Below are 142616 nucleotides of genomic sequence, written 5' to 3' on the forward strand. Positions count from 1 at the left end.
ATTTCACTGGCTTAACACCATGGATAGAACCCAACTTCAGTGGATCTGAGGATGCTTTCTGATCTCTGTTGATACCTACATTCATATGCACTTATCCACTCACATAAATACACATTATAAAAAGAAATCTTTAAAAGGCAATTTGCCTTTTGATGATCTCATGGGAGGGGAAGATACTTTGTAGTCCTGGCTAGCCTAGAATGCTTTATATAGCCCAGAATGGTCTCCAAGTCACTATCCTCCTGCCTCAGCTTCCTAAGTACTATGTTGACAAATGTGAGATTCTTATCCTAGCCTTAATGGGACTTAGTTTTGACACAAAATTAGCTTCATGCTCATGTTTTGGTTCTATTTTGTTTTATTTTAGTCTTTTGAGACAAGGTTTACCTATCATATAGCCCTGGCTGTCCTGGGACTCACAGAGATCGGCCTGCCTCTGCCTTCCAAGTGTTGGGATTAAAGGTGTGCACCACCATGCCTGCCACCACCACCCCTGGGGGGGGATAAGATTTATTTCTATTATTTTTAATTATATGTAAGGGGATGGTGGGGGGACACTGTTCAGCTGAGTGCAGGTGTTTGATCCCATGGAGCTAAAGTTACAAATGGTTGTGAGCTACCTGATACGGGTGCTGAGAACCAAACTTGGATGCTCTGGAAGAGCAGCAAGTGCTCTTAACTATTAAGCCACTACTTCAGACCTTTGTTTCAGTTTTATGGTTGTGGAAGGGATAGCACCTAGGATGTTACAGAGCCTGTGCAAGAGCAAGTGGTATACAACTGAGACCCTTGATTTGTCTTTGTTTTTATGCCGTTCCACTTGCTGGAATTTAGTTTTATGTAGCCTCAAATTTGCTGTCTCCAAGGACTATATAAAACTCATGATCCTCCTACCTCTACCTCTCAAATCCTAGAATTATAGACAAGGGCCACCATATCTGGTTTTATGTAGTGCTGGGATTAAACCTAGGGCTTCCTTTATAGTAGGCAAGCACTCTACCAACCAACATACTACATTGCCAGCACCTTGGTATTTTAATAGCCACAGTTAAGAAGATGAGCAGGCTGGAGAGGTGGCTCGGCAGTTAAGAGCACTGGCTGCTCTTCTAGAGGTCCTGAGTTCAATTCCCAGCAACCACATAGTGGTTCTCAACTGTCTATAATGGGATCTGATGTCTTCTTCTGTATTATTTCTTGTTCTATCATGCAGGCATACATGCAAATAGAGCACACATATACATAAAATGCATAAAAAGTCTTTAAAAAATTAAAATTAAAAAAAGTGAAAATGGCCATCTTGCGATAAACAATCTACAGATACAGAGCAATTCCCATCAAACTTTCAACACAATTCTTTACAGACCTTGAAAGAGCAATTCTTAACTTTATATGGAAAAGCAAAAATACCCAGCATAGCTAAAACAATTCTGAACAATAAAAGAACATCTGGAGGAATTACCATTCCAGATCTCAAGCTGTACTACAGAGCAACAAGAGTGATAAAAACCACATGGAATTGGTATAAAAGCAGACAGGTTGATCCGTGGACCCAGAAATAACCCCAAACACAATGGAAACTTGATTTTTAACAAAGAAGCTAAAACTATACAATGGTTAAAAAAAGAAAGCATCTTCAACAAATGGTGCTAGTTTGACTGGATGTCTACATGCAGAAGAAGGCAAATAGATCTATGTTAATCACCTTGCACAAATGGATCAAGAACCTCAACATAAAATCAGATACACTGAATCTAATAGAAGAGACCGTGGGAAAGAGCCTTGAGTATACTGGTACAGGACACAATTTCCTGAACAGATCACCAGTGGCTTAGGCTCTAAGATTAACAATTAATAAATAGGACCTCATGGCACTGAAAAGCTTCCGTAAGGCAAAGGACACTGCCAATAAGACAAAATGGCAGCCTACAGATTGGGAAAAGATCTTCATTAATCCTACATCCAATAAAGGACTAATACCCAAAGAGTATAAAGAACTCCAGAAGTTAGTCTCCAACAAACTAAATAACACAAGAGTGGCCTCTGTGAGTCCAAGGCCAGCCTAGCCAGAGTGCTACATAGTTGAGACCCAATCAAAAATAAATAAATTTATAACAAAACAAAACCAGGAAGAGGGCTAAAGAGATTCTGAGACTCTAGGAAACTTAGAATGGTCTGGAAATCACGGTGTGGGTCTTGGTGTTCAGATCAGCCTAGAAAAGACAAGCCCAGCAGGCAGGAATGTCTAGTTACCAGGAAACAGCAGGGGATTTAGTCTGTGTTGTTTCAGAAAAGAGGACAATGGAAGGAGTGACAAATGGGCACAATGTTCCACAAAGAAGGAGCCAGACACACTTCATTATTATTGGTTATGTGTGTGTGTGTCTGTGTGAGATGTATGCATGTATTGTGTGTATGTGTGAATGCATACACATAAGAACGTCTGTGTTTGTCTGGTCCATGTGTATATGAGTGTTGATATGCATGTATATATGTTTGTGTGTATGATGTGTGCGTGTGTGTGAATGCATGTGCATATATGTGTGTATGTATGATACGTGTGTGAGTATGGGTACCATAGCATCCGCGTGAAGGTAAGAGAACAACTGTTGGGAGTCATTCTGTACCACACAGGTCCCAGGGACTGACCTGGGCCATTAGACTTACACAGCAGGTGTGTTTTACTCCCATGAACTATTTCTCTGTCCCTTCATATACATTTTAACAAAGCCAGAACCAAGCTCTCTGCACACAAATGAGGGAACTGGCTTATGCTCAAGAGGTCAGGTTTTGGGGAACTAACCATCTTAACAATACTATAAGCCAGTTCTAGAGCTCATTAGACCAATGGACAATAAGAAAACCCAAACTAGAAATGCTGATAAACATTAGAAAATGTCATGAAGAATCTCAAATCTACCAGCTTCTCCATCTAGGCTATCCCCCAAGCCCCAGGCTTCTGAAGGGACCAAACAGTGCCAGTGGTGGAAAGAAGTCTCTTTTTCTATTGTGTATTTTTCCCAGTACCCTTGAGTACCTTCAGTGTCTTGGAGACTTTGTAAGGCCTTAGTTACATTTTCCAAGAATTAGATCACAGATTGAAGGAGAAAGATTGCCACACTCCTGTTTTCTTGTCACAGGTCTCTTCCTTTTTTCCATTTCTATCTCTCCTTTCATTCTTTCTCTCCTGTCCTTTCTTTCCTTCTCCCTCCCTCTTTACCCTTCCCCTCCCCTCTCCACTTCACCACACACAGAAATCCCTTTTGAAAGGGGCTTTTTTTCCAACTCAGTGAAGTAAAGTCTTTGCCCCTTTGTGGGGAAGGCTCATTAACATTCCCTCAGCTGCATCTCTGGAAGGATTCTACTTTTGTAACTCTGTAGGGAGGTCAAGAGGCCACAATGGAGAGGTAAAAAAGAAGAAAAAAAATGTGGTAAAGAGGAGGAGGTGGAGGAACAGAGAGGAGGGGAGAGAGACCTTCCTTTCATAATAAGGCTGGCAACAAGAGGGAAAAGACGAAGATGGCTGAGACTCCGAAAAAAGGCAAATATGGTTCCCAATGTATGCGCCCTTCGACGTTACACAGATGTCTGAGAAGAGCAGAATGCTGTGCCTGCTCCTCTTTCTCGTCCTCACAAAGGAAATAAACTATGCAAACAACAGGAAGAGGCTAACAGGACACAGTCCATTGCACTGAAACGCCAGAATCTCCTGCCTCTCCTACAATGGTCTGCTTATGATGGACAATCCAATAAAATATAGGTTAAAATGTAAGGAGCAGGAGTCTCAAAAATAGAGGGTGAGACAGTCACTCAGGATCCTGACATGAAACATCTGGTGAAATAGAGGTTCTGGGGACTCCACAAACAGCGAGCAAAGAGTTGCCAAACCTCTCCACAAGTGGCACTTTCCTCGTCAACCCTTACATCACCTCTAACACTAGTTACCTCCTTCCTCTTTTAGTATTTGTCCAACTGGCCAGCACTTGTTGAGACAACAGAGCTTTGCATCTTCGGGCACAAAAGGAAGAACTAACGCTTTCTTTCCTAATTGGCGTTTCAAATGTTCCCCTGCCCGAGCCAGAAGGGAAAAGGTATACTTGGTTAAGCAAGGGGATTCCGATATTATGACCAGAAGATAGGGCACGACTGGGGTGTTCTAGACCCAATATTACTCACCCCGGTAGGACGCCAGAATTAGAAGTTAAAGAACAATATAGTAGATGACTGGAAACTTATGGCCGCTGCTAAATTAATTTTTTAAAACTTAGGGTGGGGTGGTCTGTGCCTATAAATGTACTCTAACGGCAGAAGAGCTGCTGTGGGTTCCAGGCCAGCTAGATTATATAGTGAGTTCCAAGTTAGCCTGGACTACATCGAAAAAGCCCTATCTCAAAACAACAACAATAACAACAACAGCCTGTTATTGTTTTTTCTGACTACTCTTCTATATATGTAGCTAGTGTCACATTTAGGATTCTCCAATCTTAGCTTCTTAGGGATTAGGAATGCAGGTAAGCAACTGTGTGCCCAGCTGGATGGATTCCTTTTATTTTGTTTTTCCCCTTTGGTGATGGGGATTAAACTGGAGCCATTCACAGCACTAGGCAAGTGCTCAGCTGGTCAACTGCAGCACAGCCCATCTGCCAAACTACGAAAGGTCTAATTTGACACCCACAAGAAGTCCTTTGCACAGAACCCTTGACAGTTATTTTCTACCTGTGAAGACATTAAAAAGGACACAGAGTCAGCACAGCCTTCACACAGCTTGTATTCTGAAGTGCAGAAGGAAATCATCTGCTGTCTTCTTACAGACATCCTTTCCACTGAGAGACCTGGGTGGAGCCAGGAGAGACAGCCGTGCATAGTGCTTGCTATTTGAAATAAAATTCCTTAGGATGTATCGATTTTTCTTTTCATACTAGCTGTCTCACAACACTTTTCCTGCCACGATAAAGGTGTGTGTGTGTGTGTGTGTGTATGTGTGTGTATGTGTGTGTGTATGTGTGTATGTGTATGTGTGTGTGTATATGTGTGTATGTGTGTGTATGTGTGTGTGTATGTGTGTGTATGTGTGTGTATGTATGTGTGTGTATGTATGTGTGTGTGTGTGTGTGTGTGTGTGTGTGTGTGTGTGTGTGTGTGTACTCTTGAACAGGCTACCTAACCTCCATGCACCTTCTGGTTTATTTGTAACCAGGATCTCCTGTACAGAGCAGTATCATAAAACCTGCTGTGAATGTTGTCATATGTGATGACACACACCTGTAATTCTAGCACTTGGGAGGCACAGGCAGGCAGATCTATGTGAATTTGAGGCCAACCTGTCTACACAGTGAGTTCCAGGCCAGCCAGAGCTACAAAAGTGTGTGTGTGTTGTGGGGGTGGGGGCTGCTGTGGGCTGGCACAATGGCTCAGCCCTTGCTGGTCAAGTCTGACAAGCTGAGTTGAATCCCCAACATTCAGATCCAGGTGTAAGGAGAAAACCAACTCCACAAAATTGTCCTTTGATTTCCATGTTCATTCATGCCGGGTCAGGAACGCTCTCACACACAAGAATCATGCACACATACACAAACTTAAAAGCTGCTGAGCTAATTTCAAGAGTTTTAATACTAAGATACATGATAGAGGTGGAGATTCGTATAAATTATTAAAGCTATATCTACATGATTATTATAAGGTCTGTTTTCACTCTTTTCATATTGCCATTTTCACCTGGCAGTAGCTGAGTTCTTGGCCTGAAAAAAATCAATACCTATGAAAAAGTTCGTGTTGAAGTTTTTAACCCAGAAGCTGAGCATTGTCAAACACAGAGGCACAATTATAGGAAAAGCAAAAAGGCCCGCAAGAAAGATCCTGGGAGAAGAGTTAGAAAAACAAGCCACGGGCAGTCCCTGTGAGACCGTCCGAGTCCTGGCAGGGAGGAGAGGGTTAAATCCCTTCCTCCGCAGTACAAAAGAAAAGAGTGTGCGGAAAGATTAGGATTTTTGCTTTTACAATAGGAGCTGCAGGAGCGTTGGGAAGAAGCTGAAGGGGGGAAAGGGGGCGTCTCTCCTTTAAAGACTTGGGAGATTGAGAGCGAAAGGGAGTCGGGAAAGAGTCACACCAGTCAGTCCGTCTCTGGGACAGGAGAATCCCTCTGCTTCTCAGTGGTTTGTACTGGGGGACCGACACCCGTTGGCCTCAGACCAGACAGGGTGATCGGACCAGGTCACCCCATTAAAACTCAGTGCGCGGTGCGGTGCCTCCCACTCCTACCGCTCGGGAATGTCTCGGCGAAAGCAGCGGAGACCCCAACAGTTAATCTCGGACTGTGAAGGTCCCAGCGCATCTGAGAACGGTGGGTGATGGGGGCAGGTGGTAGCGGGGGTTGGGGGAGCCGGTGTATGAGTCAAAGCTTGCATGGTTCAGGCCAGGGCAATGGAGGGCACCTCGGCCATGAGCCAAAACTGAGCTGGACTTGGTCACTGGGGATGTGAAGGATTCTACGCTTAAGGATGAGGAGAGGGCTCGTGCAAAGGAGATACCCGCTTTGGCTGTTGTCGGGATTCATTCTGTTTGTGTTTTCCTTGCTTTTCTCTGGATGAAATGTAGTTTTCAAACTGGCTCTGTCTCTACCCAAGAGTTTTCTCTCCAAGTCCTTCTTTGCTCACTGGTCTTTGTGCCGTTGCTAAGTAACGTCCTCGGACCTGAAGACCCGTCTCTTAGGGATGGGATTTCCCCCTCTTCTTTCTGGAGAGTTGGGTTGCAAGAGAATGAATTGGATGAACGTGAAGGTTCCCCTGAGGGGGGAAGAGAATAAAGTTTCTCATTGTGGAGCTGTGCTGGGAGCAGAACTCCCAGAGGAAAAAAGCTAATGTCGGTCAGAATGCAGGCTAGCTTGGGGGTGTGCTCCTTGTTCCGAAGGGAAACTGAAAGACAGCCCTGTAAAGGGACTCAGGTTTGGGTTTTAAGGGAGGCAAAGATAGTACTTAACGTGCGAATTAACATACCTGTTCATATATGCTATCACTGCATAAGGATTTTTTTTGTTTGGTTTGGTTTTTGGTCTTTTTTTTTTTTTTTTTTTTTTTTTCCTGATGCAGATATGGTCTCCTTATGTAGCCTAGACTAGCTCTGCAGTGACTAAACAGCCCTAAGTGACCCAGAACTTTTGGCAATTCTCCTGTCTCAGGCGTCTGAACAAATGTGCACCATCATGCTAAGTTGCTGTATGTTTCTTTTAATCAACAAATTTCCTCCGGGAGAAGAGAGCAGGCTGTGTAACTGTAGCCAAGCTGGGCTTAAACTCGTGATCTGTGTGCTGTGATTACGGGCAGGCACCAGCACAGCTGGATGCGAAAGTCTGCAGTCTGAGACTGCTCCAGCCTGTGAAAGGCCATGATAGGATGAGGAGGATTTTAGGAACTGACTGTTCAATGCCTCAGAGACAAGCTAAGGTCAGCAGAAAAGAATATGTATCGGATGCTTATATCCCTAAGGCTGGTGGTACCCACTGTCTAAGGACTGAGATAGGAATAGGCATCTATGTCTAGATGAGTATGAGACACAAGACAGTTTTGGACTATGTAGTATGGCTACATGTGTGCTCACATGTAGGAGTCTGAAAGTCCAACTCTGGGCCAGCCTTTCACTTAGCAAACACATGGTATGCCTAAAAAAATATACAATAAGATTATGCATAAGGCTTCCAAAACCATAATGTTCAGGATTGGCTTTTGGACAAACCCTGATCCCCTTCGCTAGCTACACAAGCTTGCTTTTGCTTCTCTATGCCTCAGTTTCTCCATCTGTTAAACAGCTAGGGATGAGTATAATAGTTACCTTATTAACTTGTGTAAGGCCTTTGGGGACATCACCAGCATAAATGGCATTTTTTAGAGACACGCCTACCATTCGTACTTAGTGGGAAGGGATATGGCAATTGTCACATGTGAGGGCAGTGACCGCCCAGGGACTCCTCAGCAACTCCAGTATGCCTTTATAAGACACGAGGGGCTCTGGGGCACCGCATTTGTGGCGGCTAGAACTAATTATGGGTTGAACTTGTCTTTTCCACTTGTACTAAAATGACTTTAGGTCGAGTCATTGCAGCATGCACAATGAAACCTTAACAAACAAGTTAAGTTTGGGGTAGGAACCATCTTCCCCAAGTGGCTGAGATCCCACTGTGCCCATATTTAGAGGTTCTTTGGTGAAGGCATCCTTCCCCTCTGAGACACATTAAGCCTCCTTAATGCTGCTATAGGCCGGATGTTTCCTCCTCCAGCTCTATAGGAGATTTCCCCCAGAGCCCGAGAGTTGCCTCGCAGTCCTGCTCCCCCGCTGGTTCAATTGTGGAACTATGCTGAACGCCACCCCCAGCCCCCAAGAGGCATGTTCTCCTCTCCTTCCTCCCATCTGCTCACCCATTCCCCACACCGTGGCTGAGCGAAAGTTTTCTCCAAGAGGCAGAGGGTATCCAGCTGCTGCCTTAGTGGATTCTCAAACCCTTTAGGGTACGGTCTGACGTGGAGCCGGAAGTATAGAGACACTGTTGTAAATCCACTTCTCTGGAACCCGGAAAGGCTTACACACTCTATGAAGCAAGAAAATTGGGTAAACTTTGTACTTGTAGGAAAGACAAAAAGTAACATAGGGAGCAAGGAAGCCTTAGAAATGTCTGTTAATCTACCTTAAGCAAAAGAGTGCTGAGATCCCATCACAGATGGTTGTGAGCCACCATGTGGTTGCTGGGAATTGAACTCAGGACCTCTGGAAGAGCGGCCAGTGAGTGCTCTTAGCAGCTGAGCCATTTCTCCAGCCCTGTTGCGATTTCATAACTGTAATTTTGCTACTGTTATGAATTATAATGTAAATATCTTGTTTTCTGATGGTCTTAGGTGACCCCTGTGCAAGGATCATTTTATCCCCGAGAGGTCGCAACACACAGGTTGAAAACAGAGGTCCATGGCATACGCGCACACACAAAAACTACTGCTACTACAATCACTACCATCATCATAAATAATAAATCATAAATCGTAAATAATTCTTTTGGTTTTTGGTTCTTTGAGATGGGGTTTCTCTGTGTAGCTTTGGCTGCCCTAGAACTTGATCTGTAGACCTGGTTGGTCTTGATTGTTGTTGGATTTTGTCTGTTTGTTCTTAAATATTATCTATCTTACGTATATGAGTACTTTATAGCTGTCTTCAGACACACTAGAATAGGGTATTGGATTCCATTACAAATGGTTGTGAGCCACCATGTGGTTGCTGGGATTTGAACTCAGGTCCTCTGGAAGAGCAGTCAGTGCTCTTAACCGCTGAACCATCTCTCCAGCCCTGTTTGTTTGTTTTTTTTAAAGATTTGCTCTAAGGCATAAGGGGACTGATTGTTTTACCAGGGAACCCCATTTAGATTCACAGCACCAACATGGCAGCTCACAACCACCTGTAATTTTTATGCCCTCTTCTGGCTTCAATGGGTACCAGGTCCGAAAGTGGTGTGTGTGCATAGATGGAGGCAAGACACTCATACTTATAAAATATAAATAATACATTTTTTTAAATTATTTTATTTTATTGATATGAGTACACTATAGCTGTCTTCAGACACACCAGAATAGGGTATTGGATTCCATTACAGATGGTTGTGAGCCACCATATGGTTGCTGGGAAATGAACTCAGGACCTCTGGAAGAGCAGTCAGTACTCTTAACCACTTAGTTACCTCTCCAGCCCAATAAAAATTTTAAAAATCTATCTTAAGAACTCCTAGAATCAGGGGCTGGAGAGATTGCTCAGTGGTTTAGAGCACTGACTGCTCTCCCAGAGGTCCTGAGTTCAATTCCCAGCAACCACATGGTGGCTCACAACCATCTGTAATGAGATCTGATGCCCTCTTCTGGTGTGTCTTAAGACAGCTATAGTGTACTCATATATAATAAGTAAATAAATCTTTCTAAAAAAAAAAAAAAAAAAAAGAACTAATAAAGTCCTGGGCATATAGTGGTACTCAGCTTTAATCCCAGTGCTCAGGAGACAGAGGCAGATAGATCTCAGTGAGAATAAGACCATCCAAGAAAAGAAAAAGAAAGGAAGGAAGGAAGGAAGGAAGAGAGAAAAGAAGGAGGGGAGGGAGGGAACAGAAAGAACTCCTAAGGGTTTTTATATCAGAATTCCTTAGAGACTTTTTAAAAAGATTTATTTATTTATTATATACGAGTACACTGTCACTGTCTTCAGACACACCAGAAAAGGGCATCAGATTCCATTAAGGATGGTTGTGAGCCACCATGTGGTTACTAGAATTTGAACTCAGGACCTCTGGAAGAGCAGTCAGTGCGCTTAACCACTAAACCATCTTTCCAACCCTACCTTAGAGACTTTCTTACCTAGTCTCCTTTCGTGACCTAAATGGAGGCTTGTTGGCTCTCTCCTGAAATTTGACCTGGCTATCTAAACTTCTCTCCCCTCTTATAAGCATGCACCATAAATTCTCATCCTCCCCTTCTGATGGGCTATCCTGGGGAAATGCAGAGATTGCCTTGCATTCATGGGGCCCTGCATTATCCGTTACACAGAATCCACCAATAACTATGCCATCATTGCACTTCCAGCCTTTCCTTCTACCCCAGAGCGTAGACCGGAAGGATTTGGGGTGTAGCGCAGCCGTTTGTTTCATCTATACACAAAGCAATGGTTACACTAAATAAGAGCTGCCCTCCTTTGCTTAGAGTGCGTTGCTATTGTGCCTTTAAGACGCAGCCCTGAAAAATCTTTCTCCACTTTCTTTTTGCACAGCTCCTTGACTAGAACTAACAATACTCACCGAACGCAAGCGATGAACAGGAAACAGTCTATTTACTTAAAAACTGGAGAACAAGAATCCCTCCCCTACAGAGACTAGATACCAGAATGAGAGAGCACGGGGGACGTAATGTTAACTAGTACATCTGGGAAATGATCAGAAGCCCAGATATTTAGTGAGGAGAAACCAGGACAACCGCCGTGCAGACCTGGAGGGAGAGGAGGGAGTTGGCAGACAGCAAGAATAGCAAAGGCAAGGAAGGCAAAAAAATAGGGCACCTTACACGAGAGAGAGGGTTGTCCCTCAGGCTTCTGGACCTGAGATTTCAGTTTTAGACAATTGCTGCGGTGGGTGTCGGGAAAGAGATTTCTCTAAGTGGACAGAAAGTAATGTGGCCGCAGCAGGATGCTCATGAGTTCAAGGCCAATCTGAGCAACTCTAGACTTTGTCAAGAAAGAATGGGAGACAGAGAGAGTCTGACTGACTCAGACTTGGCTAGAACCTGGGATAAGGAAGCAGAAAGCCCACTTTTCCTTTTTTCATTGTTTTGTTTTGTTATTTGTTTTTTGTTTTTTGTTTTGTTTTGTTTTGTTTTTTTTTTGTTATTTGTTCTTTAGACAGAGTTCCTCTGTTTGGTTTGCTGTCCTGGTACTCTGTAGACCAGGCTAGCCTCGAGCTCAAAGAAATCTGCTTGCCTCTGCTTCCTGAGTGCGGGGATTAAAGGCCTGCACCACCACACTGCCCTTCGCTCTCCTTTGGAGAAAACTGAGTTTTCAAACTAGTCTACAGCAAGGATATATGACTTTATTATTATTATTATTATTATTATTATTATTATTATTATTATTATTATTATTATTATTATTACTATTATCATTTAAGTACACTTTTGCTGTCTTCAGACACATCAGAAGAGGGCATCAGATCTCACTACAGATGGTTGTGAGCCACCATGTGGTTGCTGGGAATTGAACTCAGGACCTCTGGAAGAGCAGTCAGTGCTCTTGACCACTGAGCCATCTCTTCAGCCCATATACAGCTTTTTACCCTTGAAAAATCCTTTCTTTCCTAAAGTTTCAAGGAAGGGTACTCCAACCCCTCCCATTTTGTGTTTTAGTTGCTTGGTTTTGTTTGGTGACGGCATCTTGTAGCTCAGACTGGTTATCTATGAATCTTGATCCTTCTGCCTCAACCCTGCCAAGCCTGTGTCACCGTACATATCCATCTGGATCTCAGGTGTGGACCACAGATCATCAGAGTATTGATCTCATCAGAGATGTACTCATCGGAGACACATCTATCTGCGTGCTGTGCTTGGCCATTCTTATACTTCATTCATTTTATTCCTTCTAATTCCTCCATCATCACCTCCCCTACACTGACTTATTTGTTTATTCTGAGACAGGGTCTCACTAAGTAGCCCTGGCTGGCGTTGAACTCATAAAAGATCTGCCTGACTCTGCCACTTAAAGACTAAGATTAAAGGCATGTGCTACCACTTCCAGCTGCCTCCTTCGTTTTCACTGTTATTATTATTATTATTATCATTATTATTATTATTATTATTATTATTATTATTATAGATATTTTTATTTTGTTTTATGTATATGGGTGTTTTGCCTGAATACATGTCAGTGTTCTACATGTGTGCTTGGTGCTTGTAGAGGCCAGAAGATGGTGCCAGAGCGTGTCAGATCCTATAGAACTGAAGTTACAGTTAGTTGTAAGCTCCCACGTGGGTGCTGGGAACCAAACCTGGGTCTTCTGTAAGAACAGCAAGTACATGCGTTTAATCCCAGAACATGGAGGCAGAAGCAGGCAGATCTCTGAATTAGAGGCCAACATGGTCCACAGAGCCAGTTTCAGGACAGCTAAAGCCAAGGTTACTCAGAAACCTGTCTCAAGAAGAAAGAAAGATGAGCTGGAGAGACTCGGTGGTTGAGTGCACCGACTTCTCTTCTGGAGGTCTTGGGTTCAATTCCCAGCAACTACATGGTGGCTCACAACCATCTGTAATGAAATCTGATGCACTCTTCTGGTGTGTCTGGGGACGGCTACAGTGTGCTCATATGTAATAAATGAATGAATCTTTAAAAAAAAATAAGAAGAAGAAGAAAGAAAGAAAGAGTAAGGCGTTGTGGCACAAAATCTTAATCTTTGCACTCAGGAGGAAAAGAGAAGTAGATCTCTGTGGGTTCCAGGTGGCCCAGTATATAGAGTGAGTTTCAAGCCAGGGCTACAGAGTGAGACCCTGTTTCAAGATGAAAGAAAGAATGGAAGAGAGACAGACAGACAGACAGACAGGGAGAGAGGGAGAGAGAGAGAGACAGAGAGAGAGAGATTGATTCTCCTCAAACTGAAAAGAAGAAATAACAAACTGGGACTTTAATTGAGTATTTGTGCTCAGTGAAGGGTCAGATTTCTAAAATACCTTTGAGTTCCATACAAATGTCTTGTCTTCTGTCTACCATGTGGAACAGGCCATGGGCACATCCATAGGTTTCAGTATAGGTTTGGTTTGGCAAAGAATGACATGTATGAGTTTAGTAAAGAAGACTGAGAAAGAGATGGTGGATGGGACAGTCTCTAAAAAGTGATCTTGGCGACATTTACAAATCTATTTATATTTATGGTGGCTGCCAATGAGTAATGGACTAATTCAGATAACATTTGTGATGAATAGGGGAAGGTTTGAAGAGGATAGTCCTCAAAGCTCTCTTATTGGAGTACTTGCCCCTTCTCATGTCTTGTGAGCTGGGATTATGTGTGTGCTGGACACTGAACCAAAGGCCTGTGGGCTGATAATACTCTGCCACTGAACATCAGCAGCAGACCTTAGTTTCAGCATATAATCTGTATCTGTAGCTCAGAAATTAAATAGTGGCATTGCCAGATACTGGAGTGACAAGCATTTACCAAAATGCCCTCTCTCTCTCTCTCTCTCTCTCTCTCTCTGTGTGTGTGTGTGTGTGTGTGTGTATACACATGGATGTGTTCACTTAGGATTAAACTCAGAGCCTCAGTGTGTGCTAGGTAAGTGTCTACCACTGAAAGCTACATCCCCAGCCTTCAATGAAATAAGTGAGGAGCTTTATAAAAAACTAATGCTTGCGTTAGACACCGTTAATCTCAGAGCGAGTCGATCTCTGAGTTTGAGGCCACGCTGGCCTACATTGCAAGTCCAAGACTAGCCAGAGCTACATAGTAGGACTGTTTCAAACTAATAGTGGTGATTATGGAAACACTTGGATCCTGCCCTGAGGGCCTTTGAGTTTATTTTAGCTTTGAGATGGGTTCTTCATTTGTTTGTTTGGTTTGTGGTTGTGTATGTTTTGTTGTTCTTTTCTTTCTGTCTTCATTCATTCATTCATTCATTCATTCATTCATTCATTCTGCTGTTTGTGACTGAACTCGGGGACTTCTACTGAGTTATAGCTCCAGCCCAAGACATCAGAATGTCCTATAGCTCTAAAGGCTGAGAGCCACTGTTTATATAAACTACTCTGTTGCCCAGGCCTTACATGGCTTTGACTGTGTTCTTCCTGACCTTTCTCTCCCAAGCCTGAAGCAGCTTATTGGGGTACCAGGCTTTTTGTTTATTTTTCAGATGGTGTCTTTTCTTTTTAAGATTTATTTATGTAATGTATATGAGTTCACTGTAGCTGTCTTCAGACACACCAAAAGAGGGCATTGAATCCCATTACAGATGGTTGTAAGCCACTATGTGGTTGCTAGGAACTGAACTCAGTACCTCTGGGAAAAGCAGTCAGTGCTATTAACCATTGAGCCATCTCTCCAGCCCCAGATAGTGTCTTACACAGTTCAGGCTAGCCACTAACTTATATTGAAGTCAATAAGGATAAACTTGACCTTCTGATTCAGCTGCCTTCAACTTCAGAGTGCTGGGATTACAAGTATGCCTGGTTTGTGTTGGGGACTGAACCCAGAGTTTTGTGTTTGTGTGCCAAGCATCCTAACTACCAACGGGGAACTAGACCCCAGCCCCTGGGCACTAGCCTTAGAAGAGAGGCTTCTTGTTTTGTTTGTTTTCCATTTCAGATCTTTGTAAATTTGAACAAGCAGTGCAGGTCCACACCCATCACAAACCCCTTGTCTGTGGCCTAGGGCAGTCCACTTCACATTCTCTGTTATCCAGGTTTACCATTAGCATCTCCTTAGCATGCTTAGCATGCTCCTATGTTTTGTGACTTTAGCCCTGTCTGCACAAGAATCTTGCTCCCTTTTTCAGAATAGGCAGCGGGTGGAAAAGGGTGTTGAGGAGTGGATGGTTTCTCTTACCAGTCGGTGGCTGTTGATACATCACCTTTCACCAGGGACTAAATTTACCTTAAAGGGTGCAGATCAAATGACACATCAGAAAGCACATTTCATTACAAAGCAAGAAAGGGGACACTGTTTCCCAGGAGAAGAAGAAAAGAAAAGGATTTCTTTTCTTGTCCAAGGTCTTAACAGAACAGCAACTGGATATCAAATGTTCAGAGCTCATTAACAAATGCTCTGTAGAAAGTCTTCATCTGATTCAAGAACAAATGGCAGGGAGGAGCCACACAGGCCTTTCTCTGGCTTCAGGATGCACATGGGAAGCAGGTCAGGAGCCAAAGTGGTGACTGCTGCTCCACTCTGTGGACTTGGAAAAGTCACTTAACCTCTGTGAGCTTGTGTTTCCTTATCTGTAAAACCAAAGCACACTGCACTTAGCTGTGTCTTGGACAAACCGAAACCCTAAGCTCATCTCCATTTGCAAGGGTTAGAAAAACAGCTCATCCATTTCAGTGTTCTGATTCAGGGGCTCTGAAGGCTACCATCTTTTCTTAAAGAAGAAAAACTTTTTTAAAAAGTTTAAAAAAAAAGATTTATTTTATGTAAACGAGTGCTCTATCTATATATCTATCTGCATGCCAAAAGAGGGCATCAGACCCCCGGGATAATTGGTTGTGAGCCACCACGTGGTTCCTCGGGACTGAACTCAGGACCTCTGAATGCCCTTAACCTCTGGGCCATCTCTCCAGCCCTGAGATTATCCGAAGTCTTAAAACATAAGATTGTGTTTTCTTTCTATCTATCTATCTATCTATCTATCTATCTATCTATCTATCTATCTAGTAGACCAGGGTGGTCTCAAACTTAGAGACCCATTCACCTGCTTTGGCTTGTGGTGCTGGAAAGCATGTAGAAGCATATGTTTATTTTATTTTATTTTTAGACAGGATCTCACTATATAACCCCAGCTGATATGGAGCTCCCTCTGTGGACCGGGCTTGGAACCAACTGCCCCCTGAGTGCTGTGGTCAAAGGTGTGTGCCACCACTCTCAAGTACCTACTGAAATATTGATTAGGTTGGGCACATACTTCCCCTCCAAGACTCTTTAACCTAGACATATGCCAATGACACTACTGAGAAATTAACAAGGTTGGGAGGTGAAGGATGAGGATGTTGCTCAGTGGGAGAGCTCTTGCTCTAGCATTTGTGGGATCCTACAAATGGTACCGGGTGCAGTGGACATGGTGGATCCGGTTTATAATCGTCTGAGTCTGGGTAGTAGAAGCAGAAGGGTGGAGCTAGCCTTAGTCATGTAGTAAGTTTGAGGCCAGCCTGGGCTACGGGAAACACTATGAAAAAAAGCCAACTAACAAGCAAAAATATATTATTTTAGTGTATTTTAGGTTATTAAAAATATAACTTCCTGGGGGGCTGGAGAGATGGCTTAGGTTAAGAGCACTGACTGCTTTTCCAGAGGTCCTGAGTTCAATTCCCAGCAACCACATGGTGGCTCACAACCATCTGTAATGAGATCTGATGTCCTCTTCTGGTGTGTCTGAAAACAACTAGTGTACTCATGTATAAAACAAATAAATAAATCTAAAGAAATAAATTTACTAATTCATAATATTTTAGGCTCTTCAAATTTTAAAAAGTTCCTTATTTATATTCTCCTTTGGAAGGGAAAAGTCCCGCATATGTTAATACTATGCTTTTAGCATTTTCTAGTCTGGGCAAACAGCTCAGTGGTGTGGCACTTGGTTCAAAGTTCCATCACTAGCACCACAAAAATAAATAGTTTGCAGTTTTTATGCTTTCAAAATATTTTTTTCTGATAATGACAGTGTATGTAAAATATTGTCTCTTTATAAAAAGGTGGATGGTGGCATATTCTGTGAAACTGGTTCCAGTTTATCAGTCAGGCAGAAGTAGAACTGGGAAGACTATAATTGCAGAATTTGGGGAAGGATGGGAGGTTACTATTAGACTCAGCTACAAAGACCATGTTTCAGAAACAATAATAAGAAAGCCATAGTTGTGTAGCCCTGGCATTTGGAAAGCTGATGCAGAAGGGTTGCTGGTTTCAAAGTCAGCCTAGGCTACACAGAACATTTCCAAAAAAGAAAAAGAAAGGAACATATGAGTTTATTTATTCCCACTACCAAAATACAAATACAAAACCTGAGATCACTTTTTTTTACAGGTAAAAATAAGGGGTTTTAGAAAGTGGGGGACTCTTTAAATCTCATCTCAAGGGAGGAGAAGAAGAATGCAGAGAACCTGGTCTGAGGCACCTTAACCCTACTTACTCCCTCTGAATAAAAGGCAGGGCCCAGTGGAGGTGAGCAGGTTCCCATCTTGTTTAGGAATTGAAATCCACTTGGGGCTGTTAGAAGCTTTGGACCCTGAACGCAGACTGAAAGCCCATTCCGCATCTTCCCCATTGTTCCAGAAGGAGCTCCCCTCCCCCAAGGTTGGAGCTGGGTTGGACCCCCTTAGGCCTTTGTAAGCTAATATCTTATTTAATTGTCCGCAATAGGGACAGGGGTGGGGGTTGGGGTAAAGAGGGTACCAAATAGGAGAGGGCTTTTTTAAAGTATGAACTCAGCATTTGGTATAGGGCCGGTGGCCTGTGGACTAACTTGTGTTTAGCTGTAATTCTGAGGGAAGGGCTTCGTGTTCCTCAAGAAGGGGCCCTCAGATGACTCCCTTGGGAATTGTATCTTGCAACTCCCCCCCCCCAATTTCTTTTGTGAAGAGATGAAGGTAGGATGGGAGTAGGGGTGAAGACAAAACTTGAGATCAGTCTGCAGTGTGCGAGCTGGCAAGGGGTGGGCGTTTGAGGCCGCTCCTCCCATTCTTGTCCTCCGACCTCTGAGGCGGACAGACCACCCTTTGGAATCCACGTTTTCCAAGCTCAGCAGATCCTTTATCCAAAGCAAAATTACTGAAGCCTATCGCCTTAATCTATTGAGCGGGCAATGTTTCCCACTGTGGGCTTGGGGCTGACCCGGTGGAAGCAGCTAGAATAAAGACATCTGGGGTGGGGAGCTGGCAGAGGATAGGGTACAGTGGGCCCCCAATGTGCCTCACTGTCACCTGACCCAGAGCCGGGGTACAGCTTCCTAGACTTACGCCCCCCCCCCACACCCCTTCACGCACTCCCCGCTCTCGCCTCCTTCATCCTGGCAGCTTCTCCGCACAAACTCTCCTCCCCCATCTCCCCACTACCCGCTTTCGCGCTCCAGCTCCTCCCCTCCTCCGCGGCTCCTCGCTCCCCTCCCCCCTCCGCCGCTGCTCCCTGCCCCCGCCACCGCCGAGCTCCTCCGCAGTCTGGGCCGCTGGGTGCAGAGACTGCCGCAGCGCCGGCGGCCTCCCCAGACCGGATACCCATTGTGTCCTAACCCATCCCGCCTTCCACTTCTCACGGCCATGGCGCAGGAAACCGGGAACAGCTCTCGACTCGGGGGGCCCTGCGGGGAGCCTGCGGAGCGCGGAGGTGCGGTAGGGCCCGGCTTGGGCAGAGATGGGGGGCGAGGGGACGCTCGCGTGTAAAAGGACTTTAAGTGGGCGGATAAAATGTGTGACTCTACACATAAGGCCCCAGTTTTCACATCCATTCCCACCCTTCCTAGACCAGAGGAGGGGGAGGGGTGACGGAGGAGGCTCGGAGAGTGAGCGCCCTATTCCCCAACCCCCCTTTTGCTGGGTGTCTAGGAACCTCGAAGAGTCTGATCCGGTCTGAGCGCCAGCTTCCAGCGGGGTCCGACTGTAAGCTTATCTTCCGACCCTAACCGGAGGATTCCTGGGCCGCTCGTTCTTTAGAGCCTCCGTTATCCTACACAACCGCATTACCCACACTTTCTCCTTGTCTTCTCCCCAGGTGATGCTAGTGAGGAGGACCACCCCCAAGTCTGTGCCAAATGCTGTGCACAATTCTCAGACCCGACCGAATTCCTCGCTCACCAGAACGCATGTTGCACTGACCCACCGGTAATGGTGATAATTGGGAGCCAGGAGAACCCCAGCAACTCTTCAGTCCCCTCTGCGCCCCGGCCAGAGGGCCACAGTAGGCCCCAGGTCATGGACACAGAGCACAGCAATCCCCCAGATTCTGGGTCCTCTGGGGCCCCGGATCCTGCCTGGGGGCCAGAGCGGAGGGGAGAGGAATCTTCTGGGCATTTTCTGGTCGCTGCCACAGGTACAGCGGCTGGGGGAGGTGGGGGCCTGATCTTGGCCAGTCCCAAGCTGGGAGCAACCCCTTTACCTCCAGAGTCTACCCCTGCACCCCCTCCTCCGCCCCCTCCCCCTCCCCCTCCAGGTGTAGGCAGTGGCCACTTGAACATTCCTCTGATCCTGGAAGAGCTACGGGTGCTGCAGCAGCGCCAAATTCATCAGATGCAGATGACTGAGCAAATCTGCCGCCAGGTGCTGCTACTTGGCTCCTTAGGACAGACAGTGGGCGCCCCTGCCAGTCCCTCAGAGCTACCTGGGACAGTGACTGCCTCTTCCACCAAACCCCTACTGCCTCTCTTCAGTCCCATCAAGCCAGCGCAGACTGGCAAGACACTGACATCCTCCTCCTCATCGTCCTCCTCCTCAGGCGCAGAACCACCTAAGCAGGCTTTCTTCCACCTTTACCATCCACTGGGATCACAACATCCCTTCTCAGTAGGAGGGGTTGGGCGAAGCCACAAACCCACCCCTGCCCCCTCCCCTGCCCTACCAGGCAGCACGGATCAGCTGATTGCCTCGCCTCATCTGGCTTTCCCAGGCACCACAGGACTCCTGGCCGCTCAGTGTCTTGGGGCAGCAAGGGGCCTTGAGGGTGCCGCCTCCCCAGGGCTCCTGAAGCCAAAGAATGGAAGCGGTGAGCTGGGCTATGGGGAGGTGATCAGTTCCTTGGAGAAGCCCGGTGGAAGGCACAAATGCCGCTTTTGTGCAAAAGTATTCGGCAGTGACAGTGCCCTGCAGATCCATCTTCGTTCCCACACGGGTGAGAGGCCCTACAAGTGCAATGTCTGTGGTAACCGGTTCACGACTCGGGGCAACCTCAAAGTACATTTCCACCGGCATCGTGAGAAGTACCCACACGTGCAAATGAATCCACATCCAGTACCTGAGCACCTCGACTACGTCATCACCAGCAGTGGGCTGCCTTATGGAATGTCTGTGCCTCCGGAGAAAGCAGAAGAGGAGGCAACCACGCCAGGCGGAGGTGTTGAACGCAAGCCTCTGGCGTCCTCCACCACAGCACTCAGTGCCACAGAGAGCCTGACGCTGCTGTCCACTGGTACAAGCACAGCAGTGGCTCCTGGGCTCCCTGCTTTTAACAAGTTTGTGCTCATGAAAGCAGTGGAGCCCAAGAGTAAAGCTGACGAGAATACTCCCCCAGGGAGTGAGGGCCCCGCCATCGCTGGGGTAGCAGACAGTGGCTCCGCAACCCGAATGCAGCTAAGCAAGCTGGTGACATCACTACCGAGCTGGGCACTGCTTACGAATCACTTGAAGTCAACTGGAAGTTTCCCCTTCCCTTACGTGCTAGAACCCTTGGGGGCTTCGCCTTCTGAGACCTCAAAGCTGCAGCAGCTAGTAGAAAAGATTGACCGCCAAGGAGCTGTGGCGGTGGCATCTACTGCCTCGGGAGCTCCCACAACTTCTGCCCCGGCACCTTCATCCTCTGCTTCTGGACCTAACCAGTGTGTCATCTGTCTCCGGGTGCTGAGCTGCCCTCGGGCTCTACGCCTGCATTATGGCCAACATGGAGGTGAGCGGCCCTTCAAGTGTAAAGTGTGTGGCAGAGCTTTCTCCACAAGGGGCAATCTGCGCGCACATTTCGTGGGTCACAAGACCAGTCCAGCTGCCCGGGCCCAGAACTCCTGCCCCATTTGCCAGAAGAAGTTTACTAACGCTGTCACCCTGCAGCAGCATGTTCGGATGCACCTGGGGGGCCAGATCCCTAACGGGGGTTCCACACTTCCTGAAGGTGGGGGAGCTGCCCAGGAAAACAGCTCTGAGCAGTCTACAGGCTCCGGACCAGGAGGATTCCCCCAGCCACAGTCCCAGCAGCCATCTCCAGAAGAGGAGATGTCTGAGGAAGAGGAGGAAGAGGAGGAAGAAGAGGAAGACGTGACGGATGAAGATTCCCTAGCAGGAAGAGGCTCAGAGAGTGGGGGAGAGAAGGCCATATCGGTTCGAGGTGACTCAGAAGAGGTGTCTGGGGCAGAGGAGGAAGTAGCAGCGTCGGGAGCAGCACCCACTAACGCGAAGGAGATGGACAGTACCGAGAAAGCCACTCAGCACGCCCTGCCGCCACCTCCACCACCGCCCGACAACCTGGATCATCAACAACCCATGGAGCAAGGAAGCAGTGACGTTTCCAGAGGCGTGGAGGAAGAGGCCAAACTGGAGGGAACCTCAAACCCGATGGCAGCACTTGCCCAAGAAGGGGAGGGCACCAGCACCCCTTCAGTGGAAGAGCTGAACTTACCAGAAGCCATGAAAAAGGAGCCAGGCGAGAGCTGCATCAGAAAGGCCTGTGAAGTGTGTGGCCAGAGCTTTCCTTCCCAAACAGCTCTGGAGGAGCATCAGAAGACCCACCCCAAGGATGGGCCGCTCTTCACTTGTGTCTTCTGCAGGCAGGGCTTCCTTGACCGAGCTACCCTCAAGAAGCACATGCTGTTGGCTCACCACCAGGTACCACCTTTTGCACCCCATGGCCCTCAGAATATTGCTACTCTTCCCTTGGTCCCTGGCTGTTCCTCCATTCCTTCTCCAGGGCTCTCCCCATTCCCTCGAAAGGATGACCCCGCCATCCCATGAGCCTGTTTTCTGTAACTGGTCCTCTATAACCCGGGAACAGAAACTGAGAGCTCCGTAGAAGGACCTCCAAGATTTACTCACCCTTCTCTTGTCTTTTCTCAAGTTCTGACATGATGTTTCTAGTGGCTTCTCTCTAGTCCCCAGAGTTTGACAATTGCATTTGAAAGACAATGTCCCCTGAGAAATTTTTATCACCTTTTTGTTCTGTGTAACTAAGGGAAGCAAATTCTCTATAGCTTTCACGCTCTCAAGGGGAAGCTCTCTCTTCTCCCTTTCCCTCTGGCAGGTGTACTAGAACCCCCATCTTTGGAATGGCAGCCTTGTTCAAAGGGGCTGACAACTGTCCATGGAAGGCCCGGAGCTACTCCTTGGTGATCTTGACCAAGTTACCCTCAAGACTTTCTTGGGCCAGGACCTTCTTGAAGCTTGTGAGGGGTGGTAGGTTTCTTTTCTTTCTGCAACCACGGCATAGTTTTCCACCAAGCCCTGGAGTTCTAGATCTACCTGAGTTGCCACTTGAGCCCTAGCACCATCATTGCTGTCAAAGCCCAGGGACTGTGCTTGACAAGGTGACTCCAACGACATGATCCAGAGAGGCAGAGGAGAAAATAGCCTCCCTTCCACTTCAGCCTCTTGTAGCTGAGGCTGTGCCCAACAAGCACATCAGAGGAAAGAAGTAACTATAACTTCTTTCTCCTTCCCCCTGCTCCAGATGGTTCTGGCAATGAAGATATTGTAATAGTTGGTGGCTCAACCCTAGGAGGTAGGGACAAAAAAAAAAAGGACTGGGATCCTTTTTCAGTCTGTCCTTGACTCGACACATTAAGGCAAAGATAGTGGCTGGTCAAAAGGCCAGGACTCCTTTAACTTCTCATTTCTTACCAAGAGTTCTTTCATGTGATATTTTAGGAAGTATGAAGTTCCTGACTCTAAAGAGCCTCATTGGTAAGGGTGGTTATTTGAGTAACAGTGGAGAGTTGAGGATTGTTGCTAAAACAGGCATCGCTGGGAATCTACTTGTTGAAGAGTAGGGCTTGATGTAAGGGGACTTGATGTTCAGCTCTTGCGAGTATGAACATTTTCTTTGAGCTAGTGGTGATGTGGTGTGCAAAGGTACCAGGGGCCATGGGGTGCTTCCTGTCACTAGAATGTTTTTAGTTTTAGATGCTCCCTATTTTATTCCCTCACCCCTTATATTTCCCTTGTTGTCTTCTCAAAACCCCTTTCCTCCCCAGTCTTGCCTGACCATGGCAAGCTTATGTCTTATTTTTCACAGATGTTGAGAGACAGAGCTTCAAGTCCTGCCTCCCTGTCTCTCTTGTCTTGTAGTGAGATGTAGTATTTACTCTTAACATAGGATCCTGTGGAACAGGAGTTCTGAGAAGACCGAGTTTTGCTGTTAGCTAATGTCAATGATGATTCTCTAAGGTAGTGGGCTCCAGAGCTCCCTAACACAGTAAAGTGTGTAGGAGCAGAGGAGAGATACTAGAATCTTTTCGTTCATCATTAAAGGCGTTTGGCCAAGCTTTTGTGTGTTTCTCCTTATTTTACGACTAAATAACCAGATGGGGTGTGATTTTGGCGTTCCCTAACATGGAGATTCTCTTCCCACCTTTTTCTCCTGCCAAAGCTGAACAGATGGTTTAGAAATACCTAACTTCCTCAGCCTTGTCCCTAAACGACCTCCATTGGATATGATTTCACTGAGGGGGGAAAAGGCTTTTAAAACCGAGATTCTATTTTTCAAAAGGTACTTTCCCAGGGTACAGGCAATGTCTAGGTTTTCCTTTACCACTTTTTTACCAAAACACGACTTTTTGTGTGTTGTTTTGTGTGAGCTTGAAGGCTGTTTATCAGTCTTTCTGAGAACAAAAGCAGCCCAATGACAACAGTGAATCTGTATATGATTTTTGAGATCCAACATTATAATCAAAGAGGGAAAACATTCTACCAATAAAGGAAGATCTTGCTATTAAGAAGTCAGACAAAGGGGCTGGAGAGATGGCTCAACAATTAAGAGCCCTGGCTCATTGGCTACTCTTCCAGAAGACCCAGATTCAATTCCTAGTAACCACCGCATAGTGACTCATTTAACTGTTAACTCTATTTCCAGGAGGTCTGATACCCTCTCCTGGCTTCTGTGGGTATCAGGCTCACATGTCATACAAATACACATTCAAGCAGACACAAACATGCAATAAAATAATTTTTAAAAACAATAATACAAGCTGGCTGGGTGATAGTGGTACACAGCTTTAATTCTAACACAGGGGGCAGAGGTATGTGGATCTCTAAGACTGAGGCTAGCCTGGTCTACAAGGACCAGTTCCAGGACAGCCAGAGCTATATAGAAGAGCTACATCGAAGAACCTCGTCTTTAAAAATGAAAAGATGCTAATAATGCGAAGAAAAGAGCTAGTCGGGTAGCTTTAGAGACTAGCCTGGGATACATGAGAACCCCCCCCCCCCAGTCTGAGTGTATGTTTATGTATGTGTAAGAGAGAGAAAGACAGGGCTGGAGAGATGGCTTAGTGGTTAAGAACACTGACTATTCTTCCAAAGTCCTGAGTTCAAATCCCAGCAACCACATGGGGGCTCACAACCATCTGTAATGGGATCTGATGCCCTCTTCTGGTGTCTGAAGTACAGCTATGTTGTACTCACATAAATAAATCTTGGAGAAGAGTCTTTATATAGCTCTTACTGGCCTCAAACTCCCAGAAATCTACCAGCCTCTTTCTCCCCCCAACGGCCAGCAGAGAAACTAGGGACTCCAGTCTTTGGTGATGAGGTGCTATTCTCCTGTCACATCGATAATTCTGACAGGAGGCTCCTGGAAAGACAGGTAAGTGTATTCTTTACTCTGCTAAGAATAAAAAACTATTTGACCTTACATGTTCCCACTGGGTCAGTAGAGGAATCCTGGAGGGGGGGGGCGGTTAAGGAGGGCTTTTGTTTTTAATTCCTGGCACATCTTTGTAAATATTTTTTTCCCATTCAGCTTATGGAGGAAAAGAAGTGACTTCCAACCCTTAACCTCCTCGTCCCCACAGGACATAGATAATGCTGCTTACGTCATTATACCAGACTGGCCTGCTAGTTGTCAGTTCTCATTATGGTAACAGCTGTCGGTGAGGTTTCTTCGACACTAAGCCTTCCTTCCCACACTCAGGGCCCTTTTCCATCTCCTTTTCATTCTTTTCCTGTTGTACTTTTCTTGCTTTTGTGTTTCTTTCTCTTCACTGCTCACTCGTCTTTCTGAGTGCCTTTGGTTTCTTCCTTCTTGCTTGGCCCCCATCCTCGCTCTCACTTCCCACCAGATCATCTTTTTGGATGGCAAGTTAATGTTAACCTGCTAGAATGGGTAATGTAAATGCAGTTTGCAGCGCATTGACTTTACAGAAAATAAGCAGAGAATCAAGTCCAGGCTGGAGGAATAAACGTGTGGATGGGAAGCAAGAGAATGCATTTCTCATTCGTTTAGTTTATGAGTGGTTTATTTCACTTCATAGTCCTTCTGTGACCCATTCTAGGAGGAAGGATTATGTATACACATCCTTTTATATGGTGACAAGTACTGGGACTGGTGGAATCCTAGAGATAGCTAACAAACCCAGCCATAGAACTGGGGCTGTTCTTAAACATAGTAACTGATTCAATCCACTCAGCAATCTGATTCATTTTACAAACCTCTGTTGGATCCATTAAACTCTCCTTGGCGAGCAGATGGACTGCTTTTGAGATGCCCCTGTAAGAACAGCTGTCTTTAAAGAGCTTGATGAAGTGACAACCTTTGCCTATCTGCCTGATTCTTTTCTGTTTTCTGGCCCAAAACTGAACAAGCACAAGAAACAAGCCAACGCTCAGGAGTACAATGTGTAGTCAGCTCCCAGAGCTTCCATTACTTTGTCGGAGTCTTAAACCTGCATCTTTCTCCTTAAGGTCTCAGCATTTGCTTTCAGGGAATTCTACCCATGTCGCCCAAATTCATCCATCCATCTTCCTTCCTTTTTTCTTTCTTTCCCATCTCTTAGTGCTGGAATTAAAGGCCTGCCCCCACCACTGCCTGGTTTCCCCCACCCCCATGCCACCCACATTCTATTGGCACAAAGTCTTGTAACTGGGGCCCTAGCTAGACCTTAACTAATGAACACTATCTCCTGGTTCACCAAACACTGAACTAGTTTCTTTCCCAGGATGATCCAACATTTCCCTCCCTTCTGCGTTTCTTTTCACACCTTCAATAAAAGCAAAATACTAGTAGACATTTAGATTTTTGGGCAAGCAATAGGAAAGTGAGTAAACTGGACTGGTGCCAGGAGCCTGTAATCGAAGCTCCTGGGGATCTGGAAAGGAGGATTGCAGGCTCAAGAAATGTCCGAGTCACAGAGTAAGTTGAAAGCTAGGCTGGGGGCTGGAGAGATGGCTCAGCGGTTAAGAGCACCCACTGTTCTTCCAAAGGTCCTGAGTTCAAATCCCAGCAACCACATGGTGGGATCCGATGCCCTCTTCTGGTGTGTCTGGAAGACAGCTGACAGTGTACTCACATAAAGTAAATAAATAAACCTTTAAAAAAAGGAAAGGAAACAAGAAAGAAAGAAAGAAAGAAAGCTAGGCTGGGCAACTCTGTAAGACTGAACAGAAGGGCTGGGGGTACAGATCCGCTAAAACCCTGTCTCAAAGCATGAGATGTGAGGCCCTGGTCCACCCCAGTGCCACAAAAAGAAAAAGTATGAGTAGGACTTAACAAAAATATAACATTCCATCTGAGGACTAAATACTTACAGTAGTGGGTGGGTACGTGAATAATTCATGCCTATGTCACAGATCATCCCAGAACTTGGTATTATTATGCATAATCACTTGGCAATTATGTATTTACGATTCCATGGGTTGCCTAGTCAGAATGCCTTGTCTATATTCTCTGTGGTGAGGACCTGTGCAGGAAGCATTAATTTAGGCAGGAGAATGCATAGCCTTCCAGTTAGGGTAGCTTGGATGGATGGGTGAAATGCTAGCCACCTTTCCTTCTTTGTCGTTTTTAATCCTGTAGATACTTTCCCCTGTTCAAGTGTTCTGTCCACCATAGCAGCTGAACACACAAGATCCAAGAGAGCCTATAGGGGCTGCAAACCTGGAACTCAGGAGATGCTACTCCTGCCACATTGTCCCTTTACTAAATCTAGGAAGAAGCCAGTTCACAAAAGAAGAAATAAAATTAATAGGAAGCACTTGGTTTCCGGGTCCCAGGACAAGGCACCAAGGTGCATATTTTACATATCAAAGCAGACCTGACCTCCAGTTTCTCCCAGCATTCCCCAGTCCCTACCTGGCACACCCTGCCCACAACCTTGAACTTGCCAGCCCAGGGACAGGGCTGTGGTTCCCCCAGAGGCTCCTCCCAATATAATCTATACATGTTGCACATTCTCTCTCACTAGGGGGGTAGTGAATTCACTCAAGAGCAGAGCCCCAATAAACCTGCCTTTAATATGATCTAATCTGGCTTGAACTGGCTTGTTTTGCCAGTTCAGGAAGAATGGAGAGTATATACATCCCACATAAGAACACAAAGAATTGGAGACATTGTGTGGACCCAACCCCCAGAGCACAGGAGGCTGAGGAGTGTGAGCAGTGTAATGTCATCTGCGTTTGCTCTGCTGCCTGGAGATCTCTGGTGCTGTGCTTTCTGTGCACATAATCCGCCACTTAGCTATCCCCCACCACAGCCATTTAAAAAAACGTAACTTTTCATTTATGTATTTATTTACTTTATGCCACTTAGCTATCCCCCACCACAGCCATTTTAAAAACAACTTTCCATTTATGTATTTATTTACTTTACATGAGTACACTGTCGCTGTCTTCAGACACACCAGAAGAAGACATTGGATCCCATTACAGATGGTTGTGAGCCACCATGTGGTTGCTGGGAATTGAACCCAGGACCTCTGGAAGAGCAGTCAGTGCTCTTAACCACTGAGCCATCTCTACAGCCCCTTAACTTTTCATTATTTAGGGAATGTTTTATTAGTTTTCATAATCGAACTACTGTACATAAGACCTTATATGTTTAATACAGTCTGTACAAGTGGAAAACAATCTTCCTAGGATAATATGCTTATTAATTTTTATATAATTGCACACTGCCAACTTAACCCAGTAAACTGATACTTTTACCAAATAGGACAGCTAAAGCTCAAAAGTTCAAATTAATGCCAAGTGAGGTGGCACACACCTTTAACCTTAACACTTGAAAGACAGGTAGATCTCTGTGAGTCTTAGGCCAGTCTGGGCCACGTATCTCAAAACAACTTATATTACACACACACACTTGGGCTGGATAGCTTAGTGGTGGAGCACCGACCCAGCATGTAAAAGGCCAGCATTCAGTGCTACCATGCCTGACTTCTAGCATCACACACAACATAAACACTTTATATAAAAGTATTTAATTATATTTCTATATATTTCAGGGGGTCCACATGTTAAGGACCTTAAAAGAGTAGTGATCTCTGAGCTGGGATATAACTTAGTGGTAAAGAAACCCAATAATCCAGTTCCCAGCATCATGAACACAAAAAAGTGATTTTATGAATGGAATCCAGATTTGTGGATGATTAACTTGAGCAGTGCTATCATTCAATGCAATAATAAAAATATCTTTAGTTCTTATTTCTGGTTGGATTTGCTAGTCAGCCCAGGAGATCTACCGATCTCTGCCTTTCCAACACTGAGGTGACAACTGCCTATCATGGGCTGGAGATAAGGCTCAGTGGTAAAGTGCACTGTTTATTATTACAGAATTGAATTCAAACCCTAGCACCCACAGTGCAGATCACAACTGTCTGTAACTGCACTTCATAAGGATGGCTCCCTCTTCTGGTCTCCAAGGGAACTCTATGTGTGTGTGTGTGTGTGTGTGTGTGTGTGTGTTTATGCAAACAACACATATATGAAAGCATTCAAACACAAAAATAAATCTTTTTCTAAATTAAGCTAAAACAGTGAATATCTGCTACTACACTCAGCTTTGCCTTAAATTTCTGTGGGTTCTGGGAATCTCAGAATCTCATGTTTCTACAGCAAAAAAAATACTTTACTGAGCTACCTCCCCATTTCCTGCACATTTCATTAAAAAAAGAAAAATTCATTATATGTATATGTGTACACTGTAGCTGTCTTCAGACACACCAGAAGAGGGCATCACATCCAGCTACAAATGGATATGAGCCACCTTGTAGTTGCTGGGAATTGAACTCAGGACCTCTAGGAAGAGCAGTCAGGGCTCTTAACCACTGAGCCATCTCTCCAACTCCTGTACATTTTAAAAGAGTGCTGCCTCATGCTGAAAAAGATGGTTCTCTAATTAAGATGTTTGTCTTAGAATATGCCTGAATTCCCAGAACTCAGGGTGTTGAGGCAGGAGGACTGTGAGTTGGAGACAGAGCCACATAGTGAAATTCTACTCTCCTTTCACACACTTTGTATAAAAAAGAAATAAAGAAAAAACCGATAATATTTAACTTAGAAAATCTGGGTCCTGAAGGGCGTCCTGAAGGGATACAGTGCTAGCATGTGCTAGGACCAGATTATACAATCAACCAGGCTAATAGTCTGTTCGCTCCATCCCGCCCATCTATTTCTCCACACATACACGCATCTGTCAAACACACACCCTAGTTCTAGTCCTGCTATTTTAACATGTGGTCAGTAACAGCTTAAAGAATCAACATGGCCGCTCTGCCAGCTACCAACATGGCAAACGCAGCCTCAGCACTCCCGGAAGCACGGGAGAGAACTGCCGTAAGGATTACGTCCGCAGGTTTGCCAACCGGAAGTAGCTTTTCATCTTGGCTCTTTCTCCGGCTGGCCTTCGGGCGTCCGCGTGAGAATTAGATGTAGCGTCGTTCTAAGTAAGCTAGGGAGGTGCTAGCCCGCCGAGCCTGACTGGAGCCGGGTCCGTGCTGGGAACTAGGATGTCGGACACGTGGAGCTCTATCCAGGCCCATAAGAAACAGCTGGACTCGCTTCGCGAGAGACTGCAGCGGCGGCGGAAGCAGGACTCTGGGCACTTGGGTGAGGTGCGGGGTGGTCGGGGCGGGCCTGGGCGGGGCGAGCAACTCCTGGAGAGAAAGACAGCCCTGGGCTCTGCGTCCTTTCCGGAGCAACCCTTTTTTGGGCTGTTGGTTAGCGCATCTTTCCCGAGTAGCTGAACCGTGTGCCCACCAGCGGGAAAGCGTGCAGTGCCTTCTCCTCCCGGGCGTCTGTTTCCAAGCGTAACACCGCACCCCAGTCCTGTCCAAGAGAACGTTGCGTTTGTGAAGCCTCTCGGTACCCTATTCGGAGAGGCAGCACAGCCCTATTTGTTGCATCTGTGCCCCTCTTACCTTAGTTGTAACGTTTGCTTTGTCGCTGCCTTTTCTTTCTCGTTGTGAGCAGGGAGCAAGGATTGCTTCTGTATATCCCCAGTGCCCAGTTTAGCTTCTACGAGGTCCTCACTAGATGGTGCTGAATGAGTAGCGCAAGTGTTTACAGGAATCTAAAAACACTTGGTTTTGGTCTTTAAACATTTTCCCTTTCTCCCTTGTATGACAAAGTCAGAAAACTTGGAAGGCACTTTAAAAGATTGTTTATTCCTACCCTAACATCCTTCCCCAGCACAAACTCAGCTATTTAAGGTAAATCAGTTGCAAAGCTCTGCTAGAGCGCTGAGTCTATACCACACGTGGCTAACGCGTCAGTGCGTCGCGGTATTCATAACTCGCATCAGCAGACCTTGCTGAAATTAAGTTCATGCGCTCATTTTCTGGATCTGGATGCTCTGGGAAGATTCTCACCGTAATTAGTAAGCATTTATTGCATCTTTACAATATTCATGAGGCTGGTCAAAAAGAAGGCACTGCTCTTACCTTCAAGAAGCTTAAAATCTAGGTGAGAATCAAAGAAAATTAGAAGAAAAAGCCAGGAGAAAACCCAGCATGGTGACTCATGCCTTACAGCACTTTGGAGACATACATACATGCAGGCAAAATACCCATAAGTCATACCCATAAAATAAACATAAACTGGGGATTATATATAAGAAAACCAAACTTACCAGGCAGAGATGTTAATTTGTTTGGTGAGGAAAAAAAAAAAAAAAAAAAAAAACCCTCCAAATCTTGGTTTCTAATTATCCCCTTTTCCTATGTTTTGCATTTTGTGTTCTATAATGCTCTATTATATTTTTTAAATTATGTAATCTGATAAATTTTGTATTGGCTAGTAAAATTTAAAAACCAAGGCCAAATTTAACTGTCAACTAGCCCCCACTGAGGATGCCCCATTTAGTCACTGTGCTGATTTACATGATACTGTAGCTATGACTTTTGGGAGGGGGGGGGCTTTGCTTTTTTTTTGTTGTTTTGTTTTGAGACGGTCTATGTAGTCCTGGCTGTCCTAGAACTCACAACTCACTCTGTAATACCAGGCTGGCATCAAACTCACATACCCTTTTGTATGTCTCCAAAGTGCTGGGGTTAAAGGCATGAGCCACCATGCTGGGATTTCATAGTAGGTTCCAGGCCAGCCTGGACTAAATAGTAAGACCCTATGAAAAAATCACTCCATGACAAAGTAGTGATATGCTTTGACTTAAAACTTACCTATATTAAGATAGTTGTGGTGGTGCATCCCTTCAATTCCAGCATTTAGGAGGCAGAGGCAGACAGATCTGTGGACCAAGTAATGAGTCCCAGGTCAGCCAGAGCTACATTAAAAAAAAAAACAAAAAACAAAAAAAACTTACCTATATTTTCATATCCCCTATCAAAAAAAAATCCTGATTTTTTTTTTTAAAGTGGAGATGATTTCCTGGTATTGTATCTAAGGTTTTTACATACTGAGCAAGCAGTTTACTACTTAGATATATGCTAGCCCTTAATTATTTTTATTTATTTATATATCTAGTTGGTTTTGATTGATTGGATCCAGAGTTTTTTACATGTGGGCAGTCTACCACTGAGCTATATGCTAGCCCTTGATTATTTTTTATTTATATATCTAGTTGGTTTTTTATATTTATTTGTTTATAGACAATGTCTTACCATGTAAGTCTTGCTGGCCTGGAACTTGCTGTGTACACCAAGCTGGCCTCAAACTCAGAGCTATCTGCCTGCCTCTGCTCTTACGTATTTGAGTCAAGAAAATGCTTTAACACTTAACGGTTGTTGATACATCTGAATTCCTGTTTGAAAGCAGCTGTGTTTCCTTGGTACAGTGGCTCTCATCATGCATATTTGCTTCCTGAGGATAATTTTTGGTACTTCAAACGAATTTGTAACTTCAGTAAGAAAGCTCAGGATTTGCTCCTAGTATTATGACTGTTTTAGTTCACACTCATTAGACTTATAGGATCTCTGAATTCCAAGAGTCTAGTAACCACCAGCGCAGTCCTGCTAAATGCAGGTGTTTCTCTTCCACTGTTGTACGTATGCTATGTAGTAATCATTACTTACATTTCTTGTACACATTTAGCTAAGGCCAGCTATTCTAAATCATCCAAACCTTTAATGTGCTTCCATGACCTCATGTGTGCAGTTGGTGGAATAAGAGCATATAGTGGGAATATGCTGGAACCATCGTCAGTGAACTTGTTGATCAGGCCTTTAGCCAAATAGTCCAAGTTTTATTATTGTTAAGTATGGAACATATTCTCCCTGGCCAATGGCCATGTTTCATTAAAAATTCAAAATCCATCCCTGGAAAACATAATCAGCTCCCAGTTTTGATTATTGAAAATACTCATTTTTAAAAACTATGGGTTTATTGTATCGTCCGAGAGAAGGGAAAGGTGACAGGGACCTGTCACTGTGCCGTGCTACCTTACTCCCTTTGAAGCCGTGAGGAAAGGCTCAGGAAAAGATTGCTACTCCAACAGAGAAGGGGTAAGTAGTTCTCCCTAAGATCCAGGATTATTTTGGCAAAACAGCAAATGCTGACTTAGGAGTGAAAGGTGATGTAGTGCTAACATTGGTCAGAGAACCTACTTGAAGTGAAAGATGTGTGTGCAAGGAATGCTGGAGTCTTGAACCTGGAGCAGTGTACACACTGACAGTACTGACCCTTTTCACTTTATCTTCTTGCTTTTAGATTTAAGGAATCCAGAAGCAGCACTGTCCCCAACCTTCCGAAGTGATAGCCCAGTGCCTACTGCCCCTGCCTCTAGTGGCCCTAAGCCCAGCACAACATCTGTAGTCCCTGAGTTAGCTACAGACCCTGAGTTAGAGAAGAAGTTGCTACACCACCTCTCAGATCTGGCCTTAACCTTGCCCACTGATGCTGTGTCCATTCGTCTTGCCATCTCTACGGTAATAACCTGAGAAAGTCAGATTTGTCACACATTTGCTTTTGTTCATGGTGCCTTATGATTGTCTTCTTTCTTTAGCCAGATGCACCTGCCACTCAAGATGGGGTAGAAAGCCTTCTACAGAAATTTGCTGCCCAGGAGTTGATTGAGGTAAAGCGGGGTCTCCTACAAGATGATGCACATCCCACTCTTGTAACCTACGCTGACCACTCCAAGCTGTCTGCCATGATGGGGGCTGTGGCGGAAAAGAAAGGCCTTGGAGAGGTAACAGGGACTGTCACAGGGCAGAAAAGACGTGCAGAGCAGGACTCGACTGCAGTGGCTGCCTTCACCAGCTCTTTAGCAGCTGGTTTGGCCTCTTCAGCATCAGAACCAGTTAAGGAGCCGGCTAAGAAATCAAGGAAGCACGCTGCCTCAGATGTTGATCTGGAGATAGAAAGTCTTTTGAACCAACAGTCTACTAAAGAACAGCAGAGCAAGAAGGTAGGGATCATATGAAAATGCTCACATTCCTCAATTACAGTTCTTATTTGTTAACAAGGAGTATTTCTCAGAATTGAGACACAGAGCAGCAATTCTCAATTGGGATGATTTCTCCTTTACCATCCATCACCTCTACCCCAGATGTGGTGGTATCTGGGTCCACTGTTGTCACAGTATAGTAGAGTGCTGTTGGAAATGAATAGAGGGTCTGGAAGGTGGGGCTAACACTTCTGCTAAACATGCTACAATGTATAGTAGGACCCCTCCTGCTCCTCCTTCCCCAAATAAAACTGTCTGGTCTTAAAATGTCAATAATGCCATTTTGAGGAAATCCTTATTTACAGAATCTGGACGAATCCTCAAAAGAGGATTCAAAGAAAACAGAAATTCAGATATTCATTTGGATCAAGTTATAGAAGTTGATGAAATTATCAATAGTTCTGATTTGAACTACATTGAATTCCATTTGTTCCCAACTTTTATTTTAGTTTTAAAAAGTTAGTTTGGTCTTTGATGATGATAACCAGAGTTCTCCTTTATAGAATTATTGAGTAGATGGAGTTAAACAATAGAATACTAGCACTGTGGCTTTCTTAGTTACCCAATCAATACAAATTCGCTTTTCTGAGGGGAAGTTACACTCTTTTAGGGAGATAAGATCAGCTTACTTAGTTGTAGGAACCAGGCTCTTTGCATTTGAGCTCCATTCCAGATGCTGTGAGAAGGGCTGAAGCCATTACCACTCTCCTGTGTTGCTCACCCACATCTTCCTCATCAGACATTAATGTGATTAGACTTATGGAGGCAGTTTAAGGGCTAATTTATCTACAAACCCTTAAGACCAAGGCTACTTCTGTCACAGGTCAGTCAGGAGATCCTAGAGCTATTAAATACCACAACAGCCAAGGAACAGTCCATTGTTGAAAAGTTTCGCTCTCGAGGTCGGGCCCAGGTGCAAGAATTTTGTGACTATGGGACCAAGGAAGAGTGCATGAAAGCCAGTGATGCTGATCGGCCTTGTCGCAAGCTGCACTTCAGGTCTCTTGGGAGGGAATGAGGTGGGGAGGGCTTTCTAGAAGCAGTAATTCCTTTGCAGCATAGTCTTCCTGCCTTTGGAATGGCTACTATATGAGAAGGAATACAGGCTCACTTGAAAATAAAAGGAAGATTTTCTAGTCAAACATCCAGGTCTCTGAGTAATAATGAAAGTTGAAATCTGGAAGGAAGGTTCAGGAACCTGGGCTTAGGACCAGTGTTTTACTCTGAAGTAATGAGCCAAGGTCCTTCCTGGATTATATTCTTTCCTTTAGTAAGAGAAGAAAGTCTGTATTCTGTTTTGAGACAGGGTTTCATGGCTCAGGCTGGGCATGCTGAGGATGATCTGATTTTCAGGCTCTAGTTATCCATGCTGGGATTATAGGCCTAAGCCACTGCCCTCACATCATTATTCAAGAGAAAAACTAGAGTTTAGTTTAATAATGCAGAAAACTGGGGGAGAACAAGAAATTTTGTATTTGAGTTGTATGATCTACTTCTGAAGTACCATCTTGATTCTGATCCCCCTCTTTTATTTTCCCAGACGAATTATCAATAAGCACACCGATGAGTCTTTAGGTGACTGCTCTTTCCTTAACACATGCTTCCACATGGATACCTGCAAATATGTTCACTATGAAATTGATGCTTGTACGGATTCCGAGAGTCCTGGCAGCAAGGAGCATATGCCAAGCCAGGAGCTTGCTCTTACACAGAGTGTTGGTGGTGATTCCAGTGCAGATCGACTCTTTCCACCTCAGGTACCTACATGTCCAGACAGCCTTAAATTGAGTGGGGTATCCATACATGCAGAAAAACAGGGACTAATTTACCAATCCGGCTTACTGACGGGAGCAGAATGGGATAGGAGTGCTTGAGTTAGAGGGTTTGGGACCATGAATCTGTGGAAGGAAAGATGACCAAATACTACCTCATGCAGTGGATCTGTTGTGATATCCGCTACCTGGACGTCAGTATCTTGGGCAAATTTGCAGTTGTGATGGCTGATCCACCTTGGGATATTCACATGGAGCTACCATATGGGACCTTAACAGATGATGAGATGCGCAGGCTCAATATACCAGTACTACAGGATGATGGCTTTCTTTTCCTCTGGGTCACAGGCAGGTAATATCATCCAGATATGTAGGTGTGGGTAGATACAGCAGAGTGAAAACTTGGTAAAATCCTGGGTTTCTCAGGCATTTGAATACATGTATCACTGACTTCCGATGCCTCCCCTTCCATGGGGTTTGATGTTTACAGCACTTACTTGGGATTCATGATTTTAGAAAAACAAGGTCTTACAGACTAGATGCTGCTTCATCTTCTCATTCTACTCAGTTGCCCAGTGGTGCTTTCCTTGTAAATGCTTTTGATATTATAATACAGTGATATTTTGAAGGGAAAATTTTGAAAATATGGGCAAATTGTTTTGTTTAACCCTGCCATCTTTTTAGGGCCATGGAATTGGGTAGAGAATGTCTGAACCTCTGGGGGTAAGTAGAAATTGTGTTGCCTTTTTTGATGGAAATGTAATTTGAGCTGTAAGAGATGCATGGTCCCTTCTCTGTGTTCCTGCCAATCTTTGCCTGTGCCTCAGCTGTGAAGGTGGTTAAGGCTAAGTTCTCTCCTATGCTCCAGTTACGAACGGGTGGATGAAATCATCTGGGTAAAGACCAATCAACTGCAGCGCATCATTAGGACAGGCCGGACAGGTCACTGGTTGAACCACGGGAAGGAACACTGCTTGGTGAGTAACAGTAGTTGGAAGAACTGCTGAAGACTGAAAGCAGTGGTTTCCTAAAGTGACAGTGTTCTCTGTGATGAGCAGGTTGGTGTCAAAGGAAATCCCCAAGGCTTCAACCAGGGACTGGATTGTGATGTGATTGTAGCTGAGGTAGGTGTCTCTAAAGTTTTCAGATTGAATACAACTACTCCTGTCAGGTAGTCAGTCTCCTGTCAGGTAGAGCCCACCCCACCCCACCCCCCTTTTCTCATTTGGATAACACAGACCAGGCTAGAGTTGCGATCCTGAGTAACTTTTTAAAAATGTATTTCATGTGTATAAGTATTTTGCTGCATGTATGTCTTTCTAAGGGTGTCATGAGCTGCCATGTAGGTGCTAGAGATTGAACCTGGGTCCTCTGGAACGCAACCAATCTTGAATAGCTTAAAGTAGCTTGAGTTTTTATTTTCTAGGTTCGTTCCACCAGTCATAAACCAGATGAAATATATGGCATGATCGAGAGACTGTCCCCTGGCACCCGCAAGATTGAGTTATTCGGACGACCACACAACGTGCAGCCCAACTGGTAACATTACTAAAGATCAGGCTAGCATTCACCCACTCCCCTCCCCTGAAAAAAAAGCCAAAGACAGAAGTCACCAAGCTGTATAATTTCTGGTAGTCTACAAAAGGACTTTAAAGAACTCAGATGGCTTAAGCTTATGTTTAAATCATTTTACTGGAATCTCCAACATTCATTAGAACCTAAAGGGCTGTTCTTTTTCTTTTAAGATTTATTAATGTGAATACACTGTTGCTGTCTTCAGACACACCAGAAGAGGGCATCAGATCTCATTACAGATGGTTGTGAGCCACTATGTGGTTGCTGGGAATTGAACTCAGGAACTCTGGAAGAGCAGTCAGAGTACTCTTAACTGCCCCCTAGTGGCTACTAAATATTTATTTAATCTGTCAATTTTAATGTTTGACTCCGGTGGCTAGCAATGAAGTTGGGCCCGGCTACCATCAATTACTAATCCTTAGATATACAGATGCAGCTGAATCCCAGGACATGAGACTGAAGCAGGAGGACTGCAAGCTTACGGTCTGCCTAGGCTACATAATTCATCTAATTTAGTTAGATGTCTCACAAGGGAAGGGGACCTGGTAGCTCAGTGTTAGGAGCATATATGTAAGACACCTAGGTTCAATCCCTAGACCACCACCACCAAAGAAATTAAAATGAAAAATCCAGTCAGTTTTTATATCTGTACCAGTTCTGACATATTTGTTACGATCTTTTTAAAGTTGACATGGGCTGGGCATAGGGGAGCACACCTTTAGCCCCAGCACTTGGGGGGCCAGAAGCAAGTAGATCTTTGAGTTCAAGCTTAGCCTGGTTTACATGGAGAGTTCCAGGACAGCCTGGAATACAAAGTGAGACCCTGAGGCCTAAAGAAATAAAACCTGGCATGGCCATTTGGTGACACCAGAAAGTAGAATATTTTAACAGATTAAGCCCTTACAGGATTTTTGGTTTGCATTTTCTTTTTCTTTCCCTCTTGTTTTAGGATTACTCTTGGAAACCAACTGGATGGGATTCACCTACTAGACCCAGATGTGGTTGCTCGCTTTAAGCAGAGGTATCCAGATGGTATCATCTCTAAACCTAAGAATTTATAGAAGGACGTCCTTATAAAGTGAATCATTCAGCATCATGGCTGTAGGCCACACCTTAAGAGAAGTATTTATGCAAATGTCCCCCATCCTGTATATAAATAAAAGTTTGTATTATAATTGGAATTTTTGAAGTGAAATTCTGGCTTTCTACTTAGTGTGTGTCCTTCTGCGACTCTAAGCATGATTTGCTATAAGTAAAAGAAAATGTTAGCTGCCTACACTTCATTAGCATTAGTTTTGAGTGTTCAAACTAGATATTAGCAATTAGCACACCATAAACAGGGTTAATTTGAATTTTACCATGCATAAACCATGGTACTCTAAACTTTTGCTTATTCTATGTAGCTTTGCTGGTTTGTCAGTCTGTAGCTATTTCTAAGAAAAACAAGATACCGTCAATTAAAAGTTTAGACTATAAAAGAACTGGCCTATGCATTATGCAAATAAATGCACATTTAAAAGGTGCTTCATCAAACACAGATTGTTTACTCTGTAAAACCTCTTATTAGGGGTATAGAGTTCGACTTCTTACATGTAAAGAAAAAGATGTCATTTCCCCTCTAGCCCAGTGAGCTGAGACAGAAACAGAATTTGTGTGTTTTTGTCGGGGGGTGGGGGGGGGAAGACTTAAGACAGAATCTCACTAGGTAATCCTGGCTAACTTTAAACTCAGAGATCCAAGCTGCCTCTTGCCTCTAGTTTTAAAGGAGAGACCATCACACCCAGTCTGTTTTTTGAGACAAAGTCTAGTTTAGATTGGCCTTTAGCTCAAAAATCTTCCTATGTCTACCTCCAAAGTACTAGGATTAAAGGCATGGGCCATGTTCTGTAAAAGCCTCATTATCAAACTCACTAGTGGGCCAAGGCTGATCGTGAACTCCTGATGGTTCTGCCTGGGGTCTGAACTCAGAGCTTTGTGGTGCTAAGCCATAACCCCAGGCCTACAAACCTTCATCCTTGTAGCACTGCATATTAATAATGGTAGTTCCCTTTTGAAGGGGTTATTACACACTTTATTTTAAATCAGTATTTTCATTACTCTTTCACTTGGGATTTAAACCCAATACACTTTACCACTGAGCTATAACCCTATGCCTCTCTTACTCCAGTGCAGTTTCCTCCTAGAGCTAAGCACTCTCCCAGTAACATTTCAGGCAAGTCCTCTGACAATTTTCCCGACACATTTCTTCTAATAACCCCTATAATCTGCTCCCATCACCCTTCCCTGTGCTTACTATTAAGCTGGTAATTTTGCTTATAGTTGAGAGTAAAAAGCAATTCTAAATTACAATAAATTTGCTGGCCTTGCTACATAGTCTGGCTGGCCTCTGCTGAAGAAAGACAAAGGAGGTGGAGGCATGAAGGACTATGGGTAAATGTCAGGCACTACCAGAAGCCCAGCTTGTGTTTCAAAAGTAGGCTTTGAGACTCATGTCCGGCAGATGAATCTTCAAGACTTGGAGAAGAGGAAGGCTACTTCACAAACACCACAGAGTTTGGATTTCTAGAGGCTACCCAGGCCAAGAATACATCCCTGAGAGAGAGAGAGAGATACAAACTTATAATAGCAAAACCATACCCAAATATTTCCCTGTATCTCCAAATTATAACATCATCAAGTAGCCTTAAAGTCAGATGTGGCGGGCAGTGTCAATCCACCTCACAGAGGACACATGCCGTTTCATGGACATAGGTAATTCCCTGGGATATTCTGGTAGAAGGGCAACATTTCCACTTACTACTCTCTCTACACTTAGTATTTACTCTTCTACTTTCCCCTTACCTATCCCTCACCAATTTCTTTGACACTAGTAATTGAAATCAGGACCTTACCCATGCCAGGCAAGCAGTTGTCAGCTGAGCTAAAGCTTCATCTCTCAGCTACTGAACATTTCTAGAAGCACCTCTGATCAGATACCTACCAATCATCCATCCATCCATCCTTCCTCCCGTCCGTCCGTCCATCCATCCATCCATCCATCCTTCCTTCCTCCCATCCATCCATCTGTCCGTCCGTCCATCCATCCATCCATCCATCCATCCATCCATCCATCCATCCATCCATATCAAGTAGCTCTGCCTAATAAGGTCATGTCCCCATCAGTTTAGCTTCAGTAGCTCTTGAGTTTTGTATATTATATAGTGTGAAGGCTGTTGAGCTCACCTGCAGTGCTTCACCACACACTCGTTGCTGCAGTATTCGTTGTCCCAGTCCTTACTGGTAACAGGAGGGTTCTCACAACCAGACCTCACACATCGAGGCTGAGGTGACAGTGTCACAGGGGATCCACTCACCAATTCAACATCCATCTGAGAAGGAGACTCCACCTGAGAACAGGGAGCATGACAAGGACGTGTTAGAGTGCCACCACCTCGTCAAACATCTGCCCCACCTCCTTATATACGGAGTTTCAGAAAAAGATGAGTTCTCGTTCATTTATAACCAAATTTACAGCTCCAGGAAGCAGAATGAATTCTTAAGAATTTTGTTTTAAAATAACTATCCAGTGACGGTGACATGAAGAGGCAGGAGAGTCGGGTTCAAGGCTATCTTTGGCTACACAGTGAGTCTGTACGTCCTGGCCAACATGGCACCCTACCTTAAAAAAGCAAAGCACAAAAAAAAAAATGAGGCCTACCTCAGGAACTACATCTGCGATCATTTCACAAATTGTCTCAGGAGAGGTTGCTTCTACTGTGTGGGCCTCAGGGCTGTTATTCATAGGCTGCTCAGGACTGCTTTCTACAGTTGGAGGAACCACGGTAGTCTGTATTTTCAGAGTGGGTGGAGGCACAATCTTGCTCTGCAGGGGAGGTGGCTGCTGTTGTAAGTTGATCCTAACTTTCTGAGGTGGAGGTTGTTGCATGGCCTGAAGTGGAGGAGGCTGCTGCAGAATGGTGACTTGCTGTTGAGTTGGGGGTTGAGGCATCTGTTGCAAAGGAGGAGGCTGTAGTCGTGGTGGAGGCAGTTGCATAGAAGCAGCAGCAGCAGCTGCTGCCTGCAACACTGACCGAGTGACAATCTGGGCCTGCTGGCTTGGCTGAATAGTAGCTGTACTTGTCTGGCCTAACTGGAGCCCACGGGAGGTAACCACTGTGGCTGGGATAACAGTAACCATTCCTCCTTGAGACATGGTAATAGAAGAAGGCAACATCTGTTTGGTAATAATCAACTTGGTAATATTGGGCTGACCTCCAGGCCCAGAAGGTGCCTGGTTTGCCACATAAGATGAAAGCGTGGAATTAACTACAATGCAAGGGGACAAAGCAGGGGACTCCGTAGAGGCTGGTGCTGGAGATGCTGGGTCAGCAGTAGTCACAGGAGGTGGTGATGGAGTCTGTGACTGTGGCACGGGATCTAATTCCACTGTTTCCACAGTAGCCTAAAAAAGGACCAAAACAAAAGCAACAAGTAAATTACTCTCCACTGTAGCACATGTTCATTCCTGTTATAGCAAGAAAAGATGTCATAGAAAAACAAGGACTTCCTTGAGTAAATACTGGAAATAATGGATAAGCTAAAAGACTTATTTACAAAGCTTCTGATTAAAATACTGGATGGGGAAGCTCTAAAATTTAACACTGCAATAATAGCTTACACAGTTTTTTAAATATATGTATGTGTATTTACCTGGACATATGTGTACCATATGTATGCCTCAGGAAGTCATAAGAGGGCACTGGATCTTAAGGAACTTGAGTTACAGATAGTACTAACTCACTATGTGAGTACTGGGTACAGAATTTATGTCCTTTCCAAGAACAGCTCTCTCTCTCTCTCTCTCTCTCTCTCTCTCTCTCTCTCTCTCTCTGTGTGTGTGTGTGTGTGTGTGTGTTGGAAAGAAACAACTGACTTAAGGCATCTATTTATGGTTACCTTACCTGACACTCCTGGTTGTCTTTATAAGCAGCTAGTGCCTTGAGATACTCCTTCTTGGCAGCTTCAGTTTTCCGTTTGTACACCTACAAGAAAGACAGTGTTTCAAGTGAACCACTGGTAAGTCTGGTAAGTCTACTGTCCATCATGAACTCAAGCCAACCACTTACAGAGGTGAACAGCTTCATGCTCATATAAAGCATAAAACTATTTCCCAATTGTAAGATCGCTAATATTTAGCTCAATACTGCCCAACTCAGAAGTGTTTCCCTTAGGAAATGTGTAGGTTGCAAAAGATGACCTTAAAAGTCCTTACCTCTTATATGTTCCCTCTTACACCAAAAGCTGAAGGCTATTTTCTTTTTTACTGAATCTGTGCTATCTCTGTGACTTGTTTGATTATTAGAATGTAACACACTATTTAAAACACAAGAGGCAATAAATCTCTATGAATGAGACCAGCCTGGTCTACATACTCCATCACTTGGTTAAAACAAATTCAGCCTTTTGTGTTAAACATTGACAGAAGACATAAGGTAATGATAATTACAGCTATCTTCAGTTTACATGCCTTGATGATGCAAACCCTCAACCCCCACCAACACACACTCTACAGGCTAGCCTTGAAACTCATGATCCTCTCTCTGCTTCTACCTCAAAAGTGCTAGAACCACAGAAGCGTGCTACCACCTCAGTTTCTTTTTCCTAAAGAGATGGTGTATGTGTGTCTCAATATGTTGTTGACCCCAAATAGCTGGAGCCAAGGTATTCTACCCTGCCTGCCCCCTTCCCCAAGTATAACTGGGGCTATATGCACATAATACCACTATTACCAGTTGATGTTTTAAAATTCTGTTTAAATTTAGGGAGAATAATATAAGCATACACTTGATGAGAAAACCATTAATGCAACTGTACCTGAAACTTTGAGGGATAGTTTCAATGTGTAACTCACCAAACTTTCCAAATAGAAAAAACAGGAGGCTTTGGAAAGTTAACCTAAAAACTAAACAGTTAAAGACAAAAGAGGGATTAGGCACTATTGGATGTTGCATAGAATTTCAAGGCTTTGGAAAGCTAAACAGCTGAAGACACAAGGGATGAGGCACAGTTGCTGACTGTCACATGAAATCTCAAGGGAATAAGACTTCCTAACCCTGTCATTTAGAAGCTGTATGACCTCACAGTCCATGTTCAGATCTTTTTCTTCTTTCCCCTGAGACAGGCTTTCTCTGTGTAGCCCTGGCTGTCCATAGAGCAGGCTGTCCTCAAACTCCAAGATCCACCTGCCTCTACCTCCTAAGCGCTGGGATTAAAAGCATGCACCACCACACCTGGCAGAATTCACCATCAGTAAAAGAAGAGAGATGATTATTTTACAGCTTAGGAAGGATGCAGTATTTTAATAATAAAATTTTATTAATTATTTATTTGGTATGTACATGTGTATGTTTTTGGGTGTGCATGTAGAGATTAGAGGAAGAGTTAATTCTTCCCCTTTACCATGAAGAATGTTGGGCTCAAAGTCATCAGATGCCTTTCCCCGGTGATCGACAATTTGCAGTCCCACTTCCAGTTTGGTAATGGCATTTTTAGGCTAGAGATTTAGCTCAGTAGGAGAGCAGACACTTAGCATGTATATAGCCTTGGGTTTGCTACCCAGCACAACAAAAATACATTAAAATGATTTTTTTGCCTGAAACTTCTAAGATAAAGAATGTAAGCCAGGCAGTGGTGGCTCACACCTTTAATCCCAGCACTCAGGAGATAGAGAGAAGTGGATCTTTGTGAGTTTGAGGCTAGCCTGTTCTATGGAGTGAGTTCAGGGACAGCCAGGGCTGTTAAACAGAAAAACCAAGGAAAACAAATGTGTTAATACCATTAACAAAGAGCCCCCTGACAGGTAAAGATGTGTGGTGATTTGAATTAATGGCCCTCATGGACTGGAGATGGCTCAGTGGTTAAAAGCACTGACTGCTCTTCCAGAGATCCTGAGTTCAAAATCCAGCAACCACATGGTGGCTCACAACCATCTGTAATGGGATCTGATGCCCTCTTCTGGCCTGCAGGCATACATGCAGACAGAGCACTCATACATAAAATAATTAAATCTTAAAAAAAAAAGTTGCCTTGATCATAAAGTCTCTCTTTACATCAGAGCATGAATAAGGTTCTGTTCACTTAAAATGTTTACTACCTACTATTCACCTGTTTTTGCTCTTCTCCAAGACTGTCCCACATGGAAGCCACAATCTTCGAAACCTCACCAAAGGTTGCATTTGGGTTCTGTCCCTTGATGGCAGCCTGCGTATCTCGAAAGAATAGTGCATAAGCAGAGACTGGCTTCTGAGGTTCATTAGGGTCTTTCTTTTTTCTCTTCTTGGGAGCCTTTTGCTTTTTCCCTGTTTCCACTACCACTGTCTTCTGGGCAGGAAGTTGCTGTCGGGGAGAAAAATGAAGAGAATTAAAAGACAGCAGAAAGGAAGTAGCAGGTCTGGAGAACTTTAACAACAGGGTTTGACAGGAGCAAACTATGCTGAAGAGATGGCTCGGCACTTGGGGAAGGAAAGTAGCCACAGCCATGGCACTTAAGCTAACAAAGGCAGCAATGGTTTTGAAAGTCCTATTTGAGGATCACTAAGAACAGTGACTGAGACAAGAACCAGAATCAAGACAACCAGCCTTCATATAACAAGCATCTCCCTAGAGTAACAGAACTGACTTTGGCAGGGGATTCCTCACCCTCCGGAAATCATCAACACCATCCTCATGAAGTGAATTGGTAGGTGAAGGAGTAGTTGAAAGACGATCCTCAGGTGACTGGGCAGGTGGCAAGATGGTGCCACCTCCTAAACTCAAACCAAGTTGAGAGCTCAGTTCTGACTGATCAATAGTGGTCAACTGGCTGTGTCCCATTAAGCCAGATGTCATGTCTGTCATTGGTACATCAATTGTAACAGGTGGGTTGGCACTATACTGAGTTCCTATAGAATGGTCCAGGTCCTAAGGGAAGCAAAAGGACTAGTTAAACACTAAATATTAAAATACCATGTCCCCTCCTTAAAAATCCCTGGGCTTGCGTAGACTCTCATCATTTAAATCCTACAGAACATCAGATAATCTGTCTGCACATTAGGAGGCCAGGCTTTTACCTGCCCTGAATTCCAGCACTCAGAAGATAAGAGCCAGAGGGTAAAATCTCAGAGTTTGAGGATTGCCTGATCTAGAGGAGTTCTAGTCAGTTAGGGCTACATAGTGAGAACCTATCTCAAAACAGAAAAGGACAAATAATTCATTCTACAAAACCTGTGGGTACTATACAACATATAAGCTAAACCCACTTGTGTTTCTAGAAAATAGTTTTTGGAGTTGTAATCATAGGCAAGGAGAGCAGAGGAGCTATGGAGACAGACGTCTGTCAAACTCATGAGATGGAGAAGTGAGCCTGAAGTGCTGAAACCCTAACTGTTTATAAGAGCAGAGTCTACAATTACTATATTTGGTTCAGCCCATTTTTAAATAAATCACTCAATGTGACACTTATACATTAGAATTCCAGAGTATGAAGGCTATTACAAAAAACAAAACCCCCTTTAAAACTTAAATAATTTTCATTTCAAAATATTCAACATTGGATATTTTACAATTAAAAAAATTTTTTTTCAATAAAATCTCAATCAGGTAAAATGAAGTCTTTGTTGTTCAGTCTTTAGCTATAATACAAGTACTACCCAAGTTTAGCAGGCAATAGGTATTAACTTTTGTTCTCCTTAAGCCATTACTATGAGCTTGGGTGAGCTTTCCACTGTGTTACTTCTTACCATAGTCAAGCCCCCACTCAGGAGCCCCCCGCCCTGCTCCATCAAGCCATGGGTCATGCCCACAGGCATATCCAGTGTCTGGACCCCATATTGAGCTGAAAAGCTGCCGTCCTGTGAAGAAGAGGGGTCTGCCAGGTCATCAAAGTGGCCAACCACATCTGAGACAGCCAGTGAGGGGTCAGAGTCCAAGGAGATAGGTGGGATTTCAAATTCCTCATCGCCCAAGCTTGGGGTATGGAATGTCTGTATGGAAAAACGGGGAAAGAATTAGTAGGAAGAGGAGAAATATTTCACTTTGTAACAAGATTCCATAGACACAGCTTACAATAAACCTCTTTTTAACCTTTTAAATCTGTGGCCATGTGACATACCTGAGAATCCAACCCCACTCACAACTGTCATTTATTTTCCCTTCTCAACCTTTACTACCTTTGTCTTAAATTATTTCTCCTGTTCTAGTAACGTCTTTCAACACTAATGTCTATGATGTTTGACGTCAACTAGAGATACTAACAGACACCAGTTATTCCACAGTGGTCACCAAACAGTCAGTCTGTTCACCTGGAACCTAAAAGGTAATGCCATAGAAAACTCACCCACCTCTAAAACATCTGCAGAGTTTCTTAGGACCTCACCATTACTTCAGTGTTAGCAACACAATTCTTAGTGTACATGATCTGGGGACTCAATAATAAAAAAGGATGGATAATAGCTAAAAGTAAAGTTGAGGCCAGCAAGCCTTAACACAGTAAGACCCTGTCTAAAAACTAAAGAGTAAGCAGAGGAGGAAAGGTTAGTGCACCTGGCTAGATGTGGTCCCTTCCTAATTCAGACTATAAACCAGTCCTTTCTAGGTTTTGGGTTTGTTCCACACCCTATACTCTTTTTCTCTCCTCTCTCTTCCCTCTCTTTCTTTCCCTTGTTTATTTATTATTATTTAGTTTTTGTCTTTTGAGACAAGGTTTTTCTGTATAATATAGCCTTGGCTATCTTAGAACTTACCTTGTACACTAGGCTGTCCTCAAACTCAGAGATACTCCAGCCTCTGCCTCCCTAGTGTTGGGATTAAGTACTCTCCCAGCTTCTTTTAAAGACCTAGTCTCAAATGACAACTTCTTGACTGCAGGAATTATAATCGTGTAGTCTCACCCAACTTCACTCCTATTCTGAACGGGGTCACGATTCACAGAACTAACAGCAATGTCTAACCTATGGTATATTTCCTTGTGGCACTAAAAAACTAAAATAAAAGCATCTGGAGCAATAAAGTGTAATAAGCAAGAGGCGTTGTAGAAAGAGCTGTGGCTGGTCAAGATCATGACCTTGAACAGGTCTTCCTTATCTATAAAAATGGAGATTATGGCCTCAACAAGCAGCTCACTCATTTTAGCATGCAAGAGACTGAGGCAGGAAGGTGGCCAGGAGTTTCAGCCAAGCTGGGAGGTAAGGTTAGATAGGTGAAAGACCCTATCTCAAGAAAACAAAGCCAAGCTGGGTGTGGCAGCTCATACCTTTAGTCCTAGCATTCCAGAGGCAAATCACTTAGTCTAAATGTTCCCAGGCTCTGGGCTCTTTTGAGGAATTCATTTATAAGATGCCAAGGAGCTAGAGAGATGGCTCACTGGGTGAGGTGCATGCTATCAAGCCTACCAATGTGATTTCAATCCCTGGTCCAACATGGGAGAGGGGAGGAGGGGAAGAAGGAAGGGAAGAGAAAAAGAGAGAAAATGAAAGAGCTCACCTGCTCTCCACCCCTCATCCCCCTCTAGGACATGTGAACACATACATAGTAAGTAAAATTACATGCAATTAAAAGTAAAGACTGCTTAGCTATTGATTGAAGGAGAGACAGAAGAGGCAACTCAACAGTTAAATACTTTTGCTGCTCTAGAAAAGGATGCAGGCTCAGTTTTCAGCAACCACTCTGCTCACAACTATCTTTAGCTCCAGGGGATCAAATGCCTTCTGTCCTCTGCATGCACACACAGACACACACAACATGAAAACTAGCATTCCTTCCCTCTTCTCATCCTCCTCCCTTTGTCCAGAGGCTCAAACTCAGAATCTCCCACATACTAAGCAAAAACACTAAGACTGACCTATGTACCAGCCACCCATTCTTTTAAAAAATAGTTCATTAGAGCTGGAGAGATGGAACCGTGGTTTAAAGCACTTGTTGCTCTTCCAGAAGACCTAGGCTCCATTCCCAGCAACCACAAATGTGTATAAATGCAGACCCAGAGAAATCTCTTACCGCCTTCTGACCTCCATGGGCACCAGGCATGTGGTGCACAAACACAGATACTGGCACAACACCCACACACATAAAATCTCTCCAGCCCCTATAATATGTATTGGACGTAAACTTGAGCACAGTCAATTTTTTCTATTATTTGATGGTTAATACTCCATTGGAGCAGCTATTTTCTTTTTGACAATACAAAAACAAAACAAGACTAAAAACAAACAAACAAACTTGAAAAATGACTGTTCTTCAAACATACAGGTTAAAAGTCAGGCACCGTGGTATAGATTTTAATCCCAGAACTATGGAAGCAGAGGCAAATGAAGGCCAGCCTAGTCACACAGCAAGTTTGCTGTCAGCCAAGACTACACAGTGAAACCATTCCCCCCAAACAAAACAAAAACAAAGTTTATAAATTCACTGAGAGGAAGAAACAAGCAGGTGTACAGGTTGTAAGTAACAAGAACAGAGTCCAGGCCTAAAGGAGGCCACTGACATGGAGCTTAAAACTTAGCTATATGTCCCCTCCTCTCAACAGAAGCCAGAACAAAACCGAAACAAAGGGCAGAAACAAGTCCCTCCGTTTTCTGTCAGCGCTGGACCATGGGTCCAGCACACGGCAGGCCAGTGCTTCACTAACTCGTCCCTAGATGCTAAAAGTGCCACCTCTCATGTAGTCAGTCTTTGATCAACTTCATAAACAAGACTGGTAGGAAAAATGTGAAAGCTGTATTTACTTCTTGCTCCTTTCCAGAGACATGGTCTCTCTATGTAATTCTGGAACTTATATGCTGGGATTAAGGTTAAAGATGTGTAACACTACACCCAGCCTTGTATTTACTTTTAATGTGCACTTTCCTATAAATAAGAACAATGTGCCTTATGGCACTCCAAACAATGAGATGAGACCATGGAGACCTCTTGGAAGAAACTCTGAATAAAATCACCAAGTGCAAGACTTAGTTTCCCTTCTAATTTTGCTACTCATTCGAGTCACACTTCCCTTTGCTTAGGAGAATATCCAATAATAAGTTAAAAAATAAACCAGCAGCCAAGAGAGCATGGCTTTAATCCCAAGAAAGAGTTCTGTTCTGAATGGGAAGAACTCTTTATTGGAAAGGCAGAGGCAGGTGGGTTATCTATGAGTTTGAGGTCAGCCTGGCCTATATATAGTTCCAAGACAACCAGAGCTATGTGAGACTGTCTTTTATTAAAAACAAAAACACCAAAAAACAACAACAAAAAAGCAAACCAGCAATTACTCACTGTCAATCATCTCTCAACCGTAACAAACAACATTCCCACAGGATAAACCCACACAACAGCAATGGCCAATTACTTTTTGTGCAAAAAAAAAAAAAAAAAAAAAAACCATGCAAATGAATTCATAGCACTTTGGGCATGGGTCTAGTATATAATCCTCAAAAGATGGACTAAGGCTCAAGTTCTCAAAAAAATGGGAAAAGTTCACACACTTGCACCTTTTACTTTTGCTCACCCAAATTAAGTGTTATGCTTGTGGTAGAAAATTCTTATCAACCAAAAATTTTCCAGAATATCTTAGAGCAGTGGCTCAACATTCCTAATGCTGCATGAACCCTTTACTATGACCCTCAACCATAAAATTATTTTCATTGCTATTTCATACCTGTAAGTTTGCTACTGCTATGAATCATAGAATCTCTCCTTTCCCATGCTCTTCAGTGACCCTTGTTGAAGGTCTTAGAACCTCCAACCACCATTATTTCTACTTCATACCATCTTTAAGAAGCAAAACAAACAAGCCCCATTTTTATAGCCATCTGACAACTGTAATCCAAAAATGAAGTAATCAGTTTGTGGTCACTGGGAAACAAGTGCACTCCCTATGTTCTCTGTCAGCTTTTTCTTTCCCTCAGTCCTTCCTTAGCAAGGCAAACAGAAGTCATGTCAGTAAGATTAACCACTTCTACCAGAGAAGACATTTCAAATGAAAGAGACCCATAAAGAGTTCAAGAATTAACAATTGCCCGAGGTTAATCCCTGCTAGATAAACAACTTGATTTCCCTACTGAAAACATCTTCCTTTCTTGTTGTCTCCCAAGATTGTTAGTTACTTCGCCCCAACCAAAGAACAATTACATTGGTTCTTCCTATTCAGAATAAACTCTTTCCTTAAATAGGCCATCTCTTCAACACCCTGGTTTTCTGATGAGAGCCGCTTTCCGTTCCCCCTCCACAGTCCTTAAGAGGAGCTCGAAGCCTTGGACACTGTCCTCTCCAGCTCCCGCCAGCCCCCACGCTCACCCCCACCGTCCTTCCCCAACCGCTGCCCAGGCCCTCCGGCGCCCCAACATCAGCAGCTTTTGCTCACCTCGGCCCCTGACAGGAAAGGGTGCGAGGGCCCAGTGATCGTCAGATAATTGTCATTTCCTCCGGGAAACTGTAAACCAAAAGAAAGCCGCCGGGATAAGTGAGCGAAGCAGGGGCGTGCCGAGCCCCCAGGCCTCCCGAGCCCCCCTCGCTGCCCTGAATTCCCGCTTCTGCTTCCACTAGTCGGCCGCGAACCCTCACCAACCCTCCAGACTCAACTCCTACCTCCATCTTCACAGCACCACTACCAGCGTCTCAGCGTCTCCGCGTCCGCATCACTCCCACCGCCCCCACTAGGTTCCGAGCGCGTCACTTCCGCAAGGAGGAGCGTCGCTCTCCGAGGATTGGACTGAGTCAGGGACGCAACCGGTCGCGAGCCGAGCTGCCCGAAGGGTCGCTGTCGCCCCCTGGAGCTTGGTGGGATAATGGCATGGAGAAGAGCGTGGGGCGGCCCTAGAGGCGGTGTCCCGAGTTCCGGATCCAGCGGAGATTTCTGGGGAGAGCAATAGAGATGCAGCTTGAGCTAGAAGGGCTGGAGCGGAGGCCAATAAGGAGATCGGCGGATTGAGTGGCTAGAGAGGTCGGAGGTAAGTGGTTGTAGAAATCGGGAGGACCCGGAACACAGACGCCTCGGGACCATGACTTACGCTTATCTCTTCAAGTACATCATCATCGGAGACACAGGTAACCCCGCCGACGGACCGCCTTCGTGGTTGGGGCGGGGATCCTACCTCCAAAATCGGCCTGGGGGCGGGGCGGGGCGAGCGGAGTTGAGTGGAGGGGGCGGGGCGAGCCTCGGGGGCGGGGCTCTACCCCTTCCTCAGACCCTGTGCCCCGCCTGCGGCTTCCAGGGTGGGTGACGTGCACCTGGAGCACACTGTTGTTTTTCAGGAGTGGGGAAGTCATGTCTCCTCCTTCAGTTTACCGACAAGCGGTTCCAGCCTGTGCACGACCTCACAATAGGTAAGCTTGTCTCCTCGTTCCAGAACAGCTAAAAGCTAGCTGGCAGGACTGCTAAAGGAGGAAGTTAACAGTCTCGGTATTCTAAATAAAAAGTTACTTCTCGCTACCTACGTCTGAAGTCATGGTTTTTGAAAAGATGATGATAAAAGCTGCTATAATGGAGGGTAAATGATTGAAAGGTAACTTTAGAGATGGATGCAAGATAAATACTAGTTGCCGTAGGATTTTTTTTCTTCAAATGCAACTTATATGTTTATGGAAAAATCCCACGGAAACATGACTGCTTATTAAACATCTCATCTGTAGTTTGTGGTTAAGCCTCACATGGTTTTCAAAGTAACACCGACATATGACTCTTTTAGGGCCGGACCTCTACCTCCTCTTTCCTCTTCATCTTCTCTTCTTTTGGAGGCAAATTCTGGCTATTTAGTCTCAGATTCACTAGATAACCCACACTGGGCACGAACTCCTAGAGATCCTCCTGCATTGGCCTCCAAGTGCTGTGATTACAGGCATGCACCATCTCACGGGATTTCTTAATAAGTTTGTTTTTGTGCTGAGACTGGTTTTGAACTCCATGGGTAACCTGATGATAACCTTAAATAATCTTGATCGTGCTACCTCTACCTCCTAAATGCTGGGATTAGATATGCACCACTATGCTCAGCCAGCGTTTTAGTTTCTTACTCACTGAAATGATCTTATTGTTCTGAAAGAAAGAAGAGTTGACAGTGATTTTTTTTTTCAAAAAGTGTCTTTTGGTTTTTCTTGAGGTAATAGATATTCGGAATAGGTATTTTATATAGCACCTTAAAGTAAAAATGTTTATATAGAGAGTATATCCACACAGGAGGACTGAATCAGTACTATATCATACCTAAAAGCAAGCTATATTAGTAATCTTTCTTGGAACTATGAATTCAAATGCTATGTGCAAAATACTCAATTGAAAAGGAGATGAATTGTCTGCTTATGATGCACTGGGGTTTTTGGTGGGGTTTTTTGTTGTTGTTGTTGTTTGTTTGTTTGTGTTTTTAAATTGTGTCCTTGCCAAAAGCCGAATCAGTTTGTCAGTTCCTATACTGTTTTGAGAATGTACTTGGGAACTCCTGGTGCTTGGAGATATTTTGTCCTTTGGAGACCTGTTTCTTAGGCAGCTTCCTTAATTGCAAATGAAAATTGCTGTGTTTGTAAAAAGATAAAGAAAAGATAGTTCCTGGGTTTTGGCACCAATGTTATGATAAAGATAAAGAGTGGGGGGGTTTTCTATGGAGGTGTGGTGAGGTACTTCTCCCTTTGGGACCAGCCACAGGATGGTATAGTACAGAACAGAGTTTATTCAGGGCATGGGGAGGGGAATTGTGAGGGTAGTAGAGGCAGAGAGAGAGAAGAGAAAAGGAGTAGAGAAGTAGAGGCCGGCCATGGGCATGTGGAGAGCGAGGGAGGAAGGGAATAGGGAGAGGAGATGGCAAAGGGGTAAGAACAAGACAGTGAGGAGGGGGCAAGCAGCCCCTTTCATAGTGCCAGGTAACTGTAGTGGGGAGGATACCAGGCTGTTGCCAGGTAACTGTGGGGTGAAATTTGGAAGAATCCTAACAAAATTAGTCTTAGAATTGAAGTTAAGAAATGCTACTTCATACACAGAACTAGTCAGCACTCCAAGGCACTGTCAAGAAATGCTTTCAACAGGGCTGGAGAGCTGATTCAGTAGTTTAGAGCACAGATTGCTCTTCCAAGGACAAGGGTTCAATTCCCAGCACCCACATTGCGGCTCATAATCATCTGTCATTCAAGTTCCAGGGGATCCTTTGATTTCTTCTGGCCTCCACAGGTACCAGCCATGTATGTTACACATACTTACATGCAGGCAAAACACTTACATTTATAAAATTAAATAAGACTAAAAAAAAATACTTTCAAACAGTTCAGAAGTTTTTTGAAAAAAAAATGCAGAATTATTACCTAGTCAGATTTCAGTGTAAACTAACATTCCTAAGAATTTATTCATCTCTTTTGGCTTTATGTGTCCTGGAATTGTCAATTTTCTAGATTTTTTTTCCTATGAATTGTAGCTTCGCAGTTTATTTTATGAAAACCGGTTGTCACAAAACTTTCCTATAGTGGCTATTTATTTATTTATTTATTTATTTATTTATTTATTTATTTATTTTTGAGACAAGAGGTTCGGTACAGCCCTGGCTGTCCTGGAACTTGCTTTATAGTAAGTACACATCCTTCAGATATGCTTTGTAAATCTTTACACTCACTGTAGCGCCACTTTCCCTAAGGCTAATAAAAGATGATCTAGATAGGGCCTTCATCTTTATAAGGCCCTAAAATAAGTCACCTGGTCATATAACAACTCAGACTGAGTTTGTTACCAGAATTTGTAAAACCAGACGTAGGGAAAGAACAAGCTCAGGCAACACGTCAATAGTTTTTTTTTTCCTCCTCAGATTTTTAACATTTTTGTTTGTATGTGCATATGTACTTGCATGTGCTCGTACAGGTGCCTGCAGAGGCTGGAGATTGCTGGACCCCTGCAGCAGGAGCTCCAGGGCGTTGTGAGCCACTGGACATCAGACTCTGCTCTGCTTGCTCTTAACCACTTGTTTCTTTTTGGTGCAAGGGATTCAACCCAGCAAGTTATGTGCTAAGCAATTGCACTATCACTGTAGCTGGAGAGTAACCTCAGGCCAAGCTTGGATTTCCTGTACAATTGATGCTGACCTTGAGCTTCTGATCTGAGTGCTCCTACTGCCTGGACCTCTTGAGAGCTGGATTACATGCACTACCATACCAGTTAAGGGTTCTGGGACACGTGTGTGGAAGCACATATGCATGAGTGTGCAAAGTGCCCACCGAGCCCAGAAAAGGGTATTGGATCCCTTGGAGTTGGAGTTACAGGCAGCTGTGAACTGTCTGATGAGGGTGTCGGAGGGCAGATCCCAGTCCAAGAAGTGCACACATGCTTTGCTTTTACTGCTGAGCCATCTCTCCAGTCCTGTGCCCAGTTTTATGTGGTTCTGGGGATTGAATCCAGGGCTTCCTGCATTCCAAGTACCGTATCAAGTGAGCCACAGCCCCAGTCTGTGGATTTTTAATTCTGGAAAGGAAACTGAAAGGAACACAGATTCAACTGGAGCAGTAACCACTGCTGGACTGAATGTGAGTGAGTGAAGACGAAGAACTCATAACAGTGGGGGAAAGGATGAGCCTCTAGATTAATGTGTAGTGATCTCTGCGGCCATAGTCATTCTCTCCACCTTCACTGGCAGGTGTGGAGTTTGGAGCACGAATGGTCAACATTGATGGAAAGCAAGTCAAACTGCAAATCTGGGATACGGTAAGAGAAGACAAAACAATTTAGTACCAAACAAAGACCCACTTACAGCAAATAAAGCTAATGCAGCCATGCGTGAGGCCGTGTGCCATGCTAGATGCCTGTGGTTTTAAAACCATAGGGTGGGGCAAGAAGCCCAAGCCAGGCCAAGCCTGGAGGAATTGCATACTGAGACACTCAGGTCAAAACAATGTGGCGTACCTTTTTTATTTTAAATGATTTGACTCATAGGAAGGTGAAGGCAGGTAGATCTTTAGGACCAGCCTGGTCTACAAAGTGAGTTCCAGGACAGCCCAGGCTATACAGAGAAAGCCAGTCTTGAAAATAAACAAAAAAGACTCAAGTAATACGTAAAAAAATAAAAAAACAATAAAAGTTTATGTAGCCAAAAGTGAATATCCTCTTACATAAGGCCCCTTTCTGTGTCACATGGTTGCTATTCTGCCAGAAGAACCCACTGTTAATGATTCAGTGTGTATTCTTTCAGACTTCTGTGCATTGAAATTCCCAAATAATACTTTGTCAGCCAGGCAGTGGTGGCACTAGAGGAATTAAATGAGATGATATATTTGATTCTCTCTTATGGTTTATGATACACTGCTAGAAAATAGTTTAAAATGTTATTGTTGAGGCTGGAGAGATGGCTCAGTACTTAAGACCACTTGTTGCTCTGACAAAAGACCCGAGTTTGATTCCCCAGGACCCATATGGTGGCTCATAACTATCCATTTCTTTAGTTCCAGGGAATCCAGTGCCACCTCCTGAGCACCATAGGTACCAGACACACACATGGTGTGCATCAAGCGTGCAGGCAGAGCACCCATGCACATAAAATTAAGATTCAAAGGAGCATTTTAATGTCACTGTGTGTCAGCCCTGTTACTATAGAAACCCATTTATGTTCTCATGTTTCCAGTATAGTTTTCCTGGCTGCAGAATAAGGATGACTTTCATTTCCTGGATTTTATGAGGAGAAATTATTCCAAAATTGTGATATTTCTCCCCCGGAGCCTTAGGTTTGCTAGGCAAGCACTCTACCACTGAGCTATAAATCCCCAACCCTGCATGGAACCCTTTCTGACAGAATAATTGAACACACAAAGTATTTTGTGTGGCTTTCTGCTTTGTTTTCTGAGACAGGGTCTTGCTCTGTAGCCCAGGCTGGCCTCAAACTTGGGGTTCTTTGGCTTCAGTGTCCTGAGTATCAGGGTACTAGATGAATACTAGTGGAAGAAGCTGCTCCAGCACACCAGGCTGTGTGTGTGTGTGTGTGCCTGTGTGTGTACATGTGCATGTTTGTATGTGTGTGCTTGTATGTGTACCTGTGTGAGTGTATGTGTCTGTGCGCCTGTATGTGAAGTGCCCACACAGGCCACAGAAGTGCATTGGATCCTGTGAGCCGGGAGTTATAGGCATTTGTAAGCTGCCCAGTGTAGGTACTAGGGTTTGAACTTCCATTCTCTGATAGAGCAGTAAGCACCTTAATACCTGAGCCATCTCAGCAGCCCAGTGTTTTTATTTAAACGGCACCGGGGTACCATTAAACAAAAATAAAGTAAAGAAACTACCGTTAAGAAAACAAAAGTGGAGCTGGAGAGACGGCTCAGCAGTTCAGAGCATTGACTGCTCTTCCAGAGTTCCTGAATTCAATTCCCAGCAACCACATGGTGGCTCACAACCATCCGTAATGGGATCTGATGCCCTCTTCAGCTGTGTCTGAAGACAGCTACAGTGTATGCAGAAAAGAATAAACAAATTTAAAAAAAGAAAGAAAAAGTGTCTAGTGCACAGGGGAGAGGAGATTAATTGCTCAGTTACACATAAAGTAATATTTTGGTCTCATCAAGCATGAGATAAAATTATGAACAAATTTCTTTTTCTTTCTTTTCTTCTTCTTCTTCTTTTTTTTTTTTTTTTTTTTTTTGAGACAAGTTTCTCTCTATAGTCCTGGCAGTCTTGGAACTTGCTCTGCAGACCAACCTGGCCTCAAACTCAGAGATGTGCCTGTCTCTGTCTCCTGAGTGCTAGGGTTAAAAGTGTGCACTGCCACCCCCTGGTTGAACAAGGTTCTTTTAAGAACTATTCTAGGTCCTGGACATCATTTTCTATTCCTTATTTTTACTTCCTACCATAGGATCTCAGCAAGGCATGTCCAGATATTCTTGCTGTTATCAGAGAAATGCAGGGGTTACTCAGCAGAAGCTCAGTTGCTTAGATCTGTTTTTCTGAACTGTTACAGTGGAATGCACCTTCCATTAGATAGGCATTGGCTCTAAACATTTTTACAGATAAATAAGAACTGAGTAAATAGTGTAGTGTATTCGAGGTCATATTTAGGATCGAGTTTCCAGTCTGAGGAGTATTGGAAATGTATATGAAGATTGTTGGTGTCATGCTGTTGGCATTGGATGTCTGTGACCTAAGGATAATGAAGCTCTAACAGTTTGATGGACAATCTCATAAGAAGTAGTACTTGGCCCTCCTGCAAGCTCAGTCACATTCTTACTGAAAAATAGTCTGCCTGGGCTTCTCCCTGTTCGGGCACCTTTCTCTTCCTTAGATGTTGATGGTAATGGTGAAGGTGGCAGTGATGGGGGGTGGGGGTGGAGATGATGATTTTTAACCTAGCACAAGTTCTTTCTTTAGTTAAATTCTTTGTTTTAGGATGGCATGTGAACAAGTCACTTCTCTGGAAATAACCTAGTTTTACTGGGATTTTTTGTTGCCACGTTGATGGTAAAGGCTGGGCAAGAGTCCTTCCGTTCTATCACCCGTTCCTACTACAGGGGAGCAGCTGGAGCCCTGCTGGTGTATGACATCACAAGGTGAGCTGGCTGGCATGTGGGAGGGTTTCTGTCTGACTCCCATGGCCTCTGCTAAGGACATGGACTTGGGCAGCTAGCTGCCTTTTTGCATACATGTGGCCACTCTTTCTCATGCATTTGGAGCAATTTTGGCATTTTGAAACGGGCTCCTAACCAGCATTCTAAACTGTTGTGCTGCAGACGTGAAACCTTCAACCACCTGACGTCTTGGTTAGAGGATGCCCGCCAGCACTCCAGCTCCAACATGGTTATAATGCTGATTGGAAATAAGAGGTAAATTCTGTCTTTATAAATACTACTTTCCATGAGGCATCGAACTTTCTCTGTAGACACTGAGTTTCTTTTCCTTCTGTTCTGTTTTGGTTTTCCATCTGATTGACATTGAGTTTCTTGATACCCAGACTTCCTTAATATATCACCTCAGTAAGAAATGTTAGTATGGTAAGATATATATCTATATATCTATATCTATATACACACACACACACACACACACACACACACACATATATATATATATATATATATATATATATATATATATATATATATATATATAATTTACAATTTTAAATACTCCCTAGAGTATTCTGTAGCCCTAAACATATTAGAATGGCTCTGCAAACCCCACCATTATCTATCCTAATAACCTTTCATTTTTTCAGAATTTAGAACCATTGAATTCTGTCATCTATCCTGCCTTCAGGGTCTTCCTCAACTCCTCTTCCTCCCCCCTCCTCTCTCTCTCTCTCTCTCTCTCTCTCTCTCTCTCTCTCTCTCTCTCTCTCTCCCTCTCTCTGTTGTTTTTGGAACGGGGCCTTGTGTAGCTTAGGAAGGCTTCAGCCTCACCATGCTAGCCTCACTGGAGTGCTGGGATTACAGGAATGCACCATGGCATTCCAGCCCCTGCATTCTTTCCTTATAAATACCTCATGTGAGTACAGTTACACAGCACTTGTGCTTTTCTGAGTGGCTTATTCTATCTAGCATAGTGTCTTGGAGCTCTGTGAATGTTTTAAAACTTTCTTTTTGGGGATTATAGTGCCCACTGTTGCCAGATCATTTGCCCCTCTCTTTGTAGAGACTTGGGCTGCTGCTGCTTTTTAGCTACTGTGACCGATATCGTCATGAACATGGGAACAAAGATATATCTGTTCAGTTTTTTCCTTGGAGTTCTTTTGGCTACAGCATCATCAGGATTACTGGCTCACATGGACATTGTGTGTTTACATTTGAGGAGCTGCCACAGTGCTTCTCCCTGCCGCAGGGCTTCTCCCTGCAGGAGCTTCTGCCTGCTGCAGTGCTTCTCCCTGCAGCAGTGCTTCTCCCTGCAGCAGTGCTTCTCCCTGCAGCAGTGTTATGCTGCACTCCCACAGCAGTTCACACCTGCTCCACCTCACAGTTACAGCCACACTTTGTAGTTCTAGTTTCAGAAAAAAGAAAACTGTATTTATAGGACAAAGGAAACTCCTTGGCTTAGATTTAATGTAGTTGTGCATTATCTGTTTGCACTGTAGGGCAGAGGCAGGAGAGTCACAAGTGTGAGACCAGCCTGGGCTATATAGGCCAGATTGCACTATATATCAAAACTCTGTCAGGGTCAGTGAGATGTTTGGGAGGTGGAGGGGCTTGCTATCCACCATGACAACCCGAGTTCAGTCCCTGGGCCCTTGCCTTAGTCAGGGTTTCTATTCCTGCACAAACATCATGACCAAGAAGCAAATTGGGGAGGAAAGGGTTTATTCAGCTCACACTTCCATATCGCTGTTCATCACCAGAGGAAGTCAGGACTGGAACTCAAGCAGGTCAGGAAGCAGGAGCTGATGCAGAGGCCATGGAGGGATGTTACTTACTGGTTTGCTTCCCCTGGCTTGCTCAGCCTGCTTTCTTATAGAATTCAGATCTACCAGCCCAGGGATGGCACCACCCACAATGAGCTGGGCCCTCCCCCCTTGATCACTAGTTGAAAAAAATGCCTTACAGCTGGATCTCATGGAGGCACCTCCTCAACTGAAGCTCCTTTCTCTGTGATAACTCCAGCTTGTGTCAAGTTGACCCAAAACCAGCCAGTAAAGCCCTGTATGGTAAAAGCAGAAAACTGACCTCTGAGGGTTGTCCTATGATCTCCCCAAGTACACCATAATGCAGGTGATATGCATGTAAGCACACACACACACACACACACACACACACACACACACACACACAGAGAGAGAGAGAGAGAGAGAGAGAGAGAGAGAGAGAGAGAGAGAGAGAAAGAGATAAACAAATACTCGTCTTTAAAAGATCAAATCAATAAGCCAGACATCATCATATAATCCCAGGATTTGGGAGTGAGGTGGAGGCAGATGGATCAGGGTTTTAAAGCCATCTTTGGATACAAACAGAGATGGATATTACCCTGGGCTACATGAACCCAAAAGAAGGCTGGAGAGATGGCTGGGGGGGGGGGGGTGAAGATTTCATGCTCCTCTTCCTGAGGATCTGAGTTCTGTCCCCAGCATTCTAGTCAGATGGCTCACCATTGCCTGGATCTCCAGCTGCAGGAGATCCTACACCCTCGGGCCTCCAGGTATCCACACAAGTGGCATACATAATAAACAAATACATGCCCATCATTTGTAAAAACATCTCAAAGGCGGAATAATTAGAACTGGGAAAAATAGCTCGGGTTGTCTGGACAGCTCAATCGGTAATGGAACACGCTGCCAAGCTTGATGACATGAAGTTTGACCTGGATTATACATGGTAAAGAGAACCAACCTTGCCATATGTGGCCTCTTGACCTCTACATATATGCCAAGTCACAAGTAAAACACACACACAACAAACAAACGAGTAAATAAATAATCAATAACTAAGATGTATTGGAACTAACAGACTTCTTTGGACACAGCCTCTGGTGTTGCAGGCTGGCCTTGAATACACTGGCTGTGGGTAGCCTGGATCTCCTATTCCTCCTGCTTTTATCTTCTAAGTGCTAGGATTATGAAGGGCAAGCTCCACACACCTGGTCCTGAGACTGAGTCCCGTTCTTTGTACAGTGTTAGTCAGATTGAGATTAAAGGCACAATCCATCACACCTGGCGTGGGACATTTTCTTAATGATTGATGAGGGAGAGAGGGCCTGGCCCTTTGTGGGTGGTGTCATCCTGGTGGTCCTAGGTTCTCTAACACAGCAGTCTGAACAAACCGTGAGGAGCAAGCACTCCTCTATGGCCTGTGCATCAGCTTCTGCCTCCTGGTTCCTGCCCTAACCGCCTTTAATGATGAACTGTGATGTGGAAGCTTAAGCTGGATAAACCTTTCTTCCGCAAATTGCTTCCAGTCATGGTCTTTTGTCACTGCAATAGTACCTCTAACTAACACAATGAACAACAATTACTACTGTTACTGCTCTACTTTTATCTTCCTCCTTTTCCTCCTTTTCTTCCTTCTCTTCTCCCTCCTCTTCCTCCTCATCTTCTTCCTTCTCTTCTTCCTCCTCTTCCTCCTCCTTATTAATGATTAAAAGGCTAGAATCTAGGCAGAAATGTACAATTTTAATCCCAGCATTCAGGAGGCAGAGGCAGGTGGATCCCTGAGTAAGACAACTTAGTCTACAATGGAAGTTCCCAGACACCCAGGGCTACACAAAGAGACCCTGTCTCAACATTACAGAACAATCGCAACAACAACAAAATCCCCACAAAAATCTCATTTGAAAATAAAAGCCAGGGGGCTGTAGAGATAGCTTAGTGGCTAAAAGCACTGGCTGATCTTCTAGAGGTCATAAGTTCAATTCCCAGGAACCACATGGTGGCTCACAACCATCTGTAATGGGATCTGCTGCCCTCTTCTGGTGTGTCTGATGACAGCTTCAGTGTACTTATATATAATAAATAAATAAATCTTTCCCGTTTCTCTTAAATCTTTAAAGTTTCTTCCCTAATTAATCTCTTCTAGTGATCTGGAATCTCGAAGGGATGTGAAAAGGGAGGAAGGAGAGGCCTTTGCTCGTGAGCATGGCCTTATATTCATGGAAACATCAGCCAAGACAGCCTGCAATGTCGAAGAGGTATTGATACAGAAGTGGGGAGTGTGTCAGAGGTGACACTGTTACTGTTCTGTTCTTCAGAACCCTGTTCTCCATGGGACACGGGGAAGCAAGAATGCACTGTGGTCACAGTGACCATCTCCTTCCAAGGGAATTGTCCCATTCTCTTCCACTCTAAAGGTTTTATTTTTGCCTTGGATAAAATTAACTAGTACATATGGATTGGACACCACTGTTATTTATAAATCACTTTACTTGGGAATCTGACAGAAACTCTCTTCCTTGTGATGCCAGGTGTTGACTGAATTGTCCAGCTGAGTGTATTTGTTTTACTTGTGTGGCTGCTAACCTCATGACTTAGGAACATCAGCACCTGTAGCCATAGGATCACCGTTTTCTAACTGTACTCAGTGTGCTTTATTGTGGTGGTGGGTTTGTTTCTTCAGATGTGGTTATGCTCTGGAGCTCAGTCTACCCCAGAACTTGCTAGTTTGTGTAGTTTGTGTAGTCTGACCTGGCCTCAAACTTATGATCCTTCTGCAGTCCCTGGAGGATTGGGATGATAGGCATGTGTTACCATGTCAATGGCTTTCCCAGGACATTTGTGGAGATAACTTTGTATTGTGTGTGTGTGTGTGTGTGTGTGTGTGTGTGTGTGTGTGTGTGTATTGGTTTTTGTTCCTGTTGTTTTGAGACAAGATTTTACTGTGTAACCGTGGTTGGCCTAGACTTTGCTATATAGACCAGGCATATGTATGACCTCAGGCATGTGGTCTCTTTACCTCTGTCTCCTCAGTGCTGAGGTTACAGGGGCGGACCACCACACCCAGATTCTTAGTTCACCTTAGGGATCCAAATAAAAATATTTGAATTCCTCTCATTTCTTTACTTAAATTTAAGACTGATAAATGATTTCTGTCTCCTCCAGGCCTACATTAATACAGCCAAAGAAATATATAGGAAGATCCAGCAAGGTTTATTTGATGTCCACAATGAGGTGAGAGAGATTGGGGGTTAGAACTGGCAGTTATCTCGATAGAAGCGCCCTAGAATGTCAGCATTCCTCTCTGATGTAACACAGTCACAGATTGTTTTTAAGTGCAGGTATCTAAGACCCCCTCACTCGTTTCTTTGTTCTCTCATCTGAAACCCATTGTGTTGAAAGAGATGTTAGTGGTCTACAGACTTATGTAATATGAGAGTTTTTCTCCTTGACCCCAGTTTCTTACTATTGTAGAATATATGAGAGAGAGAAAAGGAGGAAGAAATTTTAATTTCTTAGGAGGGGAAGCTCTGGGACAAGCCCGGAAGAATCATGTGCTAACTTGTCACTTTTACTCCTCTTTTTCTTTGCTTACTCTTTTTTTTTTTAAAGAATTATTTATTTTATGTATGATGAGTACACTGTTGCTGTCTTCAGACACACCAGAAGAGGGCGTCAGATTCCATTACAGATGGTTGTGAGCCACCATGTGGTTGCTGGGATTTGAACTCAGGACCTCTGGAAGAGCAGGCAGTGCTCTAACCACTGAGCCATCTCTTTAGCCCTTGCTTACTCTTCAAAAAAGTTTTTTTTTACCTTATATATGTGTATGTGATGTGCATGTGTACAGTGCATGTTCACATATGTGTAGGCAGAAGTGTGGGTGTTCATATGGAGGCCCAAGGTTGGCAACAGGTGTCTTTCTCCATCGATGTTGGCCTTAGATATTGAGGCAGGGTTTGCCCTGGGGACTCCCCGTATCTTTGCTTCCCAGGACTGGGATTGCAGGTGCGCTGCCACGCCCATCTGGCTCCTGCTTGGTTTCTAGGTCTAAATGTGGTCCTCGTGCTTACATAGAAGTGCTCCCTGCTGAGCTCTCCCTCCATCGCACCTGACTTCTGTTGACAGCTATGAAATCTGTGCAGCAGTGACCTTGAAACAGGCAAGCCCCACCCTCATCAGCTAGCTGTCCTCACAGCCAGCCACCTCAGTCTCCTGTCATACTTCATTCTCCCACAGCAGAGGGCTAGAGAGAATAAATTCTTCTCATTAAACTAAAGAGTTCTCCTTTATCCCCGTCCTTCCCTCTCGGTCTCTTCGGCCCTCATGCAGGAATTGTTGCTGTTTCTCTTTTACAGGCCAATGGCATCAAGATTGGGCCCCAGCAGTCAATCGCCTCATCCGTGGGACTGGGCTCCTCTCAGCAGAACTCTTCTGACATAGGGCCCGACTCCGGCTGCTGCTGAACGCCTGGCCTGAACTCTTCTTCCTCTCCTGGAACAGCTTCAGATCAGTCAGCTTAACAAAAGAGGTCGTCCCTGCTTTGGCTGAGAGCAGCCTCTCTTCAGTGTGCGATTTCACCCTTCCACGTACCACTCGAGGAGGAATGGGGCCCTCTCCCACCTGTTCTCCTTCAGAGACATGAGCATTCCGCATAGACTCCGGCTTTTCCGTCCTCTAGTTTTGAAAATGTTAGGATCAAAGTTGATGGTCACAGTAGTTAAGCAAACAACTTCCTATCAACATCTATCTGCTAGGTGTTGTGGCACTTTTGGCAGAAGGATTGCCAGGAGTTCTGAAGTCAGTCTGGACTACGTAAGTTTCAGTAGGTCATCTGTTTAAAAAAGTCAAGAGAGAGAGAGAGAGAAGGGGGGGGAGGAAAGAAAAAGAATACACATATCTGTTCCTCACCATTTTTTTCATAACTAAGGTGAAGGATCTTCTGATTGAACATTTAGAATTAAGGATCTCAATGGCCTTTGGCGAATAGACCTATATATGGTTATTTCACTGTATTTATTTCCTTGCCTAGGAAACCTGCTTGTCATTTTATAAGAGTTTCTCTAGAAGCCCCCATACTGTCTCATTGCTAGTGTTTATTTATTGTGTGTGTGTGTGTACAACCTTGAGCGTCATTCCTCTGGAGCCCATCACAGTGAGCCCTGCATCTCTTACAGGGACCTGGAGCTCCGTGCTTAGACTAGGCTCACTGGCCTTTTTCATTGCTAGTTCTGTTTCTTACAGACCTTTGAGAACAGTGGAGTTGGTACTGAACCTGTTGCCATACCTCCTTACCTAAGAAAACATGAATTATTCATTTTACTTAAAGAACCAGTTCTAGCGTCTAGCATTACAGCTTCTTTCACCAAATTGCTCCCTACTGTGTTATCATTCTTTTCTCATGCGTGTGTGTGTGTGTGTGTGTGTGTGTGTGTGTGTGTGTGTGTGTGTGTGCGCGTGCGCACACACGTATGCCCTGGAAACTAAGATAGGTTCTTAAACAAGCTAGGGAAATGCTGTACCACTGAGCTGTGTCCTCAGGAGCCTTCTCTTCTACTTTTTTGTTTTGAGACAAGTTGCCGAGGCTGGCCTTGAACTTGCAGGCCTTAAACATGGGGTCCTGAAGCTTCAGACTCCCAGGTAGCTGTGCATTCTCCCTAACTAGATTTATTAAACATCTATTCTAATCAAGCTAATTGGTTACTGAATACGACATATTTATTCCAGCTTCTGTGCCTTTGCACATGCTCTGTCCTCTTACCCTCTACTAACCTCATACTGACATTTCTTTCCTTTTTTTCTCACTGGCTGACCTAGGGAGCCCTAAGCAGTTGTTAACACAATACTTCTTAGCATTCCTATGTTATTTATATGGGTATTTATTTGTCTCTTTCACTTTGTAAGTTTTGTGGTGGGTTTTTTTTGGGAGGGCAAGGGGGGAGTGTCTGTCTTCTCTAGGTTGTAAGCCCTGTGAGAGCAGGTTCCTGTTATCCCAGTCCATCTCACCATTCCTTTACTGTACCCTGTGAAACTCACCATCTGGAATTTGAGTGACATGCTTTGAAATGTAAGACTTTAGAAAAAACAAAAGGCCTTAGAGTTGTCTCTATGTAATTGTATCCTGGTCTTCCCCCATCTCTTAACCCTCGCTTCTCATTGCTCTTTCGCCTGCCTCACTGTAACTGCCTCCATTCTGTGCAGCCTACAGTAAGAATGCCTGCTACCAAGACTCCGAGAAGTAGGGACTTTTTTACCCACTCCTTAGAATCTGTGACAGCGTCGGCCCAGTTTGCCTCTGCTTCACTCCTCATAGCACCTCCTGGGACACTTGCTGTCTTGTTTACTTGTCTCATTTTCTTTCACAGCACTGAGGTCTCACCAAACTTTCTAATTTTTATTGTTAATGACCATTTTACTATTAAATATATGCATGACGCAAGCTGCCTTTATTTTGTGTGTCATTTCTGGTCATACACTGAATGTAAATGGAAACATCAGCCTAGAAGATTGCACCAAAGATACTTGCTTCTTAGAACTGTTTTTTTTTTTTTTAAGATTTTTAATTTATTATATACGAGTACAGTGTTGCTATCTTCAGACACACCAGAAGAGGGTGTCAGATTCCACTACAAATGGTTGTGAGCCACCATGTGGTTGCTGGGATTTGAATTCAGGGATTTGAAGTCAGTGCTCTTAACTGCTGAGCCATCTCTCCAGCCCATAGAACTGGTTTTATTCTGAATTCTGCTCCTTATAGTAGCAGTAAAATTAGCATTATTCCATAGGAAATGAGAAGACATTTGGCCATTGTGGTGGTTAAGCTTCTGGTCCTTGGGTTTTAACCCCACCACATTTCACAAAGGTTTAGTGGTTGTTGAATTTATATTCAGCCTGGCCTTTTTTTAACCAGGCACAGAACTGCGAATATAATTTAGTACTTTCATTTTCTTTAGTTTCTCTTTTTAGTCTGATTAGGTGGTCCAGGGTGTCCTAGAACTCCTGATCCTTCTGTGTTAGCCACCTGAGTACTAAATGTGCCAACACACATCAGTGTTGTAGTTTCTGTTGAAAAGTTTTTCTTTACTGTTCTTTTTTTTTTTTTTTTTTTTAGCAACTCAGAAGCATTGGAGAATTGATTGAAGATAGTATTTTACCTACAGCTGTTACCCTGGAAGTGATGAAAGGGAACCAGTCTAACTTTTTTTATTATTATTATTATTTTGTGGAACATAAAAAAAGCCTAATTCTTGCATCTAATTCTATTATATTTTATAACCTTCTATACTTGGTATTTTTGTCATTTTGAAAAGAAACAGGAAAAAAAATGACTATAAATTCTTGACCTGAGTCAAGTGATCATGAATTAATACAGAAACATCTCCCAACCCTACATGCTGAATGGTAATTATGAGACATTTTGGGTATCAATTAGCTTTTGAAATCATGAACTCTGAAAATCATATAATTTATAGCAACAAATCAGTGTAATTAGCAGAAATCACTGGATCAGACACTCCAGCTTCCTACAATGCTTATAATGACTTCCTTTGTTGGTAGGTCTTACATTCTGTACCAGAAAATAACCAGAAGGATAATAGGCTCTTATTATGAAACCATTAATAACTGAGATTAAACTTCTCTGCATGTACACACAGATTATTCTGGTAAATCCTAACAAATTTATAGAGATTTATATATATAAATATGTAAAAATATTTAGAGCTAGGAAAGAATTTGACCCACAGATTTTGTTCCATATAGTCATATCTCCTCATAAAATATTGATACAACTCCCTTTAGTTTTGTTGTTTTGTTTTTTTTTTAAAGATTTATTTACTTATTATATATAAGTACACTGTAGCTGTGTTTAGACACACCAGAAGAGGGCATCAGATCCCATTACTGATGGTTGTGAGCCACCATGTGGTTGCTGGGACTTGAACTCAGGACCTTTGGGAGAGCAGTCAATGCTCTTAACCGCAGAGCCATCTCTCCAGCCCTGTTGTTTTGTTTTTTAAGACAGGATTTCTCTGAGTAGCCCTGGCCCTGGTTGTCCTTCAACTCAGAGATCTACCTGCCTCTGTCTACCTACTGCTAGAATTAAAGGTATGGGCACAGCTATGTTAACTGCTTGAGAAATTATTTTAAGTGTTGAAATAACTCTTGAAAAAAATGTATTCTAAAGATTTTTGAGGGGTGAGAGCCATGACTTAGATGTTGAGCATGTTCTGGTCATACAGAGGACCAGAGTTCAGTTCCCTGCCACACATGTGGTATCTCTCATAGTACCCTGTAATTCCGTCCCTTGGAGAACCCACACCTCTGCTCTCTGCCCCCACCAGTGCTCATGAACATACGCATAATTAAAAATACAATAGAAAAAGATTTTTTCTTTGTAGCCCTGGCTGTTCTGGAACTAGCTCTGTAGACCAGAGATCAGCCTGTATCTGCCTTCCAAATCCTAGGATTAAAGGCATGCACTGCAATAAATCTCTTTAAAAACAAGTTTTGTGGGTCTTGCCGTGTTGCTCAAGCTTCCTTGAGTTTTCTAATACTGGTATTTAAGTAAACAACAACAAAATTTTTTGTGTGTGTGGAAATGTAGTCGGCAGAACTTTAGAAAATGCAGGAACACCTTTCTCAGTGTAGTTTCGCCTATGATGAAATTTTGCTTCTTTCCCGAATAAATGACTCTTGTCAGTGTCCCTCTGCTAAGTCTGGTTTGCCCATTGTGTATTCGTGAGTTGTTTGGAACTATTGGTGAATTTAAGGTCCCTTGCTTTTTAAGTGAAATTCCTCACTCCTGTTACTACCACTAGTATTAAATGACTCAGATTTTTGGGTTGCTAAAATCAGAACACCGGGTTAGGGCGTGGTAGCTAATGCCTTAAATACTACAATGAGGCCAGCCTTGGAGATAGAGACCCTGTCTCAAAAAACACTAATACTGGAAAATCCGTAACGTGCACTGATTAGCAAGTAGAATGGCTTTATAACGTGTGTCGTTTGTGGTGCTAATCCTGCTTGTGAAGGATCACCCTAGGAAGTGCCATTCGAAAAACTGGTTATTGGCTTCTTTGATAAACCAGCATCATTCCTACATTTAAGAGAGGGTAGTGAGGCTTGTTTCCAGTCACGTTCATCATTTTCCCTGAGTTCCTCACCCTGACTGACAGGTATCCTGAGTACACAAGAGGAGGGCATGTAGGGGCTGGACCAACAGAATTCCAAAAGGGCCTTCACATTCCAGTAAGTAATCATGGGAGATCACTCGACCCAAGATGGCCTCTCGAGACAGGTAGCAGGTGCTGTCCTGGTTTGGAGCGCCCCCGGTGGTGGGGGTCAGAGGCCGGTCCTGCCAGTCCGCCGCCGGTTCCTATTTCCAATCAGGCATATCTGCGGTTGCCTACGTACCCTTCCCAGCCTCAGGCCCGCCCACTCTTCCGAGACTTCCTGGATGGCGCCCGGCTCCAGCCTTGCCATTGGTGGGCAGCGGGCGGTGGGCGGGCCCAGGAGCATGGAGGACTAGCAAGCTTGCTTGCGGCGAGGGCTGGCCGAGCTCCGCCGGAAGGCGCCTTGTTCTCCCGGACAGTGGGTTGCAACTCTTGCTCGGGGAAGGAAGCTGCAGGACTGGCTCAGGTAAGCCTGCGGCACGCGCGGCTCCACCAAGCCTCGTCGGAGCCTGGGCGGGTAGTGGGTGGGGTAACAAGGTCCTCGCTCGCACCCATGCGGGTGCAGCTCTGAGTGATCAAGTGCGGGATGCTCGGGGCTGAACCACTCTCCTTTGTGAGAGGCAGGCGCTGGGGACCGTCTGGGCCGCGGGGCTGTGCTGGGACGGGCCGCGAGGGAGCAGCTGGGGCCAGCGTGGAGTTTCGGTGCTTGTCATTGCACTGCTGGGCGAGGCGCACATTCGAGACAGTTGCCTTGTTCTCCTTCCTCCTTCACAAGATGAAAAACTCCCCTGCTTGGTTAGGTTACTCCATACGTTAGAGTCAGAAGTGAGGCCAGGGTTTTATTTTGTTTGGCTCGTTTTTGGTTTTTTTTTTTTTTTTCCTTCCCCCTTCTCCTCTCCCATCTTTAATGTCTTAGTAAACGTGGGTAGGAAAGCCTGGGGTAAACGTGTGCGGATTTATTATGTGGGGCTGTTGCAAAGTAGAGGTGATGGGGAAACAGCTCAAGTCTTGTGTCTTACTTGACAGGTCTGCAGAGTTCTTTGGGTTTCTGACACATTATGTAAACTCTTCACTAGGAGAGGACTGCCTCTTAGCGAATATTATTTAAAAAAAAATTTTTTTTTTTTAATTTACCTGGTTTTGGTGTCTAAAAAAAAAACATGCCTGCCGTTACTGCAGCTGTGCAAACGCAGCAGCGCCTCTTTAAGGGGCAGTCCTGACGTCGTTAAAAGCTACCCAGAAGAGGTACCTAGTGAACCCGTCTTTGCAAAGTGAGACATTAGTTTGGCTGTTAAACTACGTAATCTTTGAAAGGATAGACGTAGTGAGATATCTCAGACTCAAGTGGGGAAGTTGCTCTATCAAGTTTGCTGCATTCTGCCTTCGATATCCACAGGATCTCTGTTCTAAGTTTGTTAACTCGAGATTCTCGTACTGGCTGAAGTCGTTTTTTGGGGGCACATCAGATTCTAGAGAGTGGGTTTTCAAATGGAAGGTTTCTCGTTTGTTGTAGCTGTTGTTTGTTTCTTTTGAAACCCTGTCTGCTTTCCTTTTGTAGACCAGGCTAGCCTCTAACTCACAGAGATCTTCCTGCCTCTGCCGGGGATTAAAGGCACGCACCTCCGGCCTCTGCTGGGATATTGTCTTCTTAATTACAGAGTGTCTTCTGCCTAGAAATGTCCTTTAATGGTCACCCAGCAGGTTCCACCACAAGTTGTAGTCAATTTCTTAGGGCAGGAAGTGGGCAACTTCTTTTTTGCTAACTTGTTTTTCCTTGGGTGACATTCTTTAGTAATGCTGGCCTTTGGGGGGCTGGGGGGGGGACTCTTGAGGTGAGGGATCCAACAACAACAACCTCTGATTGTTTATCTATGGTTTTTGTGGGCTTTTTTGTTTTGTTTTGTTTTGTTTTGTTTTGAGACAGTCTCTCAGAGTCCAGGTTGGTCTCCAACTCACTGTTCACGGAGAATGACTTTGGAGTCCTGGTCTTCATGTCTACCTACTAAATTCTCGGAGTAAATTCACTACTACCAAAACCTTGAAAATGGAAAACATTACTTGAACTTTTTTAGAGTTATTCCAGCCTTTAAGATAATAAAGATTATGATAAGAAACAGCATAATTCTTCTTAAAAGCTGTTAGAAGTAACAGTGGTTTGTCAAAGACTCTACCAGACAGGGCAAGGGATTCACTGGTCAGTGAAGAGAGAAGGGGGTGGGGGCACGGAGACAGAGAAACCTGGGTTCAGTCCTCTGAACCCTCCCCACGCCAAATAAAAGAGGAAAAGGCTCACAAAAGGTTTAAAGCTGAAAACAGAAGAGCAGGAATAAAGGATTTGGAGGAATATATAGGTTCTAGCATAGCTCATGTCTTCTCAATGTTTGATCCCTGAAGCCAGCTCTTTGACTCCCCCCCCCCCCCCCCACACCTAGTTTTCTAACTGGCCAGATCCTTTTAGAAACGGATGGGGAATATGTCTGCTGAGCTGATTTTGTATTACCAGGAAACACACATCTCCTGTTTCATAGGACAACTTTTTCTGTCAGTACTCCTGAATGATAGGACAGGATACCCACTGGGGCAGCATTCTGTGTTAAAAATGACATTTCGTGAGAAGGAGCTGTTTCTGTTAGGTCATGGAGGGTGGTGAGGGGGTTCTTTAAGGGAAACCTTTATAGATATATATATATAGTCACCTTTGAAAAGAGAATTTGCTTATGCAATCCTGTCCGAGGGTTAACTTGGAGGGTTCCTGTTATTGAAAGAATACGTTTTAATGATTTTATCCACAGGATAACTAACAAATTCAGATGAATGTTAAATGGCTTTGTGAAAGTATTTATCCACAGCCCTGAAATCTTTTATCTTCAGAGCTTAAATTCAGCATAATACTTGGGAGGAAAGAAAAAATAAAAATCAAAACCTCTTTCCTGAAGCCTTGGCTCCCCAGTAGAAGTCAGCACATGCTCTGCCTGTGGTCCTGACCTCCCCCAGTTCTTCTGGGGCCATTGTGGTGGTTGCTCTTTTTCTTTGGCATTTGGCTCATGGGTAGGTGCTGCTGCTTCCTGTGTCTTTTTAGTTATGTCTTTGTTCCTGCTACAGTGATTTCTGCATCATTCATGGTCTTCCTCTTAGGAGTTTCTTTTTTCTTTTTTGTTCATTTTTTGTCTTCATGTGCCAATCCTGTGATTCAGTGGATGTCTAATGCCCAAGTGATGGCCTTATTTCTATGTAACAGACAGCAGCTATTTTCTGTCACCTGAAAACTTTATCTGTTTACTGAATTCCATATGTGGTCCTAGACAACCTTTTCCCCTTTAACCTCACAGTTTTGTTTTATGTGTATTTATGGGATCAAATTTAGCTCTTTTTCTGTTTTCTTCCTCTACGTTTTAAATTTTTCATTGTAAGAGGTGAGGGATATAACTTGGTAGAATGATTGCCGAGCACATCCAAAGTAGTGGGTTAAATTCCAATAATACCTAAAAAGCTCCCAAAACCCAAAAGTAAAATTCTTGTGTATTTGTCTTATGTTTACAGTTGAAGTTACAGAGCATGTTAGTACCTGAGGTTTTTTTTTTAAGCTGCTCTGAGCAGTTTTGTAGGTTTTGATAATTTCATGCTGTGCACTGTATTTATATAATTTCCATCCTTCCTCTCTCCCTTCCGGTACCTCCTGTTCCCTCCTGCTCCTTCACATTATTGTCTTTTTAAATTATTATTATTATTGTGTGTGTGTGTGTGTCTGTCTGTATACCTGTGAGTTTAAACCTACTGAGTCCATTCAGCATTGCTTGTATTGTATGGACTCAGAACTAGCTTTTAGGCATTGGCTAACCCTTGAGGCTCATCTTTAGACGGTCTTGTCTACCCCTTTTAGCAGTCATTAATTGCCTATAGCTTTTCATCAAGGACTAGGAGAAGCTTGGCTTTCTGTGAGTGTTTTGGGGTTTTTTTTTTGTTTGTTTGTTTGTTTGTTTGTTTTTGAGACAAAAATGATATAGGACAGACCAGCATTGAACTCTGTTTTATAATTCTGAGACTGGCTTCGAACTCCTCATCGTCCCTAAATATTAGCAAAACATGTCTATACCACTGTACCCAGCCTTTTCCTTTTCTTACCTTTTTCTTTTTAATTGATCATTATTTCCTGTCCTTCAGCAGGATCCCTGAGTTGTTTAATGTCACATGAAGCATTGTTTAACCTAAATTATATTTAGCCTTCAGATTGTAGCAAGTCTTTAAAAAGCAGAAACACTTAAATTCTCTCCATTAATGGCATGTTATCCTGTTATCTAAGGTCCAGTGGGAGGGGCTGTGGATGTAACACTTGCCTAATGTACACAAGGCCCTGGAGTCCAGTCTATACCTCACCCAAAAAATCCAGAAAACTCAGAATGGCATAGATAGCAATGAACCTGGCATAAATAATTGTTTCATGTTCATCTTCAGCAGGAATAGATCCAAGAGTATATTCTTAGCAGTGGAACAGTTTGGGAAACTTAGAATTCTACCCTCTTCGAGTTCAGGTTATCAGTATATGATCAAACTAGTTTATTTGAAAAGATGTTCAAAATAATTATTAGTGTACATAATTACTAATAAATTCTCTTTATTGTTGAAAAAGTGAAATATACCTGATTTTATTTCATCTGCCTATCTCCAGAGAAACTTGTAATATATAACTTCATTGGGAAATGACAGTTCAGTAGTTCAGAAATTACTTAGAAATAATTTCTGGGATTGTATCCTTTCCCATATGTCAGCACCTAAAATGTGATCATGATAAACTTTTTGTTAATTCCCCAACAGTCTAGTAAAGTAGTCCCATAATGACCTTTTTGTTCTGAGAGTCTTTAACTTTTTAAAAATAACATTAGTGTTCTTAAATGTATTTTATTATTTGTGTGTTTGAGACAGTCTCACATAACCCTGCCATGTCCTTTAACTCATTATGTAGACCAGGCTAGCCTTGAACTCACAGAGAATCTACCTGCCTCTACCTCCAAGAGCTGGGACTAAAAGCATGTACCACCACGCCTGGCACTTTTTTTTTAATTCATTTACCTCTGTATGTGTATGTGTGTCTGTATTTGTCTATGCACACCTATAGCAGTGCTGTACACTCACAAAGGCCAGAAGAGGGAGCTAGAATCACAGACCCTTGCAGGAGGCCTGGCTTGTTAGGTGGTGCTGCTGTGGTCTTGCTTGTGCTTAAGTGCTTTATGACACTGAGCTGTCAGCGCACGAACACCTATCTCCAGCACAAACACAACCTTTTGTGGTCTGGAACCACTAAATAACCTACACTGGCTTGGGTATTTTTGTTTTGTTTGTTTGTTTGCTTGTTTTTCTTTTTAAAGATTTATTGTGTTGTATTTTTCTGTGCCTTAAGTATATATGCACCACTTGCATGTAGGTTTCTGGAAGGCCAGAAGAATTTGTCAGATCCCCTGGAACTAGAGTACTAGGAATCCAGTCCAGGCCCTCTGCAAGAGCAGCAAGTGCCATTAACCACAGCCATCTTTCCAGACCCTGTCTTGCAATTTTCTGCAGTCTTCCTGCCTCATCTTTCTGAATGCTGGGAATGCCACCATGTTTATTTTATAACCTATGGCACTAGGTCAGTAGCACTCCAAGAAAAGTTATATAGTAAGTAAATTCCTTTTATTTTTGGTGTATTTAGAGGCTGAACTTAGGATCTTACGCTACTACTGAACTGCACCCTCAGCCATAGTAATTGAATTTAAAAGTTTATGTAGCCAGGCGGTGTTGATACATGCCTTTAATTCCAGCTCTCTGGAGGCAGAGACAGGAAGATCTCTGGGTTTGAAGCCAGCCTTGTCTACCTGGTGAGTTCCAGGACAGCCAGGAAGGGCTACACAAAGAACCCTGTCTTGAAAAATCAAAACCAAAACAAATAATAATCTGTATGAATGAATGTTGCCTGCATATATGTATGTGACCACGTGCATGCCTGATGCCCAAGGAGGCCAAAAGAGGGTGTTGGATCCCCTGGAACTGGAGTTGTAGCTGGTTGTGAGCTGTCTTGTGTGTACTGGGAACCAAACTAGGGCCTTTCTGAGAGCAACCAGTGCTATTAACTGCTGAGCTGTCATCTTTCCAGCCCCATGTAATTGACGTGTAAATTCATTTGAGAGGGCAGGCAGGTTATTGAGCAGTTGTGAATCCTTCAGGGTTTGGAATACACTATTTTTGTGTGGTACTGTATAGGTGTGGGACCCAAGGCCTTGCATGTGGTAGGCCAGTGCTGTCTCTGAACATTTATTTATGAAGTTTCTTCTTTCCTTTTCTTGGGGTTTTGTTTTTGATTTTTAGGGAAGTAGGAGGTTTGGAGACAGGGTTACTACATATACTGGCTCTCCTGGAACTTACAATGTAAACCAGGCTGTCCTTGAACTCACAGACATCTGAGACTGCCTCTTCCTCCTAAGTGCTGGCTTTTAAAGAGTGTGTGTGACACATGCCTGATGTGGCTAGGGACTTTTTTTTTTTTTAAACTAGGGACTAAAAAACTCCAGGAGACAGAATTTCAGTGTTTCATTCTTCCTTGTTTCTCTTCTATACTATTTTTTTCTTTCTGTAATATTTATTTTAACGTGTGTGTCTGTGTTGTATGTAGGAATGTACAGAGTTCAGGTTGCACATGGAGGTCAGGTGTCACAGCCTTTTGGGGATGGAGTTGTAAGCCACTTTCTATGAATGCTGGGAACTGCCAGAACAGTATATGTTCTTAACTGCTGAACCCCTTTCCAGCCCCTTCATCCTTACAAATAATGAACTTTTTAAAAAGACCCTTTTTGCTGGCACATATTGAGTCAGCCCTTTAATTACACGTGGATTCTATAATATGCAGAATTTTTACCTGTCTTTTGTACTGTTAAGGAACTTTTTTCAGAAAAGATTTATTTATTTTATTTCTGAGTACACTGTAGCTGTCTTTAAACAGATCAGAAGAAGGCATGTGGCTGGCTGCTGGGAATTGAACTCAGGACCTCTGGAAGATCAGCCAGTGCTCTTAACTGCTGAGCCATCTCTCCTGCCCGGAACTTTTTTCCCCCTCTTTTTAATGAGGCATTTAAGTAATCTGTAGAAGGCTGGAGAGATGACTCCTTAGTTAAGAGCACCTGACTGCTCTTCCAGAGGTCCTGAGTTCAAATCCCAGCAACCACATGGTGGCTCACGACTATATGTAATGGGATCTGACGCCCTCTTCTGGTGTGTCTGAAAACTGTGACAGTGGACTCACATAAGTAAAATAAATCTTTAAAAAGAAGTCTGTAGCGGTTTGGTGGTTCCCCCTTCTGAAAGCTGACAGAGTCTCAGTCTGCTGGAGATGGGCCTGAGAGCTGTAAGGGACATCCTAATAAATTAAGGAATTAATTACCACAAAAGGGTTTTGTGAAGTAAATAGGATATTTACAGTATAAAACAGTAGATGCTGATATTTACAGTATAAAACAGTAGACGCTGAGATATTCCTGAAGATGCAGAAACGATGCATTGAGTTCTTCGGTGGTGCCCTAGATGCTAGTGCTAGGTCTTTTGAAGGAAGTCCTGCCCTTTCTGATGTTAGTACCAGAGTCTCTCTTCGCCCTGCTTCTCCAGCTGTGAGGTATGTTTGGTTTCCCATCATTCTGCTTAGCAGATCAACTCTGCTAAGTCTCTAATGAGTTGTTGTTATTTGGGGTTTTAAAAATATTTATTTTAATATTTATTTATTATATGTATACACTGTAGCTGTCTTCGGACACACCAGAAAAGGGCATCAGATCTCATTAAAGATGGTTGTGAGCCGCCATGTGGTTGCTGGGAATTGAATTCAGGGCCTCTGGAAGAGCAGTTGGTGCTCTCAACTGCTGAGCCATCTCTCCAGCCCCCAGTTTTTTGTTTTGTTTGAGACAGGGTTTCTCTGTAGCCCTGGCTGACCTGGAACTCCCTCTATCAACCAGGCTGGACTAGAACTCAAGAGATCAACCTGCCTCCGCCTCTTGTGTGATGGTATTAAAAGCATTCCACACTACCATCCAATAATTTTGTATGATACAAACTTTGGTTCTATTTTAAAATATTTAAAATATTGGCTAAGGAATAAATTCCTCTTTATTTGCCTGCTATGTGCCAAGCATTTTATATTATCTTTTACTGTTTAGGATTACTTTGAAATGGCTGGTTTTATAGTATGTAATTGAATTAAGTAAACAGTTACATTTTCTCCCATGCTGAACAAATGTAAGGAACATGGTTTATTTAAAATAAGGAAAGCCAGGTTTCATGGAGGTAGAGACCAGGGCTGTCACCCAAACAGCGTATGTCATTATTTACATTGAATGACACAGCAGTGGTGTCAGCAGCTATATTGATCAAGTTAGATTTCTCCTCTGGAACTCAGCATAATTATGTGAGTGTTTATATCATGTGTGCATGCATGTGTCTGATGTATGTAGAGGACAGGACATGCGTGTGCAGTCCGTTTTCTCCTGTACATGGGTTCTATGAGTCAAACTCAGGTTTTTGACCTTGAGTGGCAATCTCCTTTTCCCACTTACCATCAAACCTGTCCATAGCATAATATTTTTCCTCCTGTATCCTTAAACCAGTGAAGAGGGATTCCTTCAGAATCAGTCTGAGTTTACTTTAAGGGCAAAGGTCCTTAAAGACAAGATTGCACTTGGTTTCTGTCTCCAATCTTTGGCCTAAACACCAGTTTTAACTGTTTAAGAGAAAACTGCAATGAGATTGACTTAAAAAAAATTCACGCTTTATGGGGTCTATACTGTTGAAATTCACTTTTTGCCACCACCTTCAGCTGTTACCACTGTCACCATTCTAGACCTGAAAAAGATCACTGAGGCTTTCTTGCTTTTGGTAGTCATCACCGCACCATAGAAGTCTTTTGTGTGTGTGTGTGTGCCCTCTTGGTTTTAATTTTATGTATATGGGTTTTGCCTGCATCACTTTGCTTGTTTAGTGGTTGTGGAGGCCAGAAAAAGGGTGTTGGACCCCTTGGAACTAGAGTTACAGACAGTTGAGCTGCCTCTGTGTGCTGGGAACTGAACACGGTTCCTCTGGAAGAGCAACCAATGCTCCTGAGCCATCTCTCAAGCCCTATGTCTTTTGCTCTAGGTAAAGCGGTGTCTGCTATTGGTCCTAAAAAGTGAAGATACTTATGATTTTATGATGCCTTTTCTGAATGTTTTTGGAGGGAAGCAGATCCTTACATTTGTTTTTGTTGTTCAGTTCAGAAACCTCCACATGACCTTTGAAGTTTCACTCACACCTTTGACTGGAAGTTTAATACACTCTTCACCAAAGTACATCGAATGCCCATTACCACCATGACAAGTTATAAATACTCTTTCCAGTTGAAGAATTCTAATGGGGGAGGGATAAACATCAAAAATTATGTAATTGGTTATCCCATCTCTACTTAAAAGGCTATTAAGAGAGACTCTTGATTATTAGGTTGCTTTCGGTTTTTGAGATTGGGTTTTTCTCTGTAATCCTGTTTGCCTGGAACTCTACTTGTGGCCCAGTGCTGCTGGGATTATAGCCATAAACCATCATGCCTGGCTAAGAGAGAATTTGTAGTAGGTTACATATGTAGGACACAGTATATTAAGGTGGTTGAAGTTACATTGCCTAAATTTCAATCTGACACTGTTTTACTAGCTCTGTGATATTGGACAAATTAATCTCTCTGTGCCTCATTTTCCTCAAGATAATTGTTTCAGGCTTGTTAAAGGGCAGGTGTAGTTCAGTAGGAGAGTCCCTGGGTTCAGTTCCTTCAGTGCCATGTGAAGCTGTGGGAGGATTAAATAGACAAGAAGGAATCGGTTATAAGAGAGTCACAGTGGTCCAGTGTTAACTTGAGCCAATAGAGCAAAGAAAGTAGATGATAAAATGAGGGATGTTTAGAAGATGGGATTTTTTTAAATGTTGAATGTGGGAGGTAATGCCTGGTTTCTGGCTGTGACTGGACAGGAGGTTGCTGGAAGACGGTTATGTGTGGTGGTGAGACATTGGAGAAGATCCCAAGGAGTGTTGAGTAAGTTAGATAGAGCAGCTGGGTCAGAGGTAGATATGAAGGGCGTGAAACATGGAGGTCATTCATTGAAGAAAAGAATGAATACTGATTGGAGCTGTATACTGAATTAGACATCTGTAAGAAGAGAATATAGGAGGAAAAGGAGAGCTGTGAGCCAAAGTGAAACCCAGTCTCCAGGTGTCCAAGGATCCTGACTGCTGCCTTGAAACCAGGAGGAAGATATGTAAGGGCTGGGCCATTTTCTGCGACCTTATGTGCCTGGTACCCTCAGAGGCCAAAAGAGAGGGTGGGATCCCCTAAAACTGGAGTTGAGTAGTTGTGAGCCACCATGTGGGTGCTGGGAACTGAGCCTAAGTCCTCTGACAGAGCAGCAAGGGCTCTTAACCAAAGCCTTGCTCCATACCCTCCAATGGATATGATTAACTACTCTTCATCCTCCACATCGCTCCTCTAGCTCTTCCTTCTCTGTTTTCTTAAGTTAGCATAGCTCATTCTGATCCTTAAATTTTAATGTCCACTTTTTGTTAGCTCTTGCCTTCTATTTCAAACTGCTTTGGCCTCCAGCTGAGTGTTTTGTTTAGTCATCATAGTATTAATTAGTTGTGTACACTTAAACATACAGATTTTTACATACAACTCTATATTATAACTTTTGAAAAATCTGAATTTCTCCATTTTGGATATATATATTTCTTATATCAGCTACTTTGTTTAAAATGGACCCAGGGAGGCCAGGTATGGTGGCACCCTAATGTACTGTTTTAACTCCCAAAGCTAGGCAAGTGGATCTCTGTGAGTTCCGGGCTATCTAGTGAAATCCTGGTTTCTCCAATTTCTCATAGACACAACATTTTCTAGTCTCCATTTAATGGTAATAAAGCAATTTTTCTTCCTGTTTGTTTGCCTCATTTTTTTAAGATAGTGTTTCTCTATGTAGCCCTGGCTGTCCTAGAACTCCCTATGTAGATCAGGCTGGCCTCCAACTCAAAGAGAACCACCTGCCTCCTAAGTGTTGAGATTAAAGGCCTACACCACCATGCCCAGCTAGAACAGTTTTTCTCACACTTTGGTCTAGTGCTCACATTTCTTAATCTTCTTATATCTACCACCATTTAGAGTTAGGACAACTCTAAATCTGTCACCAAACTGGACTTTCTGCAGCCATTAAATATCACAATTTGACAAGCTATATAAACAGCATTTAGGATAGTTAAATTCCATGTCCTCCTAATTTTATATCAGTATTTCTGGTCTGGGTCCTGTTCCTTCCATCCTACTTTGAATCACATTGCTATAATTCACACCTTAATCATCTTGTTAGGTAGGATTCAGAAAAGGAATTTATTGGAAGGTTATCAGGTGGGTCACAAAATTAAGAAGGTTTAAAAGGTGGTCCAAAAACAAAGGAGGTATGCCCACAGAGACCGGAGTCATTCGTTTATTTCTGTGGATTTCTGTTTACCTGGAAGAACGCAGCTCTCTGATATCTGACCTTACCTAGCCTTCAACTTTATCTCTCTTGTTTCCTGTGATTTACACTTTGGCAGATTGAACTACAGAACTATGTGACACATACTGCTTTTCATTTTCATGCCTTTGTTTTGCCTTCCCTCCCACTGTCTCTGCTGCTTGATATTCCTTTCATATGGTCCACTTTAGCCTATCTCTTACAATTTAAGAAACCACGTCCTGATCTTTTTCTCCTAAGTGAATTCCCTTCTCAGGCCCCCGCAATGGCCCTTGCTCTTGTATCATAAGTGTTTATACTTTTTCTTTGCCTGCTTGGTGTTTTTATTATGGTGCCTACTGTTTACCTTCTTCCCACATATATACACATCTAATAGGAATAGGGATTATATCTCTCTCCTTCTCTTCTCTCTCTCCCTGTGTCTTGTTTTTGTTTGTGTTGTTTTTTTTTTTTTTTTTAAACAGGATCACATTTAACTCAAAGCTAGTCTTGAATGCATGATCTTCCTGCCTCCGCTTCTCAAGTGCTAGAATTACAGGCATATACCATCATGCTGATGGGTAGGGATTTTTTTTTTAGGTATCTAATACTATTTCTTAGTAGTATACTGTCTACTCCATAAATGTTTAGATAACTGGTTACAGTAATCCAGAAATTATGGCTGTTATCTCAGCAGTAGGGGGCCCAAGGCAGGAGATTCACCATGAGTTTGTGGCAATCTCGAGATGCAGTAGGGGGTTCCAAGGTAATCTGGATCAGGTACTGTGTGGCCTTGACTCAGAGTTGAGGTAATGAAAGAAGAGCTGGAAGTCTTAGGACATAAGATCTTGATGCAGGAAATGAAGGATGGTATACAATTTGAATGCAGCAGTATTGACTAGATCCATATGAGAAAAAATACAGCAATAGTAACTTGACATTTTGACTGGCATGTAAATGTATATATATCAAATAACAGTGGAAACTAGGACAAAAAAGGCAAGGCGTGTCATTTTTGTTCTTTTCACCCTCCGTATCCTCTCGAGTGCTGGCGTTATAGGCTTGCCTCATAGAGTTAGTTACAAAAGTAACAGGCCTTCTTTAAAAGTTTTTAAGTATGAAGTTCATTTAGTCAAATTGTGAACTAGGGAATGAATGTGATGACAGGATGGATTGGAAGGAAGAAAGATCAATTTCGAGACTTCTATATAAGCAGCTGCACAAAGAGAAGGCAGCCGAGTTAGAAGCCGCGACTTTGTTACTTGGTTCTTAGTTGGATCCTTCCATGGCTCGGCTTTCTCCTCTATACAAAGTGGTTGACTTATATAGCGCATTGCGGGCTCTGAAGTCTGCTTTGGTACATTGCGGTAGTGTCAGTAGGACTTGGCAGTTAATTGGATGCTAAGTACGAAGGCGGTTTCAGAGCCAAAGTGAATAGGGAAGCCTTAGTACGACTACAGTCTGAGTGTTCCTGGCCTGTCTAGTGGTAGGTAGCACTGGGGTCTTTAAATGTAGCAGGTCTAAGTTCAAGTTGGTCTTTTTTTCTGGTTCTGAGCCGAGAGTACAGAGAAAATAAGATTTCCGTGTTTTTTCAGAGTGGAGTGGTTCTGAGTGAAGCAGCTGATTTGTAATTTGGGAAAGATAAGCTTGGATACCCTCACTATGGTGCTAGTCTGCTTCGCGATACCAGGAATGAACAGTGATGGCTAAGTCAAATGGACTGCCTGGAGAAAAAGATGGGGGTAGGACTGGGTGTGTATTTTGGAGGGCACTGAGCCAGAGAATTGTTAGAGGCACCTGAGCTAACTTTATGGAAGCAGAAGTGTCAGGCATGCAAGCCAGCTTCCTGGATTGTAGCACATAGTGTCTTATCTTGGAAAGGCGAAAGTCTGAATCCCTAACAACTGTTCTCCCCACCCCCTCAACCCCCTATTAGTGCCTGGGCATCTTGTATTGAGGAGTGGGAGGGAGTGACAGGGCCGCCGGAAGACAGGGGTTCCAGAGGGAGGCGGAGCTGGCGTGGTGCAGAACACCTCCCTGGAGTTCTACTCGGATATGTGAGCGGTGTGGGTGTCAAGAATCAACCCTCAGGATTGCTCTCCTGCACCTTCGTTTTCAGGCAAGCTGCAGGCTTGGTCTTGGCCCTAGAAACCGGATAGGCCTCTCTGTGCACTCTCAACCTAACCTGCGGGGGAAGGGAGCTTCTTCTAGTCCCGCCCTTGCGCTGTTTTGCGTCTCTGCGCCTTTGGTTGAGTGGCAGTGGATTTTAGCCAATGAGAGTGTGGGGCGGGCAAGCGCATCAAGTTAGGTTGCGTAGAAGGAGGGGAACTGGTGCTGGAGAGACAGCGAGAAGCGAACCGGCCCCCACGGCCACCGCAGGTAAAGCCACCTTTGCCTCCCACCGGGGTAAGGTGCAGGGCGTTTTCACCTTCAGAGCTTGCTCGACCTCTCAACGTGCAGCTTGCGCCCTAACGTTGCTGCTTCCCTGGGCATCACACCCCCACCCCCACCCCTCGTATCTTTCCGTCTTTCCCATCCCCGCCTCGGAGGATGCCCCCGATAGCTCCCTCGCTCAAGTGCATGTACTTCAACTCCATTTGGGGGCTCCAGTTGCCCGAAGTCTTCCGCCCGAGCCTCTGCCTGCCTCTGCCGTATGGGCCTTAATGGCACTAACCCCGGCAGTGAGAGCAGGTAATGTACCCGGCCCCCCTTGCCACCCCTACTTCCAGTAGCGTTTTCCTTTCCATCAATTCTACTTCCTTTCTCCATATGAGTAACAATTTCTACAGTTTCCCACTTGGCCTTTGAAAATACATGCTTTTAGGTTTTATGGTTGGCTATTTAGCTTTCCCTGTTTTTTTTTTTTTTTTTTTTTTTTTTTAAACGAAGTGCTATGTTACCAGCCATATTTGCCCTCAAATATCTACACCTTTAATTTAGTTGTGTCTTTTCCTTCAATTATTAGAAAACAGAAACAGAGTTGCCACAAATTTGACAGAATGGTGAAGACAGAAAATGGCCCAAGATCTCTATTTATTGGAGGAAGCCCGAGTGGCTCCACGTTAATAGCTCCATTTCTTGTGTTGCGTGTCCTTCCATTCTGATCGTTCTTTGACCTCAACTTGCTCATTTCATTCACTTTTGTTGTCTCTTGCTCATTTAATCTTTAAGGTTTGAGTCTCTGAGCTTCACAAATGTTTCAATGGCATAGCTTTGTTTTGTTTTTAGTGCTCCTATACTAGAAATTTTTTTTTCGTGGCTTTTTTTTTTTTTTTTTTTTTTTTTTTTTGCTATCGTTATTTTATTTTCAAGGTATTTCTTGTTTAAATCAAGCTTCCCCTATCCATCCTGTGTTTTAATAACTAGCGTTTATGTCTGTCTCTAACTCATCCTCCTGAAAATGATTTAACAAGGCTTATATATTTGAAGTAAAATGCATTTTTTCCCCTGAATCTTTGAGCACAGAGGTTAAGTAGGTATGAGCAGTGCTTTCTAAACCTGTATACTACAGAAAAAGCATTGCTTAATATGACATGTGTTCATTATCTTCTAGAGATGGATAGTACAGAGCAATCTATAAATGGAGAATCTGTATCTGTAGTTTAGTTTATAGATGATGAAATGATTTCTGTAGTTTCTCTTTCATTAGAATAGTAAACTATGATAAACTCCCCCTCACCCCCAGTCCTGAGTTATTCATGGTGTTGTCTTTCTTTCTTTACTGACATCAGCTCCTTTGTCCTTTTTTTCTTTTTTTTTTTTTTAACAGATCTTACCTGTCAAGGTTTTGTCTACTTGTACTGCTAATAATAGAAACAACAAAATATAAAACCACAAATACAGAACTGTAATGTTGAGTATACTTTTAAAAACTATACTTTGACCGCACCCTCCTGTGCCGTAAGCCCTTTCTCGGTGCACACATAGCTTCTACCCTGTTTGCTGTCACTGTTTTGTTGAAAAGCATGAGGATGTTGGGGTAGATAATAGACTGAAATCTAAAATCTGTTGTGATAAGACAGACAAGTAATAGAAACGGGCAAGATTGAGGCAAAACACAAGGACCAGAGAGTTGGAACACTAAAGCTCTAGAAATAAAAGAACTGTGTGGAAGGTAGTGAGCCTGTAGACCAAGGGAATTGTAGGACAACAGATACTGTTCTGCCTGTATCTGTTGTATTTAGAGCGTGTAGATAGGTGTCCTTGGAGTCAAGCTGGACTGTTGTTCTTTTTCTTTTCCACTTCTATTCCCCACGCTGTATACTCATTTTGATTATGGGAAGTTAAGCGCAGCCACTAAATTCTGACTTTCTTTAGGGCACATGCATGTGTTTCTCTTTTGGGTAGTGGTAGGTTAGGACTGTTCTCATTCTTAATAAAAGTCTGATATTACTTTATTGCTTACTAGTTGCTTTACATTAAAAGCTCTACAGCATCCACTTATTTGTTTTACCAGGGTTTGAACTATTATGCACTGGTGCAGGCAGGTGATGCACGGGTAAATGACCAGGAGCAGTGGGTAAAGTTAGAAGTGGGGAGTCTGAGATGGGAGCCAGGCTTTGCTTCTGTGAAGTTTAAGGAACTGAGGAGTAATAAAATACTAGACTGTGGGATTGTGTAGTTGCCAAGATTTGATTTTGAGACACTTTTGTTATATAGCCTTGTTCTCAAACTCATAGCAGCCCTCCTGCCTCAGCCTCAAAAGTTCTGCAGTTGCAAGGTGAACTACTACACCTCAGAAGGCTTTGAGGTCTTGAGTCTAGACTGACAGATTTGGTCAGAGAGCTCATGCCTAGAATCTTAGCACTCAGGACACTGAGGTGGGTGGATGGCTGTGAGTTTGTGGTCATCTCTGGCTACAAAGATTCAGATTTTTGTTTGTCTTTATTTTTTTTTAAATTAAAGCCCAGCAGTGGTGACAGATGCCTTTAATAACAACACATGAGAGGCAGAGGCCTGGTCTACAGAGTGAGTCCAAGGCAGTTAAGGCCACACAGAGAAACCGTGTCTCAAAAAACAAAAAGTAATTGTCTCAAGGAAGCTCACACCTGTGCTTTCTAGTTTGACTGTCTTCTTTCTGTCTTAACCCTCATACTTAAGCCTACACTTATTACACACACACACACACACACACACACACACACACACACACGGTTGGGAAGCAAGAACCAAGAGATAATGCATTGATTTTTAAAGCTTAATAAAATTGAGTCATATGTAGGTAAAGAAGTATTTCAGAAAAAAAGTGCAATTACTGTTTTTTATTAAAAAGTACCATCTTTTTGCTGGGTGATGGTGGTGCACTTGGGAGGGAGAGGCAGGTGGATCTCTATGAGTTTAAGCCTAGCCTGGTCTACAGAGTGAGTTTCAGGACAGTCAGAGTACACAGAGAAACCATGTCTCCAAAACAAAATAAAAAGTGCCATCTTTGGTCCAGTCTGGTAGTGCAGACCTGTAATCACAGGTCCTTTGGAGGCACATACAGGAAGAGCACAAGTTCAGGGCCTGCTTAGTCTACAGAGTCAGTTCAAGGCCAGCCTATGCAACCTTGTGAGAATATCTAAATAAAAAGTTAAGGTGAAGGCTGCAGAGACAACTTAGTCGGTAATAGCTCTTTTAAAGGACCTGGGTGTGGTTCCCAGATCCTACATGGAGTCTTAAACTCCAGTTCCAGAAGATCAATGCTCCCTTGTGACATTTGTAGGCAACAGACATGCACATGGTACTGTGACATACATGTAAACAAAACACATAAAATTTAAAGAAATATATATTTTGAGACAGGTCTCTGTTTAGCTTTGGTTATTCTAGAATTTACTGTGTAGACCAGGCTGGCCTAGAAATCAAAAAATATCTTCCAATCTCTGTTTCTCAAGTGTTGGGATTAAAAGTGTATGCTGCCATGCTTGGTCCAAAATAAAAAATTTAATTAAAAAAAAAAAGGAGGGTAAGATTAGCTCTGTGGTGATCTTACTTGGCATCCTTAAAGCCCTAGGTTCAGTTACCAGTATTGCAAAGTAAAAAACAAAATTTCCTCTGAACAAAGTGAGATGTATAATCTTAGATCTTTGAAGACCGATGCAGAAAGATTGCCAAGTTCAGAATCCGCTTAGGCAAAATAGGAAGACTGTCTTCAATATAATTTTCTTTTAAAGACCTTTGCTTGACTTTGGCCCCTTATTGGGGGAGGTGGGCGTAAAATGAAGTAGCAAGGCATTATGACATCTATATATTTATACAAACTCTCAGTGTAAAGTGTAGTTAGCAGGCATTTTCACTGTAGTAGTGTTTGTGCCAGGACTATTGGCATCACCACCATATGATCTTGTTACTGTTTTACTCTGACCCTCAGCTAAGAGATGAGACTTAAGGAAATGTATGAAATTATTGAATAGGTTTTTGATTAACTAAAGAAATACGCATAACTATGCATGTTGCCATTCTGAGTAATGTGTGGGCAAATATTAGAAGTTGGAGTGAGCTGCTGAAATAGTTTGGCCAAGAATATGAATTGATACAGAGCTTAAGACTTGAAAAGTGTTTCTATGCAAGCCTAGAAGAAATACTGACCTATATTATTTTATAAAGATAACTGAAAACCTATTATCTTAACACTTAGGAGGCTGAAGCAAGAGAGTTATGAGTTTGAGGCTATCCTGGGATAGCCTCTGTCTCCCCACTCCCACACACGTGCATGCTCACACACGGGCACTCACACAGTTGCACTAACACACGCACATCTTGGATTGTCATTGACATTATATACTCTTTTGAAAGCTATTTTAAAAGGTTTATTATTATTGTGGATGTGTGGGTGCACATGCCATGGTGCATGTGTGGAGGTCATAGAACAACTCTGGAGTCAGTGGGTTTGGGGTATTGAACTCAGGTCACCAGCCTGGATAGCAAGTACCTTCACCCACTGATTTATCTTACTAGCTCAAGAACAAAATACCTTTTTCATGTGTGTATGTCTATTTGAGCAGGTATTTCACTTATTTATTTTTCTGTGTGTGTGTTTTGTCTCCATGTTTGTCTGTCTGTGCACCTTGTGCACCACAAAGGCCAGAAGAGGACAGTGGGTGCCCTGGGACTGGAGTTAACAGGTGGTTGTGAGTGTCCTTTGGGTTTCTGGAGCAGTCAGTGCCCTTGTGAGCCATCTCTCTCCTCGCCACTCTTTTTTGTGTATTTGTATTATGCTTTTATACATTTCCTTTGTTTCCCCCTAGAATGATCATGAACTTAATGCCATGGGTATAGAATTTATTAACATATCATTTATGGGACAGTTTTTCAAGATAGGAGGCTTTTAAATTCTCATCTTAATATCAAAGAATACAGTGTAATATCTGTGAAGGCTGAATAGTTCATTCTAGTAATATGAACAAATATTATCATTGGATGGCTTCTGTGTGTGCTGTCCTACAGGTTTCTTGGGGATTCACAGGGAAGTAAGACAGTTTTCACTATCAAGGATCTGTCTGTCTCTTAGGAGCTGGGTCATAACACATTCTTCCGGAGGGTATACACCCTGCATAAGACCCATAATTGTTCGTTTTTATAAATTTATGACAATTTTCTCAAACATGTCAGACAAGCATCTTGGGAAGATAATAATTTCTATAACTTGCACAAAGGAATGGTTTGGGCCTTCTCAGAATATGGGTAAGAATCTCGAGTCACATATGTTTTGCTTTAAATAAGACAGAATGCAAGTACAAGATAGGTTCATCACAAATGGCTGGGCTAAAGAAGAGCTTTGGGGTGATGGTCTCCTCTCCTGGGAAGGACATGTGGAGTGGGGTGAATGGGTGAAGGAGGCTGTGTTTCGTGTATAGGCTAAAGCACTGTAGGTACAAGAGCTTATTGAGTGAACTGTGTCAGGTAGGGATGTAGGATATGTATAGGTAACAGTAAGTTAGGGTTGAAATGCTGAGTCTCTTGCATAGAAAACTTTTAATCTTACTGGTACAACTCTAAAATGTATAGATAACATTTCTATAAAGGTAGATTAAAGTTTCTGGATATACTGTTATAAATTCTTCTTTTGATTCAGGTATTTCTACCTATGACTGGTAAAAGTAAGCCACCCATTAAGTATGTAAGGAAGGCATTGAAAAATATATTAGCACAAAATGCTGTATATAAATGTTTAGTGAGACACTGGGGAAACTACCCTGGGTTCAGCTCACACTGTGTTAGAAGGTTGGTTCAAGTGGCTTACTTTTATCAGTCATAAGTAGAAGTATCTGGATCAAAAGAGAATTTATAACAGTATTTCTAGAAACTTTAATCAACCTTTATAGAAATGTTCTTGATACATTTTAGAGTTGTGCCAGTTTAACAGCGGGTGAATATAAACTTCCTTATCGTTATCTTAAAAAGATAATTGTAGAAAGAAATGGACAAACAAGCTTAATGTTTTTTGGGGTTTGGAAATTTTTTGATTTGTTTCTTTGGCTTTTTGAGACAGTGCTTCACTTTGTAGTTCTGGCTAGCTGGCCTGGAACTCACAGGTACCCTCCTGCCTCTGCCTCCCATGTTCTGAGCTCAAAGCTGTGCTACTGCATCCAACAAGCTAAATGTTCTTGATAGACAGTAACTTCAAGATGTGGAGATGTAAGAGCCTAAAGGGGGTTAATTTTTTCTTAATTTTTATTTTTGAGAGAGAAATGTGGATTCTCTTTACCATGTGTCCATCTATACAGTTCCTCATAATGTCCTCTTATTACTTTAATGTAAATGGATATTAAGGTCATACCATACAAATGTTCATTGAAATCACCAACTTTGCTTATTTTTCATTTATATTCCATCACAGGAATTCTACCTTCTCCCTCTGAAGACTTAGCTGTTTTGCTCCATGAAGTCCAAGATAATCTGACATGCACTTGTTTTTTGTCTCTTCATTGGAAGAATAATCTTCATTCATTGTGTACATTTTTTTGTTGTTGTTGTTAATAGATAGGGAAGGGGAGGGGAGAAAGAGTTCCCCCCCTCCCCTTCCCTTCCCAGAACTTCAACAAATATCCTTTATTATCTTACCAAGATGGCAGACCCCATCATGGATCTGTTTGATGACCCAAACTTATTTGGCCTGGACTCTCTGACTGATGACAGCTTCAACCAGGTCACTCAAGACCCCATTGAAGAAGCACTTGGACTGCCGAGTTCTCTGGACTCCTTGGATCAGATGAACCAAGATGGTGGAGGTGGTGATGTGGGGAATTCATCAGCAAGTGACCTGGTTCCTCAGCCAGAGGAAACAGCTCCCACAGAACTTCCCAAAGAATCCACAGCTCCAGCTCCAGAATCCTTAACCTTGCATGATTATACCACTCAGCCCGCCAGCCAGGAGCAGCCAGCCCAGCCTGTTTTACAGACATCAACACCAACATCAGGACTTTTGCAGGTCTCCAAGAGCCAGGAGATCTTGAGCCAAGGGAATCCTTTCATGGGTGTCTCTGCCACCGCTGTTTCTCCTAGTAATACTGGAGGACAACCATCTCAGTCAGCTCCTAAGATTGTTATTCTTAAAGCTCCACCAAACTCCTCAGTCACAGGCGCCCATGTGGCACAAATTCAGGCTCAAGGTATCACCAGTACAGCTCAGCCCCTAGTAGCTGGTACAGCCAACGGTGGAAAAGTCACTTTTACCAAAGTGCTGACTGGTACACCCCTTCGACCAGGTGTATCCATTGTCTCTGGTAATACAGTGTTGGCCACGAAGGTCCCTGGAAACCAGGCTGCTGTTCAGCGCATTGTCCAGCCAAGCCGACCAGTAAAGCAGCTAGTCCTCCAGCCTGTTAAGGGTTCAGCTCCTGCTGGAAATCCTGGGGCTACTGGGCCCCCACTGAAGCCTGCAGTTACACTGACATCTACACCTACCCAGGTGACTTGAGTGAAACAGGGAGGTGAAGTGTGGTTTCATAGAGGACCTAGGAACAATGAGGGTGGGGAAAGAGAGAACATAGTTTATAAGAACTTTTTATAGGAAAGTCTGTTTAGATCTGTCTTGCATGGTGTGGGATGTTTGGGACGAAGTCATCTAGCTGGGGCTGTTCTCAAACACATGGCAGGCTTCCTGCCTTGGTTTCTAAGTGTCGAGATTATAGGCACTAACCTCCATGCATTACTGACTTTGCTTTTCACCAATGAGCTTTGACAGCCACTTCCTTAATTGGTAGGTGTAGTAGTTAATGTTAATGTGCCTCTCATCTCTTATCACATGCTGCACTGTACCTATCTGTGCTGAATACAGTGGACAGCTCAGTCTTCAGGAAGATATGTATATTAAGCAAAAATTCATAGCAAATATATGCTACAAGCTGACATTGATAATAGAAGATGTTCTGAGAACATATATTTGTAATACTTATATGTGCTCTATCTTCCATCCATCCATCCATCCATTCATTCATTCATTCATTCATTGAGACAGATTCTTGTGGTATAGCCCAGGCTGGCCTGGGATTTATGTAATAATCAAGGAGGGCTGACCACAAACTTGATCACTTTCCTCCACCTTCTTACTGCTGGGATTAGAGGTGTATGCTGTCACACCAGTTGTTGGGGTTTTGGTTTGTTTTTGAAAGGTTCTCATTATATAGGGATCTAGGCTGACCTCAAACTCAAAATCCTTCCTCTCAGCCTCCTGATGCCAAGATGACCGCACACATGCCGTTGCACCTTTTTCTCCTGTTCCCAACAGTACTCTCCTCTTACTCTTTCATCATAGAAAGCTCTGGATAAAGGATCAGAAGAGCTGGGAGCAGTTGTGAGCATTAAGGCTAATGAAACTGTTGTGGAAGCATGTTTCCTTTTACTTATGGATTTTTGTCCTAATTCCCAAACATTAAATGACTGTCTTAGATGGTTATCGAGTTGTGTGTGTGTGTGCACGAGTGAGTGCCTGTGTGTGTTTGTAGTTTGTGTCTGTGATAGGCTCAGTACGCACTGGGCAGAGGTTCTATAGAAAAGATACTAGAGAGACACTGGAGGGTAAACGGAAATTGATTTTCTGACTTTCAGTTTTACAAATCTTGAATGAAGAAAGCTGGTATAAACAGTTCTCTATATAATGATTTCATTTTTCGTTGTAGGGTGAATCGAAACGCATCACTTTGGTCCTTCAACAGCCACAGTCCGGAGGTCCTCAAGGACATCGACATGTTGTATTAGGGAGTCTACCAGGCAAGATAGTGTTACAGGGCAACCAGCTGGCAGCCTTGACTCAAGCCAAGAATGCCCAGGGGCAGCCTGCCAAAGTAGTAACTATTCAACTGCAGGTGCAGCAACCACAACAGAAAATCCAGATTGTACCACAGCCTCCATCAGCACAGCCACAGCCACAGCCGCCACCCTCAGCCCAGCCCCTCACCCTGTCCTCTGTGCAGCAGGCTCAGATAATGGGACCAGGCCAAAACCCAGGGCAGAGACTTTCTGTACCGCTCAAGATGGTGCTGCAGCCACAGGTGAGTGACTTGGAAAGGAAATGCCCTTAGTCTCTTGTCATTGCCTTCAGTAACTATTGCTGCTTACTGAAGGAAGTTTTAAATACTTCGGAACTAAGGTGTAAATTATTATTTCACCCACAGAAACCTTGTTTTGATTAAATCGTATAAAGACTAAGAATTATTGTTGAGTTTAAGAGTTTAAGGTGATGATTTCTGTAGTAATACTTGCCTTTAAAATGTTTGTAGTCTTTTTTTTTTTTTTTTAAATAATATTATTGGGGTCAGGAAGGAAAACTAGGCCTGAACTAACTATACTGAATAGCAAGACTGTGTCCCCTTAAGAAAAAAAGATGCAGGCATGGTGAGCCCTTGCACTTAATTCCAGCCCTCAGTGGGGCGGCATAGGCAGGTACATCTTTAGTTGAGGTAATATTGTGAGTTCCAGGACAACCAGAGCTACATAATAGACTCTGTCTCAAATAGGTAAAAATTTAAGAAAAAGGATGATTTGAAATTACCTTTTGATACAGTTGATGTTTCACTTAGAAAAAATGCACATTCTGTACAGTGTGAATAAGTTTGTATCTCAAGCACTGGTGTGAACAGCCTGTGATCCCAGCACTAAGAAGATGGAGATAGGAGGATCCCTAGGGCTTTCTGGTCAGCTAGTCTTGCCAAATCAGTGAACCCTACTGCAGTTGAGAGCCTATCTTAAGTGTGGTGATTCACGCCTTTAATCCCAGCACCTAGAAGGCAGAGACAGGTTGATCTAAAGGAAAGTTGTTCTATGATCCTCCATGTGCATGCAGATATATATCCCAGACATGTATACATACATATAGCACTCACAGGTATATAGATGGAGCTGAGGAAATGGCTCTGTGGGTAAGAGTGGTTGCTGTGCAAGCGGGAGGACCTGTGTTCAGATGCTTAACATCTCTAGCACAAAGGTGGCTGTGTCGGCAGTGGGGGTGGGGCGTGTGTCCTTAATCCCAGAACTCAGGAAACAGAAGTGTGAGGCCAACCTGGTGTAAAGAGTGAGTTCCAGGACATTCAGGGCTATATAGAGAAACCTTGTCTTGGAAAAAAGAACCTAAAAAAGGTGGGTCTGGCAGACATATAGACATGTAGCCCTGCAGGGTTAAAGAGGATCTTTGAAACTTGGTTATAGCTTAGCTTCAGGTTTAGGGAGAAGCTGTCTAATGGGAATTAGATCAACAGAGGACATCCATCTCCTAATTTGCACCACATATAAATTAAATTTAATGTAATTATGTCTCATTTGAAAGCTAAAGAAATAGTTAACACGGCTGGTAAAATGGCTAAGTGATTAAGAGCACTTCCTGTTCTTTCAGAGGACCGGAGTTCAGTTACCTGGACCCACATCAAGTGGCTAAAACTCCAGCTCCTAGAGATATAATGCCTCTAGCTCTGAGGGCATCTGCCCTCAGTATGCATATGTACAGACACACACACACACACACACACACACACACACACACACACACACACACACGATAAAGGAAAGCTGAGGGAATGATTTAGACTTTTGAATATTTAGAACAAAGATCGTTGTTATTGTGTACATTATGAGTCTCCTAAAATACTGAATATGAAAACAATGGCAAAAGAATATATAAAGTTCAGTTTTTTACAAATATTTTTCTTATCTGAAACTACATGTTATTTTCAGTTGGATCTAGGTTCACTGAGTCTTAACCCTGGGCCTGATTTTTAAGGCATATATACTTAGTTTGTGTTTTGTTTGTATTGGTGTTTGTTTGTGTTATAGACACTGTCCCATTATGTAACCCTTTGCTAGCCTGGAACTGAACTATATAGGCCAGCTTGACCTTGAGCTACTAGGCAGTCAATTCTCTTCTGTGTCCCAAGTGCTGGAATCACAGGCCTGTGCCCCCATATCTTGCTGAGCATACCTAGTTTTATTTAGGCCATTTAAATAGCAAACTTGCTGAAACTATAATGTCTTTGTTTTTTCAGGCTGGCTCTTCTCAGGGCGCCTCTTCTGGACTCTCTGTGGTTAAAGTTCTAAGTGCCAGTGAAGTGGCAGCCCTATCATCACCAGCAAGCTGTGCCCCTCACACTGCAGGGAAGCCTGGAATGGAGGAGAACCGCAGGCTTGAGCACCAGAAAAAGCAAGAGAAAGCAAATCGGATCGTAGCAGAGGCCATTGCTAGGGCCCGGGCCAGGGGTGAGCAAAACATACCTCGAGTCCTGAATGAGGATGAGCTGCCTAGTGTCCGGCCAGAGGAGGAGGGCGAAAAGAAACGCAGGAAGAAGAGCAGTGGAGAAAGGCTGAAGGAGGAGAAGCCAAAGAAGAGCAAGACTGCTGCTGCCTCCAAAACGAAGGGCAAGAGTAAGCTAAAGTGAGTGCTCCTGCTGCCCCATGGAGTGCTGGGGACAGCACACTGCTGTGAAAATATACCAGGATGTGTATAGCAGCTACCCACAAGACCTAAAAGAGAACCCTCATGCCACTTTGCACACTGCTGATAAATTTTCTTCACTGTCACGTAAGAGATTTCTTAGTGCCCCGTCACCTGCTCATAAGAGAGCTGCTGGACACTGCTTTCCTACCCTGAAACCTCAGTCACTGTCCACTGTTGACCTTGTTTGAGGGAGTGTGGCTTGTTAGGTTTTTGTTGCTTTTTTTTTTTTTTTCTTTTATTTCTTGGAGCTACTTTCTTATTAGCTTCTACTCTGTTTTTTCAAGCTGTATAGCCTTTTTTACCTCATAAAAAACCAAGTTTGGGAAGGCTGGAGTGATGATTCAATAGTGAAGAATGCTACAGCTCTTGTAGATGTCAAGAATTCAGTTCCCAGTACCATATGGCAGCTTATAACCTGTAGCTCCTATTCAGGGGATTTGATGCTCTCTTTTAGCTTCTGCAGGCAGCAGGCATGCAGCTAGTACACCTACATACAGGCAGGCAAAACATTTTCTACATAAAATAATGCATCTTTAAAAAAAATTAATAAGCAGCTGGAGAGATGGCTCAGTGGTTAAGAGCACCTATTGCTCTTCCAGAGGTCCTGAGTTCAATTCCAGAAACCACATGGTGGTTCACAACCATCTGTAATGGGATCTGATGCCCTCTTCTGGTGTGTCTGAAGACAGTGACAGTGTACTTACATAAAACAAATAATTTTTAAAAAATTATTTTTAAAAGAAAATTATATATTTAAAAGAAAAAAAAAGAATTAGGTTTCATCTCTGTGATTTGGTCCTCAGTAAAAAGCCAGGACAGAGTCGTCCTTAGGAGCTGGGCGCTGCCTTTCCAGACAGGCGCTCAGCGTTATTTGTGCCATAGATGAGCAAGTCTGATGATTTTTATTTTCTTTTACACCCAGACATTTCTGTCTAGAAGTTCAGTATATGACAGTTTAGATTAATAATGTAAATTATCCTTGCCTTCATTGCAAATGGACTTCTTTCCTCCTTAGCACCATCACTCCTGTAGTGGGCAAGAAGAGAAAGCGTAACACATCATCTGACAACTCTGATGTGGAAGTCATGCCTGCACAGTCGCCCCGGGAGGACGAAGAGAGCAGCATCCAGGTAAAGGACCTTTAAGAATGTAGTCAAACATAAACATTCTGTCTCTGAGTATCTAAATAAAATAAAAATAGTCCTTATGAAAATGTCAGTACTCATTTCCCAAATTCCTGAGTTACAAGAACTGAGCAAACCATGAAAGCTCATGATACAGAATAGGTGGCTTCAAGGGGAATGGTTTTCCTCTCCTGGAGAGCTGCTCAGCTCTCCCCTTGTTCCACTTTGTCTGCACATCTGTTTCTGACAAGAACTCTGCATGGTTAGGTACAGAGTTTGGGTTGTTTTCCTTGTCTTTGAAGATGAGAGACATGGAAGGAATGGAAAACCAGACTAGACGAACCTTAGCCTCCACTTGTCATTCGCTGCCTTACAGTGCTGTCTAACCACAGAAGGAACTACAATTTGCTGATTAGAACTGTGAGCATTATAAAGTTCTTCCCTGTTGAATGTGCTGTTCTAGGGACTCTGTCTTTGTTCTCCAGCTTCTGGTTGCTAATGTGGCTCAGCTGCTCTGCATTCAACAGTAGCAAGTGGAAGGTCGAGTAAATGAACAGAGTGTCTCTCTGAAAAGACAGGTTATTTTATGTATATGGGTGTTTGCTTGCATGTATATATATGTGAGTTGTGGGAATGCCTAGTACCCCTAGAGGTCAGAAAGGGGAGTGGATCCTTCCCTGCAGTAGAGTGTTAGAGAATGTGTTACCATGTGGGTGGTGGGAATTGACTATGGGTCTTCTGGAAAAATAGCCAGTACTCTTAACTTCTGAACCATCTCTCTAGCCCCTTTTCTGTTTTTTTACATTGATTAATTTATTTATTTTTAGTTTGTATGTATGTGTGCGTGCTCATGTGTGTGTTGAAAGAAACTATGGGAGGATGTTGAATGTCCTCTACTACTGTCTGACTTGAGACAGCATCTTTCACTGGACCTGGAGCTAGGAGGATAGCCAACAAGCCCTCTGCCACACTAAGCCTTTTATGTGAATGCTAGGGTCTCGAATTCAGGGTCTCATGCTTATAAGAGCAACAAGTACTCCAGCCACTGAGCTTCTTTTTCAGCCCATATTTCCCTTCCTTTCCTCTTCTAACTTTTTTTCTTTCTGCTGGGCTTTAGGATAGATAGAGTCTCACATTTCCCAGCTCTGTATGAAGCAGAGCTAATGTGAACTGCTGCTTCTGCCTCTACTTTCATTTGCTAGGCATAAACCACCCTTCTGACTTTAGACTCAAGTGATTTTCCCACCTCAGCCTTCACAGTTCTAGGTTTATAGGCGTATGCCATCAATCCAGCTCTCTTTTTCAGTCTTGCTTTGTCACCCACACAGGCCTCAAATTCATGATCCTTCTGCTTTATCATTCTAAGTGCTAAGATTACCAATGCCTTCTGGCCTCCAAGGTCACCAGCCATGCCATGGTGTTTATAATACGTACAGACAAACACTCATATACACAAAGTCAAAGTAAATCTTTTAAAGTGTTTTGTTACTTATTGTTATGTGTGTTGATGTTTTGTCTGCATGTATATTTGTACACCACATGTGTGCAGTGCCCTTGGAAGCCAGAAGAGGTGTTGTATTCCCTAAAACTGTAGTTACAGATGGTAGCTACCATGTGAGTATAAGAAATTGAACCCAGTTCCTCTAGAAGAGCAACCAGTAACCACTGAGCCATCTCCAGCCCACAAAATAAATAAACCTTTTTTAAAAATTTAGAACTCATAAATGGAAAGATTGGCACTTATTCATTTGTGCATACCTATGGTGTAGGACTACTGACATGCTAAGTGCACGTATGGAGATGAAAGAAAAACTCACAGGGATTGCTTCTCTCCTTCCTCCATGTTTGTTTAAGGAGTAAACTGTTGGTCAGGCTTGCTAACTAGCACCTTTATCCACTGAGTCCTCTTTTCCGATCTTAAACTCTATATTGTATAGATATTATTCCCTGTCAGATGTACAGTAATGTTTTTATCATTTTTTATTGTACTGGCTGGTTTTGTGTGTCAACTTGGAGTTATCACAGAGAAAGGAGCCTCATTTGAAGAAATGCCCCCATTAGATCCCGATGTAGGGCATTTTCTCAACTAGTGATCAAGGGGGGAGGGCCCAGCTTATTGTGGGTGGTGCCATCCCGGGGCTGGTAGACCTGGGTTCTATAAGAAAGCAGACTGAGTAAGTCACGAGAAGCAAGCCAGTAAGTAACATCCCTCCATGGCCTCTGCATCAGCTTCTGCTTCCTGACCTGCTTGAGCTGCAGTCCTGACTTCCGTTGGTGATGTACAGCAATGTGGAAGTGTAAGCTGAATAAACCCTTTCCTCCCCAACTTGCTTTTTGTTCATGATGTTTTTTTCAGGAATAGAAATCCTGACTAGAACATGGATTTTTTCTTTTCACCATTGTAATCATTTCTTTTGCTCTGCAGAAGCTTTTCATTTGAGAAAGCTCTGATTTCTCTTTCATTGCTATAGGTATCTAGATACTGTGCTGATTTTGTTGCTATGACTTTGTGGTATAATTTGAAACTACATATTATCATAACTCCAGCATTGTTCTTTGGCTTAATTATTTCAGATACTTGGGACCTTTTGTGCTTCTATATTAATTATAAGTTAGTTTCTCTATTGCTGAAAAAGTACTGTGGTGATTTTGATGGGGATTCTTTGAGCTTTAGAGTCCTTTGAAGATGTAGCCCTCTATAGCATCAGTTCTTTAGATCCACAAGCAGGGAACCTTTCCTTCTGTGTTTAATGTTTTCAGTTTACAGAGCCTTCACCCTCTTTAGGGATTGTTTTCCTTCATGGATGATTTTATATCTTAAGATATTTAACCATCTAGATAATCTAACCTTTTATAAATGCTATCTGTCTGTATTCTGTCCTACTCTGACTAGAATATCATTATTAATTCATTTATTTATGTATTTGCTGTGCGTAGGACTATACCCAATACTGTATGTACACTAGGCAAGTGCCCTACCACTGGGCTTTCTCTAACCCCAGGAGCATTGATTTTTTTTACAAATGTGCAAGTTTGCTGAATTTCAGCGTTTTTTGTCACGTGACTCTTTCATTTTCCGAGGCTATATTATGTTGAAAAAATGTCTCCTTCCCCATTTTGGTATCATGAGCTACAAGTATTAAATTACTTTAAAAATTACTTTTTTAGCCACTAGAAAGAATAAAATGGACCTAAATATATATATCTATAAACATATACTTAAGGAGTATATGTTATATATATTACAAATACACAAATATTAAATAGTATAAATACATATTGTTCTTGAGGCAGGGTTTTCTAGGTAGCTCTGGATGTCCTGGAACTCACTATGTAGACCAGGCTGACCTTGATTCACCTGCCTCTGCTTCCTAGGATTAGAGGTGTATGCCACTATTCCCAGCTGACCTAAGACACATTAAGAAAGCTGACTCTAAGAAATATTGTTAGCTAAACTTAGGCTTTGGTGGAGCATGCTCATGATCCCAGTACCCAGGAGGCAGAGGCAAGTGGATCTCTGAGTTCAAGGTCACCCTGTCTACAGAGTGAGTTTTAGGACAGCCTGGGTTATATCGAGAAAGGTCCTGCCTCAAAACAACCAATAAGACCAGAAAGTTAAGAAATGAAGAAGTGACATACTAGTACATATGAAGTTATGGTTTTGACAGAACTTCAAGGGCCAGTGAGAAAGTTCATAGGGTAAGAGTCTGCCACGCAGGCCTGACCACACCTGAGTTGTGTGCTTGAACCCATGGTGGACCTCCCCACCCCCAAAAGCTCTATGAACTTAGACACACACAATATAACAACAAGTAAGTAAGATAGAGGAAAGAAAGAAAACAAAGTCTTCAGCTACAGACAGAATGTGCCTGGTGAGCTACTCCAGCTCTGCAGCATGCAGTGCTTTGTGGCTAGACTCCTGCTTGAATTTCTTAGAGCCCCTTAGCAGGCGCTCACAGGGTAGGATTCCTGGCTGTTAAAACAAAAACAATCTTGCAAAAGTCTGTGTGAAGACATAACTATGTCACTACCATTGTTCGATTTATGTTTCCCTGAGAATGTTGGAATAAAATCTACATCTGTTAGCATAAGCAAATACTTCTAAACATTTTTCCTTTGGAAGGGTGCATAGATGTAATAATACCAGTACATGGGAGACAGAAATAAGAGGCTTGAGAGTTCAGGGCTCGCCTGTTATTTAACACACAATTTACTGTCTTAAAAAATTGAGATATCTGAGCAATTTACTGTATGTCCTCTACAGAAGAGACGTTCAAACCGCCAGGTTAAGCGAAAAAAATATACAGAGGACCTGGATATAAAGATAACAGATGATGAAGAGGAGGAGGAGGTTGACGTCACTGGTCCAATAAAACCTGAGCCCATCCTCCCAGAGCCAGTGCAAGAGCCTGATGGCGAGACTCTGCCTTCCATGCAGTTCTTTGTGGTAAGCTAACATAAGCCATTTCAGAGCCTTCCTGTGCATCTCTCTCTCTCTCTCTCTCTCTGTGTGTGTGTGTGTGTGTGTGTGTGTGTGTGTGTGTGTGTGTGTGTGTGTCTCTGTGTGTCTGTGTGTCTGTCTGTGTGTGTCTGTGTCTGCAGGCCAGGCAGCATTCCTCTTGCCTCTGCCTCTGAAGTGCAGGGATTACTGGTATGAACTACTACATTTTTTTCAACCATTAGTTGATTGACAGCATCTTTTGCTACAGGAGAATCCCAGTGAAGAAGATGCAGCTATTGTGGACAAAGTGCTTTCCATGCGAATTGTGAAGAAAGAGGTGAGGCCTTTCTGTCTTCAGTGTCATTCATAGCATATTTAATGTTGAAGTCATATAGTTTTTGGTTTTAAAGAAATGTCTATTTTTCCAATGATGGGTATTCTCTACTAGTGAGTTACATTCTAGTTCTTAAGTTTTATTTAATGAGTACCTTTGAATCACAGAATATATTGCTAGTGTGTAGTTATATGAGGTGGTATAAGGGCCAGTTGGTGGTGGCACACACCTTTAATCCCAGCAATAGGGAGGCAGAGGCAGGTGAATCTCTGAGTTCAAGGACAGCCTGGGCTACAGAGAAAAACCCAGTCTTAACCCACCACCGTCCAGTAAGTAAAAGAGAGACGGTGTATGAAAACTAAAACAGTTTCGCTCTCTTAATACACTACGTGTTTACAGTGCAGAAACGCTTTCTTTTCCAGCTGTTATACCTTTAGTACTAGATTAGTTTCTTGATCAATGGAATATTCAGGAAACATCAGGATGAAGGTTTGCCATATTTGGATGAAGTTAAAAGATCTATCTTTGATAAATATATGACTATAATTTCTGTATTTCTTCTCAGCTTCCTTCTGGACAATACACTGAGGCAGAGGAATTCTTTGTCAAGTACAAGAACTAGTAAGTTCCATACAGTCAGAGCTATGGAAGGGCCTCTCATGGAGACTCCTATTCACTCTGAATCCACAGGCTGTGGGTGCCTTACCTACTACTTTCTTATTTTATTCTTTTACATTTTTCCCAAAAACTAGTCTGAAGATTTCAGTAATTGAAATGACTGTTTCTTTGCAGAAAGTGGGGTGAGAGCAGTGTTTAGGCCTTATTACTCTGAACTCTAGTTTGGGAGCCAACAGAACTAATTAGCACTGCTTGAGAGAAAGCTGGAAGTCTGGGCATCTAGGCATACCCAGACAAGATGGTTTGTATGTACATTCAGGTCTGAGGAATACTGACCTCAACTGTCTCCTGTTAAAGCACACATTTGTCTCACCTGTTGGTGGCTAGTCTCCAGTTCCCAGTGCTAGAGTGCTAGGTTCCAGTTCTCACAGGATGACCGGCTGTTCCCACCCACTGTAGTTCCTATCTGCACTGTGAATGGGCAACTATCTCCCAGCTGGAGAAGGATAAGAGGATCCATCAGAAACTAAAGCGCTTCAAAACAAAAATGGCTCAGATGAGACACTTCTTTCATGAAGTAAGTATTACAGCATTGACTATTCTTCTTTTAAACCTTTGCTGTTTTTGGTTTGGTTTGGTTTGGGTTTGGGTTTGGTTTTGTGGAGACAACAGGGTCTCACAGTATAATCCAGGCTCTCTTTAGATGTGCCGCTTGCCTTTACCTGTCTAATGTTGGTACAGAAGTGTAAACATGGCCTTCCCTTTCCTAACACAGATAGATTGCCAGGCTGTCAGTCTGCAGAGACATGCTTGGCTTGTGTATATTGTGTAGAGTTTGAATTTTAATTGTTGACATGCTTTTTTTCCCTAGGCTTAATTATGATCTGTGGATTAGCTCTAAAAGTTCAGTATTGTAAGACAGTGATAAGTCCGTCTGGGTAGAGTATTTTTCAGGAGGGATGATAAAGTAGCCTAGTCCTCACCAAGTTCTCCTTTCTCTAATACTGGTCTTAAGCTATCTTAGGTGCTTTAGATACATTTATTTGTATGTTTGATTGGTTTGTTTTTTAGTGAGACAGTCTTGTGCAGCCCAGGCTAACTCACTATGACCTTCAATTTCTGATCGCCTTTACCTCTAAGTGCTAAGATCATAGGCATTGCCCCATCATTTATATGTGCTAGGCATGTAACCTGGGGCTTTCTGCATTCTGAACAAGCACTCTATCAACTGAGCTTCACTCTAGTCTAAGAAAACTTTTTAAATCAAATTTCTAATCTAGTATTGGTAGAAAATAGTAATAAAGTAACTTTTATTTTTTATATTTAGGGTTACTACCAAATAAACATTGAAGATACATAAGCAAGGAAATATTATCTTTAACAATTTGTGTAGTTACTAGTGTTTGACTTTTAATGCTATGAACTTCCACAATTCCCATTAGTTGTTTGTTTGTTTGTTTGTTTTAACTTGTAAAGATACAGTAGAAAGGTATAGATAGGTAGGTTACTGGACAGTCTTCCCTGCCTTAATGTTTGGCTCCATAACTCACCTAGGATGAAGAGCCTTTCAATCCAGACTACGTAGAGGTGGATAGGATATTGGATGAGTCTCACAGTGTTGACAAGGATAATGGTGAGGTGAGTTGGGCCTAGAGAAACATGAACGGTCTCTGCATATTTCTTTTGTTGGTTTGCCAATCCTTTATTTTTCAGATGTGGCTGAAAAATCCCTTGGACTTAAAAGGTATTTCTGAATTTCTTTTGTGGGAAGGCAAAGGAGTAGAAGAGGGCATCTTAGAGCTTCCTTCAGGCTCTAAGAGGATCCTCCACACTAATGAGTCGAAAAACACTTGCACAGGTTTCTAGCTTCAGTATTTCTTGAACTCACCATTAGTCAGTACCTTTCATTTCTCATTTTGTCACATACAGTTCCCACTATGTAAGTATAGGCTAAAGCTATAAGAGCCTTAATTTCAAGTTGCTTTTCTTGGAATTTCTCTTTCATAAAGTAGTTTGGGAATCACTGTACTACAACCTCTACAGATTGGAGATATATGTATGTGTATGTATATATGTATTTTATTCTCAAATACTTGGAAGTCTTATAGATTTCCTGTTTGATTTTCCAAAGAGTCATACCAGATCTAAGCCAAAAGTGAACTTACTCATCTCTTAGATTACATTTAGACAACACACTTCTAAAAAGCTTCACTTTTTGCTGCAAACCATTGCTGGCTTAGCTTCACAAAGGTTTTGGTTGTGACAGTGACTGAGAGAAGAGTAGTGTATTCAGCCATCAGCACTAAGTTTTAAGCTATGCTTCGTAGCTATGCGATTCTACCACATGTCATTCCAACATGATCTGTAACATTTGCTCATTTTACCTTGTTTCTCAGTCTTAAGAATAATTAAGAACCTTAGGTACACTGGGGCTGTTAATATTTTAATGTCTTGAGATTCTATTAAGTTTAATGTATATAATGCACATTCTCTGTGGGTTGAGTGTGCATGGTGTTGTGTGTTCTGGGAGCGACTGGAGAATAGGCAAATCATTAGGAAGCTAGCTGCTCTTAAATTGCAATCGTTTTCAGAATCTTGGCTGTTCCTACCTTGGCAGTCTTATGTTGCCAGCGCTATACCTAGCCTTCTAAAAGTAATTGGCCTTAATTTCCAACCCTTTAAAATGTGCAGCTGACATGGTGTTAAAATGTTTTGGTGTTTTGATAGTATAGTTAATATTCCCAATATTTGATAATAATATTCTTTGTATCCATTTTGCTTCCCTAAAATAGATTTGATTTTTATCTGTTTTATATTAGCTAACAGTGGAAATAAGTATATTCTTTACAAAAATAAGCTAATATGCTGGAAATATGTGATGTATACAAAAATGTTTTAGCCAAGTAATGACTAAAATCACTGTAGTAAAGAGTCATTGGGAGACTTCTATGCTTGCTGAGGTGCTTTCACACCTAATGGTAGTTATTTCAAGGGGGACTCTGTAAACTGATGAGTAGGAGATCCCCATTAAGCACACTGTGCCTGTCACCCTGACTCCCTTTGTTTGTTTGTTTGTTGTTTTGTTTTTTTTTTTTTTTCCTTTGGAGAAGGGGTTTCTTTGTCTCTTTGGCTGCCTTACACCTCACTCTGTAGACCAGGCTAACTTAGAGCTCATATCCTGTGTGCTGGGTTTAGTGGTGGAGGCCACCACACCTGGCTATGCTTAATATTTCTAATTGTACTTGTTTTATCTAAGCCTACAATGGAAATGCTATCACAAGAGTGAATGATCATCTTTTTTTATTTTATTTTTGTAGTACCTGGGATCAAACCCAGGGCAGTCAGCATACTGGGTCCAGAGCCCAACAGTGACCACCTTGAATTGCAAAAATGGGAGTGGTATTACACAATGAATGAGTATAGAATAGCACTGTGGTTGGTAGATTCAGCTGGCATTTAGCACTTGTGGAGTTGATACTTTGGAACCTGATTTTAGAGTCAAGTCTTACCCTTTAATCACTGCTGATTTGACTTTCTTTTCGCCTAGCCTGTAATTTACTACCTGGTAAAATGGTGCTCTCTGCCCTATGAGGACAGTACATGGGAGCTTAAAGAGGATGTTGACGAGGGCAAGATTCGGGAATTTAAACGGATCCAGTCCAGACATCCAGAACTCAAAAGGGTGGTAGGTACATTTGGACTCAGAAGATAAACGTAGTAATGTAAAGGACTGTCAAGACTTTTTTTTTTTCCTTTTTCTACATGCAGAAGTTTTTTATTGGTTTAGCTTTCTGTGATGGAAATTTTCTTAACATATAAGAAAGGGTTGACTAAATAGTATAATGTACCAATCATTAAGGCAAAATTAATACATGTTTGATTGTGTGTCTTATTTTAAATCTAATTACACATCACATCTAGAGCTTCCACAGGCAGAAGAGGAGGACCAGTAAGCTCGTTTGTACACAGGAGTCTTTACTTCAGTCCAATTGTATTTTGCAGTGCCCTCACTGTCTGTCATTATAGCACGTCTGCCTTCCAGCTACTTGAAATGCTGAGACACTAAAAGTGCAAGACAGAATAATGACATACTGTCCCCCAAACAGGGCACAACGTGCCTGATTTATTTGGTTTATTTGGTTGTTTAGTTTTCAAGACAGGGTTTCTCTGTGCAGCCCTTGCTGTCCTGGAACTTGCTCTGTAAACTAGGCTGACCTAAAACCCAGAGATCCAGCTGCCTCTGCGTCCTGCATGCTGAAATTAGAGGTGTGTGCTATGAAGAGATTCCTCAGGGCTTAGCAACCCTAACCCTCCTGCCTTACCCCTGTGAGGGCAGGGCTATAGGCATGCATCATTGCATCCGAGTTTCTTCACTTTTTTCTTTCCCCTTTCTTTTTTCCTTTTAATATTTATTTGATGTGTATGTGTGGTTTTTCTGCACACCAGAAGAAGGCATTGAACCCCATGGCTCTACAGTTCCTGTTACGAGCTGCCATCTGAATGCTAGAATTCAATACACTCAGAACCTCTGGGAAAGCAGGCAGTGCCCCCTCCCCCTCCAGTCCTCTAAATATTTAAAAGTAGTTTTCTGGCATCTTTCTGAAGTGTCCATTGGGCTGTCTTTCTTTTTAAAATAATATACATTCATGAATATATATGTATTTCACAAGGTATAACCCACCGCTCCACTAATTCAGTTTTTACTTTTTAGAATCGTCCACAGGCAAACGCCTGGAAGAAATTGGAGTTGTCACATGAATATAAAAACAGAAACCAATTACGAGAATATCAGTTAGAAGGGGTCAACTGGCTCCTCTTTAATTGGTATAACAGGTAAAGAACAAAGTGAACTTATAACATGTAGGCTTAGTCTGGGAATTATTTTTAGACATTCTCTTAAAATAATTTTTTCTAGGTAGTTTTTTCTCTAAGTTGATAACTTTTTGGCATGTTCTTTCCTCATTCCCCAAAATCTACAGGCAGAACTGTATCCTGGCTGATGAAATGGGATTAGGCAAAACTATTCAGTCAATTGCCTTCTTGCAGGAGGTATATAATGTGGGCATCCATGGTCCCTTTTTGGTCATTGCTCCATTGTCCACCATTACTAACTGGGAACGAGAATTTAATACATGGACAGAGATGAACACTATTGTGTACCACGGCAGCCTGGCCAGCCGGCAGATGATTCAGCAGTATGAAATGTACTGTAAAGACTCACGGGTGAGTTGTACACCTTGGGAGTTCTGTGCTTGGGAGAAAGTAAGGCAAGGTCCCTAGTGTTTCAGGGCCTACATAAAAATTAAAGGTGTTATTCAGGCTCAACATGATTTAAGGTGCTTTTTATGGAATAGTGTGAGTTGACTGCTGTTTGTAGCCAAGAGACACCGCGTGTATCACTGGACATTCTGATTTAGTAATGACTAGATTATTTAGATGAACTGGCTTGTTGGCTTTGAGACATTATCTTTGCCGTATAATGTAGCCTGGATTTAGCTTCCTGAAGGCTGTGATGGTAGCTGTGCATCACACCCAGCTGACACTTGTGTTTGAAGTAGAATTTTAGTAACATTGCTGTGTTTTAAAGTACTTTTCAGAAAGATAAATTTAACATCGAAATAAACCAAAATGTGCATTTGCCCTTTTTTTAAAAAACAACTGAAATTTTAATAGAAGATGTTTTTTTCCTAAGGGAAAAAAATTGGAATTACCCATTTTGTATTAATAGCAAATTTGGATTTTGTCAGACTTGAGGCAGAGACCTATATTAACATATTCTGTATTGGCTACTACCACTTTATTTTTATTAGTTTTAGTGTTTTTGAGATAAGGGCTCAGTATGTAGCTCAGGTTGGTCTCAAACTTGTGCTCCTGTTGTCTGAGCCTCCTAAGTTAACTAGGTTACAGGAAAATACCTTCTCGGCTTCCACTTCTTCCCCTATAGTATGTTTCAGCACAGTTCAACATTTGTGAATCTTACTGTTAGCCAGTGAATGATCTAATACAGATTTACAGCAGCTAATCATACAACAGTCAGACAGTTGAGCTGCTCAGTGAAATAGTCCTGTTATTTTCCCACGAAGCTGAGTCTGTTGAGAAAAGTTCATCTCATGTTCAGTGATTTGGTGGCAATGGTTAGTAGGAGTGACAGAAGTTGGTGGTAGTACAGTTGTATTTTATGTTAAACTTTCTTAAATATAGCAAGGAAATTGAGAACTCAGCAGGTGGGCATGTGTTTCGGAGGCACCTCTTCTTACGGCACTGATTCCATGATTAGGGTCGCCTCATCCCCGGTGCATATAAGTTTGATGCCTTGATCACCACTTTTGAGATGATTTTGTCAGACTGTCCTGAACTTCGTGAAATTGAATGGCGTTGTGTTATCATTGACGAAGCCCATCGGCTCAAGAACCGTAATTGCAAGCTACTTGATAGCCTCAAGCACATGGACCTGGTGAGTTCCCCAAAGTGTCTTATAGACACTGAAGTTTAATCTGATTTCCCTGTGGAGTGAAAATTGCTCTAACTCAGCAGAGCACAGAAGATCATGTAAACGTTGTGAGGTTTAGATTTGGAAATGAATTGTGAATGAATGCTTTTTAATCTTGTGGAACAATGGAAACACACCTTAGTTACCTTTCCCAAAGATTAATATTAAAAACAACATTTCATATAGTCTTTCCTGGGTGTTTGTTTGGTTTAGTCTTTTGGGACATGATTTCTGTGTGTAGCCCTGGATGTCCTAGAACTCACTCTATAGACCAAGCTGGCCTCGAACTCAGAGACCCTGCCTCCCCAGTTCTGGGATTAAAAGCCTGCATCACTGCACCCAGCCTTTCCTGAGTTATTAATGTTGCTGCACCTGGCTGTTGATACTAGTTATTCTTTGGAGCACTTAGGTTATTTGTATGATACATGGCCTCTCATCTTCTAGTAAGCCAGACTGAGTGGGCTTTCCTACAAAGTGAGCTCATGACAGTATTGAAAAGGGTCAAGTGGAGCTGCAGAGCCCTTGAGCTCCGAGACTCAATGTATTCTTTTTGTCAGAGCCAAAGGGAAGCCTGAATTCCAGGGGTGAGCAGCCTTGCTTTATTTGACTTAAGTCAGTATTTACTTAGTTTCAGTATGTTAGATAATGGCTTAAATGGTTTTTGTTAATCAGTAAGTAAGCAAGAAAAAGAAAGGTTAGGACAGAAATATGGGGGATGGAGAGATGGCTCAGTGGTTAAGAGCACTGAGTCATTCTCTTCCAGAGGTTCTGAGTTCAGTTCCCAGCAACTACCTGGTGGCTCACAGCCATCTGTAATGAGATCTGATACCCTCTTCTGGAGTGTCTGAAGAAAGTGACAGTATATGCATATACATAAAATAAATAAATCTTTTTAAAAATGACTGGTAGGTAATTAAAAAAGAAAAGACAGAAAGCTGATTTTTCAGTAGATAAACTAAAACTAACTGTATACTTGATGGGCTCTCTGCATATTTTGTCTTCTCACTTACAGGAGCATAAAGTGTTACTTACAGGAACACCATTACAAAATACTGTAGAAGAACTGTTCAGCCTACTTCATTTCTTGGAACCTTCTCAGTTCCCCTCAGAATCGGAATTCCTTAAGGATTTTGGGGATCTCAAGACAGAGGAGCAGGTAAGAGTCTGTGATGAGGTGATGCCTTGGGGCCTTCCGGAGTTTCTGCCTTTGTCACTTGTAGCATTGTCTGTAGTCTGCAGATAGTGGAAACTATTTTTCTGTGTTTCCGCATGATCTTATTTGTTTCTTTCTCTCTTTATGATGTAAAATAAGTGATTTCTTTTTCTCTTTATAAATGAACCATAGGTTCAAAAGCTTCAGGCCATTCTAAAGCCAATGATGCTGAGAAGACTGAAAGAAGATGTTGAAAAAAATTTGGCTCCCAAACAGGAAACTATTATTGAAGTAGAGCTAACCAACATCCAGAAGAAATACTACAGAGCTATCTTAGAGAAGAACTTCTCCTTCCTTTCCAAAGGGGCGGGTCATACCAACATGCCTAATCTCCTGAACACGATGATGGAGTTACGGAAGTGCTGCAACCACCCATACCTCATCAACGGTGAGGGAGTTAGCGCCTTAGAAAGACCAGTACATTGACGGAGCCGTAACTGGGATATGATTTTCTTCTCAAAAACAAGACTCTTAGTTATCCTAGTATTTCTGCTGGTTGTGTGTGTGCACGTGTGCTCACCAGTGTTATAGCACACATTGGGAGTCAGGACAATATCGTAAAGTCTGTTCTCTCCCCTACTTTGCCGAGGGTTTTTGGCATCAGACTCAAGTTGCCAGGCTTGTGTAGCAATGACTTTTTATCTACTGAGCCATGTTGTGAACCCCTCTCTTATCATTTCTGTTTCCTTGGTTTTACATACTCCCTCAAACTGAAAACAATTTTCTATGTATAATTTCATGAGTAATAACTCAAATTATCCTTTGTTTTGGGTAAAATTTCTTTTTTTTTTTTTAAGATTTATTTATTTCATGTTTTTGAGTACACTGTCATCAGACACACCAGAAGAGGGCATCAGACCCCATTACAGATGGTTGTGAGCCACCATGTGGTTGCTGGAAATTGAACTCAGGACCTCTGGAAGAGCAGCCAGTGCTCTTAACCACTGAGCCATCTCTCCAGCCCCTGGGTAAAATTTCTTACACTACATCTTGGATTTGGGGTCAGAATTGGTATTTTACATTTTAATTTTTGTCCCTATTATTTACATAAAGATTTATTTATTTTATGCCACTCTCTTCAGACACACACATCAGACCCCATTACAGATGGTTGTGAGCCACCATTTAGTTGCTGGGAACTGAACTCAGGACCTCTGGAAGAACAAACAGTCAGTGCTCTTAACTACTGAGCCATCTCTCCAGCCCTATCTATGTATTCTTAAAATTCAGTTTACTCAGGAAAGCCCTGCCTTTGGATGCTTTATATAGACAATTAGTTTGGATATTTTGTTGCTGAACTTTTTGTGAGAAATGTTGATATTACTGTTAAATGGATAAGAATATTTCCTGCACAAGCATGAGGACATGAATTTGAATTCCTAGTACCCATATATAAATTGGGCATGGCCACTCACACCTTAAATGCCACTCGGAGTAGAAGTAAGAAGACTTCTGGGTGTGTCAGGTGCCAGCCCTAACTCCAGGGCGTTCTGTATGAGACCTTCTGTCAGAAGACAATGACAGGGTGGCAGAGCAGAAAACCTGACATCCTATTGGCTTCTGAGTGAAATTAAGCACTCTCTTGGACTCAAATTCACATGGGCATGCAAGTGCTTGTATACATGCTGTGTGTGTCTAGAGAAGGAAGGGAAAGTAAAAGACCATACTACTTATCTGGGTATGGTGATACACATTTTTAATCCCAGCACTCTGGAGGCAGAGGCAGGCAGATTGCTGAGAGTTTTGAGGATAGCCAGGGCTATGCAGAGATACCCTGTGCTGGGGAAGTGGGCGACAACAAAAAAGAGATCATGCTACTTTTTTCTTTGCATATTTACTTTAAGCCACTGTATTAATTATTAATAATACTGTGTTTTCTCTTATTCCCAACATTGTCTATTTTATTTACAGGTGCAGAAGAGAAAATCCTGATGGAATTTCGGGAAGCTTGCCATATTATACCACAAGATTTCCACCTGCAGGCCATGGTTCGGTCTGCTGGCAAATTAGTTCTTATTGACAAGTTACTTCCAAAGCTTAAAGCTGGTGGCCATAAAGTTCTGATCTTCTCCCAGATGGTACGCTGTCTAGATATTCTGGAGGATTATCTGATCCAGAGGAGGTAGGAAATGGGTCATTCTAAAATGTCTTGTGGTTATTATAACTTCATAAAGCATAAGGCATAGTTGGGGTATAACTCAATGGTAGAATGTTTGCTTGGCGCATGCAAGATTCTCTGCTTAGCTACTTTTCCCTCTTATGATGCCCTGCCCCACTTCGACAGGTACTTATATGAACGTATCGATGGGCGAGTTAGAGGCAACCTCCGACAAGCTGCTATTGACCGCTTTAGCAAGCCTGACTCAGACCGCTTTGTCTTCTTGCTATGTACCCGTGCTGGTGGACTTGGTATTAATCTTACAGCTGCTGATACCTGTATTATCTTTGATTCAGATTGGAATCCACAGAATGATCTGCAGGTAAAGTAAAAGAAATTATTTATTCTCTTACCAACTACCTGCCTAATCCAAGAGGTTTTTAATAAGATCATGATCTTAAAAAACCCTTCTTCCAGGAGAGGAAATTGTTGACCTGGAGGTGGCAGTGAGGTCAGGAGTCCACTAACATAGTTTAAGAACCTGTAATGGTGATGGTAGTGTATGCCTTGTGCAGATCTCTGAATTCAAGGCCAGCCTAGACTACAGAGTGAGTTCTAGGACTGTCACACTACACAGAAATTGTTTTCAACAACAACAAAAAAAAAAAAACCCTAATCCCTAACAGTTGTAGGTTTTGGAGTCTGTTGTTTGCTTCCTCCACTCCCTTCTGCTCCTTTGGCACAAAAGCACAGTAGACGACATGTAAATGAATGGGTCTGTGTTTGAAGTAAACTTCACTTATAAAGAGACAAACACACATAGAGTTTGCTAACCCTATTCCACATGATGAGGCAGACATTTCCTTTTGAAATTGAGTTGGTTTTAGTGTGAAGCTGAGGCTTAATATTATGCATCTCTTTGTTGGTTTTTTAACCAGGCCCAAGCACGTTGTCATCGAATTGGACAGAGCAAAGCTGTGAAGGTATATCGACTCATCACTCGAAATTCCTACGAGAGAGAGATGTTTGATAAAGCCAGCCTCAAGTTGGGATTGGATAAAGCCGTGCTTCAGTCCATGAGTGGGCGGGATGGCAACATTACTGGAGTAAGTGTGTAGACAAGTTGGTGGTGATTCATAAGAATAGAAGGAGAGAAGCAATTACGTAAGAATTATTACTGGGTATATGTTGATGCATGTGTGCATTTACATATAGAAGTGAGGATGGCTTATGGAGTCAGTTCTGCCCTTTACGTGAGTGAGTTCTGGAGACGAGTTCAGGTCCCCAGGCTTACATTGCAATCAGCTTTACCTGCTGAGATCTTGCCCGCCCAAATGCAATTTTTGCATAAAAATGATTATCTTGTTTAGATTATCAATAATTATACTGACGATTATTTCTTAAAGTACAATAAAATGTCAATAAGATGTTACTCTTTTTGTAAGATTTTTTTATCTTTGTCTTGGATTTTGTAGATTCAACAGTTCTCCAAGAAAGAGATTGAGGATCTCCTAAGGAAAGGTGCTTATGCAGCCATAATGGAGGAAGACGATGAGGGCTCTAAGTTTTGTGAGGAGGACATAGATCAGATCTTGCTGAGACGGACTACAACCATCACTATTGAGTCTGAAGGGAAAGGGTCTACTTTTGCAAAGGTACGTTTTGTGGCAGATTCTACATGTGCAGACAGAGATGAAGATAGCAACCTCCAAGATTTAATGTTTTTAAATACTTGTTAATTTTCCATTGTGCATAAGAGTATTGTAGCTAACTTTATATTTCTTTGTCCCTAGGCAAGCTTTGTTGCTTCTGAAAATAGGACAGATATTTCCCTGGATGATCCAAATTTTTGGCAAAAATGGGCCAAAAAGGCAGACCTAGACATGGATCTGCTGAATAGTAAGGTGAGCTTACCTTTCCCGAGGGAGGTGCTGTAGAAGATAAAAGCACTTGCACTCTTGAGCAGTTCCAACTCTTTAATGCTAACTGAAGCTTAGGGTACAGTATTATATGCAAAGGTTTTGGAAACTTTCTCTACCTTGGATATCCTATAACATACTTAGATGTTATCCAGGTGATGGTGGTGCACATCTTCAATTCCAGCACCTGGGAGACACAGGCAGGCTAATCTCTTTAGTTCCAGGACAACCAGGGCTACACACAGAGAAACCCTGTCTCAACTTATATGTTGTCTTAGTCACCATTCCATTGCTTTGAAGACACCATGACCACAGCAACTCTTATAACGGAAAGTATAAAAGAAACACTTGGCCTGGCTTAAGCTTACCCCAAGTAATACACTTCCTCCAACAAGGCCACATTCTTATCCTTTCTAATAGTACCACTTGTCAGTGACAAAGTGTCCAAAGCTATGAGCCTGCGGAGCCATTCTTATTTAAACTACCACAGATGTGGACCACTTTTTCTTCCTGAGCCTTGTAGATTGTTTTACATGCTCTAAAAATCTGAGTACTTTGATAATTTATATTCAAGATTATGTCATATGAGCATATCATAGAGTTATATCTCCTTTTCCTACATAGAATAACTTAGTGATTGACACACCTCGAGTTCGGAAGCAGACTCGACACTTCAGCACTTTGAAAGATGATGACCTGGTTGAGTTTTCTGATCTGGAAAGTGAAGATGATGAACGACCACGTTCCCGAAGACATGACCGTCATCACACCTATGGGCGCACTGACTGCTTTCGGGTAGAGAAACATCTCCTGGTATATGGGTAAGAAGAATGCAACTTGCCATGAACAAACCGTAGGGCATCTGCATGCTGACTGACTCCTGATTGCCTTGTTGACTTTAATAATAAACAGTGTGACCAAGAAGCATCACAGAAAAGACACTTTGCCTATGAGGGACCTTCTGTCTGTTTTCTACTTTTGGGAGGAGATGGCAATTCTGGGAGCCAGGGGAATATCACAGAATTTGAATCTCCCCCAAAATATTTCTGTTTGCTCTTCCTATTTTATTAGTTGGGGACGCTGGAGAGATATTTTGTCTCATGGACGATTTAAGCGGCGCATGACTGAAAGAGATGTGGAGACAATATGCCGTGCCATCCTTGTGTACTGTCTTCTACATTACCGTGGGGATGAAAACATCAAAAGTTTCATTTGGGACTTGATTAGCCCTGCTGAAAATGGCAAGACAAAAGAATTGCAGAATCATTCAGGTAATTATCAACTCCTACCTTTTCAGCTCTCTACAGGCTATCTAGTCCTTTTCAGGTGTCAGGGTTTTTTCTCAATCCAAGTCTTCGATGTCTCCCCTTTTCCAGGTCTGTCTATCCCTGTGCCCCGTGGGCGTAAGGGGAAAAAAGTAAAGTCACAAAGTACTTTTGACATTCATAAGGCAGACTGGATCCGGAAATATAACCCTGATACTCTGTTCCAAGATGAGAGTTATAAGAAGCATTTGAAACATCAGTGTAACAAGTAAGAATGCTATTCAGATGAGTCCTCATGAAGACTTGTTAACACTGTTGCTAAGGTATCTCTCTGTCCCCTCCTTCAGGGTACTGTTGAGAGTAAGGATGCTCTACTACCTGAGACAGGAGGTTATTGGAGACCAAGCAGAGAAGGTGTTAGGAGGTGCCATAGCCAGGTAAGGTTCCATCTATCCGACTGGCTATTATTTTTTGTTGTCTGAGGACAAGGATATGCACAACATGCATGTGACACTCATCAGGAAAAGTTGCCAGGGTAGTTTCTCTCCTGGGTGTGTTCCAGGGACTGAACTCAGGTTGTTGGGCCTCATCACAAGTACTTTTACCTGCTGAGCCATCTTAACAGCCTCACTCTATTTGTTCATTCCTGTATTTTACTTCCTTCCTTACTCTAGGAGTAAGGATTTGCTCACTTCTTTCTATACTCTCTTTGAGTTATCTGATAATTAAAATCTATATGCCAGGCCTTTACTCCTATATTAGCACTAGTTCCATGGATATATGGCAGAATCATAAACATTTAAAGTAATGTATAAAACAAGTGACCTTTAATAATATTTTAGAAGATTATCACTTCTATTTCTATTTCTAACATTGCTTTACTGACTTAACACTTTTAGTGAGATTGACATATGGTTCCCAGTAGTGGATCAGCTGGAGGTTCCAACAACATGGTGGGATAGTGAAGCTGACAAATCCCTGCTCATTGGCGTTTTTAAGCATGGTAAGTACCTTCTCCCATATTGCTTTTGTATTGAAAATGTGTTGTGGTGAATTCATCACCAGAAAATGTATGTTTAAGTAAGAAACTAGTTCTTAAATGTCTGTAACAAACTAGTTAGTTCTACAATTAAATGTTTAAGGAATTCCAGATGGACAGCCAAATCAGATGCAGGAAGTCTTTGCCCTCTAACCATGGTTACTAATAATGTTCCCTCCCTATGTGTTATGGGATCTACTTTAAGACTCTGCAAGTCAGAAAAAGTAATATATGTCAAGCCCTGTAAGTAAATAACCATACTTAACTCCAGTGAGCTTTCTTAAGGCATGCTCAAACAATTCTATTTATGTAAATGTCTCATTGTCTGAAGGTTTAGTAGTCTGATGTAGCAGTGTGTAGTAATTTCTTAGTAATTTTTGCCTAATAAGAAATTCCAGGCATTAAAATCCGTGAATATTAGCTTCATCCTTTGATGTATTTGAATGTATTTTCTTAAACATACTTTTTTGTTTACTTCCAACAATAAAGGTATTAAATAAATGTAAATAGCATGCTATTGAGAAATGTAATGGGATAAAAAGAAAAAGTGAGCTAGCAAGCACACTTAATCCCAGCACTGAGATGTAGAGACATGCATATCTCACGTGTTTTAGGCCATCACAAAGTGACCCTATCTAAGGAAAGAGAAGAGGAAGAGTGGACATTGATTTACTAGTAAGACACAGAACTTTAGAAGAGTTCAGTATAAGTGCTCACTGAGAATTTCTTTACTTTCAAGCATGTTTCTTGTTCTTCATTTGAGAGTGTATGCGCAAGGTAGCCCACATAATCTAATGGTTCCAACAGACAAATCTGAATTTCTTTAATATATGAATCTTCTTATGTTATTCTTATGTTATGAACATATTAAAATATGTTCTTCTAGGCTATGAGAAATACAATACCATGAGGGCAGACCCTGCCTTGTGCTTCCTGGAAAAGGCTGGCAGGCCAGATGACAAAGCCATTGCAGCGGAACATAGAGTGTTGGATAATTTCTCCGACCTGGTAGAAGGGTAAGCATGAGTGCTGCCTCTTTCTCTCCACTGTGCGTCTGCCGTGTGCTTGTGCTGACATCACATGACTCTATGAAGGACGGCTCCTTTTGTTTTGGTTTGGGGACAGGGTCTCACAGAGTTCCAGGTCTCTCTGGGCATCTGTAACCTGCTTTGTAGACTAGGCTGGCCTCAAACTCAGAGATTTACCTACTGTGCATCCTGAGTTCTGGGATTAGGGATTAAAGGCGTGTGCCATCATGCCTGGCCCATCGCTAGGATTCTAATTGGTGGTTATTTTTCTGTGATAAATTATGACTCAAGAATAGGGCCAGCAGATTGGAGTTTAAACATTAACCTAAATCACACCTTGCCATAACTAGAGGTTATCTGTTATTCCCAGAAGGTTTATACAGTGCTCTCTGTATAGCTATATAGTATAGTAACTGGAAAGATAAACTAATTCTGTTAAAAATAATAGTGAGATATATATCTATATATATATAGATATATAGATATATATCTATATATATATAGATATGCAGTTTTCATAGGTTACTTATATTGCAGAGCTCTAGACAGTTTTAGCCCAAACTTGTCATTTCTCTATGGTATCTGACACATAAAAATACTCATTTTGCCTGGGAATATGTCCCAATGATGAGTTGCCATGCTAATACTGAGTCACCAGGTAGGGCAGTGTTGCCCTGGTTTGGGTGCCAGTGAGTTTAACAAAACTTCTCATGTGGAGACCTGAGGGACATTGTGCAATGATGAGTTTTGTTTTAACACTATAAATTTTAGTGCAACCAAGACTATTGATCACATCTTTGGTTGGTTTAAGAACACCAAAAGAAATGTATTCATTTCAAATCATTTTGTCACCCTTCTGCTTACAAGCAAGGTAGAGAAAAATAATACATTTAAAAAAATATGGATAGGGTATGGTGGGGTGGGAAGATGGTGTCTTAGTTGGGGTTAGTATTGCTGTGATGAAACACCATGACCAAAAGCAACTTAGGAAAGGGCTTATTTTACTCACAATTTCATATAATAGTTTTCATCAAAAGCTCTGAGAGCAGGAACTCAAGCAAGGCAGGAACCTGGAGGCAGTCCATCCAGAGTGAACTGGGCCTCTGCCATCTTCACTACATTAAAGAAATGCGCTACAGGCTTGTCTGCAGTATGGTCTTATGGAGGCATTTTCTCCATTGAAGTTCCCTCCGCTCAGATGATTCCAGCTTATGTCAAGTTGATATAAAACTAGCCAACACATATGGCTCAGTAGTTAAGAACACTTTCTGCTCTTCTGGAAGACCTAGTTTTAGTTTCCAGTACTCACATGGTAGCTCACAGTTACCTATAGCTCCAGTTCTAAGGGAATTTACATCCTTCCCAACAATGGGCATTCATTCACATGGTGCACAAACATGCAAGTACTCACACATACATATAAAATAATCCTTTTAGAGGGAGAGAAGGGCTGGAGAGATGACTCAGCAGCTGTCAGAGGACCCAGGTTCAATTCCCAATACCCACATAGGACCTCACAACTACCTGTAACCCAGTTCCAGGGAATCTGACACTCCCACACCAATACTCATAAAAATAGTTTTTTAAAAAGCACATAAACCTTGCAAAATTAATAAATGATAAATAGTTGTGAGGGAGGGAAAAAGTAATTAAACAATAAAAAGGGACGTCTGTGGATTAGAGTGTTTGTCTGTATGTACCTATAGTCCAGGTAGTCTGGAGGCTTAAATCAGAAAGATTATTTGAGCCTGTCCGTTTAAGACTAGCCTTAGCAACTGGCAAGATTTTGTCCCAAAAAGTTAGGGCCAGAGAAATAGAGATGCTCAGAGAACACTAGTGGCTCTTTAAGAGGATCCAGATTCGGTTCCCAGGACCCACATGGTAACTACCATCTGCAATTCCTCACATAGTACACAGTCATTGCAGGCAGTCAAAACACCCATAAACATAAAAACTTGTTTCAAAAAAAAATGGTTAAAAGTTTTGTTTGTCCAAGTCAGGCAATTTTGATATATATTTTGTCAACTTGTAATTATTTGTCATTCCCTAAAAGAGGCTCTAAACATGACTACAGCGTTGAAGCTTTCCTGCCCTCCATTCCTTCACGCATGCAGTTAAAGAGCATTCTTTGTTGGATTGAATGCTGGGCCAGGTCTCCTAGTGGGAGAATGTATATTATTATCTTTTTATTTTTCTGAATACTTCTAGGATTGACTTTGATAAGGATTGTGAAGATCCTGAATATAAACCCCTCCAAGGTCCCCCAAAGGACCCAGATGATGAGGTAAGAAATTGTTTTGAGTCTAGCTTTTATCTATTAGTAAAGTTTTTTATCTTATCCCATTCTCTGAGCCTTGAAGAATATTATTTTAATTATACTTGATATGTTACTTTTACTAGTACGTGTACATATGGAAAATACATGAACTATACAAATGTAAACTACAGGGGGGTGGAGATCGTTCAAAGGTTAAAGAGCTCTGACTGCTGTTTAGAGGACTTGGGTTTGATTCTCAGAACCCATGTAGTGGTTCATACCCATCTGTAACTCCAGTTCCAGGGGATATGATGCTCTCTGCTGGTCTCCACAGGCACCAGGCACCAGGCACATACATAATGCACAGATTTACTAGCAGACAAACAGCCATATACTTAAAAATAAATTAATCCTAAGAAAACAAAAGAATGTAAACTTATTAGTGACAAGGATTATGGTGCTGTCTTTAGGGCATGGGTAAGCTGGTTTGTGGAGAAGAGGGGACTGCAGCTGGTGGTCAGCAGATGTTATCTGTCCAGTCCCTAAGAACTCACTGCTAGGTTCTGCTTGTTCTGTTCTTCAGTTGCTTTCTAAGTTTTTGAGAGTTCCTTTCATTAGAAACTTTTCTTATCCCTTGGTGCCCCAGAAGGACATACAGCAGAAAGTGATTTCAGAGTGCCAACTTCTCCCCTTTCACTCCCCTCTCCATCCTGTGGGGTGGATCTCCTTCTCTAGGGTGATCCCTTGATGATGATGGATGAGGAGATCTCAGTCATTGACGGAGATGAAGGTAAATTCTAGATCAAACAGTATACCTTCTAAGGGTTAGGTTGGGGGAAATCACTGACTATAAAGTATGCCCTATCTTGGGATTTTGAAAAGCTTTACCTATTCATGGACTAAAATACAAATATTATTTCTACTCTTCTTTCTATACTTCCTTTCCACAGCCCAGATGACTCAACAGCCGGGGCATCTATTCTGGCCTCCAGGCTCTGCTCTCACAGCGAGACTCCGCCGCCTAGTGACAGCCTATCAGCGCAGCTACAAGAGAGAGCAGATGAAGATGGAGGCTGCAGAGCGTGGGGACCGCAGACGCCGACGGTGTGAGGCCGCCTTTAAGCTCAAAGAAATTGCCAGGCGGGAAAAACAACAGCGGTATGGTATAGCAGGGAGTTTGGACTGACCACTTAGGCTTGTCATAAGCTATGGGCCCTGGACTGAGGAAGTAAGGAGGAGTGGTTCCTTTGAAGTTGACAGATGAGCATCTTGACTGCCTTCATCTCTACCTGGGACTTAGGAACTTTGCTGTGGGCTAGGATATTATAGCTCAGTGGCACAGCATGTAAACTTCCCGTGTAAAGGGAGGTCTTGGGATCAGAAACCCACTGACATAAGAGCAAACGAGAAAAAATTTTGCTTAGGTTCAACAGCCAAAACAATAGGAAGATGCCTATGTAGACATTCTTTAGGATTTCTTTATTATTTTTTTTTTCTCTGGTCTATGTCTATGTGAATAAATGCCACTTTTTGTAGTTACTTGTAGAAGCCAGAAGGTGACCTTAGATGCTCTGGAGCTGCAGTTTCACGCACCCGTGAGCCAGTCCATGTGGTGCTGGAAACTGAATGTTGAACTTCTGCAGAGCAGCAGGCAACCTTAACTGCTGAGCCTTCTCTCCAGTTTTACTTTTTTTTTTTTTTTTGGAGATGGTAATGTGGCCCCAGCTGGCCTGAAACTTACCATATAGACTAGGCTGTCTTTGAACTCACAAAGATCTGCCTGCCTCTGTTTCCCAAGTGCTGGGACTAAAGTGCACCACCATGCCCCAAAATTTTTTATTATACTTGTTTTGCCTGCGTTCATGTACATTTTTTGACATGTGTGCCTGTTGCCCAATGAGAGTGGCAGATCCCCTGGAACTGGAGTTATGGATAGATGTTTACCGTCATTTAAGTGTTGGGAACCAAACCCATGTCCTCTGCAAAAACAACAAGTACTCTTAACCACTAAGCCATTTTTATTTATTTATTTTTAATAAAGCAGAAGTTGAATTCATTATGGAAAGGATTTAGTATGGTGTAAACACAGAAGGGGGTGGACAGGCTTGATGATGAGAGGACAGGTGTATACGCCTGGTAGTCAGCATGCACTTTCTAAGAGACAGTTGCCTGCCGTCCTCATTGTGAGTCTGCCTGCATTGTATTGTAAATTATCTTACAAAATAACCAGGTATTCTGTCTTCTGATCACTGTTGCTTTACTTTCCCTGCCACAGATGGACAAGGCGTGAACAAACTGATTTCTACCGAGTAGTGTCTACCTTCGGGGTAGAGTATGACCCTGACAACATGCAGTTTCACTGGGATCGATTCCGCACTTTTGCCCGCCTAGACAAAAAAACAGATGAAAGCCTTACCAAGTACTTCCATGGTTTTGTGGCCATGTGTAGACAAGTGTGCCGCCTTCCCCCAGCTGCTGGTGATGGTGAGATTGTACAGTCTAGGGTAAATGGGTCTGTGTTGTTGTAATTAATCAACCTATGGTTAATTTTTTTTTAACTTCTGTCGGTTGCAGAACCTCCAGACCCTAATCTATTCATTGAGCCCATCACTGAAGAGAGAGCCTCACGGACTCTCTACCGAATTGAGTTGCTTCGACGCTTACGGGAACAAGTTTTATGCCATCCCCTTTTAGAAGATCGACTGCAATTGTGTCAGCCTCCAGGTCTTGAATTGCCCAAATGGTGGGAACCTGTCCGTCATGATGGGGAGCTCCTACGAGGAGCAGCCCGCCATGGGGTGAGCCAAACAGACTGCAACATCATGCAGGACCCAGACTTCTCTTTTCTGGCTGCTCGTATGAATTACATGCAGAACCATCAGGCAGGAGCATCAGCTGCATCCCTGTCACGATGCTCCACTCCACTGCTGCACCAGCAGTGTACCTCACGTACTGCTTCACCATCACCCCTACGCCCAGATGCTCCTGTTGAAAAGTCACCTGAGGACAATGCTGTTCAGGTCCCCAGTCTGGAGAGTCTGACTTTAAAGCTAGAGGATGAGGTGGTGGCTAGGAGCCGACTCACCCCACAAGACTATGAAATGCGTGTAGCCTCTTCAGATACAGCCCCTCTGTCCCGGGGTGCTCCAGTCAAACTGGAAGATGAGGATGATTCAGACTCTGAGCTGGACTTGAGCAAGTTGTCACCATCATCCTCTTCTTCTTCATCCTCATCCAGCTCCAGCTCCAGCACTGATGAGAGTGAAGATGAGAAGGAAGAGAAGTTAAGTAAGTGCATGTAACAGGTTGTGGACCCTCCCCATTCCTGGGCTGTTCCTTCCCTTCTAAGTGCAGCTTCTTCTTCAGAGAGATTTTAGTTTATATTTGATAAAATGTCAAGTACCTCTATTATTCATTGGACCTGCTTCACATAATACCATTCCAAGTTAACATTGTTCTGTTACCTTTGCTCACACATGCTGTGTGATCTCTAGCTGCTGACCGGTCCCGCCCAAAGCTCTATGATGAAGAGAGCCTTCTATCCCTTACTATGTCCCAAGATGGATTCCCAAATGAAGATGGAGAACAAATGACCCCTGAGTTGCTGCTGCTACAAGAAAGACAAAGAGCCTCTGAATGGCCCAAGGTACCAGTCTCATTTATATATGCAGAGAGTCCAGAAACAAATCCAGTGCTGTCTAAGGGGAATAAAAGATAGTGTTGATGTTTTTGTTTCTTCTTTGTTTAGACCTACCTATGAGTTTAAGAAGCACTATAGTTTATGGATGTGATAGTATTAATTACCTCCTTTCAGTCTTTTCATTGTACCTAGTATAGTAATAATAGCATGATTATGTGGCTAGGGGTTGCATAGTATTCAGACTTTAAAATAATCTTCTATTCTTTTTTGCCACTCAGGATCGTGTTCTGATAAACCGAATTGACCTCGTCTGCCAGGCTGTACTCTCAGGGAAATGGCCTTCTAACCGCCGGAGCCAGGAAATGACAACAGGAGGAATTTTGGGGCCAGGCAACCATTTATTAGACAGTCCCTCTTTGACCCCAGGAGAATATGGGGACTCTCCGGTCCCCACACCACGAAGTAGCAGTGCAGCTTCCATGGTAGAGGAGGAAGCATCTGCAGTCACCACAGCGGCAGCCCAGTTTACTAAACTTCGGCGAGGCATGGATGAGAAAGAGTTTACAGTTCAGATCAAAGATGTAAGCTCAGCATTTAGGCATCAAGAAGTCAGGGAGGGCTGGAGAGATGGCTTAAAAATTAAGAGCATAAACTGATCTTCCAAAGGTCCTGAGTTCAATTCCCAGCAACCACATGGTGGCTCACAACCATCTGTAATAAGATCTGATGCCCTCTTCTGGTGTGTCTGAAGACAGCTACACTGTACTCATATATAATAAATAAAATCTTAAAAAAAAAAGTCAGGGAGAAGGTGGGACTTGTTAACTAGTTTCATTAATAGCATACTAGCACTTGGAAGGTCAGAGCAGTTATGTCACTGTGAATGCTAGCATTTAGTGAGTGCCATCCTATATATCGAGAACCTCTCTCCAAAAAAAATAAAGAAAAGGTCTTTACTCCCTTCCAGCATTTGGGAGGTAGAGACAGAGGCGTCTCTTGAGTTTGAGGCCAGTCTGGTCTACAGCGAGATTTCCAGAATGGCCAAGGCTACACTGAGAAACTCTGTCTTGGGAGGAGGGAGGAACAATAATAAATATATACTTTGTTAGCTAATTTTGAAAATCAGAGTATACAACAGTTCATTTAGGAAAAATCTTTGGAGTAAGGAAGGATGAATTGCTGAAAATTAAATCATAATTTGTTCAATTAGAATCATAATTTTGAGAGGAAAATGACCATTTTGCAAAGGTCACCATTGGAAAACAAAGATATTAACATTATGATTCATAACACTAGCAAAGTTGCATTTATGAAGTAGTAACACATAATTTTATGGTTGGGGGTCACCATAACTTGAACTGTATAGGAAGGCTGAGAACCACAGACAAACATGAGAGAGAGGGGGAGAAAACATACACCAAACAAGAAGGGCAGCAGGGAAGGCTCACAAGGCATCAACCTTAGACTAAAGAACTATTAACAACTAAAGGTTGCTGAGGAATTGAAATTGTAGTTCTTCCAAGGGAGGTGCACACTGACCAGATATTCAACAATTTGGTCAGCCCTGAAAAACATCCAAACAGGATATATGCTTGCAACAACAATTAATGAAAAATGAGGTCATGAATTTGAAAGAGAGAAAGAAAAAGTATATGGGAGAGTTTGAAAGGAGGAAAGGGGAGGGAAATATGAATGTGATGGTAGTATGTTTATAATCTGAAAAATAAAATAATTTTACAAAGGAAACAAAGAAACCTGTATGGAGGCTATTAGTTAAAGGCATGAAATCTTTCTAAGGATAAGGTATCATTCTATATTTGATTTCTGTTCTTCAGTCATACAGCCTAAGTTCTCCAAGTCTAATCTTTACTTATTATAAGAATGTTTCATATGATGTCTTGGGTGGGTGCTTGTCTCCATAGGAAGAAGGATTGAAGTTAACATTCCAGAAGCATAGATTGATGGCTAATGGTGTAATGGGAGATGGACATCCACTGTTTCATAAGAAGAAGGGGAACAGAAAAAAGCTAGTAGAGGTAAGTGGTAGGGAACCAATTACCTCATGATTACATTACCTTGTGACTAGATAAGATCTTTATATTATCAGTACTTGAAGGCAGTTGGGATTGAGGGACCAAAAGATTGAGTTTCCTCATCACTGCTATTGGCCTGCTTCCCTCCCTCCCCGTCCCAAAGAAGTGTATGTGCTCATGGGGGTGGATTCTGGGTTTGCAGCTGGAGGTGGAGTGCATGGAAGAACCTAATCACCTTGATCTGGACCTGGAGACCCGGATCCCTGTCATCAATAAGGTGGATGGTACTTTGCTGGTGGGTGATGAGGCCCCTCGCCGGGCGGAGCTGGAGATGTGGTTACAGGGTCATCCAGAGTTTGCTGTTGATCCTCGATTTCTAGCGGTGAGTGGCAGTTCCATCCAGCCAGTCTCTTGGTATTTTAAGGTGCATGGGATCAAGAAAGCATGTCATATTTTATACCACTGTATCTACATCTTTGAAATAAGAATGGCAACACCCAATTTTACTTCCTGTAAATATTCAGAGATTTAAAACACTAAAATATCCAGGCATTTCTTAAACTAAGTGCTTAGAAAGTCTTACTTTCAAACTGTTCCAGAGATCACCAGGTTTGGAGTAAGAACCCTTTCTACTCTGGACTAATATAGATTTATAGAAGACAGGTTTATTGTCAAACAGAAGGCAGTAATATCTCAATAATTAGTCCAAACATTTGTACTTCTCGAGGGTAACCAATTCTTTTCTGTTGCAGTATATGGAGGAACGTAGAAAACAGAAGTGGCAGAGATGTAAAAAGAATAATAAGGCAGAACTGAACTATTTGGGAATGGAACCAGTACAGCCAGCCAACTCTAGAAATGGGAAAAAGGTGAGGCGGTAGCACTTTACTATGCTGTCTCCATAATCAACGGTGACCAGCCCCGTATGCTTTCTGTTTCAGCTCCCCAGAATACTGTTATTGTTTTCAGGCGAAGTACTTCTATATAACTAAGAAATGTTTTTTTAAAATGGGTGTTTTGGAGTAAATACTAAAGACTGAACCCAGTACTTTAAACGTACTGAGTTTATACTGGTAAAATACTTAACATTGAGTTACATCATCAACTAAATTAAGTTAATAGGAAAATTACAAGAAATCACATTTTACTTAATTTTATTAATTTTTAGCTTAAGTATATTTGTCTTTATGTCTGTACACCACATGAATGCCTGATGCTCTTAAAGTTCAGAAGAGGTGTTAGATTATCTGGAACTGGAACAGATGGTTGTGAATGCTGAGAATGCAACCTGGGTCTCTGGAAGAGCAGCCAGTGCTCTTAAGCACTGAACCATCATCTAGGCCCAAAACGTATTTTTCAAGTTACTACCATCTAGTCATTAACTATTTCATACCAAGCTTACATTTGGTAGGTTAAGTATGTATCATTTCTGTTTTCTACCAAAATATAACTGAAAATTCCTCTTCACTCTTACCTTACCTTAATCTATATGGTTTAAGATATGTGTGTGTATACTATACACGATGGATAGTATATGATACAGTTATATATTATCTCATTACATATACTATATAGTAATTGATATAGATTATTATAGTAATTTTTAAATGTAAAGGAATTAACTTTGGTCATGTATGTTTAGTTTAACATGTCAACACATTGGTCTGATGGTAAAGTGCTTGCTGATAACCTAAACCTGACAGTCTGTTCAGTCCCCAGAGCACAGATAACGATAGAAAGAGAGAACTAACTCCACAGTTGTCAGTCCTCTGACCTCCATATATATTTCTGGTAAACTCTCATGGCCATATACATCATAAATGCATATAAGGATTATATATACAAGATTGTCAGACACCACAGAAAATCATTTATGATTAGTAAAGATTGCTTCTTTTAGATTTTACTTTTTTATTTTATGCTCATTGGTTATTTGCCTGCATGTATATCTGTGTGAATGAGTTAGGAGTCCTGGAACTGGAATTACACACAGCTATGAGCTGCCATAAGGGTACCTGGAATTCAACCCAGGTTCTCTAGAAAAGTAGCCAGTACTCTTAATTGCTGAGCCAGCCCCGCTCCCATTTAAAAGAAAGAGAGAAAAACAAAAAAAAGAGAGCGAGAGATCTCTGTGTTGTCCAAGCTAGCTCCAAACTTGTAGGCTACAGTGACCCCTTTCCTTGTTTCCTCAATAGCTGGGACTGTAGACATACGTCTTGTGGCCAGATGCAATTCTTAGTTCTTCAACTCTTAGCTATTAGTGTACAGTGAGCAGGGATTCTAGGGCTACATTAATACTGAGGCCTTCAGGCATCCAGACGTTGTTGTGATCATAGTTTGAAGTCTATTCCATAAGAGTTAAATGTTGCTTTTCCAAGTCAAAAAGGTGTGTTCCATGTCAGGTGTTAGGTTTGGATTTTAAGTCTTGGTATATCCAGAGATATACATACATACCAATTGTTTGTGCTTTGTATGTAGTTCATGCTGCATGCTGCTTGGGCCATACTACTAACGTAGTAGTTTCTAGTTTTATATGTAATAAAAATAGGGTGAAAACATTTAAAATTCAGCAGACATGATTTACTTTGTTGTAGAGGTTGTATGCTTTTTGTCTCCTTTTGTTTGTTTGGTTGGTTGGTTTTTTTTGGGGGGGGAGATAGAATCTCACTCAACAGCTGAATCTGGCTTAGAAATAACTATATTGGTGGGGCAGTGGTGGCATACAACTTTAATCCCAGCACTCAGGCAGGAATTGGCAGGTGTATCTCTGTCACTTTGAGGTCAGCCTAGTCTACATACTGAGTTCCAGGATAGCCAGGGCTATAGAGAAACCCTATCTTGAGAAAACAAAAGGAAAAAGAAAGAAAGAGGTATATCCCAAGATATCCTTTACCTTGCCCTCCAAAGGCCTGAAGCATGAGCCGCCACACCCAAAAGATAAATGTTTTTAATCGATGTGGAAAAGTTGTATTAACTTTGGTGAGGTTTCCCATAATCTTCTTGGATATCCTAAACTGACCCTGTTCCTAAGTAATAATAGAAGTGTAAATGTCTTATGTAATTGTGCTGTACCTCACATAAGATCATGCCAACAGACTGCTCTCAGTCTGTGTCATATGAAGGGGGGGTTATGGTTCACATGGCTATCAATATCAAATTATTGATTTCAGCCTCAATGACACCTCCATTAACACTAGTCAAGGCAAATCTGACTATTGGACAATCATTTCCAAGCTAGGATACATGTGATTTCTGGGATGAATCCTATCTCTCCCCTTCTCCCTCCTCCCCAACCTCCAGCTTTTTACTGTCTTCTTTTGTTCCTACTTCACAGGGTCACTATGCTGAAACTGCATTCAACCGGGTCTTGCCAGGACCTATTGCACCAGAGAACAGCAAGAAACGGGTCCGTAGGACAAGACCAGACCTTTCTAAGATGATGGCCCTGATGCAGGGTGGAAGCACCGGGTCCCTATCTCTGCATAACACCTTTCAGCACAGCAGTAGTAATCTACAGTCTGTGTCGTCTCTGGGTCACAGCAGTGCCACTTCTGCATCTCTGCCTTTTATGCCGTTTGTGATGGGTGGTGCAGCAGCATCCCCTCATGTAGACTCCAGCACCATGCTTCATCATCACCACCACCATCCCCACCCCCACCATCACCACCATCACCACCCAGGCTTGAGAACCACTGGCTACCCTTCGTCACCAGCTACTACCACCTCTGGTACTGCCTTGCGGTTACCAACACTGCAACATGGGGACGATGATGAAGAGGAGGATGAAGATGATGATGATTTATCTCAGGGCTATGATAGCTCAGAAAGGGACTTCTCACTCATTGATGACCCTATGATGCCAGCCAACTCAGACTCCAGTGACGATGCTGACGATTGAAGCCCCAATATAGACCCGTGCTGGGTGGCTGCTGGAACCCCTTACTCTGGCCCTTGGACTTTGGAAATGTGGGAGGGGCAGGGAACAATATGGGGAAACCCAAGACTTCAGGAGGTGAAAAGGAAAAGAAAAAACAAACGAAAAAAACGTATACCCAATTGCTCCCAATTTCGAGAGGATTGGGTGGGCAGGGGAACTCCTAAAAAATAAGTGAGCACTTCCTCGTTTCTGGGGAAGCAAAGGAGCTTAGAGCAGCTGGTGTGCTCACCCCTCCCCAGACACCTCCATTAACCACAGACTATGTAGCGCTGGCCCTAGCCTCTGGCAGAGCCTGTTCCTGGCCAAACTGTGGATACAGCTGGAGGGTCAGGAACTGTTACCTTCCTTCCCCTTGGCATTAATAAATTTTAAGTTAATCCTTTTCCATTCTTCCTATGTTCTGTTTCCTCAAACACTATAATTACTAATTTTTGCTGGGTAATTTAAGTATCATTCTCCCACAGTTCAATACTGTTACCACGAATAGAAAAGTCAAATTTACTCCTCTAAAGGTATATATAATCTTGGACTGTCCCATTTGCTTAAGCCAAGGAAGTGCTACAAGATAAAGAGGTGAAATATTTTCAGTTGTGTTCCACATTCTTAGACTAGGAAGAATTTCAAGAACCATATATTTTTCGCAATTAACCAAGATAACCATTCTTGGGAAAAGCCAGAGGATTGTTACTTTTTATGAAAGACAGCAAAGTACGTGCTGACAAAAGGGGTGCCTTCATAACTTGGGTCTCCTGGGGGGGGGGGGGGGCTGAAAAGAACTATAAAGTTTAGGAGCCACTTTCCCTTGTTTCCTTCCACCCTCGCAGCCCATCTCTTAAACCTGAACATTTATCTTCCTTCCTACTCCTGCCCTCCACACAGCTTATTTGCGAAGGTGGCTCCGTTCCTTTGGGTTGCAGTGTTTGGTTGGGAGTGCCTTCTCCTTTGGCGTAAAAGGCCCTGGGCCTGGGGCAGAGGACTCACTCCTTGGCGCCTGGTTGCACGCGGGTCCCGCTCTTTCTGCTCCCCTCCCACCTCTGCCCGCCGCTTAGAGCGTCCGGAGCTCGGAAAGTGGGCGGGTCACGTGACGGTGGCCGCTGCTGGCTGAGATTCCAAAGCCCGCGAACCGGCTCTGCACTGTGTTTTGTTGACTTCTCCACTTTTGCGTCCTTCTCCGTTGCCCTTCCCCTGCTAACCCTAGAGAGCAGGCTGGGTGTTTTGTTTTGTTTTGTTTTTTGCTTTTTAAAATCTTCGACGCTATAGGGACCCGGAAGCGGAAGGGGATACCGGGCGGTCGGTACTTCCGGGTCACAGAGAGTGCGGGATTCCGGGCCGAGCGCGGGTGGCGGAGCTGGGACCTCGCGTGATTCTCGGAGCCCGACGGGAAGCAGCGTCCGGGGCTATGGCTGTGACTCTGGACAAAGACGCGTACTACCGGCGAGTTAAGAGATTGTACAGTAACTGGCGGGTAAGGAGCCCGGCGCCCCCGGGAGCCCCACATCCCATAATAGCCTGCTTCCCGGCGCCCTTTTCCCCTCAGCCAGAAATCTCAGGCTCCGCCGCGCTCCCGCCTGCCCCGGCAGCGTCCGGCTCGCCGCGCTGCGCCTGCAGGGTCCGCACGCGCCTGGCCGGCCCCGCAGCCACACCGGCCCGCCCGGGTCCCGCCAGAATTACCGTTTGCGGGAAAGAGGGGCGCGAAAGATGTGATCGGAGCTCTTGGCGCTCTCCGCTTGCGGGCCTCTGCTGGAGTTGAGAGATGCTGCTCCCGCGCTCCGCTGCTTCACGTTAGGCCCTGCGTGGGTCATAAATAGACCTAGCGCTGGAAGCTGCAGGCTCTCATAAGAATTAAATTGATAGGACGCCTCAAACCTGGTGTCCTATGTCGGCGGCATACCGGGGGCACGTGTTGAGTAAAACGCTGTTGAAGTTCCAGGGTTTCTCCAAAGATTGGGCAGTTTCCCTGTTTTATAATCACTCATAATTTAAACTTACTTCTTTGCTAGTTAACTTCACAAATGTTTGATTAATTCCATACTATGATACTGTTTGAACGGTCTACCATAGGTCGGGGCTCTGAACCTTGTGAATGAGGAAGAATAGAACTAATTTAAAAAAAAAAAAAAAAAAAAAAAAAAAAAACGAAAATGCTCTGAAAAAACAAATACCAACTCCGGTTTTAGCTTTGTGACCTATCTTACTGATCCTCTCCATTCTTGGCTCCTGCCTATAATCCCATGATTTCTGAGGCTGAGGCAGGAAAATGACTAGTTTCAAGCCAGCCTGTGCTTCATAGACTGTATTAATCAACTCGTTAAGTAAATAAAATTGAACCTTTACTGAAGTCGGTTGTTTACATGCCTCATCAGAAAAAGCCTGTGTATCTTTTAAGCAAGATGCATTGCATGCTGAAAATATGAGTTCTCTGCCACATTTTACTAAAAGCTGTACTAAACACTGAACGTTATTTTTCACTTTATTGTCTAATTTTTTTAGATAGCTTAGTGGTCTCTATCACAAAATTATATTTGACCCAAAATAATATTTTGGTTCTGAGGATTGGTTCTACCACCTTGTGCTTTACCAGTAAGCTATCACCCCTATCTAGAGAATATTGATTAATAGTCATTGTATTATATATGTAATGTTGATAACCAAGGGCTCATGTTTCCACAATCAGCCCTGAAATAATACACTTTTTTTTAAAAGCTATAGATATTTTTGCATTCACGTATGTATGCCCTGCATGCATTGCGGGAGAAGGCTAGAAGAGGGTGGGATACCCTAGAAGGTAGTTGCTGTTTGGGTCCACTTGAATCCTGCTCTTCTGGAAGGGCAACCAGTGATCTTACCACTGAGCATCTTTCTAGCCCCTTAGAAATATACTTTTGGTGTTTTCTCTAGTTTCTAGAGTTCATCAAGCTATTTTAAGGTTGTTACAATAACATAGTTTTTAATTTTAAACACTTTTCATAACTTATGTCCTAAATCAAGCACAGCTCTTCATGCTTTTGAGTAGACATGCCTGATGCATTAAGCGTTCCTCTGAATGCTGTCCTTTGGTGTCGATCTTGGGGTTTGTTATAGGAAGCCCTCCCAGATCAAGCAGGGAACATAAGTCTTTAAATAGTGAAGTACTTGCATACAGTGTATGCACATGTGCTGTACTCATCAGAATACACAGTGTCTGTGATGTGCAAGGGTGGGGGCCAGGAGACATCTTTGTAGAATCGTTTGTGTGTGCTCTGGAGACCAAACTCAGTTTGCATAGCGAGTGCCTATCTACTGAGCCATCAGCAGTCTGTTCTTCATCATTCTTGAGACATTTGAGTCTAGTCCAGTCCTACCTTTTCTATTTTCAACATCAGAGCTGCTAAGAGTAAAATAGGTTTTCAGTGCCTGTTTCTGCTTTGGGAAATCCTAGGTGGTAGTAATAGATTGTGAAAGTGGGTTACAGGGTCGTCCTGTGGGTTTTCTATTTATGTGGTACATATTCAACGATTTCCAACCTATTCATGACTGATTGTTTTTAATCACTAAATCGATTTATTCTGCTTACTGGAGGTTGAACAAAATCTTTCCTAGATTTTTGGCTATTTGAGGAATAAGGGATACTGGGTTCTGGCATTTCTACTAATAATTTGAGAGTTATTTTATTAAACCTGTCTATGAACAGGCCTCAACTCCCTTCATCTGCTTTTTGTCTTGAAGAATTACATGAAGTGCCAGAATTGCAGCTGTTTTCCAAAAAAAAAAAAAAAAAAAAAAAAAAAACCTAATCCAATGCATTTGCTTATGTGGTTATTTGCCAGCTGTTATGCTTGAGGTAATGGGTAGCTGTGACCCTCCCCCCCTCCCAAAAAAAAAGTCAGTCACAGTGAGACTGGGAACGCTGTAGCATCGGGTCTTTTGTGCTCCTCCCTGCATTTTGCTGAGATTTGATTATGGCTGTCTTTTCTTTAAGAGTAGGCAGTTATTTTCATAGTTTTATATTTTTTTTTAAATTTAATTTAGAGTGTTCCTGTATTACTTTAAGCAAAGCAGTGAGGTACTTTGATTTTTCTTCATTTTTCTGTTTTCTGTTTGGGTCTCTGTTCTTAAACTCTCAGAAGTCCACCTCCCAGAATGCTGGAATTAAAGCACCACTCCTGGCACCACAACAGGTTTTTTATCCATCTTATTCTAAAATTCTCAAATTCTGTTTTACTTACTTTCTTAAACTCATTTTTCATATTGTTTTCTCAGGCAGGTTGTTCTTTGGGCCTGTTGAATCATAGAATGGTACGGGGCTGGATTACCTCTATTCTTTAGCACCTGACTTTGTTTTAATTTTTACATGTATAGGTATTTTTGCATGCATATGTGTTTGTTCATGTGCCACAGCAGGCAGCGCTGTGCCCATGGTGGCCAAAGAGAGGCATTAGATGCTCTGGATCTGGAGTTACAGACTGTGAGCTATGTTGTATATATGTGGGTGCTAGGAATCAAACCTAGGTCCTCTGCAAGAGCAATAACTGTTCTTGGGGAAAAGGGGAATAAAAGCTTATGATAGGATTGTAAAGTCTTACTAATAAGTTAAAAATAAGTAAAGGCTTATTTGTTATTTTATCATTACAAAATCGGCTTAGAACTGGATCGCTTGGCCCTTTTTCTCTTCTTGTCTCTTCCCAGTTCAGAATGCTCACACCTCTTTACTAGTGTCATTTCTTTAGATCTGCAGTTGGGCTCTGCACACTCAAGTCTCAGCAGTCTTTGTAGTTTTGGACTCTGTGGAAAATCGGTTTAGTCTGTCCACATGGACACTCCATTTCCTGTTTTAACACTGCTTTCTCTGGGCAGACAGAGAATCATTGCCCTTGTACTGTGTCACTTTGTGGGGCCAGTGCTTGCTACATTTATTTCAGAACATCTCGGCAGGTCTTAGAAACAGTTCACCGATCTTAAATGTGTTGTTTTATGATAGGTAGATTTTACCACTCTAATAAAATCTAAGATATAATAAGGAAAGGCTCACTTTTGGGTTCATGTTCTGAGGTTCTGGTTTGTTGCACTTGGTCCCATTCCTTTTGGCATTATGACAAGTGAGTGTGTACACCAAAGCCAGAACACATCACCAAAGAGGCCTCTCATCTCATGGCACCCACAAAATGAGGAGGGATCAAGGTTAAAATATTGCCTTCAAGGGTATATCTTACCTCATTTGCTTCCACTAGACCCACCTTCCAGAGTCATGGAAGGGGAAGGTCAGGCCTTTAGCACAAAGACTTTTTTTGAGATTTTATTTTTATTTTATGTGTAAGTGCATGTAGATTTTATGCCATTTGCATGCTTGATGCCTACAAAGGTCAGAAGAGAGGTCAGATCTTCTGAAACTGGAGTACAGATGGTTATGAACAGTCAGGTGGCTACTGCAATTTGGCTGTATTCTCTGGAAGAGCAGCCATTGCTCTTATATGCTGAGCCATCTCTTCAGCCCACTTTGGATTAAAGAATTCAGTGAGCCAGTAAAATGCCTCAGTAAATAAGAACATTCACTGACTGAGACTGACAACCTGGATTCAGTTTCCAGATGGCTTAACCATGGAAGGAGAGAATGAACTCTGAAAAGTTGTCCTCTGATCTCCACACATACCCTCTGTTGCACAGTATAATTATCAGACCTGTGAGACTGCTCAATGAGACATGTGCTGTGCAAGAGTGGCCACTGAGCTCAGTTCCCACAAGCCACACAAAGGTGGAGGAGAACTCCACAAATTTTCTCACCTCTCGTGCACCATGGCATGCCACACATATATACACATACATCTTCAATGGAGATCTTGCCCTAGGGTATTGCTGTGGCTTACTCAAAGCCAGCCTGGATTGTTTACACTTTAGCACTATTCCAGAGTTGCTGGTTTCCCCCAAATTCTTACTGAGAGCCCTGCAGGCAGCTAAGGAAAATGAGCCAAACTGTTCAAAAACTCACTGTTGAGGAAGCTGTGTATTTGACTTACTGCTTGAATATTCTTAGATGTCGAGCAGATCTATTCAGAGAGAAAAAATTTGATAGATTAAATTCGTAGGTTGAGCAGGACATGGTGTCTCACGCTTTTAATCCCATCATGTAGGAGAGGCAGATGCAGGCAGATCTCTGTGTTCTTTAAATAGGTCTCCTTTCACTTTGTATTGATTTGTGGGCCCTTTTCACATTGAAATCTTGCCCATGTGATTGATGGTGGAACTTGAGTTTCGTCTGCATTTTCTACTTCATTGCCTGAAATCCCTGTCCACTAATTTTACACGTTTGGGTTAAGACTGGCATTTTATCTGTTTTTTTTTTTTTTCTTTAAGAGGGTGGTAGAGGCAGAGAGAGAGAGAAGAGTAGAGGAGTAGAGGCATGGCATTTTATCTTTTAATTTTACTTTTTATCTCTTCTACTTCCAGGAACTGTTTATTAAATTATTTATTTTTATCTTTCATCAAGTTGCCTTTTACTTTTGTTTTTATTTCTACCAGTTCCTGCCCTTATTCACACTCCATGTGTTTAACTACACACTCCTATACTTATAACAGTTGGTACTGAACTATAATGCAATGCTCTTCATAAAGGGGAGCTCAGCTGAAAGTCTTATCACTGAGTGGCATTGTAGCTTTTGTAGTGGTGCAGCACACTTCTTACATGGTTTTACATGTCTGGAGTGACATAAATAGATAAATCCGGGTGATGGTGATGCGTGCCTTTAATCCCAGCTCTTGAGAGGTGGAGGCAGTCCAATATCCAAGTTTGAGGCCCGGTCTACAGAGCCAGTTCTGGGATAGCTATTGCTACACAGAGAAGTCCTGTCAGCCATTAATTAAATACATATGTGCAGCTAGTTTGAAGTGTGGTATATGCAGTTCTGTTTAGTAAAAGACACCTGATAATTGGTGATTATGTTACTAGTTGCGTATTTGTTGCACTATGTTGTTTCGGTGTCCCTTTTTTCATTTTTTGAGACAAGGACTCCTGGAACTCAGAGCTATCCTCCTGCCTCTGTCTCCTAGAGATTAAATAAGCATGAGCCACCCACGCAGCTCTTATACTTACTTTTAAATGCTCACTGGTGTTGAGAGATGGCCTAGCACTGGCTGCTCTTCCATAGGACCCAGGTTGGATTTCCAACATGCATGACAACTCTCAACCAACTGTAAGTTAAGTTCCAGGGGATCCATTGCCCTCTTCTGGCCTTCATGGGCACTCAGTACAAACATTGTGCAAAGACATAGAAGCAAGCAAAGTACCCATACTTTTTTTTTTTTTTTAATATTTCTGTAGCTAAGCATGATGGCCCATCCCTATGATCTCGTGTGGTAGGACATGAAAATGGAAGTGTTGGGTGTTCAAAGTCATCCTTGATTGTATAGGAAGTTTGAGGACACCTTGGGCTGCATGAAATCTGTCTGGAAAGAAACTTCCTGTAAAACAATGTGTTTGTACACCTTATTTTATTTGTGTGGGTGTTTTGCTTGCATGTATGTCTTTGTACCATGCTGAAACCTGGTGTCTGAGGAGATCAGAAAAGAGCATCGGCTCCCCCAGACCTGGAGTTACAGACAGTTATGAGTTGTGGATGCTGGAATTGAACCTTGTCCTCTGGAAAAGCAACCACTACTCTTAATAATAACTGGGCCATCTCTCCAGCACCACTACACTTAATTATAACAGGAGACTATATTCAGTGTTATATGTGTACCACCTATATCACCTAACTTTGACAAGTATATGCTGTGATGTTCATACAACAGTGGTGTCAGCTAGTGCTCCTTTCTCATGAGTTTTATCCCTGCTTTATTTCTTTCTCTTACAGAAGCTTTTAATGAAAGATTTCCAGCTCTCTGTCTTGTTTGCTTCTTATAGGCATGTTTTACATCTCTCAGGTTTTAGAGATCTAAGAAACCAAGTGAAAGCTATGCAGGTTTGTGTATCCCTGTAATCCAGTACTTGGGAAGCTAAGGATGGAGGGTCATGAGCCACATAGGCTACGTACTATAAGACTTTGTTGCAAAGAAGAAAATTAAATTAGTCTCCTCATTTAAAATAAGGCATAAAGAAACGAAACACGGCATGAAGGGGCCTGTCATCTTGAAAGGTAGATGGACTAGAAATATTCCATAGAAATCCACCAGATGTCAGTATTTAAGGATTTTGTTTTTCTGTATTCAGTAAGAATGTTCAAACTTGAGTATTTCTTATCTTGACTCATCTTGTTATTTGTTTAAAAGTGTTATCTAGAATTATGTAGAATTTCCACTTCCTGATAATTTAAACATCTCTTTTACTGGGTCTGGTATTTGAGTTGAGCGTTTCCAAGCACATTTAATGCTTCAACTGGGTGGTTTCTAAAGAACATTAAATTATTTTGCAAAATGATTAGATTGGGGCCGGTGAGAATTAGAGGTGTGTCTGACCCTGTCAGTCCTGCTCTTATCTAGAGACCCCGATCCCTCCTGTGGTACTTCTGTCTCCTGGGATTCTATGAGACTTCTTAACCTCTTAGCATCTCTTCCCAATGACAGCTTGTTAGTCATTTAGTACAGGTGTAGCTGGCTCTTGTCAGCTTAAATGCTTAGTCATTTACTACTGTTCTTGGGGGAAAAAAAAACTAGTGAACTCTTTAAATGATTTTTAAATACTACTGTGTATTAGTATAAGTAAAAAAGTATGTCATATGTCAAAAATAAAAATTATAAAAGTACCAACACGTTATAGCAAATGTTAAGGTCCAGCCAGCTCAAGCATATATATATATATATATATTTTTTTTTTTTTTTTTTTTTTTTTATTCATTATATGTAAGTACACTGTAGCTGTCTTCAGACACACCAGAAGAGGGCATCAGATCTCATTACAGATGGTTGTGAGCCATCATGTGGTTGCTGGGATTTGAACTCAGGACCTCTGGAAGAGCAGTCAGTGTTCTTAACCAGCCATCTCTTCAGCCCAAGCATCTACATTTTTAATGTGACCAAGATTAAAAGAAAACTGGAAACTCTGAGTTTAAATATTTAAAGTCATACCATTTCCCTTTGAGCTGCACAGGTTTTTAGTTAAGGACCATTTTAGTCTTTAGCAGAAATAAATACTGGTGTGATGATTCCCATGAGCTAAACACTGTTAAAGACACATTAAATCTTGTAATTTTCAGGATAATACTAAAGAAGGTAAAGACTATAGAGTGCCAAAAGTTAGGTCACAATTAAGTGGGGTTATGGTTTAAAACCCAAGAGTAGTCTGATCTTAGGAGTGTTTATCCATTGCACATACTGTTTTTCTAAATACAGAATACACACCAGCAACTTAATACCTACCTATTACTTAGAATTGCTAAAAGAAATTATTCAGGAAACTGAGGTAGAGGATCATGAAGCTTAAAGCTGATCTTAGCTACAAGTGAAACCTTGTCTCCAAGGAAAACACCATTGTTAATGTCCTTTCTGATAAAGCTTGTCAGAAACCTTGAATCCCATCACTTAAGAGAGCTGGCTGCTCTTGCAGAAGGCCTGGCTTCAGTTCCTAACACTATTCAGTTCACAAAGCCTGTAGCTACAGTTCCAAGGGATCTGACACCCTTTCCTGCCTTTCATGGGCACCTAATCACACCTGGTTCTTGTACACACATTTATTCAGTCTCATTCATATGCTCAGGAAATACATCCTTTTAAAAACATTTCAGTAAATAAAAAAATGTGGGGGAAGGGTAATGTATATGCCATTTGTGGAGGTCAGTGACAACTTGTGGGTTCCTAGCACATGCATTGTACATATAAATGCATGCATGCAAGCAAAACACTCAAAACCTAAAAAAAATTAAATAGTAAAACCCTTGAATTTCAGTAACAAATTATAAATTATATAATAATATAAATAGGCTTTTGTTACCCTCCCCCCAAAAAAAGGTACTATTAAAAGTTACTCTTCATTAGCTACCAGGGAAAATCAAAATAGCACTAAGATACAAAAAGATAATATAGACCAGAGAGGAGGCTCAGTGGTTAAAAGTGCTCACAGACAAGTCTGATGGCCTGAGTTATATCCCCAGGGCCATTGTTTTAGAAGAAGCATATCTATTTACTAGCATACAGTCTAGTAAAGAACATAAAATAGTGTGGTTATGGTTCCTCAGAAAGTTAGAGGTAGAGTTACCATATGACCAAGAAATTCCTCTCCTAAACATTTGCACACAGTAACAATACAAACAAAAACTTTGTACACAAAGGTCATGGTAGTAGTACTCATAATAGCTTAAAGTGGAAACAGTTTGCAAAATGGTTTAGCAGGTAGAGGCACTCCTGTACAAGCCTGGAAATCTGAGTATTATCTCACATGTATCCTGTGTACACTCTAGCCCACACTTGTCTCACACATACACACACAATAAGTAGATTTTAAAGCAGGAATAACTCAAATGTTGAAGCAACTACTGTTTGGTTAAATAAAAGAGTATATTCATAAATTGGATATACAATTTGGCTGGAAAAATGAAGCGTCAAGAGACTAAGGAGATGGCTCTATTCTTTACATGCTTTCTGTGAATGCATGAGAACGTAAGTTCAGATTCTTGGCATCCTGTATCTGTGTTCCAGTGCTGGAAATGGGGGGGGGGGGTTCTAGATAAATACCCTTGGAGCTCATTGTCAGCTAGCCTCGCTGAATCAGTGAGCTCCAGGTTAAAAGAGAGGCCAGGGCTCAAAGAATAAGGTTGTACACTTGAGAAGTAGAAGGACCTCTATAAAAGTTTGAGACCCAGCCTGGTCCACAAAGTTCTAGATTAGGCGCTTTGAGAGCAGTTGAGGACAATACCAACATCTTGACCTCTGGCCTCCCCGTACATGCCTAGTGAAAGCCCAGTGAAAAACTGATAATGTCAAACACAGGTAAACTCGGAAAGCATGTTAAGTGAAAGGAACCACACACAAATGCTGTATAACTAATATGTCCAGAGTAGGCAAATCATTAGAAACAGATTTCTGGTTTCCAGTATCTGGAGAGGGAGCAAAAAGAAGATGAGATTATTGTCATTCGTGTAAGATTACTGTTAAGCATAATTATATATCCTGGGCAGATACTGAAATCTGTATTTCTGTACCTAGTGTGTTAAAAAATAAGGTGCTGGAAAGATGCGCTTTTTCTGCACATGGTAAGGACATGAGTTCAGATCCCCACCTACATAAGAGGTCACCATAGAGCATTTAACTTCAACACTGGGGCACAGAGACAAGTGGGTCCCAAGAGCAAGCAGCTCACTTCCTGGCCTGTCTAGTCAAACAGCAAATTTCTGGTTTAGTGACAGACCCTACTTCAAAGCAGTGAGGTAGAGAGTAATAAAAGATACCCCATATCCTGTTCTGGCCTAGACAAACATAAACAGGGAGTGGGGGGGAGAGCAGTTGAATTACCTTAAATTACTCTCTCTTTCCAGAAAGGAGAAGATGAGTATGCCAGTATTGATGCCATTGTTGTATCGGTGGGTGTTGATGAAGAAATTGTGTATGCCAAGTCAACTGCCTTACAGGTAAGTGGCTTACAGCTTTCAGTTCTTGGGTCTAGTGCTTAGCTCAGTAGTAAAGAGTGTCTATATCATCACATAATTTCCATTGGATTTACCACTAAGTAGAACCATAGGAAGAAAGGAATAGAGAAAATTTATTTAATTGCATATAACAAAAATTCTAACAACCAGTGGGTTGAACAAAGAATTTTTCTTTATACAATTTTCAGGAACCTCGGCTTTTTTAATTCACTGATAAACCATTTTGCTTATGATATGAAGTAGCTGCTAAAACTCTGGTCCTTCTTTGTATACTCTAAACAGAAATACAGACAAATGAAGACTAGTGACCTTCCTATTTTAAAATGGCTTGTGACATTGTATATACAAGCATTAAATCTCCCTGGACTCCCTTTATTGCCAAGGAAAGTAAATGTAACACTAAATGTCCAGTTATGATGCTTTCAATCTATAAAATATTTGAGCACATTAAAGCAGATGGAATCATATGTCACGTGTGTGCACACATGCACACCATTCAACCCCTATTATTCAACCCTGATCCAGGTTGCTGTATTTGCATCCACATCAAAGTTACTCCATCCCAAATCTTAAAGTTAACCCAGATATTTTATCGAAAAATACATTGATTTGTGATACTTTAGTTGCTGTTGTTTTTTCCATAGACATGGCTCTTTGGTTATGAACTAACTGATACAATCATGGTCTTCTGTGATGACAAAATCATCTTCATGGCCAGCAAAAAGAAGGTGGAGTTTCTGAAACAGATTGCCAATACTAAAGGCAATGAGAATGCTAATGGAGCCCCTGCCATCACACTGCTTGTCAGAGAGAAGGTTGGTACCAATAAATGCTGTTACAAATATGGGATAAAATGTTAAGTGTTGAGCACAAGTGCCTTTGGGCTTTCAAAATTCATTAGAAAGGATGACCACACATGGCAACATATGCCTTTGATCCCAGCACTTAGGAGACAAAGGCAGGCAGATCTCTTGAGTGCGAGGGCAGCCAGGGCAACGTAAAGCGCCTGTTATGCTAGGGGAAAGGAAAGTTGCAACTCTGTACTGACCATTTCTGAAGATGTTTGTTTCCATGGCAGTAACTAGTTAAGCTCATAACCTAGATATGCTTAAGAAAACTTGGATAGGCTTATTTCTCAGAATTTTGAGTATTTGAGTTTTCTGCTGCTTTTTTTTTTCTTACAACTTTATTGAAAAAGACAGAGACACTTGTACAGATTTTTAAAGGCATTTTGGCATAAAACTGTATATGAATATATTTTTGTCAGTACTTGATTTTTTTAAAGGTTTGATAGTATGCATTGAAATCTTACTAGTTACAATAAGCATAAAGTACATGTAAAACAAAATGTAACGTGGAAATAGTCAAAGTTTTCTTGGTGTGTGTAGATTAAACATAATGATTTTTAAATACCAAAAATTGCTAAAAAGCTATTTTAGCTCTTGAGTTATGAATGATTTAAGGTCTAGGTGTACCCCACTCTGAGAGGGTGCTATGCACTTTTTTTTCCCCTAAGAAGGGCTGAGGCTTTCACTTTTTTTTTTTTTTTTTTTTCCTAAGAAGGGCTGAGGCTTCCACTTTTTGGTCTGTTTCTTCTTAAAGCAAGAAAATAACCTTGTCTTGTCAAATTATGCAAAGAAAATGTCTGTCAGTGTTCGGTATATGATACTTTGCCATGAAGGAATAGGTGAAAGCTCATAGAACTCATCCTTCATGGCTTAGATTATTACTCTCTACTTATTGTTAGATAAAAAATAGAAGTCTAATTCTTGAGGTAACATCTCCTTTTTTGTGGCAATGATAGAACGAAAGTAATAAGAGCAGCTTTGACAAAATGATTGAAGCAATTAAAGAAAGCAAGAACGGCAAGAAAATTGGAGTGTTCAGCAAAGACAAGTTCCCTGGAGAGTTCATGAAGAGCTGGAGTGACTGTCTCAACAAGGAGGGCTTTGACAAAGTAAGGCTCTGCCGGAAGCAGCTTATTGAAAGGGAGATGGGAGGTGGAATGGTTTCACTCATAGCAGCGCATTTTCATTTAGGGACATCTATGTTCATTCACATTTCATGCCTTTTGGCTGGTTAATATTCCAATTAGTTTTTAGTCAGAAAATAAGTACATCAACCACATTAGACAGCTCATACTAGGTATGAGGTCATCTTTTCCCTACCTTCCTGCCTGTCTCCCTTAAGCATTATAATTATCTCTAGAGAGATAAATTTGTTTTAAGTAGTGCATTAGTTTAATGTCTCATAGAATACATACGTTTTAAATGTGGATTCAGTTAGGGACAAGACTAAGCATTCTCAGTAGATAGCACTACTGCTGATTCCCAAGGTGTGTGTAGCTGCTCTGTGTGTATTAGAGATCCATCACTTTGCTGCAGGTAGACATCAGCGCTGTTGTGGCATACACCATTGCTGTGAAAGAGGATGGTGAGCTCAACCTGATGAAGAAAGCAGCCAGCATCACCTCTGAGGTCTTCAACAAGTTCTTCAAAGAAAGAGTCATGGAAATAGTGGATGCAGATGAGGTAATGAAAGAGGCTCTCAGTGTACTGATGAAGCAGTCCTGAGTCCTGCTCGGCTTGTTCATTTAGTGTTTGCTTTTTATTACTTTTTAAGTCGGTATCTACCATTTACTTCAAAATAAGTGAACATGTACTGTGGTTGTTGAGGCTGTTATTTTACTCAAATATGGAAGCATATTTTTAAAACATGGAAAGCTATGAATTCCATGCAAGCTTCACATTTCCTTTGTATATTGATATACTATGTGGTATATACAATGAAGATTATCTCAGAATGTGCTGTGACTTTAGATGACACATTAAGTGTTAGGCACTTCTGTGTGCTATCCTCCAGTGAGTGTTACCATATTCCTATGTACTCTAGAAAGTTCGGCATAGCAAGTTGGCTGAGTCTGTGGAAAAGGCCATTGAAGAAAAAAAATACCTAGCCGGGGCAGACCCTTCTACTGTGGAAATGTGTTACCCTCCTATCATTCAGAGTGGTGGCAACTATAATCTCAAATTCAGTGTGGTGAGGTAAGTATGTACACTACATAATATAATGACCTGAAAAGTCAACAGAAATAGAACTATTAACCTGATTTACATATAGTCTTATATATGTGTATCTCGTTACTTCTTACATTAGCGCTTGGTAATAAAATTTTTATTAAATTTTTATTAAATTATTAAATATGCTAGAAAAGGGGGGCTCAAGAGATGACCTGGTGCTAGAGAGTACATATTGCTGCTCTATCATGAGGACCAGAGTTGAAATACCATCATCACCCTCATCAGATGGCTCACAAACACCTGTACCAGCTCCATGGGTCAGAGGCCCTCTCCTGACCTCATTGGCACATACACGTAACTAAAATGTTTTTAAATGCTAAAAAAGTCAAGTGTAGCAACTACAGTGGCAAGTGGTTCTCTGAGTTCAAGGCTAGCCAGAGCTATATAGGGAGACCCTGGCACGGGGTGGGAGGGCTAGAAAAGATGCAAAATGAACTGAAAAAAATTAAGATACACATCAGGTAATTGAAGACATAGAATAAGAGGAGACCAGTTGATGCTGTGACTGCAGCAGAGCACTGCTCTGTCCTTCCATTGTTATAAGCCAGTGTTCACCTCTCCAT

General features: G+C 42.5%; 6 protein-coding genes across 8 annotated transcripts in view; 5 read left to right on the plus strand and 1 right to left on the minus strand.

The window, feature by feature from the left end:
- Positions 1-6264: 6264 nt before the first annotated feature.
- SALL2 (spalt like transcription factor 2) lies at positions 6265-21894 on the plus strand (the record flags this gene model as incomplete). Of its 2 annotated transcripts, none has more annotated exons than XM_080926359.1 (2): positions 6265-6337; positions 18956-21894. In XM_080926359.1, the coding sequence occupies 2 exons, from the start codon at positions 6265-6267 to the stop codon at positions 21892-21894; spliced, it is 3012 nt and encodes a 1003-aa protein (XP_080782485.1). The 2 variants fall into 2 exon arrangements, with proteins under 2 accessions (XP_080782485.1, XP_080782486.1); XM_080926360.1 differs by lacking the exon at positions 6265-6337 and adding an exon at positions 18505-18571.
- A 7862-nt stretch (positions 21895-29756) lies between these two features.
- Positions 29757-38199, plus strand: METTL3 (methyltransferase 3, N6-adenosine-methyltransferase complex catalytic subunit). Its single transcript, XM_080926363.1, has 11 exons — positions 29757-29973; positions 33028-33245; positions 33323-33727; positions 34590-34765; positions 35307-35523; positions 35703-35890; positions 36223-36261; positions 36407-36515; positions 36597-36662; positions 36965-37077; positions 38063-38199. Exons 1-11 carry the CDS (start codon positions 29874-29876, stop codon positions 38172-38174), a joined length of 1743 nt encoding a protein of 580 aa, XP_080782489.1. The 5' UTR covers positions 29757-29873; the 3' UTR covers positions 38175-38199.
- Positions 38200-39567: 1368 nt separating this feature from the next.
- Positions 39568-51197, minus strand: TOX4 (TOX high mobility group box family member 4). Its single transcript, XM_080926362.1, has 10 exons — positions 51114-51197; positions 50692-50959; positions 50468-50536; positions 45870-46112; positions 44791-45051; positions 44257-44487; positions 42054-42134; positions 40811-41554; positions 40336-40499; positions 39568-39705 (listed from the first exon to the last, which is right to left on the minus strand). The coding sequence occupies exons 2-10, from the start codon at positions 50695-50697 to the stop codon at positions 39645-39647; spliced, it is 1860 nt and encodes a 619-aa protein (XP_080782488.1). The 5' UTR covers positions 50698-50959; positions 51114-51197; the 3' UTR covers positions 39568-39644.
- On the plus strand, positions 51032-65771 carry RAB2B (RAB2B, member RAS oncogene family). Of its 2 annotated transcripts, none has more exons than XM_080926383.1 (8): positions 51032-51150; positions 51358-51429; positions 54708-54775; positions 57515-57597; positions 57778-57870; positions 61543-61654; positions 62562-62630; positions 63755-65771. In XM_080926383.1, the coding sequence occupies exons 1-8, from the start codon at positions 51105-51107 to the stop codon at positions 63860-63862; spliced, it is 651 nt and encodes a 216-aa protein (XP_080782509.1). In that variant the 5' UTR covers positions 51032-51104; the 3' UTR covers positions 63863-65771. The 2 variants fall into 2 exon arrangements, with proteins under 2 accessions (XP_080782509.1, XP_080782510.1); XM_080926384.1 differs by lacking the exon at positions 63755-65771 and adding an exon at positions 63445-63476.
- A 23216-nt stretch (positions 65772-88987) lies between these two features.
- CHD8 (chromodomain helicase DNA binding protein 8) lies at positions 88988-127814 on the plus strand. Its single transcript, XM_080926357.1, has 37 exons — positions 88988-89977; positions 91188-91559; positions 93543-93928; positions 95007-95121; positions 99380-99562; positions 99825-99893; positions 100456-100511; positions 100968-101085; positions 102063-102146; positions 104056-104193; positions 105220-105341; positions 105488-105731; positions 106786-106962; positions 108011-108154; positions 108344-108599; positions 110123-110333; positions 110496-110691; positions 111248-111415; positions 111785-111964; positions 112103-112213; positions 112853-113049; positions 113300-113499; positions 113605-113761; positions 113841-113930; positions 114393-114496; positions 115419-115548; positions 117769-117844; positions 118553-118607; positions 118768-118975; positions 120093-120301; positions 120392-121105; positions 121312-121463; positions 121736-122038; positions 123380-123493; positions 123693-123872; positions 124243-124359; positions 126825-127814. The coding sequence occupies exons 1-37, from the start codon at positions 89135-89137 to the stop codon at positions 127386-127388; spliced, it is 7743 nt and encodes a 2580-aa protein (XP_080782483.1). The 5' UTR covers positions 88988-89134; the 3' UTR covers positions 127389-127814.
- Positions 127815-128759: 945 nt separating this feature from the next.
- SUPT16H (SPT16 homolog, facilitates chromatin remodeling subunit) overlaps positions 128760-142616 on the plus strand; it is a 34118-nt gene continuing 20261 nt past the window's right edge. The window contains exons 1-6 of the mRNA XM_080926358.1: positions 128760-128892; positions 138863-138955; positions 139618-139788; positions 140778-140930; positions 141358-141504; positions 141866-142017. Of these exons, the coding sequence (XP_080782484.1) occupies positions 128827-128892; positions 138863-138955; positions 139618-139788; positions 140778-140930; positions 141358-141504; positions 141866-142017 (782 nt within the window). The 5' untranslated portion in view covers positions 128760-128826. The remainder of the gene's footprint in view (positions 128893-138862; positions 138956-139617; positions 139789-140777; positions 140931-141357; positions 141505-141865; positions 142018-142616) is intronic.

This window comes from Micromys minutus (assembly GCF_963924665.1).
Source record: "Micromys minutus genome assembly, chromosome: 12".
Classification (NCBI taxonomy): domain Eukaryota; kingdom Metazoa; phylum Chordata; class Mammalia; order Rodentia; family Muridae; genus Micromys; species Micromys minutus.

Excerpts from the sequence above, each read along its gene's own strand:
- METTL3 (XM_080926363.1), top strand. The coding sequence starts at position 29,874 with ATGTCGGACACGTGGAGCTCTATCCAGGCCCATAAGAAACAGCTGGAC. Across the intron at positions 33,246-33,322 it reads TTCGTCTTGCCATCTCTACG|CCAGATGCACCTGCCACTCA; the intron begins GTAATAACCTGA and ends TTCTTTCTTTAG. Across the intron at positions 33,728-34,589 it reads AAGAACAGCAGAGCAAGAAG|GTCAGTCAGGAGATCCTAGA; the intron begins GTAGGGATCATA and ends CTTCTGTCACAG.
- TOX4 (XM_080926362.1), bottom strand. Across the intron at positions 46,113-50,467 it reads CTTTCCTGTCAGGGGCCGAG|ACATTCCATACCCCAAGCTT; the intron begins GTGAGCAAAAGC and ends TTTTCCATACAG. Across the intron at positions 45,052-45,869 it reads TGAGTGGGGGCTTGACTATG|GACCTGGACCATTCTATAGG; the intron begins GTAAGAAGTAAC and ends TGCTTCCCTTAG.
- RAB2B (XM_080926383.1), top strand. The coding sequence starts at position 51,105 with ATGACTTACGCTTATCTCTTCAAGTACATCATCATCGGAGACACAG. Across the intron at positions 57,871-61,542 it reads ATGCTGATTGGAAATAAGAG|TGATCTGGAATCTCGAAGGG; the intron begins GTAAATTCTGTC and ends AATCTCTTCTAG. Across the intron at positions 62,631-63,754 it reads TATTTGATGTCCACAATGAG|GCCAATGGCATCAAGATTGG; the intron begins GTGAGAGAGATT and ends TCTCTTTTACAG.
- CHD8 (XM_080926357.1), top strand. The coding sequence starts at position 89,135 with ATGGCAGACCCCATCATGGATCTGTTTGATGACCCAAACTTATTTGGC. Across the intron at positions 121,106-121,311 it reads TGAGAAGGAAGAGAAGTTAA|CTGCTGACCGGTCCCGCCCA; the intron begins GTAAGTGCATGT and ends TGTGATCTCTAG. Across the intron at positions 123,873-124,242 it reads TTGATCCTCGATTTCTAGCG|TATATGGAGGAACGTAGAAA; the intron begins GTGAGTGGCAGT and ends TTTCTGTTGCAG.